Source organism: Juglans regia, chromosome 7 (assembly GCF_001411555.2).
Source record: "Juglans regia cultivar Chandler chromosome 7, Walnut 2.0, whole genome shotgun sequence".
Taxonomy (NCBI): domain Eukaryota; kingdom Viridiplantae; phylum Streptophyta; class Magnoliopsida; order Fagales; family Juglandaceae; genus Juglans; species Juglans regia.
Genome location: NC_049907.1, coordinates 15,181,256 through 15,325,434, shown reverse-complemented (window position 1 = coordinate 15,325,434; position 144,179 = coordinate 15,181,256). Strand labels below are relative to the sequence as shown.

At 34.1% G+C, this 144,179-nt stretch overlaps 6 protein-coding genes and 1 non-coding gene across 9 annotated transcripts; 4 read left to right on the top strand and 3 right to left on the bottom strand.

Annotated features, from left to right (window-relative positions):
* Positions 1–28,644: 28,644 nt before the first annotated feature.
* LOC118348883 lies at positions 28,645–31,506 on the bottom strand. Its single transcript, XM_035691426.1, has 4 exons — positions 31,372–31,506; positions 30,223–30,530; positions 29,555–29,936; positions 28,645–29,265 (listed from the first exon to the last, which is right to left on the bottom strand). The coding sequence occupies exons 1-4, from the start codon at positions 31,504–31,506 to the stop codon at positions 28,645–28,647; spliced, it is 1,446 nt and encodes a 481-aa protein (XP_035547319.1).
* Positions 31,507–34,061: 2,555 nt separating this feature from the next.
* LOC109004269 (protein STRUBBELIG-RECEPTOR FAMILY 5-like) lies at positions 34,062–51,810 on the bottom strand. Its single transcript, XM_018982773.2, has 16 exons — positions 51,368–51,810; positions 49,249–49,381; positions 49,050–49,121; positions 48,874–48,939; positions 48,192–48,263; positions 48,043–48,114; positions 46,628–46,699; positions 46,491–46,556; positions 45,537–45,599; positions 45,142–45,452; positions 44,259–44,536; positions 36,920–37,191; positions 35,902–36,022; positions 35,175–35,311; positions 34,927–35,083; positions 34,062–34,480 (listed from the first exon to the last, which is right to left on the bottom strand). Exons 1-16 carry the CDS (start codon positions 51,498–51,500, stop codon positions 34,352–34,354), a joined length of 2,154 nt encoding a protein of 717 aa, XP_018838318.1. The 5' UTR covers positions 51,501–51,810; the 3' UTR covers positions 34,062–34,351.
* Positions 51,811–57,383: 5,573 nt separating this feature from the next.
* Positions 57,384–61,414, top strand: LOC109016076. Its single transcript, XM_018998537.2, has 4 exons — positions 57,384–57,779; positions 59,958–59,999; positions 60,205–60,540; positions 60,653–61,414. The coding sequence occupies exons 3-4, from the start codon at positions 60,214–60,216 to the stop codon at positions 61,262–61,264; spliced, it is 939 nt and encodes a 312-aa protein (XP_018854082.2). The 5' UTR covers positions 57,384–57,779; positions 59,958–59,999; positions 60,205–60,213; the 3' UTR covers positions 61,265–61,414.
* Positions 61,415–70,860: 9,446 nt separating this feature from the next.
* LOC118349082 lies at positions 70,861–70,967 on the bottom strand. The gene has a single exon (XR_004802075.1). It is a non-coding gene; the product is annotated as a small nucleolar RNA R71 (small nucleolar RNA).
* Positions 70,968–90,595: 19,628 nt separating this feature from the next.
* On the top strand, positions 90,596–95,177 carry LOC109004264 (beta-glucosidase 11-like). The gene is made up of 12 exons (XM_018982767.2): positions 90,596–90,821; positions 90,930–90,993; positions 91,476–91,531; positions 91,816–91,891; positions 92,000–92,071; positions 92,222–92,309; positions 92,424–92,795; positions 93,036–93,256; positions 93,493–93,521; positions 93,606–93,693; positions 94,539–94,629; positions 94,748–95,177. The coding sequence occupies exons 1-12, from the start codon at positions 90,687–90,689 to the stop codon at positions 94,980–94,982; spliced, it is 1,527 nt and encodes a 508-aa protein (XP_018838312.1). The 5' UTR covers positions 90,596–90,686; the 3' UTR covers positions 94,983–95,177.
* Positions 95,178–104,359: 9,182 nt separating this feature from the next.
* On the top strand, positions 104,360–111,764 carry LOC109007209 (beta-glucosidase 11-like). Of its 3 annotated transcripts, none has more exons than XM_035692360.1 (14): positions 104,360–104,581; positions 104,709–104,772; positions 104,913–104,968; positions 106,798–106,873; positions 106,980–107,051; positions 107,179–107,266; positions 108,452–108,677; positions 109,000–109,115; positions 109,257–109,477; positions 109,844–109,872; positions 109,956–110,043; positions 110,674–110,718; positions 110,814–110,904; positions 111,276–111,764. In XM_035692360.1, exons 1-14 carry the CDS (start codon positions 104,459–104,461, stop codon positions 111,526–111,528), a joined length of 1,548 nt encoding a protein of 515 aa, XP_035548253.1. In that variant the 5' UTR covers positions 104,360–104,458; the 3' UTR covers positions 111,529–111,764. The 3 variants fall into 3 exon arrangements, with proteins under 3 accessions (XP_035548253.1, XP_035548252.1, XP_035548254.1); XM_035692359.1 differs by having other exon boundaries at positions 108,416–108,677; XM_035692361.1 differs by lacking the exon at positions 110,674–110,718 and having other exon boundaries at positions 104,362–104,581; positions 108,416–108,677; positions 111,276–111,713.
* A 12,979-nt stretch (positions 111,765–124,743) lies between these two features.
* Positions 124,744–131,605, top strand: LOC109015859 (beta-glucosidase 11-like). Its single transcript, XM_035692362.1, has 13 exons — positions 124,744–124,916; positions 125,044–125,107; positions 125,250–125,305; positions 126,682–126,757; positions 126,864–126,935; positions 127,061–127,148; positions 128,286–128,547; positions 128,870–128,985; positions 129,129–129,349; positions 129,714–129,742; positions 129,834–129,921; positions 130,708–130,798; positions 131,167–131,605. Exons 1-13 carry the CDS (start codon positions 124,794–124,796, stop codon positions 131,417–131,419), a joined length of 1,539 nt encoding a protein of 512 aa, XP_035548255.1. The 5' UTR covers positions 124,744–124,793; the 3' UTR covers positions 131,420–131,605.
* Positions 131,606–144,179: the final 12,574 nt, after the last annotated feature.

The following is a 144,179-nucleotide window of genomic DNA, read 5'->3' as shown; positions in this document are numbered from 1 at the left end:
ATGCAATGTCATAAATTTCACTATTGTTCAGGTGGTCTATCATGTTTCTTATGCTGAATTTATTTCATATGCTAAATAGAGTTGGGAGATTATTCGTCGAAAAGGAAATTCTTGCCAGTGGAAGAAGTGGCTTTGGCTAAGGGTGTAACCAGTCCGGTCTGGTTTTAGACAAAATTTATGATCGAACCGGTATGTATCGATTTTGTATTTTCAAAAACCAAATACGTGTCAATTACCCCCATAAACCAGTACTTCCGGTTTTACCGGTTTCGGTCCAGTTTTCTAGTTTTAATCATCTACCATAAAAAAAATTCTGCCATAAAACAATTGCTCCCTAGGGGTGTAACCAGTCCGGTCTGGTCTAATTTTGGACAAAATTTAGGACCAAACCTGTATATACCGGTTTTACATTTTCAAAAACTAATTACGCACCAGTTACCCCTCTAAACCGATACATCCAGTTTTACCGGTTCGGTCCGATTTTCCGGTTTTAATTTAGTGAATGCATGAGATTTGTGAGAGAGAGAGAAGCATTGAAAGTAGCTAGCAATTTGGAACTTGGAACAAATATATGTGTGAGAGAGAGACCAATAGCTGAAGACAAATGCATGGAATCTGAAACTGCATCAAAAGGATACCTTGCTAGAATATTATTACAGATCAGATTCATCACTATATATGAAAGCAGGTGCTCTTAGGGAACAGTATTGTTTATGGATGAGAGCCTAATACAATGCTTGGGAATATATCCTATCTTAAGAGGTAAAAGGCTACTCTTTGACCCCACATTTGCATCAACCTTTTGAAAAAATGATATGTTTAGTAAATTTATAAAAAATGATTTAAGAAAGGAATAATAATAGTAAATTTAAGAAACACAAAAATTTTTAAAAATTTATAATACAAATTCCTAGAAAAGAATATATTCAATATAATACGTTTAGTAAGTTTATAAAAAATAATGATCTTCGCTATTGACATTAGACAAATAAAGATCCTCAAGAAGATGATTTTAACTGTTTTTTTTTTTTTTACTTTTAATATCCTGAATCCATCTATGTATAAGAGCAAATAAATCTTTCAAAAGGATATCCAACTGGTAGGTAGGTTTTTTTTACAATTCAATAGGTGTTTTATTTTTCATTTTTGACTTAGTAGAAATGGGAGATTTCATCTTTGGAAGTCATACAAGAGATATGGGACTGAAGGCAATGGAGCAAAGCCACTTGAAAGCTTTCATTCAAGTCAAATGCTTAATCAAACATAAGAAACAAAGCTTTAGGCTAATGTGGTCCTTAAAATAAAAAACCTAGGAAGTCCGCAACCCAACCATATCATTGCAGACGTAAGAGTCTCATTCAACTTGGATGTATTAGACTTTCTTAGTTGTGTTTGAAATCGACAACCCAAAGTAAAATAGTTTCTCTGTTCTACTTTCTTTTAACAACTGGGAGCATATGTCTAAACAATCCTGACATCAAAGAAAGATGCACATAATTGTATAGGAATTAAGTCCAAAGAGCAACACCTAGACGAAAATTCTCAAAGATGTCTAAAGTTCCCATTTAACCAATAAACCTTTGAAACAACAAAGTTCCCATAACAATTATACCAATGGAGATTAAAAATGATATACACATCCGAGATTGTTCCAAGAAAAATTACCGTCGAAGACAGAGAAACGTGAGAGAGGGGCTACCGGCTGCGTGAGAGATGGGAGGGCTACGTGAGACGGTGAGAGACAGAGAGGGCAGCGCAGCGTTGAGAGAGGGGCCTAGGGGCTGTGTGTGCGACGGGAACTGCTCGAGAGGTGAGGCCGTGAGGGGAGGTGCAACGGTGAGAGAGTGGGTCTGTGTTTCTGAGGGGGCGACGGCAAGAGGGAGGGGACTCAGGCTATGGGGGCGACGACGAGATGTGCACAGTGCAACAGCATGGGCTGTGGCCGCATGAGAGGGCAAAGATGTAAAGAGGCTGCGAGGTAGAGAGGCAGAGTGAGGAAGAGAGGGGCGGGTCTTAGGGTTTGGGAGACTGAAGGTGCAACGGCGCAGTTTAGTAATAATATCAAAATAATTACTAATAGTCTATTTAGTCTAAAACTCTTATACTATAAGTCTATAACTATATCAGTAATTTTGTATAAGTATAACTATATTAGTATAAGTATTAGTATTAGAATAAATATTAGTATTAGTTATAGCTATATAATATATTAGACTATATAATAGTATTAATATTAGACTATTAGTATAGTTATATATTAGTATTAGTTATAGTGATTTAGTATAACTATATTAGTATAACTATAATTATAGTCTATATTAGAGTATTAGTATTAGTATATATATTAGTATTAGTATTAGTTATAGTGATTTAATATAACTATATTAGAATAACTATAACTCAAGTCTATATTAGATTATTAGTATTAGTATATATATTAGTATTAGTTATAGTGATTAGAATAACTATATATTAGTATTTGTTATAGTGAGTTTAATTTATTATAACTATATATAGTTATATATATTGTGTTATAGTGATTTAACCTCTTAAAAAAATTGTTATAGTGATTATATCTAATACTATAGTATAGTATTAGTTATAGTGATTTAGTATAACTATATTAGTATAAGTATAACTATAGTCTATATTAGACTATTAGTATTAGTATATATATTAGTATCAGTATATATATTAGTATTAGTTATAGCTGTATAATATATTAGACTATATAATAGTATTAATATTAGACTATTAGTATAGCTATATATTAGTATTAATATTAGTTTATATTAAGCTATTAGTATTAGTGTATATATTAGTATTAGTTATAACTATATAATATATTAGACTATATAATAGTATTAATATTAGACTATTAGTATAGCTATATATTAGTATTAGTTATATATCAGTATTAGTTATAGTGATTTAGTATAACTATATTAGTATAATTATAAATATAGTCTATATTAGACTATTAGTATTAGTTATATATTAGTATAGATATATAATATATTAGACTATATAATAGTGTTAATATTAGACTATTAGTATAGCTATATATTAGTATTAGTTATATATCAGTATTAGTTATAGTGATTTAGTATAACTATAGTCTATATTAGATTATTAGTATTAGTTAGACTATATAATAGTATTAATATTATACTATTAGTATAGCTATATCTTAGTATAGCTATATAATATAACTATAGTCTATATTAGACTATAAGTATAACTATAGCTATAGTGAGTTGGTTAATTGTTATATTAGTATTTATTAATTGTTATAATGAGTTTAATTTATTATAACTATGTTATTGATAGTATTGTAGTGATAGTATTAGTATTAGTATAGTAATTTATTATAGTGATAGTATTAGTATAGTAATTTAGTAATACTAATTACTATATCATTATTTTATATGTGATTATTTAGTATAGTGATTATTTAGCAATATATAATATATCAATATAATTAGTTATATATTAGTATAGCTATAAATAAAATGTTATTAATAATTTAAATATATATTTTATGTTTAAGCATATGATAAATTAAATTTTCATATTTAAGATTAAAATTTTATTTTATAAATTATAATAACATTATCTTATATATAATTCTATTAATAACATATAATCAAACAAATTACAAATGTTCATATTTAAGATTAACATTTTATGTTATAATTTATAAATTATAATATGAAATTATTTCATATATAATTATATATTATATATAAAACTTATATATATAAAAAATTTTGTATAATATTAATTAATTTGTATAAAACTTATATAAATATATATAATTTTTATTTTTTAAATTTTTTTTCCCAACCAGGTCGGGCCGGTCTGGTCCGGTCCGGTCTTGTAAACCATGGAACCGGGTCTGGCCAGTTTTACGATTACAAGAATCGGTCCAGTTTTCCAGTTTCCCGATTCAAATTTACACCCCTAACTTTTGCATAAACATGTCCCTAAAAAAATGTCTTTTGTCTGTTGGAGAGCTCGGAAAGAAGCTCTTCCTATGGACGAGTTGATCATGAAACTTGATATCCATTTAGCTTCCAAATGTTATTGTTGTAAGTCTCCACATGTTGAAACTATTGATCATGTTTTGGGGGAAGGTGAGTTAGCGAAAAAGGTGTGGGAGTATTTTGCTGCGTATTTCAGCATAAGGCTTCCTCAAGTTTGCTCTTGGAAAGGTATTGTAAATAGTTGGTGGTTGCGTGCCTCTCATTCGACTCAAGCAGGGGCTCGTAGAGGCATTATGCCTATCTTAATTAGTTGGGCTCTCTAGAGAGCAAGGTGTGAGGCTAGGATGGAAAATAAAATGCGGTGGTGGTTTGTAGTGTGAAGACGGTCTTATTAGATATTTCTACTCAAATCAGTCGAATCAAACGATTATCTAGGAGGGATGAATCTTTATTGAAGAACCTGAATTGCCCTGTTGTGTCGTTGATTTTTAATCCTCCTAAAGTTGTTGCTTGGTCAAGACCAAGAAATGGTAAATTCAAGCTTAACATTGATGGTTGTTCGTATGGGAATTCGGGACCTTCAGGAGGTGGGGGCATTATTCGGGATGCTCGTGGTCGTGCTTTGGCGAATTTTGCACATTCATATGGTGTTTTGTCTAATACAATGGCTGAGGGTTGTGCCTTATTGGATGGTTTACATATGGCTCAACATATTGGCATTCAAAACTTGATGACTAAATCGGATTCTCAAATGGTGGTAAATTGGCTTAAGTCTGGAGTTTGTACTTTATGGTATATGTGGGACTTTTGGGAAGATATTCAATATTTATTCCTGACTCTGAATTGCAGCATTTATCACATTTATAGGAAAGCAAACATGGTAGCAGATACTCTAATAAAAGTGTCCACTATCTTGTATCAAATATCGCAAACTACCCCAAAGAAGCAATTCCTGATATCTCATGGGGAAAAATATGGAAACTCAGAATCCATAACAGGCACAAACTCCTTTTATGGAAAATACTTTGAGATATTTTGCCAACAAGAGAACACCTCAAAAGGTTCATTCCAAACATTCCTTCCATAAATTGTCTGCTCTGTGATGAAAAAGAAGAGGCTCTCATGCACCTATTCATTGAATGCCTCATAACCAGAATTCTCTGGGGTTGCAGCAGTTGGCCTTTAAATCTATCTTCTCTGGTGGTAAATTCAATGAAGGATTGGTTCCAGATTATACTATATCCCCAGAAAAAACTTGGCATTTCATCCCAGGAAGATCACCCGTTCAAAGTTTTTACTGGTCTGATTCTAGATTTCATATGGAGGCTCCAAAATGATCAATTTCATAATTGCAAGGAACTCTCACCTCGCAATCTTTCACAACAGTTGAATCTCTCTTATCAAAAAAATCTTCATGCATGGAAAGAAAAACTTGAATCCAAAGTGGAGAAGGAATGGCAAAAACCTTCCATGAATCAGTTATGTATTTCCTTTGATGCAGCAGTCAGGAATTCTTTCTCTTTGGCTTCAGCTGTAAGCAAAAATTCAACAGGAGAAGTCATTGAAATCTGGACTGAGACAAACTTTTCCACGATCCCAATAATGGTAGAGGCACTCGCAGCAAAGCTAGCTCTAAAAATGGTGGAACACCTCGACCATCCTTTTATCTCTCTAGTAGGAGACTCTCAGTTGGTAATTTCTTCTATTTATAAAGAAGAACAGATCTAGCAAATAGAACCTATCTCGGAGGATATTGCAAACTCTTTGAAATCCCATACAAATTGGAGCTTTCACAAGATTGATCAATCCCAAAATCAACTTGCGCACTCAGTTGCCCAATGGGCAGCTACAAACTCTTTGTTTAGTAGCATTCCATTAGATATTATTATTTTTGCTATTTTCCATATTGATAGTGGGAAGGACCCCCCTCTGTAGTTTGTAATAGTATTTACTTATTTATAATATGCAAGCTTACTTAGAGAAAAAAAAACATGGTATCAGATTTTTTAGCAAAAGAAAGTGCAAATTGCAAGATCAAAGAATTTGAAGGCAATAACGTTGGCCCTGGACGTTTGTGTGGCCTCCTGCGGACTGATTCGTTGGAGCTACCTTATTTATGTTTGAAGTCCTAGTGTATTGTTTTGGGATGGTTTTATTGAGGTTTTGATTTTTGGATGTTCTAGTGCGCGTTGTGTTTGGCATCGATGCAAGGGATGTGTTATTGTTTTATTGTTAATTTCCCTTGGATATGAGTTTGTTTATCAAGATATTCCTCCATCATAAGTGAGGGTTTTTTAATAAATTTGGGTGGGGGTCAATCTTGGATATGTGACCTACCTCTCTTTTTTTTTAAAAAAAATGTTAAAATAAATTCAGCATGTTTCATGAAGCCAAAAATTATGAATGTCTATTTTCAACAAAATGCTAGTGATTTATACTCAAATGAAATGGCCAGAACCCAAATTATATTTGCTGTTTATAGAACTTAGTTTCTTATTATTTGGCCTCTGGAAGACGTATAAGGAATTGAAAATTTAGGAACCAAAATAAACGAGACCTAGTACGATAACTAGGCAAAACATTGTAAATTGAGCTTTTGCGGCGATTTCAATTTTGATGGGAAGGATACTACGTACCTTATCGTTGCCACTATTGCGGCGAATCAATGTGGACGCAAGAACTTTTTACAATTCCTAGTTACTTTTTGCAGCGATTTCTATTTCGCTGGAAATAGATGATAGCAAAGAATAATTGTGGATGCAAGAACTTTTTGCAGCGATTTCTATTTCGGTGGAAATAGAAAATAGCGGCGAATAATTGTGGCCACAATAGGTTCATATGACTTCAAGTAGAACAATACTTGAGGCGAACTTGACAGTATTTGCGACACTACCATGCCGCTACAAAATAATTTTCTCAACGATTTTTTATGGAATCAGAATGCACAATTGTGGCAATTTGTACCACTAATTGCGGCAAACAAAATCACCAAAAATAGAGAATTATTGCGGCAATTTTAGACATCCGTTGCAGTATAGCAAAAGTGAATAAACAATGACAACTAACATGCAGCGATGTAAGAAACAACAGGAAAGAGTAATAGCAGCGATTTTAACTATTTTTTGCGACGAAAAGTGGCTCAACAAAATGACATTTTTCTTGTAGTGGCTCATGTAAGAAATATGAGGCATGTTCAAACCTTATTTATATTAGAAGCAAGGAATTATTTAAAATTAGAATTTAAACCAGTTTTTTTTTTTATGTACTCTTCAATTGAAACCTCACACGTTAGCTTTTTACTGAATGGTAAAGTAAACACACTCACTCTTTGTTTCACGTTGAAAACTGAACTAATTTAAATTTTAGAAAATAAAATTATACTCATTATTCTCATATACGAAAGATCACACATAAGTTTTTATTTTTATTTTTTCTCTTATCAAATATTTAATATATGATATATAAGAATGATGAATAATAAAACTCGAAAAGAAAAATAGAGAGAGCTAACCAACCCGTTTTCGATGATCCGGCCATCCCATTTTGAGGCGCCCTGGCATGCACCATGCACCTAGCTAGGCACTGGGTGGCCAGATGACCCACCCTGCACTTAGTAGTCAAAATTTGGTCGCTCCTCAAAAAAGTGGCCACCACCAGCCTGATTGATGGACAAGACTAAAAGGCGCGGAGTTGATCGATCCTCACACTACAACAGAATGTGTATTTTGTGACAGAGGAAACTGTCACAAAAAAATGGCAAACCGTCACTAAACATATTTGGTGACGGTTTGAAACCGTCACCATGACCGTCACGTAAAGTGCGTCACAGAAAACATTTGGTGACGGTTTACTGTTCAACCGTCACAAAAAATATTTTTAGTGACGGTTGGAAGTGTTCCGTTCGGTACAACGTTCGAACGTTCCTTTTTTTGTGACGGTTATGAACTGTCACAGAAAATCACGTTCGGACGTAAAATTAAACGTTCGGACGTTATACCCGACCCGATTGGCGTTCGAATGAGAGAAGTTGACGTTTGTTGTATATCGTTCGAACGTATCATATTTACGTTCGCATGTTAATGCGTCCGAACGTTAATTACAATAAACGTTCGAATATTTGTTCGAACGTAAACGTAAATGTTCAAACGTAGCGCGTTTAATGTTCGGACGTTATTTCGAATGTAAACGAAGGAGCGTCCGAATGCAAGTTCTTTGTTCGAACGTTAGTCGGTTTAACGTTCGAACGATTCAATTGTATTTACGTTCGAACGTTTGTTACAGTGTGAACCAACGTTCGAACGATTTTTATTTACATTCGAACGTACAGATCAGAAATACTAATTTCATAAAATTTAAAAACAAAATACCAATGGTATCATATTACATACCCAATTAACAAGTAACAATGTCTTATAAAAGTACAAAATTAGATATTAAAACTAGTCAGAAATATTGATAAAATTTATTTCTTCTTTTTCCCTCGCCCACGGGGATTCTGTTGCAACGACATAACACGCTCCATTTGCACCATCATCTCTCGTTGCACTTGCTCTTGCACTTCACTGCGTATTCTTTCCTCCTGGTCTCTCTGTTGGTCCTGCAAACGCGTCTCTAAATGAGACTGTCGTTCTAAGAGAGACTCTAACTCTTGCTGTCTCGACCTCATATACTCATTCTCACGCCGTGCAGCTTCTAAATCTGCTGTAAGATTATTAATTTGTGAAGCCGATGAGGTTGAGGAGGATGAACATTTATGCTTGATAGATCGTCCCAAACCTCTTGCCATACTAGACTGCGGCCCGAGCACTTGGGTGAATATGTCTATGTCACTAGGAGAGGATTCCGCAGAAGTCGACTGCATCTCCAACATTTTGTTCTGCAATTTAAAAGGTAATGATCGTAAATAATTAGTAACGTATTAAAAGAAATAGAAATAAGAAATAAACTATTAAAATGTTCTATAAAAAATTTATTTAACAAAATTAACACTGCTTACATAATTATCTGCAGCGACAGGATCCATCCACTCACTATGCTCATTAGTGTGAGCAGCAGCATAGACATGAACGAGGGAAAAGTTTTCAGGATCATCACGTTTCTAACAAAGCGACAATATTAGCAATTTTAAAAAGATAATGTTAGTACTTATCAGAAAGAATATCAGGAAAATAAATTAATTCTATAATTTTTTAATTACCATTTTTTCAGCAAGACGGTGGAATGACCTTGAACCGGCACGATGGTGGACAGTCAGAACGGATCTATTCTGTGCATTTGTAGAACTCAAGTGCTACAAAATATATTAAAAATGTTAATTGTAATATGTATACATATAATGTATAAAATGAATATGAATGTAAATAATTTAAAGATATAAATGTAAAATACCTGATAATCTGGAGATGCGAAAAGATCACAACACTTTCTCCAATCATCTAACTTCATCTGCTGAAAAGGAGACTGCGCAGCCTCTTCCAACGTCTCAAACTTCTTGAAGTGGTCATGACATCGTCCTTTGTGACGTCGGAATAGTGTAGCCATCAACTCATTCACGGTTCTCAAATCCTCGCTACGGCCAAAGTCGAGGTCGAATTCATCCTAACAAGGGAATCAGGTAAAAAATATAATATATTAATCTAAGTGAAAAAAATGTACTGAAAAGTAAACTCACCAGCACACGACTTCGAATGTGCTCCTTAATCTCATTCGGAACATCTCGCCATGAGCGCACATAAAATGGAGCATAAGCTCGAACTACTGTGCCAATATAGGAGGAAAGCGCTGCTGCACTATCATCCACTCCTCCAGTGGAATTATCAGGAATTGTGACCTTCAGTTTACCGTGCCTTCTATTTTTTTCAAGAGAGATTCCACGTGTATAGCCACGACCGCGACGTGCAGATGCATCAACTACATGATAATAATAGATATACTATAATTATAATTATATAGTTATTGAGAAAAAATTATTAACTATATATATAATTATCAACGACAATATTTCCTTACTGGTAGGTGTCGACTGGCTGTTGTTCTCTTCTGTGTTAGCTTGATCTTCAGGAACGGATTCCTCGAGTGGGGAGTCCTCAATGGATTCAGGACTTGGACTTGGCGGAGGCACATTTCTTCGTTGTCGTTTTGGCGGCATTCTTTAAAATAATTAATTATATCAAAGAAAATTAATTAGAAGAAATTATGAAAATTTAAGATATTTTATAGTCACCTATATAAATAAAATATTTAGTACTTTTACTCTTCAGATGAATTTTCCATAGTTGTTTCAGAATCTCCATCAATAACATCTTCATCATCATTATCCACCTCCTGCCCGGATTCTGATTCGTATTCATCTTCTGACTCGTCTTCTTCATCTTCCTCCAAACTGACTTGAATTGAATGATCATTTAATACAGACGGGTCGAGATGTACGGGTGGGACATCATCTCTACACAAGGGGAGCAACTCGAGTGCACCGAGGTCAACAAACAAGTTAATACCCTCTCCATCTTCCTGGTATGCCTCAACAATCGGATTGTCATCTTCATCTCCACTATTCTCGTAATCTGCACTCGTTCCTGCTTCATATATATTTCGAGGAACAAATTTTTGTACAACTCGCCAAGTTATCTCCCCACTATCTTCATCAGCACTTTTCATTGGATCAATCAAGTAATAGACTTGGGTAGCTTGACAAGCCAATACGAATGGATCATCTTCGTACCATTTAGATGCAGTATTGACACTCGTAAAGTGATTATCCCTATGTATCGAAACCCGACCACCGCCTAGATCCCACCAATCACATTTGAAGACATATGTTACAGACCCACCCAGATATTTCAATCCGATAATATCACGTATGACACCATAATAGTCAATATCATCTGTTCCATGACTCCCCTCGACCAACACACCACAGTTTTGAGTCTTTCTATTACGTTCACGGTCCAAAGTATGGAATCTATAACCTCGAACCGTGCATGCAGTATATCGAAGTGCTCTATTTGAGGGACCACGGGCCAATGCATACAATTCAGAAGAAATTGATCCGGGATCACGAGCACGTTGTTCCAAAATCTAAAAATTGAAATAGTATATATTTATTATTTTATTATCCAGAGTTAAAAATTTCACAATATAACATATATATAATTTTAGTTCATACACGTTCTTCAAACCATCCGGGAAATTCTTCCTCGTGTCTTGCCTCTATATTTTCTACGCCTTCCGTTCTAAGTTTGTCCATGTGGTCACTGTTATAACATATTGCAAAAGAAGTATATTTTGAGCACAACAATTCTAATTAATTTAAAGAAAACTATAATTATTCAAATAAATTAAATGACATACCTAAGATAATCATCAATCTCTCGGCAGTTATTTAGCACATACCACCGAACCTTACCCAACTCTCCATCAATTAAATCGTAACCTGTTTGTGCACCCAAGGGTCGTACATTCTGGGAAAACACTGATAGCTCACGAGGAGGCGGAGTAGCAAGATCAGCATTTCGCTCTTGACGACTAAATCGTGTCTCAACACCACGAAGATATAGAGAGCAAAATGTTAACCATTCATCGTGTATATAAGCCTCTGCTATTGAACCCTCAGCTTTGGCTTTATTCCCAACAGTGCGCTTCAATCGACCCAAATATCTTTCAACTGGATACATCCAACGGAACTGCACCGGTCCACCCAGAAGTACCTCTCGCGGTAAATGTATTGCTAAATGGACCATGACATCAAAAAATGATGGTGGAAAGATCTGCTTAATTTACATAGTATAGTAGCAATGTCTTCTTCCAATTTCGACAACACATCTCGATTTACTACCCGAGCGCACAAATCCTTGAAAAACATACATAGTTCAGATATGGCGACACGTACATTAGATGTCAGCTTCCCACGAATTCCCACAGGTAATAACTTCTGCAAAAATACGTGACAATCATGACTTTTCAATCCATTGATTTTCCAATCATCAGGACTCCCGCATCTACCAATATTTGAAGCATAACCATCTGGCAACTTCACACCTTGCAACCATTTACAGAAATCAATCCTCTCCTCCCTCGTCATCGTAAAACATGCATGCGGCATGACCACCCTGTTGCCTTCCACCCGCAAATGCAGATTATGTTTAATTCCATTCTCTCAAGATCTTTCCTCGTCTTGATCGTGTCTTTCGTCTTTTTGTTAATACTCATCAATGTACCCAGTATATTATCACAAATATTCTTCTCTATGTGCATTACATCCAAACTATGTCGCAACTTGCATGACGACCAATACGGCAAATCAAAAAAAATACTACGTTTTGTCCAATTCAATTCTGATACGGCTCGTTTTCTCTTGTTCTTTCCCCGACCTTTGCCAAAATTGTTCGCTCTAACATGTTGCAGTTGTTCCACTATCTCTTCTCCAAACAACTCTCTTGGTGCAATCCTATCCTCTACTCTCCCATCAAACTTGGCACATTCTCTTCTCCATGCATGATTTGCTGGTAAATAACGTCGATGACACATGAAACACAACTTCTGAGAAAATTTTAGCCACTCACTAGCAATTTCTTTATTACACGTCGGACACGCTAACTTCCCTTTCGTACTCCAGCCGGAAAGATTCCCATACGCCGGAAAATCATTTATGGTCCACATTACCGCAGCATGCATCTGAAAAGATGTCGACTTAGATGCATCATAAGTTCTAACCCCTGTTTCCCATAACTCTTTCAGCTCTTCAATCAACGGCTGCATGAATACGTCAATATCATTCCCAGGTGATCTAGGGCCAGGGATGAGTAAAGTTAACAAAAAGTTTGGCGCCTTCATGCACCTCCATGGTGGAAGATTGTACGGAATCAATACAACGGGCCAAGTGCTATAACTTGTATTCATATTCCCAAAAGGGTTGAATCCATCGGTTGTGAGTCCCAGGCGCACGTTCCGAGCTTCTAACCCGAACTCTGGATACTGATTATCGAAAGACTGCCACGCAAGTGAATCAGCTGGATGCCTCATATACCCGTCATTCTTAACTCTTTTCTCCTCGTGCCACCTCATATCATGAGATGTTTTCTTACACATATATAGTCTTTGCAACCTAGGTTTCAAGGGAAAATACCGCAACACCTTAACCGGCACGTTTTTCTTACCTTTCCACCTCGACTCTCCACATACAGTAATGCTTGTATCTCCTCGTTCTCCTTCCAGAACAATACACAATCATTCTTGCATGCATGTATGGACTTGTACTCAAATCCTAATCCCTTTCTCAACTGTTTCGCTTCATAAAAGTTCTTAGGCAATGCAGAGCCTTCGGGAAGCACCTCGTTAAATAAGTCCAATATCATGTTTATTGCTTTCGTCGACATCCCACACAATGATTTTATGTGAAGCAACCGCACAATAAACGACATTTTGGAATGTTTTGTACAACCTGGGTAAAGCTCACGCTTTGCATCTTCCCACAGTGAAGGAAAATTTTCACAATCAGTCCCTGATCTACCACTTGAGGCATTGTCGTTAACCTCATCCATAAACATCCCAGCTCCAATGTCACCCAACATCTCCTCCATCTCATCATGCTCATAATCATCATCCATGTGCCGTAAATAATTGTGATGATCGACCAATACATCTGCTGACCCTTCATACGGCTCACCATGCAGTACCCATCGCGTATACCCCAGATCCATACCGTTCACAAATATATGACGCTCTACTTCATCCAATCCTATCGCACACAAATTTTTACACCCTCGACTTGGACACTTAATGTAACCACGACTATCAGCAGAGGCCCGTGCAAAATCAATGAAAGTTCTTACTCCACATGCATAGGGTATGTAATCCTTTCCAAGTCTATCGTCCAAACGCATCCAATTTTTGTCCATTTCTAAAAACATCCAGATATTAATAACACGTACATTGAAAATTCACATGCATGTCTTGCCTCCAATTCTCATTACTTTTTTGATAAGGTAGTTGGTCCTATCCCATTCGAGATTATATTCTCCATATTACACAAATCTCGTCACTCTACTAATTTCCACGTTAGTAGAAATTCCGGCAGCACCTCCCCATAATTCTCCAAGTATACATGTTCAAATATCGGGATTGTGACCCTACGAACAGTATACCCGAAGAACAATAGAAGAAGATACCGAAACTTCATATTAAACGTGGAAAGTAGTGAGTAACAAAAATGTGTAATACAGATAATATAATCTCAAACTGTCCACACTGGACAATTCAGGAATCAGTGGACACATAAATGTACACTGATTCCCAAACGGGTCTAAGGGTATTTATGCAATGTCACACGCATCTAGCAAAAAATCATACTAACAATGTCTCCATGTTGTTTACATTAACAATGTCACCTTCAAGTAGTGTTATATTGTTAAATTAAAGAGAGATGGAAGATAATTATGTGACCCTAAGTTTCGTGCCTTGTACACAACGAGGGAGAATTATCTTGAAGAAATGTTTAAATTTTAGTCTAATTACTTAACCGTCACAAACTATCCGACCTTGACAACTCTCAAGGCCGGAGAGACTATGACAGTCAAGCAATTAAATTAAAATTTCAACATTTCTTCAAGATAATATTTCCTCGTTGTGTACAAGATCATCATTCTTAAAGTATAATTTTAATTGATATACTTAATTTCAAAAGTTATACTATAATTTTAATTATTATAATTCGTAAATAGTTACTTTATGCTTGTTATTACTTATATATTAATTATTATTATAAATATTTAATTATCATACTTAAATTTCAATGGTTATACAATAATTTTAATTATTATAATTCTTAAAATAACACTTTTATTTGTTATTACTTAAAATTAAATATTATTATAAATATTTAATTATCATACTTAAATTTCAATGGTTATACAATAATTTTAATTATTATAATTCTTAAAATAACACTTTTATTTGTTATTACTTAAAATTAAATATTATTATAAATATTTAATTATCATACTTAAATTTCAATGGTTATACAATAATTTTAATTATTATAATTCTTAAAGAGTTACTTTTATGCTTGTTATTACTTAATTTCAAATATTATTATAAATATTTAATTATCATGCTTAAATTTCAATGGTTATACAATAATTTTAATTATTATAATTCTTAAAGAGTTACTTTTATGCTTGTTATTACTTAATTTCAAATATTATTATAAATATTTAATTATCATACTTAAATTTCAATGGTTATACAATAATTTTAAGTATTATAATTCTTAAAGAGTTACTTTTATGCTTGTTATTACTTAATTTCAAATATTATTATAAATATTTAATTATCATACTTAAATTTCAATGGTTATACAATAATTTTAATTATTATAATTCTTAAAGAGTTACTTTTATGCTTGTTATTACTTAATTTCAAATATTATTATCACAATTTTTCAAATCCATATCACAACATATTCACAATAACTCACAATATATTCACAAAATAACATCCCACATGTATTAACATATTTCTAAACTTGAGTAAGCAATAAACATGTATTAACAAAGCCTAATGACAATATATTTTTAATAATAAACACAATATTTCAAATTTATATCACAACATATTTAGAATAACTCACAAACTATTTACAAACTATACAAACAATAATCACAATATGATAAAGAGTAAGCATCAAATCACAACAACATATTGATAAAGTTTAGAAATATACCTAGCACTCACAATATCATCTTACAAATCAAAATCTTCAAACTTCCCAAAACAAGCAATCCTTCAAAAAAATACAACACAAACTTATTAGAAATATTCTATAACAAAAACACATTCTATAAATATCATAAAATTTAAATAAAGACACGAAATTCGAATATTATCTTACCAAAACTCAACTCTCTCTCACTCTCTAACTCAACTCTCTCTCACTCTAACTCTCTCTCTCTCTCTCTCTCTCTCTCTCTCTCTCTCTCTTTCTGTTGCGCGCACGGGAGAAGAAGAAATAATGGGCATCCTCCCGTGCGCGTACTGATTAAGTTCCAAAATTATTAGTTTAAACGTTCGAACGTTAACTTCAAACGTCCGAACGTTAATTCTAAAATTATTCCCGCCCAGAACGTTCGGACGTTTAAAATACACGTTCGAACGTACCCTTCTTATGATATAACATGAAATCTAGCGGGAAAGTTCCCGCACTTTCCTCATATATGTTCGAATGTATCACAATTTTTCGTTCGAACGTTCGTAGATTTATAGATAAACGTTCGAACATACTACTTAAACGTCCGAACGTACATTTCATGAAAGTGTTACCATATTTGAGCGGGAAATCTCCCGCACTAATTTAACTAACGTTCGAACGTTGACGGATTTGATGTTCGAACGTATAGTATAAACGTCCTTACGTCTAAATAATCACACAGATATTAAACATCGGGCGGGAAAATTCCCGCCTCTTACTTTAACGTTCGAACGTTAACTTCAAACGTTCGAACGTAATATTCCTATTATACTTAACTTATAATATAATATATATACTACATTATATAGTATTTTGTGCATAATATAATTTATATATTATGCACAAAATATGTGTTTTTCTAAATTACTTATATTTATACTAGTTAAATAATATATTTATACTATAATATTAAGACTAAATTTACTAATAATAGTTTAGTATATGACTATATGTAAATATCATACTACAAAAAATTTACAATATTACTACCATGTTGTTCTAAATTACTAATGTATAAATATAATAGCATGTAATACTAATGTATATATAATATACTATAAACACTAAGATGCATAATAACATCAACATGTAATATTGTAATACATATACTAATGGATAAACACTAATTTATAAATTTATAATAACATATAATACTAATGTATAATAACTAAAGTATTATTCATATCAATTTTATATAACAATATCTTGTATTAATTATATTTTTTGACCTAATAAATTCTCAACATATTCATTTTGATAAATATATTAGTAATTCTAATATACATTAGTAAAATAATTAGATTTATGGCCTAATACTAATACTATTAGTAAACCACTTTAAGCCTATATATAAATTACTATATAAAGCACTATAGTATTAATTACTAATACTATATTACTATGTGATACTATTAACTATAGTGATATATTAGTATTAGACATTAGCATACTAATACTATCAGTGATATAGCTAGTGTAATATAATAATATTTATACTAATACTATTATATAGTTATACTAAATTAAAATCACTATAGCAAATATTAATATATAGTTATGCTAATCGCTATAACTAATACTAATACTAATATAGACTACAGTTATAACTTATACTAATATATTATATAGTTATACTAAATCACTATAACTAATACTAATATAGTTATACTAATCACTATAATAGTGATATAGTATTAATATCACTATTAGTATAATACTATAATATATAGTATTAATAATAACTAATACTAATATAATTATTAGTATAACTAATATTTATATATATTAATATATATATATCAAGTATAAGAGATTAGAGATTTAATATATATATATATCAAGTATATTAGTTTATTATTAATACTTCGGTGCTTTTTTTTTAATATTCATATATAATAATATATATCATATATTTTTTTTTTATAAATTTTCATATATATATAATATATAAAATAGATTTATATTAGTTAGTATACTACTATACAATACGGCGTCGTTTCTATTGCAATAGGACTTTTTTTTTAATTTTTGAATGCATGTTATTATGTTACTTGTTTTATTTAGTTGTATTTCTTGTTATAATCAAAAGTTTAATTAATTTCCACAGGTAATGTTGAGAAAATTGAAATTTAAAAGCTCACAAATTTTTTTTAAAAAAAAAAGTGGGTCAAATATGAAGTTAAAAAAGATAAAAAAAAATAATAAAAAAATCCGACTCCGCTCCAACAAGTCGGAGTCGGAGTCGGAGCGGATTTTATATATTGCTAAACTTTATAAATATAAGAAGCACTCACAAAAAAACCAATAATCTAATTGTCAATAATATTATATAACATCCTAATATATAACTTAAACATTTATAATATAATATATTATATTGACAAACGTTCGAACGTAATAATAAGTACGTTCGAACGTTCTATGTATATAAAGCCAAAACCGAATGTCGAAACGCATTTCCCTGCCCGTATCCATCGTCTTCTCCGTTATTTGCCGCCACCGCCACCGCCGCCGTCAACTCCGCCACAACCGTCACTAAAAGGTAGGCATTCATCTTTTATGCAAATAACATGTATTTTATTGAGATTTAGATTGACATTTGGATTGAGTTTGGTTTAAAACCGGATAAATATTACCGGATTTTCAACTTTATTTTCCGGCCACCACGACCAGTCATTGGCTGAATAGTCACCGTAGAAATGTTTCTTGAAGTGTATACTTCATTTACATGGTGACATTTCGGCATTTAGACCCTTGTAGAGAAATTTTCGAGATTTCAATAATGGCTGAGTCGACTCAGCCATTCTGCGTCGAAACGTTCGAACGTTTCACCAAGACATTCGAACGTACGACGTTTAAATTACCGAGCCGTTACGGCTTCCACGTTCGAACGTTAATCGTCTTACATTCGGACGTGAATATTATTAAACGACATACATTCGAACGTGAATATTTACTTTCGCACGTAAATCACATACGGTCGGACGTTTAATTATAACATCCGAACGCAGTGATTTTCTACATTATTCATGCTTCGACGTTCGGACGTTCATATTTACGTTCACACGTAAAACAAATACGTTCGAACTTAAATTCGAACGTATTTGTTTACTGCTTATGTTCGAACGTACATCTGTACATTCGAACGTATTTGTTTTACGTTTGAACGTAAATTTATTTACATTATTTTACGTGCGAACGTATAAGTTAACGTCCGAACGTTTTTATCTTTAACGCTCGAACGTTAAAGATAGAACGTTCGAACGTTAATCCAGAGCATCTTAAAATTAATACAAAAAAATGCATTATTCTAAATAATTTTTTTTTCCTTTTCTATTTTCAGGATATGGCTCTTCCACTGCATACACGAAAACGAGGGAGGGAAGGAGCCACGTCAGACACTGCCCGTATCGGAGCTCGTACTGTTATGGTAGAGAGAGAGGTCTTAATTAATGAGTTCGACGAACTCTGTTGGCAGCAGACGAACCTAAGAGATGTTTTCCTCAGTAGAGGCTGGGGAAATATCTGCACATTGAGGGGGAAGGTATACCCCTCAATGGTTCAAGAATTCTATATGGGGATGTGTGACATGCCTCCGGATGCATCCTCTCACACCGTGACTGTACACGGTGTTTCCATTGAGGTATCGGTAGATGTCATCGGCGAGCACCTCGGGATTCATCGAGGAGTTGAGACATTTACACACTCAACACCCCGTGAGGATGTAGGCACTTCTACATCATCTACTGGCCGGGGATGTGAGCCAGCATCAGCCAGAGATGCAGGCCAGTCAGAGGTTGAGGATACTGGCGTCGACGCTCGGGATGATGACCGAGACGAAGATTTCTACATCCTCACCGGGAGGGATCGCATGCAGATCGAGCGGAAGAACGCCTTCAACCAGAACCATATGCTGCATTTCTTCCGCATGTTGCACCTTATTGTTGCAACAAATGTCGATCCTGTGGCTCATAAAACCACATTTAGTCGGCTTCGGGCACAATTTTTGATACGAGTGGCACGTGGAGATCCTATAGATTTGCCACTGCACATTTTTGAGAGGATCCGTTATGAGGCGAGCATCGTCTCCACGGATAATCTCCCATATGGTGTCCTCATCAGCCGACTATTACTTGCACGGGGAGTGCCGACCCAGCCAGAGGAGCGGGTCAAAGATCAGATGAGCCCCCTCGACATGACCACGCATCGGCGTAGCATTGGACAGGCGAGGGGACGTCAGCCACCCCCTGCAGAGGATCTAGTTCCTCCGACGCAGCCTGAGCCAGGTCATGTCGGGAGTAGTAGTCAGCATACGCCGAGTACATCTGCAGGAGATGTGCGGCCTGCTTGGGTTGATGCGGTCATCTCACAGCTGACTGCGCATATTGATCATAAGATCGATCGATCGCTCGAGGCTATATCGGCGTCTGTTGCCGAACTCACCCATCGTGTAACTATCCTCAACGACAAGGTTGATACCTTGACTGAGGAAGTACAGAGTTCGACTTTTGCGGATAACGCTATCATCTGACTGTTGTTTACTACGTTCTATCAATTTTTGTATTTTATTTTTAATATTTGTAACGAAAAATATTATGGAATATTTTTATCGTTTTTTCATTTCAATTTTTAATCTTCTTTGATGTTATAATTTTCAACTTTAATACTAAATTACTACATTTCAAATATATATAAATCAATAATATATATTTATATATTACAAAGTGTGTATATATAAATATATACAATTCAATTTTTTAGACTTGTTCACAAATTATGCACAATAAAAATCACATAATTTTTAAATTAAAGTCATTTAATTTAAATTTACAATGAATGTTCGAATGTTATTACTTAACGTTCGAACATTGGTGCAAACATTTTACGTTCGAACGTAAAATTAATAACATTCGAACGGTTGCGCCAAAACATTTTACGTTCCAACGTAAACAGACATAACGTTCGAACGTATATGTGACGTTCGAACGCATATTTCCCATACGTTCGAATGTAAAAAAATCTCATTCTATCTTTAGTGACGGTTTCCAAAAACTGTCACAGAAAATAGCTTTTAGTGACGGTCTAGGGACTGTCACAATTTCCCAACCGTCACTAAAAAGCAATTGTGTTGTAGTGTCAAGAAGACGACTGAAGTGGTGGTTGAAGTCATGATCTTAAAAATAATTAATTAGGGTAATAGCTAGGTTTTATGGTTTAAGCTTTAGATTTTAGAATTTTAGTTTTTAAGTTTTTTAAGAATATTGTAGTCCGATGTGGTTTTGATTTTTCTTAAAACTGTAAAATATAAACAAAAATAATAATTTAATTAGAATGAGTGATATAATTACTATTATGTTATTAATTATGAAAAATATAAAAAAATGCTCGTTTCAAATTAAAGTAACTAAAATAAAATATATTTTATTTGATTTAAAAATATAACCTGTAGATTTGTGAAATTTGATAAAAAAATAATTTAAAATCGAAAATAAATAATAATTTATTATTATATAAATTTATTATTATCAAAGTGTACGTGAAATATCCAAAATCTGGCACTCACCTGTCTAGCCAACATCATTAATCCATTAACATACAAAACGAAACTTGTCGAAATAAAAATAAAAATAAACAAACCTAGTCATTATGCAACAAAGAAAAAATTTAAAAAATTAAAATTAAAATAATAAACCTTAAACAACTAAAAATAAATAAATTATAAATTTTTAATATAAAAATACGCTATACTTGAAACTTTTTTAAGTAAATATAAATAAATAAATAAAAATAATTCTTTAAATTTTTAAGTCAGTCACCGAACGTGTAATTTTTTTTAAATATTTTTTAAATCTCTTAAATATTTAAAAAAATCACACATGCACTCATTAAAAAAAAAAAAAGGTAATTCGGTAGAAAAAATGGGTGAACATGATTGTTGATGGGATTAGAGTTTTCCTTACATTTTTAAACTTATGGAGTGTTTATCCATGAAAATAAATTGCAGGAAATAGAAAATAGAAAATAAACACGTCACTTAATATTCAAACTTAAAATTTTTTCCGTTCGAACTATTTTCTGGAACGAATTTTAACCGTGACAAAAAAATTTCTGTTCAAACGTGTTCGAACGGTTTCCTTCAATTTCGTCCCAAAAGAAATTTTTTGGGACGAAATGGTGATTTTCGTCCCAAAATACCTTTTGGGACAGTGATATTGGAACAACTTTATGATGAATTTTTTTCGTCTCAAAAAATTTTTCGAGACGAAATTGGGATCTTTTGAGACGAAAAAAGACCCTTTCTGTTGTAGTGTCACTTTGCTCTCGTACGTTTACGGTGCTAATTAAAAATGGTGGAAAATAAGGTCGGAGAAGATGCTGATCTCTGTAGTCCCCATGCATTTCGAGCTGCTTTCGCTAGCTCTTATAAACCAATGGAAGTCAAGATGAATGAAAATTGTGGGAGATGGGGTTGGTGAGCACTCCTAATTATTGTATTACTTCACGATGGAAAGTGTTAAGAAAGCTACTTTAAAAAGCTTGCGTTCTTTGAAAAATGAAAACTGCAACCTGTTTGAAGAAAATCAAGCACTTTGATTTTGAGACTTCCTGCTTAGTTTTACTGAATCGTGATCATGACCAACTTTTAATTCTTATTGAATATAAAACTGCATGTAACAATAAATAAATTAATATTTACCATATTTTAAATATTTTAAAATGTCTAGTCAAGTATTTGATTATTTCTATATATGCTGTCTAATTATATTCTTAGTCAATTGAATATAAAGAATTTATATGCATGCATTGTACCTAACTTAATTTGATCGATGCTGCTAATTGTAACCTTATGATCACTATAAAAAAATTATTTATTTATTATCAGTTAATTCTAGCGAAATGACTATTTATAATTAAAATTAGTTACGAATAATCTTTTTTTATTGCAATAAATTAGTCACAAAAATTCATTTTTCTTGTCACGCAATCTAGTTTTTTAATATATGAAAAATGGTACGGAAAATGAGAATAAAGTAAAATATTCAGAGGTTTGTATATAAGGTCAAATTAGTTTGGCTGAAATGACATGATGACAAGAAGGAAAATACCGCAATGTGAATGGGGAGACCCATGTTTCCTTACTCTAATTAATATTTGCACCAAAAATTGATATTGATTGATCCATTTGTGTCAATATTACCTCCAAATTCTTCTTTGTTTGGTACTTCCACACTATCACTACATAATTGCATGTCTTTTTCAAGTCTAGGGAATATCATGCCTAACTTGCATATTCATGCATCAATATCAATACTCTCTCTATATCTCTCATAAATACCTGCATAAATTGTCAAACTTCTAAACCCACATTGATGTATTATGTATATAATCTTATCTTAGCATGATCTCGACGTACTTATAACCTAAATGTCACATCCATATTACTTGATCAATACAATCAACTACGTTTCGTGCGAGTGTACGTAGGACTAGTTTATTTGAATAATTAGATGTTATTTTTTTAAGAATAATGCTAGTATGTCCTTTAATTTTATCTCTTCATTTTGACAACTCATGTATTTAATTTTTTTTATTTTTTAAAAATATTTAAATATGTTAAAAAATATAAAAAAAATTAAAAAATAATAAATTTTGCTTATATAGATTGCACGTATAGCGATCAGTACTGCTGGACCGCAGCCTAGCATCACTTTTTTTTTTTTCTAACCCCAAGAACAACTTTCAAAGAATATTATCTACTCTGCGTGGAAAAATGAATGGAAAAAACAGAAGGTAGCAAGCATGTCGACGCACCATGAATCGAAACAACTTTAATATTGCATACCTACCATTAATTATTGATTATACCTTAGCTTTGACATACTGTACTATAGCTTACTTTGGAGTATCCAGAATCGGAGGTGCTCTTTCTCATGTTTCACACTTGCTAATCTTCTTTCTACATTCACCTAACGCGTTTTTTCTTACGTCGACGTACGTGGGGCGTTTTGTACAGTACTGCTATCTCTGAAGGCCGGTCTATACCCGCCCATGAACGGAGATCATCAATTGTACGATCTGATTAATTGTTATATTTAATTTAAAATAAATACCGAATTTTTAGAAAATGATAAATCTACAATCTTTTTTACACAATTCTTCTGTTTTAAATCAAAAGTATTTTTATAAAATAACTTATAAAAGTAATTTTTTTTATACCATTTTTGTGCAGTATAATTTATAAAGCGGAATGAGAATATAGTACTAGAGATCGAGTATTTTACGTATCTATTTTCTTGTGTTCCTAGATGACATGCCAAAATATAGAATTTGGAATACTTTGCAATAAAGAGATGCAATAATTATTAATTAACATTGGGAGAGAGAGATTTGTTTGTTTGTTTTCTGGCTTTGTATTTGCTTATAATTTTCTTAAGGCCAGCTTGGATATATATATATATATATATATATATATATAAATACTTGTAAGCTAGAGCTAGCATCATCTATATATAAGACAAAAACATGAATATTTCTGTGGTGCCATGCAATATTCTCATCGTGATCATGAAATTAAGCCTGATTAAGGAACATTTTAACCGCTGATTTATTTATTTATTTATTTTACTTATTGATTAAAAAAGTAACTATTACTGAATTAATATTTTTTTATTTTTAAAAAAAGTTTAAATATGTTAAAAAAAATATAAAAAGAAAAATTTATCTAGACGGCAGGCCAACGATCACTACTGAATCGCAGCCTAGCATCACTCTTTTTCTAACCCCAAGAACAACTTTCAAAGAATATTATTTACTCTACGTGGAAAAATGAATCGAAAAAACAGAAGGAAGCACCATGAAGCTGGTCTTATGCTGAAAAAATGGCAAGAAAACAAGAAAGGGAATTCTGTGCTCTTACTTTGACGGCCTATTTAATTCAGTAAATGCATTAATATTTCTTAATATTGCTGCTGCTTCATTGCTTTAATACCTACCATACCTTTGACAGGCTGTATAGTTTACTTTTTTGGTTTATCCGCAACAAGTGTCCTACATAGTACATACCATAGCTTTGACGGATTGTGTTTCAATGTTAAATTGAAATTTAGTTAAATTGAAATTTTTATGAATATTAATAAGTTAAATAGTGAAAACAATTATGTGAGTTCTATCTAAATTGGATTTAAAGTGTATTTGAATGTTAGGATGAGTTTAATATTTTTTATGAAAAATTAAAAAAGGTTGTGGGTTCCTGTATAAAGATGTACGTTTCAAGTTGAAAAAAATTGTAGGTCTCATGTGTAAGAGGATTTTGAGTTGGGATGAATTTAGTAATTTAAGGCTACATTTGGATGCTGAACTAAGTTGAGTTGCGTTGAGTTGAGATGATAAAATATTGTTATTTTTTATTTTATATTTTATTATTATAAAATATTAGAATATTATTTTCTAATATTATTATTATTTTGAGATTTGAAAAAGTTAAATTGTTTATTATATTTTATATTGAAATTTGAAAAAGTTGTAATGATGAGTTGATATGAGTTTAAGAATCAAACGAAATTGAGTATTTAGATGTTAAACTTAACTTGAAATTAGATTGAACTCAACTGAAATCAACTGAATTTAGAAACACCAAACGCAGCCTTAAAGTATCCAGAATTGTAGTGGCTCGTTCTGTTTCAGACTTGCTAATATTCTTTCTACATTCACCTCAGAGCACTCTCATTAGATTAGCTAAAAGCTAAATCCAATGAAAATTTAGCTATTGAGCCATAAAATGTATCACATTGGAATATTTGGAATATAGCTACCGTAACTTCTAAAGTAATTTCCAAATTTGAAAGATATTGTTTATTCATCAAATCTATTTTATATCATTTGTTTCTCTCTCCCCCAAGGTCTCCATCAACTATAGTTTCTATTTTTCCCTTCCCACGGTTTTCTCCCTTCCCTCTCAAAAATCACACCCTTCCCACCAAAACCCCGAGTGCTTCGTCTTCGACCAGAGAGACCCACCACCGCACCACCACCCCACGTCTCGTCGGCAACAACGGCACCGCCCCATCACACTTCTACTCTCGTCGAAAACGACCAAAACCTCTCTTTCTCTCGCCGATCTGCTTCTCCAAAACTGAGGTAATCTCTTTGCACATATAAGATTCGATTCTCTTGATGATCCCTAACTTTATTCCGCACCTCGTCATCTCTCGCATTCCTTTCTCTAAACCCTAATTTTTTTTATTGTGGATGGGTTTAGCTGTTTGTGAATCTATTTTCTGTCTATGTTTATGATTGAGGGGTTGCATGTAAATTTGTTTCCGTGAGGATTTACACATATGTTTGTGTATACAAAGAAAATTCAAGAATTTATACAAATCTGTTTGTGCAAAAGTTCTCTACTCTATTTCCGTGAGGATTACACATCTATTTGTGTATACAAAGAAAAATCAAGAATTTATACAAATATGTTTGTGTAAAAATTCTCTACTCTATTTCTGTTTGTGTATACAAAGAAAAAGCAAGAATTTATATTGTTTGTGTATATTTCTCCACTCTGTTTCTGTGAGGATTACACATAATTTATTAACGCTAAACTTGCTTGTAATAAAGCAAGTCTAGAAGGAGAGAAAGAGGAAGTCTAGAGAAGCTGAAGATGCTGACTTTAATAAAGCTTTAAGTCGCATGACAGAGGATAGAACCATGTGTATGGTGGAGAGGAGAGAAGCGGTCACCAAGGTCGAGAGCGATTGGATGTCATTACTTGCACTTAAGAAGAAAAAGGTTGATATAAAGATCATAAAATTAGATCTTGATGGTATGAATGCAATGCAACATGACTACTTTCAAACACTTCAAAATGAAGTTTATGAAGAAATGAAGAATATATCTACATCTACATCTACATCTACATCTACATCTCCCTCCACACCTTTTGGAGGAAAGTAACTCATGTTGCTGGTGTCTTTTTTTTTTTTGTGCTGATATTAGTATAAATGCAAAACAAGGTAGTAGACCTTTATTGTGCTGATCTTAGTGGCTGCCTAGTCACATATGCTGAAAATATGTTACTGGGCAGCCACATAGTAGATGACTCTTTTGTGCACCTTTTGTGGATGTAAGATGTAGATGTATTTTGTAGAAATACAAAGTCCTACTAATGTATTTTGTGAAAATATTGTTGAATGGAAAATAGAGTAGATATGGTTGTTTGATAGAAGAAAGTTTGGTAAAAAAATATTGTTGAATGGAAAATAGAGTATATATGGTTGTTTGATAGAAGAAAGTTTGGTAAAAGAAGATGGTTGGATAAAAAATTTAGTAGATATGATTATTAGATAGAAGAAAGTTTGGTAAAAAAACTATATGGTAGAAGAAAATTTGGTAAAAAAAAATATATAGTTGGATGAGAAATATTGGATTGGTTTGTAAATTAAGACATTTATATAGAATTTTAGATAATTTTAATTAGACGTTTGTGGTTATAGCATTAAATGACAATTGAAAAAATATAATTGTTTTAACCCATAATTTAATTAGAATATGATTACTAATTAATTTATAATATTATGAATAGTAAAATATGATAAAATAAAATAATTTCATAATTAAAAAAATTAAAATATTTTTAAAATTATTAATTACTCATAAAGAAATGGATAATTCAATGTAGAAACTAAATTTGAATAGTTAAAGCAAAGTTTATCTTTTATTATTTTATTATCATATAATGAAAAAATGATTATTTTAATGTGAAGATTTTTATGAATAAAATAATTAAAAATTTATTTTATTTTATATTTATCAAAAATTTATTTTAACTTTAACTAATCTAACGAGAATACTCTAACGCGACTTTTCTTATGTCGACATGGGCGTTTTGCACAGTATTGCTAGCTATCGATGTCTCTGAAGAGTACCCGCCCATGAACGGAGATCAAGTACGATCTGATTGTTATATTTTTAAAAGAAATACCAAATTTTGGGAAAATGTTACTTTTACACTATTCTTCTGTTTTAAATAAAAAATATTTTTATTTTTATAAAATAACTTATAAAAATAATATTTTTTTATACTATTTGTGTACATGTATCATTATTTCTGTATTTTTTATTTTACTTTATTTTTACTATATTGATGCGTCAAGTACTATTAAGGCTTCATTTGGATAGTGAGAGGAGATGAGATTGAAATGAAAGTTAAAAGTTAAAAAAAATATTATTAGAATATTATTTTTTAAATATTATTATTATTTTGAAATTAATTAAATTATTTATTATATTTTATGTGAAAATTTGAAAAAATTATAATGATAAATGATATAAAATGAAATCGTTTCTGTATCAAACCGGACCTAAATCAACTTCTATTTTTTTAAATAACGAATTTGGCTTTGTATTTGCTTATAATTTTCTTAAGGCCAACTTGTTTATATATATACTTGTAAGCTAGAGCATCATCTATATATAAGACAAAAACATGAATATTTCTGTGGTGCCATGCAATATTCTCAACGTGATCATGAAATTAAGCCTGCAAACGAATCTAACCTTCCAATTTCACTGATGATCTCATGATTAAGGACATGATGAGAGGACTAAGCCATTTTGCTGCATACTTGAAATTCTTTCCTGATTGGATCAGATTCTTCGATCTTCATTCTATTAATCTCGTGTTGTATTTTTAAAAAATTGTAAATCCTGAATGTCGCGTATTTGGTTTGGGTTGACTCAGATACACGAATCCAAGCCTAACAAACCAATTTAATTAAAGAAGTTAGAATTCCAAACCATAAGATTGCAAGTCTTGCCTGTGAAAAATTGTAAGCTAGGCTAGATAATTAAGAAAACTATTTAATCTACATGATTTTTTTTTTATTGTAAAACACCTTCTCATTAATAACTGTCAAAATAGCATTACAAATGAAAATCAGTCCATAGGACTGGTTGAACACAGTTGGGAACAGATTCCCACCATACAGTAGTGTTTGAAACATTTCTGGAAAATCTAGCTAGTTTGTGAGCAGCCTGATTTGCTTCTCTATTGATATGATTAATGGAACAGTTTAGAAATCTACACTTGAGCTCTTGGATATCCGTTATTACATTACCATAACTGGCATTCGAAGGTAGAGCTTTGACCAGCAGCAAAGAGTCGGTTTCTATGCACAAAGACTGGAGGCCAAGGGGAATGCTGAATTGCAGACCTCTTAGTAATGCTAGAAGTTCAATCTCTAGAGGCTCCATAACAGCCTCTTCTTTTTGGCTTACTGCCATTAACACTTTGCCTTCCCAATCTCGAGCAATGAGTCCAACTTTGGCTTTACTTTCAGCATGAAACACAGCCCCATCTACATTGAGTTTTATTGAACCTTGTGGAGGAGGTTGCCATTGGGAGATTCTCCTTGCTCTGCTGATGTCAAGGGCTTTAGTAGCTTTGTAAGTCCAATGCAAAGAGAGTTGAGCTGATGGCTTCCTCAAGGGTGAGTTGTTTCTCTTCAAAAATACATTGATTCCTTCTATACCAGCATGCCCAAGCTATCACGAAAAGCCTTTCCAGTGCCTCATTGCTGCAAGAGTCCTGTCATCTACAAAACCATTCCCTCAAGTCTCCCTAAGGATCTTTTGTGTTAAGCTGAGGAAGTTGCTTACACCACATAGTTGGAAGTATTTTGCATTGAAAAAGTGCATGTGTTGTAGTTTCTGCTGATGTAGAGCACAGTTGACATGTTTCATCTTCGACTACATTTCTTTTTTTCAAGTTACATCTCGTGGGAAGGTTCTCAATGCAAGTCCTCCAAGCAAATACTTTCATCTTGGGGGGAACCTTCATTCTCCAAATTTGTTTCCATAGTTTCTTATTCGTACTATTGAGGGAGCTTTCACCCTCTGATGTTGCTATAGCTTGATTTCTGAAACATTTGTATGCACTTCTCACACTAAAGCAACCATTCCTTTCCTTGTCCCATATTAACTTGTCCTCATGATTAGTTGCACTTAGGATGATTTTTAGGACTGCATCTGCAGGATCGTGAGGCAACATTCTTCTTACTTTTTGCACATCCCACCAGCCAGTAGAAAGGTCAATTAGTTCCTCAACTCCCTGGTCATTAGCTCTACCTGTACCTCCTAATTGTTGCAGATTATTGAAACCAGGGATCCAATAATCTTCCCATATTCTTACTGTCATCCCATTCCCAATTCTCCATCTACAAGCCTAAAGAAGGTTATCTTTGACTGCCCATATGCCCCCCTCCAAACATAGGAAGGGTTGTGACCAAGACTTGAACTCTGAAAGTTAGTGTTTGGGAAATATCTGGCCTTAAAGATTTTATGAATTAGACTGTCTTCTTGCTGCATGATTCTCCACCTTGTTTTGCAAATAATGTCTCATTGAAGAATCTCAGGTTTTTAAAGCCTAGGCCCCCATCACCCTTGGTTTCACACATCCTCTTCCAACTGACCCAGTGAGTTTTCTTCTCTTCCTTCTTCTACCTCCACCAGAATTTGGCCATCATTTGTTCTAGTTCATTGCAAAGGGTAAGAGGTAACTTGAAGCAGGACATAGCATAAGTAGGAATTGCTAGTGCAACTGCCTTAATCAGAGTTTCTTTTCCCCCTTGGGATAAAAGTTTACCCTTCCATTGCTGAAGCTTTGACCAGAATTTGTGCTTTATATCTGAAAAAGCCCTCTTTTTATCTTTCCCAATCATAGGTGGAAGGCTTAAGTATTTGTCATAGTTCTGGTATTGTTGAATGCCCAAGAAGAAAACAGTTGATGTTGAGCTGCTAAAGATACATTCCTGCTAAAGACCATTGATGTCTTGTCCCTCATAAATTTCAAGTATTCTTTGCACTTATCTGCTTTCTTGTCTTGAGGCCTTACAAAACAATATGCTATCATTTGCAAACAGTAGATGATTCACCATAGGAGCTCTTCTACAGACTTGGATTCCCCTTATCATCTTGATTCTGCTTGAGCCAGCAGGGAAATAAGGCCTTCAGCTCCCAACAAGAATAGGTATGGAGACAAGGGGTATCCTTGCCTTATCCCTCAGGTAGGATGAATTGGTCCAACAGGTTCACCATTTATGAGAATGGAGAAGGATACAGTTTTAACACACCTCATAACCAACTGGATCCATTCACTTGTGAACCCCATCTGTTGCATAACATCGTCCAAGTAGTGCCATTCAAGTCTATCATAGGCTTTGCTCATGTCTAGTTTGAGGGACATGAAGCATGTTGCCTTTCCTTTTTCTTCTAAGAAAATCAATCATTTCATAACCTACCAAGATGTTATCTGAAATGGCTCTACCAGGTACAAAAGCACTTTGTGAAATAGATATAATCTTAGGGAGGATCAACTTCAGCCTATTAGATAAGACCTTGGAGATCAATTTGTAAATTACATTGCAAAGGCTAATGGATCTGTATTCTAACACTTTAAGAGGATTTTTTATCTTAGAAATGAGAGCTATAAAAGTGTGATTAATAGCACAAGGGAATTGGCCATTGTTAAGAGCATTTAGCACAACCTTAGTCACTGATTTACAAACTATATGCCAATATTTTTTTATAGAAAATGGGGATCATACCATTGGAACTAGGGGCTGTGGTGGGGTTCATTTGACGAAAAGCTACCTCCAATTCAACATCAGTAAAGGCTTTGGTAAGCTCCTCATTCATCTCTGTTGTAACTCTACCTCTCAGAGATGCTAAGAAATCCAAATTGCAGGGTTGTGCATATAATTTGAACATTGCTTCATAGTAACTCATGATTAGTTCATCCTTTCTTCCTGCTTCTTGCCACTTTCCAGACTCATCTTGTAGTCTTGAAATTGTGTTTTTTTCCTCCTTTGGTTTGCTTGGCTATGGAAGAACTTTGTGTTCTAATCTCCAGCCTTGAGCCAAAGGGCTTTTGATCTCTGCCTCCATTGTATTTCTTCCCTTTCCAGCCATACTTGAACTTCAACTCGAGCTTGTTGTAAAGCAGCTGGGCTGGCAATAGTCTCATTTGCCTCTTGAATCTTGCCCAAGTTGATTCTTGCCTGTTGCAGCCCCTTCTGCATTTCTCCAAAGCTTTGTTTGCTCCATTTTAAGAGACTTTCATTGCAGACTGATAGTTCCCCCATGATATCATCGGAAGATCCATACCTACCAGGAGCTTGCCAGACTTTCCCTATAACCTTGCCACAAGCTTCACTTTCAATCCACATAGCTTCGAACCCGAAGGGTTTAGGGCCTTTATGTCTTGGAGAGATGCCTTCTGTATTAAGGACAATAGGAGCATGGTCCGAGTGGGCTGCTATGGAGTGTATCACCTTGGCAAAAGGGAAAGCTCGAGACCATTAATGGTTAGCTAGAGCTTGGTCCATGCAAATCTACATGATTTATTTCCAAAAAGAAGGGAATTAAGAAGCATATTGTAAGATGGGTGTAGCACACATGATGTTGCTGGACTCCCCTAAATGTGGCTCGTTTGTTTTCGTAGATGAAATGAGATGAGATAAGTTGAGATTAAAGTTAAAAAGTTGAACAAAATATTGTTAGAATATATTTTTTTAATATTATTTTTATTTTGTGATTTAAAAAACTAGAATTGTTTATTTTATTTTGTATGAAAATTTGATAAAATTATAATGATTAGATAAGATAAGTTGAGATTAACTGTAAAAATAAACAAGGTCGGGCCTAGTTTGCATATTGAGAATACGTAATGTATTCTCAGAATACCATTTTATTATTTATTATTTTATTATTACTTGTTACATATTTTTTATTATTATTTATTATTATTTAATATTTTATTATTATTATTTATAGAATATTTAAAAATATCTCCCTAATCAAACACAATATAAATATAAATTTTTTCAAAAACAAAATTGTTAATACTAAAAACATTTGAGAAGACTAGGATGGATTTCCAAGTTTTATGGGAAATGCTTGATGTCCTGCATCTGAGTTTGTCCAACTCCCAAGAGTAATGGAGTCGAGCCAGCTCAGATTCATTTTCAGATCAATTATTGGTGTATTGAATGCAGTGGTAGCTACTAGCAAGCCAATATTGTACGGCAGAGCAAAGTCTTTCCTTGTATCGATTCGCTGTATTTGAATCTTGAATTGAATTGAATTAAAATGATAAAATATTATTAAAATATTATTTTAAAATATTATTATTATTTTAAATTGTAAAAAAATTAAATTATTTATTATATTTTATATTAAAATTTAAAAAAATTATAATGATGAATTAAAATTGATTTAAGAACCAAGCGAAACTTTAATTAGTGGTCCATAATTGGATATAGATAGTCTAGGGCGTGTATTCACACTGTTTGCAAGAAAAACTTAAAATTTAAGGCTATATTTAGACATTGAATTGAGTTAAGTTGAATAAAGATGAAAGTTGAAAGTTGAATAAAATATTATTAAATTATTATTTTTTAATATTATTATTATTTTAAGATTTGAAAAAATTGAATTGCTTATTATATTTTCTATTAGAATTTTAAAAAATTATAATTATTAGATAAGATGAGTTGAGACGAATTTGAAATCCAAACTGGCGAATATGACTAAACACCATTAACATGGTAGGAACTGACTTTCAAGCTAAACTTAAAAATTTGAATTTGAATTTGAATTTGAATTTTTTTTTATTTGATATATCTAGAGTGTATTTGCAAATATAATTTTTTGTTTTGTTATAAGAAGCTACTGGCCGGAGATTATTATGAAAAAAACATGAATCGGTTGGTTTAATGGCTTCATCATTTACTGTAAAATATGCAATAAATTGAAAAAAAAAAATGGATCGAACCCCATTGATCAATTGCATTTTAGAAAATTATTAGTAACAAAATCAACCTTCAAATTATAACCTGTAATCATTCATATAAAAACTTATATATAGAATCAAATGCCTTTGTAAACAGTCCACAGGATATTGGCCTGACTTTCTGTTCTGATTTTTGTGAATGACTTTCTGTATGTTTGACAAATCATACAGAAAACGAGCCGCCATGCTTGCAATTTCTTTGCTGGCAAAAGAGATCAGGAAATTTGTACTGGGTTTGAAAATTGACATGTTTAAGATATCCTTTATTAGTCCCACTATGTGATGTCATCCACAAAGTACAGGAAAAAAAAAATTCAACGTTCAATCACTTTTACGTATTTTTTGTGCACTCTATTAATGTAATTGGCTGCGTTACTTTTTTTTAATATAAAATAACTGATTTGGCCAATCACATCAGTGATATGCACAAAAAGTATGCAAAAGAGACTGTATATAACAGAAGTCAAAAATCAATAATGCTTTGCTTGAATCTTCTAATCTTCAGAAATGAGAAAACCAGTTATAAAAAGAAAGAATCCCATGTGACATGGCTTTAAGGGTAACTCTTTCAATTTCCACCATGTCCCTCATTTAACTTCAGAAGCAGCTCGTACTAACCCTTCTATAGATTGACTTCATAGACCGCTCATTCTGCTTTCTTAAAAGAAACAAGTTTACTGCAAGAGTTGGAAAAAAATAAAGGAAAATGGAAATAACTCTCCTTAATTCGGAACAATCTCACATGGAATGTATATATATACAATCTCGGAGCATAAATCACTAATAGTCATGGTCATCCATCCGACGAGAACCACCAAAGTCATCTCTATAGTTAAAACTTGACCGCTGGACTAACCGCATCAATGACTGCACCACCTCAGACATCGGTGGCCGAAATTCGGGCTCCAACTAACATAAATGTGAAGTAGAAAACGTTAAAACACTTCCAAGATTAAAAAAAAAAAAAAAAAAAAACAGTCGTGAAGCAAGAGGTAACACCTCAACATAGGTTGTCAAATGCCCATCAAGCATTACTCTTAATCATTCTAACGTTCTCAATACAAAGAAAAGATATCTAACCCTTGTGCAGGTTTCCTAATTAATAAGATAGCTAGACTACGTTGCAAAGTCAATATTAGCCCAAAGCCAAGCCAGACTAGGCCCTGCAGGATGCGTACAAACACCTTTGTAGAGACGTTTGCCATCTTTTTGCATGCTCAAGTTGGGCTTTCCTTTCTATCTATCTATGTGTGCAAATTCCACTTCGTTGAGAAGTGAAAATATTTTTTTATATGCCTACTATATTTTCCTGATGAACTTGTTTTTAGAGAGAATGAGAAGAGCACGGTTCTCACCTGAACACAGAGGGCAATAATATCAGCAAATCTGGAGAGTGACTTGGGAGGGTACAGTCCGCGCAGGGCTGGGTCAACCATTTTTCCCAATGCATCGATGTCGTGAAGCTGCGGGGTGGCCCATCGTACAAGGCATTGCTCGGGTTTTGGTTTTGAACTGGAAACATGAAAGGAATGACTCTAATTCAGATATGAGGACTGGATAAATGAGCTTGGTGAATGAAGTATTTAAGTCAACAATGTCACACCTGTCCAAAGGCATCCGCCCTGTCAATAATTCCAACATGACCACCCCAAAACTATAAACATCACTTCTCACTGTGTAGGCCGAAGGTTTTGTGCACTCTGGAGCATTATATCCTACCCCAAGGTTTTGGCTAGTACGCTGAAAAGAAAAGTTCACTTCTTAGTGAATTAAATAAGTATGCATTCCTTTGCTTAAGAAATATGTCTTCTGTGAAGCCCTGATCACCCTGCAAACATCCTGCAAGCATAACTACCAGATATAGTGCTGTGTTCCTCATTGATACTGCATGACCGCATAATATTAGATTTCTAGAAGTACAAATACGAGAGAGGATCTGCTGTTTCCAGTCTATGATCACTTGAGAAACTCTCCAAGTTTGAATAAACCCAACAATATTGATAGATGTAATCATAAGACACCAAGCTATTGACTCTACTCGTATTCAAGAAATGTCGACCAATCTAAGTGGAGATACCTGTCGTGCTTGTAAACTATCTTTATACCTCAACAGGTATGAGACTTTGGGTCATCAACATGCACTACATCATATTAGTGTACCAGACCCGGCTAAACAGATCAGATTCAAATCATGAGCCAATTTTTTTGTTTGCTTAGCAATACAAACCAACTTTAGGGATAATCGTTAGATTTTGTTACTTAGAATTTAAACCAAATATCCAAGCCATTGTTACGGTAAGAAAACCTAAAATATTTCAAGAAACACTAACCTGATGAAAGGTTGCCAAACCACAGTCAGAGAGATGGGGATTGAGTTCAGCATCAAACAAAATATTAGATGACTTAATGTTCTTATGAACAGACGATGGAGAACAGACCTCATGGAGGTACCTGAACACAGGAATGATGTTTGAAGCATTAATTGAAATAATTAGAAGTAGATATGTTAAAATGAAAAATTATTTTTGACTTTGAAATCAAGAACGTAAGTTAACAACTGCATAACCAACAGGAAATTGCTGTGATCAATCATCATATTCACTTCATAATGTGTGTGTGTGTGTGATGCAAGCCATTTGGACTTATACTGACAAAAAGGCTCATATTAAAAGAAAATAAATAAACTATATAATGATAATTATAAAGCAAGTTGGATGAATCCATATTATGGCACAATTAACCAAACCCATATTTAGATCAATTTGGCAAGCATATAATACCGTGTTGGTAAAATATTTAGGAATTGAAACTAAAGAATATCATGCTGTTAAAGTATGTAAGTAGTTAAACTTAGGTAGATATGTTTTTTTAAGCCAATTAACCAGATATAATCCATTGTACCCTCAGAAGTTCCCGTGTTCACTCAGGTCAACTGAGGTTTCTTCTCAAACTTGTGACATTGGCTTCATTTTGGGGTTTGAAGTTTGAGTTGGGTCCTTACAGAGAGTTCGGTGCCCTTATAAACCTAAACCAGCTAGTGTAGATTCACACCAACGATTACATACTGGGATGAATCTAAATTCTAAGCAGAAGGCTAAATGCAATGAGGCTACCAACTAGTCATACTGTAATGTATTGTTGGTGACTGAAAAAGGAAAAAGAACTACATGGTGATTGGTATGAATCATCCAAGAAACAGAAATTTATCTAAAATAACCATCTGAGCAGTTGTGATTACATGAATTATACACATAGATACAGCAATTTCACAGGTACTAGTTGTTATATCTGCTCTTATTGACCGAAAAAATAGAAGTCATCCAAAAGGTAATATATTTGTTAACTCACTCAACAGCTCGGGCTGTGCCCAATGCGATTCTTATTCTTGTGTTCCAAGTTAGTGGCTTGCTGTAGTCATCTGACATGTGTAAGAACTCATGAAGTGAGCCATTCCTGAAATACTCATAAACTAACATGTTATGCCCCTGTTCTGAACAGTGACCGATAAGCTCAGCAATATTTGAATGGTGAAGCCTGGAGATGTTTGACACAATTTGAACAAATTCTTCCACTCGTCCTCCTTGGAAAAGTGAGGAGTCAATCTTTTTCACAGCTAAAACCTGAAAAACGTGTAAATTCAAGTACTTAAAAAGTATGAGTATGAAACTCACCTATTCCTCATTGCAATTTGAACTTAGATTTTCATTATTTAAATAATCAATCAAGAAAGTCAAGTATGAGCAATAACTAACAGGATCAAGCAAAACAATGCAGCAGTGAGTGCCAGGCACATTACAAATAGGTGGATGGTTTAAAGAAGATAATAACTAACTTGTTTGCATGAGATTGGAGAACTATAGAATATAACACAAGGGAAAAAAACATAAGTTTTCAAAATGGGATTTAAGTGAATAAATCCAAAATAAATATATGAAAGTAATCCAAAAGAATTATTTACATCCATTTTCATCAATTATAACAGTATTATGATGGTAATAATGAAGCAACTACAAGAAGTTGTTGGTGACACTATATTAGAAACATCAAACCAGACCACCTGAATAACGTTTAAGAAGTTGAATGTTAAAATGAAAAATTTAAAGTTAGTGACACGGAGGCATTTTTCCTGATAATTCATTACAGATTTAAGTGATGTTAAGTTAACCAGACCATCTGACAGGTAAATAATCATAAGGAACTTGAGATCTAAAGAGTTTTATGCAAAAGGAACTGCTGTAGAGAGCTCTTGATGAATCCAAGAAAAAGAAGAAAAAAATAGTAATTGAGAGTGTGAAGATTGAATCATTAATCTGAAAGTCCGTATGATCAACTTGATGGCATTTCTCTGCCCTTGCAAATCTAAATTCAGACACAAACATGTTGATGACTGTTGCAGACTGTCTACACCCATGGGAACTTTGGCACTTTGTTTTTTACAAATTTAGGGTCATGCCAGTTAGGAGCATCCCACTTTCTTTGGCACTTTCTTCTTTTCCTTTTTTTAATGAGTCAACCAATGAAATTTGACAGAAAAAATATTAGACAAGCATATTATCATTAAGATGCTAATCGAGTCAATTAAAAGTCCCAAAGACTTAGGCCTCGTTTGGTTACGTAGTTTAGATGATATGAGATGAGATGTTTTGTTGAAAGTTGAATAAAATATTGTTATAATATAATGTTTTAATATTATTTTTGTTTTGAGATTGGAAAAAGTTGAATTGTTTATTATATTTTGTGTGGGAGTTTTGAAAAGTTGTAATGATTATATTAGATGAGATGAGATAATTTGGTTTTATGTAACGAAACCAGCCCTTAGTCTACCATGGGGTAAGTTTCCTATAAGTATTTTATAAGGTCACTGCTAGCCTGGACACACAATATTTCGTGGTCTCAAATGTGTTAATATTGGATTCTAGAAGTATTGACTCTTTCATGAATATACAGGGTAAAAGAGCACAGCATTGGAATCCCATGAGTGGTCTCCCATGGTTAAACAAATCTGAACAGTCAGAACCACCATAACCATTTGTCTCCATCATAGAAGATGATATAAACATCTCTGTCTAGAATGCCCTTCAAAAACTTGATGCAAATAAACAATTTTTTCTGTCTCTGAGTTATATATCCTCATTTAATTTTGATTATTAAATAAATGAAACTTCAATGCATTCTTAAATTATTTCCATTCTTTCAGTTATCCCTTTTCCCTTTCCTCATCTACTAACAACACAACAGATTCTTTCAATGTATGAACCCTGACCAGTGCACAACAAGCTGACCAAAAAGCCCTTTCACCTCATTCTTTTTCTTTCATGCCCCTTGAAAACAATAAGGCCTCGTTCTTTCTAGTTAAAAGAAAAAATAGGGGTAGACTGTCCATTTAAAATGGCAAAGGCCTCCGCTAAGTGAGAAGAATGTCAACGATGTATATATGGCAGTCATGTATATATATGGCAGTCAATGTATATATGTATAGGAGATCATTTTGTTAGGCACTAGGCTGCTGTACAGTTTCCTTACTTAGATCATTACCTTATTTACTGATTATTTGTAGGCTGTAATTAAGGGATTTCTTGGCTATTTAATGAGAAGGAAACCCTCCATTGAGGGGCATTGAAACCGTTTTGACTCAGAGCCCTCAATCTAAAGTCAGTCCTTCATATTTCTGGGTGATTTGGGCTATTGATTTTTTTTTTGGCTGGGTTTCTCTTGTGAGACTCATTCTTGGTTTAGGGGACTAATCTAGTCGGTCCTCTCTATTCTAGTTTCTGAGGTGCTTTCCCTTTGTCTGCGTTTTTGGTGCTGTCGGAAGTTTTTGTCTTGGTGGTCGGCATTTTCTGGTGCTGTAAGAAGTTTCTGTTCTTGGTGGTCAGCGTTTTCTGGTACTCTTGGGCTATCGGCGCCTCTTAGTGTTGGTATTTTTGGTGATTGGAGTTTTCTGTGGTAGTCATGTCAGGCGAAAACTCAATTGTTCGCTTTAATGGAAAGAATTATGCAAGCTGGGAGTTTCAGTTCAGGATGTTTGTGAAAGGGAATGAACTATGGGGTCATTTGGATGGGTCTTCTACGGCTCCCACTGATCCCAAAGAACTTAGTTCATGGGCCAGCAAGGATGCCAAGATTGTTTCCTGGCTATTAAGTTTTGTTGAACCACATATGATCAACAATCTTTGTTTGTTCACTACTGCTAAGGAGATGTGGGATTATTTCAGGCGAGTTTATTATCAAGACAACGCTGCCCAGAAGTTTCAAGTAGAGTTAAAAATTGCCAACTACAGACAAGGTAATCTTTCTATTGAACAATTCTATGCTGGATTCCTTAATCTGTGGAGTGAATATTCTGGGATAGTTTATTCTAAAGTTCCCAAGGAAGCCTTAGAAGCGCTGCAAGTTGTCCATGCTGGGAGTCAAAGAGACCAATTTCTGATGAAGCTAAGACCAGAATTTGAGACTGCGCAGGCTGGTTTGATAAACCGTAATCCTATTGCTTCCTTGGATGTGTGCTTGGGGGAATTATTATGAGAAGAGCAGCATCTTGCCACTCAAATAGGCCTAACTCAAAACACTGTGACTACTGAGATGGTTAATGTGGCATATGCTGCTCAAGAGAGAGGAAGATCCAAGACACAGATACAGTGCTATAGTTGCAAGGAGTTTCGGCATATTGCAAAGCATTGCAGCAAGAAATTCTGCAATTACTGCAAAAAGGAAGGGCATATCATTAAAGACTGTCGTGTGCGAACTTAGAATAGACAAGGTCAAGCGTTTCACACTGCTCTCCTGTCCAATTTAGCTTTTGTACCCTTTGTTCCTACTCCAGGGCAGCAACCTACAATTGGTTCTTCATCTACCCTTGCACCTGAGATGGTCCAATAGATGATTGTCTCCGCTTTCTCAGCCTTTGGCCTTCAAGGTAAGGGAAATCTACTCACCTCTCCTTGGTTGGTTGACATTGCGGCTTCCAATCATATGACTAGCAATACAGATGCTTTACATGATGTTTGTTAAGTATAAGGGTGACCAGCATATTCAAATAGCCAATGGTAGTACTCTTCCTATCACTGCATTTGGAAATCTGGGATCTTCTTTCAACAATGTATTTGTGTCACCCGAATTATCTACGAATTTAATTTCTATTGGACAACTGGTAGGTAATAATTGTGAAATTCACTTTACTCGTAATAGTTGTTGTGTGCAGGATCAAGCGTCAGGGAAAGTGATCACAAAAGGGCCTAAAGTGGGACATTTATTTCCTATACAGTTTTCCATTCCTAGTTTTGATTCTTTTTCTTGTATTGTTGTTGCTAATGATAGTAATATTTGGCATAAGAAATTGGGACATCCCAATTTTATTGTTTTGACTCATCTTATGAAACATGGTTATTTGGGGAATAAAGATTCATTTTCTAAAATGTCTTCTGATTGTAGTTCTTGTAAACTTGGTAAGAGCAAATCTTTACCTTTTCCTTTACATGGCATCGGGCTTCCACATGTTTTGAGATTATTCATACTGATGTATGGGGTGCGAGTCCCGTACTTTCTCATGCTCAGCACAAGTATTTTGTGACCTTCATTGACGACTATAGTCATTTCACTTGGATATATTTCCTTCAATCTAAAGTTGATGTGTTCTCCACTCTTCAGGCTTTTGTTCCTTTTGTTGAGATCCAATTTTCTGCTTGTATTAAGATACTACGCTCAAACTCGGGGGAATATATGTCCAATGAGTTTCAAAATTATCTCAAAACCAAGGGTATTCTCTCCCAACGATCTTGTCCTTACACTCCCCAACAGAATGGGGTTGTTGAGTGTAAGAATCGTCATCTTTTGGATGTTGTTCGTACTTTGTTGATTGAATCTTCTGTGCCTCCTAGGTTTTGGGTAGAAGCCTTATCTACAGCTATTTATTTGATTAATCGTCTACCCTCTCAAAGTTTACAATTTGACTCTCCATATTCTCGTTTGTTTGGTGTTACTCCTAAGTATAATTCTCTTCATATGTTTGGCTGTATCTATTTTGTTCACTTGCCATCCACTGAATGTCACAAGCTTACTGCTCAGGCTGCTCGGTGTGCCTTTCTCGGGTATAGTAACGCATATAAAGGGTTTGTGTTATGATGCAGATGCTAACAAGCTCCGTGTCTCTCGAAATGTGGTTTTCTTTTGAAAACCAATATTTCTTCCAGTCTTGTGTTCTTAATGATTCTGCTTCTGTTCAACTTCCTATTTTTGATGATAAGTCTTGTCCTCTTGAACGCTTTAAGCCAGGGATTGTGTACCAAAGACGTCACCCACAGTCTCCACTGCCCCTTCCTAACACTGAACCGACGTCTGATCCCATTCCACCTGAACCTCAACGGTCCTCTCAAATTTCACGTCCCCCGGATAGGAATGGGTTCTCACATACTGCTCATCAGGCTACTCTTGATACTACCTCTATGCCCAAATCTTACTTTCAGGCTTCTATTAAAGCTTGTTGGTGGCAAGCTATGCAAGAGGAACTTCAGGCTCTTCAGAACAACCACACTTGGGACATCGTCCCATGTCCTGATGGGGTAAAACTCATTGGATACAAATGAGTATTTGCCATCAAACTATGGCCTGATGGCACTATAGAGAGGTATAAAGCTCGTTTGGTGGCTCTTAGGAATTGTCAGGAGTATGGCATTGATTATGAGGAGACCTTTGCACCCGTGGCCAAGATGACTATTGTACAAACTATTATGGCTATTGCTGCTTCTAAAGGATGGTCTATTCGGCAGATGGACGTGAAGAATGCATTCTTACATGGGGATTTGAAGGAAGAAATATATATGACTCATCCTCCTGGTATGTTCACTCACTCCTCCACTGAGGCTTGTCGGTTGAAGCGGTCTCTGTATGGATTAAAGCAGGCACCACGTGCATGGTTTGAGAAGTTTCATACCACTCTTCTTGATTTTCATTTTACTCAGAGTCAGTTTGGTTCTTCTCTCTTTCTTAAGAGGACTACCACTAGACTTGTTGCACTTTTAGTATATGTGGATGATATTGTTATCACAAGGTTTGATCCTCAGTTGATTGAGCAACTACAACAGCATCTCAAGACTACCTTTCATATGAAAGATCTTGGCCCACTTCAGTATTTTCTTGGTCTCGAGGTGCATTCTTGTCCCAATGGTATGCTTTTGCATTAGCACAAGCATACCCAAAAGATTCTCACCTTGGCTAGTCTTCAGTCTGGGAACTCAGTACTTACACCTCTGGAAGTCATTTGAAGCTTTGTCAGGAGGAGGGTGAACTATTATCTGATCCATCCTTGTATCGGCAGCTAGTAGGGAGTTTGAATTATTTGACAATTTCCTGACCAAACATTTCATTTGATGTACAGCAGGTCAGTCAGTTTATGCAGGCTCCTCGTCACTCTCATTTAACAGTAGTATGACGGATTCTTCAATATATCAAGGGTACATCTGGTAGAGGGTTATTATTTTCTACAAGGAACTCCTTACAATTAATGGGTTATAGTGAGGCTGATTGGGCCGGTTGTGTGGATACTCAGCATTCAGTTACTAGTTGGTGCATGTTCCTTGATGATGCTCTTATTTCTTGGAAGAATAAGAAGTAGGATCGAGTCTTGAAGTCCTCTACCGAATCTAAGTATCGTGCTATGTCATCAGCATGCTCGGAGCTTGTGTGGCTTTGGGGTTTGTTGGGTGAACTTGGTATCCCGCAGCTTACTCCTACTCCTCTTCATGCGGATAACACAAGTGATATTCAGATTGCTGCCAATCCAGTATTTCATGAGCGCACCAAGCACATTGAAGTAGATTGTCATTCCATTCGTGAAACACTTGATCAACGTGTGATTACACTTCCTCACATTTCCACCGAATACCAAACTGTTGATGTCTTTACCAAGGCCCTGTCTCGCCACCGCCATCAATACATGATTGACAAATTGATGCTTCTTGATCGACCAACATCAATTTGAGGGGGGATGTCAACGATGTATATATGGCAGTCAATGTATATATGTATAGGAGATCATTTTGTTAGGCACTAAGCTGCTGTACAGTTTCCTTACTTAGATCATTACCTTATTTACTGATTATTTGTAGGCTGTAATTAAGGGATTTCTTGGCTATTTAATGAGAAGGAAACCCTCCATTGAGGCGCATTGAAACCATTTTGACAAAGAATGCATGTTAGGTAACTAATTAAGGCAGCTGGTTAAGGAAAGCTCAAGTTATAAAATCACTTAGGTGTTAACTAATTATTTAAGTAGTAATGAGGTGTCAATATCAAGTTGCATCAGCTGTAAATGTAGACTACGATACCATCTTTTAACTATAATTCCCAGGTATCTATAGCACCATATACTTTGTTGCTATGGTAATTCCCATGAGAGAAAATCCTGAGAAGTGGGCACTTGATGTAGAAGATATGAAAGATCACTTTTAAAGGGCCTCTTTGCCTTCTTGAGCGAGCCTCTGGGGTCTCTAGAAAAACCCACGATTTGGTAAAGGGAGAAGAATATTACGGAAGCAATAAGTGGAGATCAGAAACCCAGATGAAGGTGGGTGGGGTGGCAGCAGGGATCTCTTTTGGTATATTATTTGCTCATGGTCAATGCCAAGAAAAGTGTATAAGTTGGAAAGCCATGAATGAAAAAGTAGAAATGTAATAACCAGGCAGAAAATACCTTCCCATCAGCATATTTAGCCCGATAAACACGCCCAATAGACCCCTCACCAAGAAGCCGGCCTGTCGCAAAATTACCAGTAGCGAGCTGTAAATCTGCCAAAGAGTAAGAGATAGCTCGAACAGAGGTGCTTCGTCTTGCATTTAGACGGTTTGCAAACTCATTGTCATCATAAGATTGCTTAAAATCTGAAGGTGCATGCTTAAGACAGCTTGATGAAGAATTCTGCAAGGACTTTATATCGATTGAAGCAGATGAATCCAATGATCTGCTATTATCTATACAGTCGGAGTGGTGAAGTCCGCATTTCCCAAAGCCATTATGAGAAGGGGAAAAAAACAAAGACAGAAACCATCTTTAAAAAAATGAGTCAACACTTACAGAAAGGTAAGACATCAAATGGCCACAAAAGCCATAGTTTTAACCAAATAACCAAAGATCAGAAACTAATCTCTCCATGGCTCTAGAGCAGAGGCCAAAACACAACATCAGGTAGAGAGGAAATATGCAAGCCTCAAATACATATATTTCTATTCAAAACTCCATTTGCAATTTGCAAAAGTGGGTTCATTCATTTATTATCACTCAATTACAAGTTATCTCTAGGATGATTAGCATAAAACCTAAGCGGGTAATATTACTTACTTTCTGTACCAAGGAAGGTTGAATGCAGGGTACTCCTATCTTCTATCATCTTTTGTACAAAGATATTACTTAGCTTGCACCTTTTGTGCTTTTTAATAAGTTTTTATTATGTAAATTTTTTTTTTTTTTATGAAAACTCTATATAAGCGGGAAAAAAAAGGTCAGGACCCACTACATCATTAAGGCAACTATAGTGAAAATACCTAAAAGAACAAAAATGCAGGATAAAGAAAACCACCTTTGAAGTCTTTGCATATTCCTGTATGCAAGTCCTGAGATAATTCCCGAGATGCAAGGGGGGTAAAGGATCTACGCTGGCTAATCCTCTCTTCATCAAGGAAATGAGAAGGAGGAGGGGACTTTCTTCTTGAAAATAGAGCAATTAGAATCCCGATTACTACCAGTACGCCCAAAGCTATTCCAGCTATTGCCACTCCACTCTTGACAGATTTCCCATCATTATTTTTAGTTGAGTGTTGATTAGCATGATGCTTTGCACCAGGAGGAGGAGGAGGAGCAGGCCCAGATGACCAGGAATTGCCTCCAGTTCTTTATTATAGATAATCGCAAAGTCAAAAAGAAAATTTTAATTGTTGCATCCCTAAATAAAAATAATTTGAACAGAATACTCACTCTGAGTCTATATCCTCGAGTTCCTCAGGAATCCAGCCAGTAAACTGGTTGTTTTCGACATTCCTGCCAACATCATGATAAACTAAGCATGTCAATTTCACTAACTTCAGCAGTATTTATGAAACTTTAAAAACAACTAGTTTGGATCATATTTGACCAATTGGAAGATGCACATATGGAAGTGGTAAGCACTGTATTAAATTAAAAAAGAAAACTGCACATCATTCATCTCGTTGTAGAATTCTCCAATGAGTATTAACCCTTTGTCAAATATATCATGGGCAAATCGGTGCAATACTGAAGATGTATAAAGACCATTGCAGATATAATTTCTTTTAAATCACTAGGCTAACAAGGCATTCTTCAATAACACAAATCCATGTTTGACAAGAAGCTTCATATTTCATTAATTAAGTTTGTGCATTCATAACACTAAACTGGGAGCTAATTTGTAGAAAGAGAAACAAAAATAAAATTAGCCAAACAGAGCAAGCCTATGATATCATATGATTGTAGGGAGCAAAGGAATCAGAAGAACTAATAAATTGGGTCCTCTTTGGCCAGTCAGCCAGGTAGCTAAAGAAGGTACATAAAAAAATTTAAGCAATAGGCAGGCATAATTCATGGCTGCCAAACAAATAGAAGGTCCAAAAACAACAATTTCAAACTCCTCATGTGAGACATATCTTAACTCCGAATATTTCCTCTCTCCTACTTCGAAGAACAAAAGGTACTTTTTATGATTTCAGTGTGGAAACAAAACCAAAAATATAAAATATCTTAAAAAGATGAACCAGAATATATTCTTGGAACTATAGAGTAAAATAAAAGGATAAACTAAAACTAAGAGGCAAAATGTCTAATAATTGAAAAAACTGAGTATTAATTCTAGTACAAATTTTCATGGAAACCTTACATTGCAGAGTAATAAAAATGAACTGGAGGTCCACTTACAAATCCTTGAGGGGAAGATCGGCTAAGACATTAATTGGACCACTGAATTGATTATTTTCCAAATTCCTGCATAAAGGTATAAGAAAGTTAGCGGCAAGAAACTCCAAAAATCTAAACTTAAAATGATTGCTCCTTACAATTTTTTGAGGCTTGAGAGAGATTGGAAACTTTGAGGCAAATTTCCTGACAGTGAGTTGTAGGAAAGATCCCTGTAAGGCAGTTCACAATACTAGCTAATTACATTTTCATGTCGGGCACTTTGCCGTAACTAAATCTACAAAGGAATGAATGGTGAGTAGATGAATGATTGCGAGTGAGACTGGCAAAGGAGACAATCATGAAGAACCGAGTATTCTTTGCTACTAGAGTATTACAAAGGTTGTAAGTGACAAGATCATAAATGCAACTTCAGAACAAGATGTAGCCAGATCAATTTCCAGCATAATACATGATGGCCAAATCCATTCAAACACAGAAAATCTTTTTGTTTATAAGTATTCAAACACAGAAAATCTAATGATGTCCTAGGCCATAGAAATAGAAGGCCAATCTGATGAGTTCAGCAATGGTTGCACCTCCCAATCCTGCAGTCTTTCTCTATGAGGGTAAACTTCCATCTTTCTTGCAATACATAGATCTATGTAGATAAGTTTAGAGGAGTATTTCTCCATGCCATGAAACCCCCAAAATTATTCTCCATTTTCCATTTCTATCTTGATCACATTACTTGGGAAAAAAACTCATAATGCCACCTTAAAAATTCCTTCCAAGTACCACAATCATAATACCCAGACATATGAAAAAAATACTAAGCAATACTATCAAACCATAAAGCTGCTTGGTCTATCATAAGACTTCATTTTTAGCATCATTAAAACGATAATTACCACCTTCTCGATGTTACTCTCTGGCATTAGTTGGTCAATCCCACCATTTTTTGCATATGCTATATAGACAAAGATGTTTAAATTCATTACTGCTCTGTCCATTTTGCTGATAGATTTGCGACGGACCCCCATAAAAATTTTCATTCTGATGTCATCTTATACTTATTCCGATGCCGACTACAGTAGCGATATTTACCACTGGCTTTGGTATTTCATGTACTTTATCAATGCAAGAAATTGATTATCAAGAAAATTTCTTCTTTAGTTTTTTCCTATTAATTGGAATCACAAAATTATTTATTTAAACAAAATAGTTATACAATCCTAGAAAATATTGCATTTAATTCAAAGTTTTCCAAATAGTGCCCAATTATATCATACTTCTTTTATGAAAGAAAATAATTTCGTAGCTAATGAAGGAATTTGAGATGGTAATAGAAAGAACAGGCATTTGAAAAAGTAAAATAAGATTTTGGAACGCATGAAATAGAGAGACTTAAGGGCAGAAAGCTTTCGTAAAAGCCAGAAGGCAGCTTAGTTCTTATTAAATACAAGACCGTGAATCCATAAACAAGTGAAAGCAATACACATCCATTTAAAAACAAACAAAAGGGGGGGGGGGGGGGTGGAGGTGAGGCAAATTGTGCCATGTTAGCAACACTTACAGCTCTTTCAGCTTTGAAAGTTTTCCAAACATATCACTCAACTGGTTATTCAGCTGATTATGACCAAGATTTCTGCATGCACCAAGAAAGAAATGAGAAACAGCTCTACAAAAGAAAATTAATTCAAAACAGGAATGAAGTTTGTTTACAGGTATTCAAGATCAGTCATCTGAGAAATCGAATATGGTACACCACCACTGAAGCCATTATGAGAAAGATCTCTGCACATTAAGCGCACAAGATCAGTATGATGGGTATTTAAGGTCAATAAAGAGAGACCTGGACTAGCTGAATATCAAAGTAACAACAATAAATTTCTCATAAGAAAGAATGTGTTTAAAGACTACTGTCTTTTTGGAGGATGGATCATAAAATATAGAAAAACCTAAATAGTTTATCTAACCAATGCATGAACATCATATTTGACACCAAAATCCATCCCTATTTTCATCACACAAGCCACAACAATTACCAATCAAAGGACATGAATAGAGATGCAGATGATGTACAGCTATACCAACAGAAGTGCTGTTGAAAATCAATCTAATGCAGTCAATGAAGTTAGATAAGCTATTCCCCAATCTTGTGAAGGACAGTGAGAAACAAGATCAAAATATCCAAAAAGAAGGAAGAGAATAAAGAACAATACTATGAACCTATATAAACAGTATAGAGCTTCAAATGATTGCTGAAGTCGACCATAAAATCATGTTTGCAGGGCATAAGAGTGCCAAACAGGTGAAGCTATGAATAAACAAAACATTTATGGCTTGAATATATTTTCTCTTGATGATAATCTAGGATTACATAGAATTTTGTCTGCTGACTTACATGTGAGCTACGTTAGGAGGGAGCTGATATGGTATCTCACCCTTGAGGTTGTTGTCACTTAAATCGCTGTACTAGACAAACATACGAATGATCTTCATGTGAATTTCTTTATATAAAAAATAAGTGTAACCCAAAAGATGCCTTTTTTTTTTAAAAAAAAAAAAGCTGGGCCTCACAACTGAGTGACGGATGTCAAGCTTGATAGCTGATAGCCCATTGATCCGGTGAGTCCAAGGCCAGATAAGTTTCTGCAAAGTTTTCCCGAGAAAGAATGTTCAATTCAAAGATTTCAGCACATTCTGTAGAATATATTAACAGAAGTTTTCTACCATAGGTGGATTAAGATAGATGCAGATATTAGAAACGGCCAAATACATTTCAGTTACAGATGAGCCTGAACATTTGATCCCTTCCCAGGAGTCACCACAAGGGTCACCCCCGCTCGATTTCCAGCCACTCAGTTCTGAAGGAGAATTTAAGCTGCTATACATCACATTGAGGGCAGAGACTGCAAACATACAGCCAGCAAAAAGATCAGGATCTTAAATTTTAAATATGTATAACCGATATTTCATTTCTTTTTGGTTAACAACATAATCAGTCTCATGGTTTTACATCGTAATCTTTTTGTTCCTTGGGTTTTCAATTTTATCATTTTGATCCTTGGATTTATTATTTTTTCAATTGAGAGCATTCGTCAAATTTACGTTAGAAAATATAACGCAAATTTGATATGCCAAGAAAATAATAAAAAATGTAAAATAACATTAAAAAATCTATAAAAATATTTTTTTTTCTTTCTTATATTTTTTTAATATTTTTATTTTTCATGCATAGCATGCTACATGTCCACATGTGGCATGCCCCTATCAGATTTTTATTAAATTTTCTAATGAAAATCTAATGGAGGGTCTCAATTAAAAATCCGATGACAAAGATGATAAAATTAAAAATTTGAAGAGCAACAATATAACAGTGTAAAATCTAGGGACTGACTATGTACTTTATCCTTCCTTTTGGAGAGAAGAAACTTGCTCTCAATACTCATCAATACAAATTAAAAATGAAACTCCTTCCACAGCTCCCAGAATTTACAGGATATAGAAGACAGAATCTAAGAGACAAAGCAGCAGATACATTAATGAAATGCTCTAGGTATGTACAAGAGACGCATGCTTTGCATTGCACTTATTAACTTAGAAAGCATGTGCTCCCCAATGGTATTTAATCAAAAAATACACAACAATCTGCAGATGGTTTGACGTTAAAAAACTTGAAATAAAAATTTGCTTCTACAACCAAAAGACTGTAAAGAGAACAAAGGCTTAGGGTGTGTTTGGTTGTTAAAATCAACTCTACTCATCTCAAACCAATTATTGATGTGACTTTCTACCTCTTCAACTTTCCATACAAAAGTTAACCCATCTCAACCTCTTTCATATATTCGAACACATATCTTAACCTATTTACATTTAAATACATCTCAATAAGACCCACAAAACACTAGTATTCATATATCAACTCAAATCATCTAAGATCACCTCAACATCCAAATGCAAGTCTTAGTTTTCAAATATAAAAGAAAGAAATTGAAATCCAGCAATATGGTAAAAATTATTGGCAATTATGTTAAAGAACTTTAGTTTTCACTGTAAAAGTCTTGAAATCAGCACAATATATTCTAAGAAAGCATTAGATAGGTATTCAAGCATGCATTACTTGCGTATAAAAAACTTGTCCATAAACTAGTATTAGGTTCAGAAATCCAACAATTACTTGTTCTCTATTCTTAATATTATGAAAAATGTGAAAGATTTTCCATACTTTATGAAAGAAATCATAAATAGTTTTATTCTTGTATTAGAAGATGTGAATATATACATATATATATATATATATATATATGTATGTATGTATGTATGTATGTATATATCATATATCGCATTGGTATGGGCCTTGAATTGTCTGTATGAGACATGAGACACTAAACCCCTCATAGGACTTATGTTGCGGGAAAATCGGTTAACAATTTCTCTCAGTAGAAAATTAAGCTATAACCGCCTACCCAAGATCATAAAGGATAACCATGTGGTAAAACAAAAGATATATGAATAAGATGGTTAAGAACCACTGAAGGTTCTATGAGTTTGATTGCCAAAGACAAGTATTAACGTTTCCTTTCATTTTGTTAGAAGTTTTTCCTATTTGAAGACATAAGGTTAGCCAATAATCTCGTAAGTGGAATGTAAATATATCCACCACGACAGAACGGAGAACAAACCCACACTTCAAATTGATACGCCCTTATATAAACTCGCTTCACTTTCCCTCTAGTGATCCACTTGAATACATAAAAGGGCGCATCAATTTTTTTTCCGCATTTGGAATCACCACAGAGATTAGAAGTAAATGAAGCCCAGATAACATCTCAAACATATACCCAAACTGAAATGTCAAAAAAAGAAAGAAAAAAATAGGGATCTACAGAACTTACCATCCGGGGATTTTGTCTTGGAATGAACCGGAGAGGTCAGGACCCCAAAGAAAACAAACCACAAACTAACAACGTTTTTCTGGTGCATCTTTCCCACACAAAAAGGGATCAGATACCCAGAAAGAGAAAACATGAAATATGTTTTCTTTCAACTTAAATAATTGAGTGAAGAACCCCAGAAGATTTAAGGATGAAGATGACTAAAAATCATCGTTGAATAAACAGCTCCAATGATAATTTGTTAAAGGTAATTTGGTGGGTTTTTTGGGTTGGCTGTAGTGACTAAAATTAGGCGGAGGAGGAAGAAGAAGCAATACATTGACAGCTAAAAATGGTTGAGAATGAGGGAGTGCCATCGCAACAGTTAGAGCGGAAGGTGAGGAGAGATTGAGAGCCTCCCAACGTTTTCCGGACACTTTTTTCTCTCTCTTTCTAACACTGTATTTCCTTTTGTTTTATTTCCTCGCCCCCGCCCTGCTTGTTTCAAGTTTTCAACTCTTTTAACTGATTTTGTAAGGACGTGTTTGGCGGCCCCCTCAACTTTTTATTTTTGTTTATTTTCTTACAATTTTTTAAGGGATTAGCCATGGAAACCCATCCCCAACATCCTTCCTCATTCAGAGAGGGGATAAATGTCATTAGGCTGCAAGATATTGATTTGCCCTTTAAACAATGGGGTAATAATATCATTATTACTTTATTACTTTCTGTTTACTATCCAAATTTACGTGACTTTATTTTTTTTCTTCAACTCTGCCTCTACCCTTTCACGATGGAGAGGAGGTTCCGCCCAGTTCATAATAATGTTAGGATTTGAGATTATAGTTTTGAATTTCAAAAAGAAAATGAAATTGACAAAGTGATTTGTGGGTACGTTTGGATAGTGAGAAGTGTTGATAATGTTTGTAAATAATAGTAAAAAAGTAATGAAAAAATAATAATAAAATATTAAATAGTAGTAAAAAATAAGTTAAAAGTAATTAATAATAATAAAATAAGTAAAAAATAATAATAAAATAAAAAATAATAGTGAGCCAAACATAAAGAGGGGGTGGAGGGATTGACAAGCATGTTCCTAAAGTTAAAGAGATTTGAACCTCTGATAGTCAGACATAAAACTTATAACAGAAAGTGGAGCATAAATGCAAAAGACAACAAAAAATATAAAAAAAAAACAAATAAAACCACGTAAGCTTGGATAGTAAACAAGTAGTAATAAAGTGGTAAGAGTAAACAATACCAGTGTGTCCTTATAACTCTATCTAAAAAGGATAATAATTTTATAAAATTAAAATTCGTTTTTAATATTGGTATAACTAGTTTAATATTGGAATGGAATGGGATGATTCTTCATATGCTTCTATATCACTATATTAGGCCCTTTGATTTTGGAAATTTCAATGTTGGTTAGAAGATTCAAGAATTGTGAGATTTCTTAAGATTGGCTGATAGGGTAATGAAGCTGCTCACTTGCTAGCTCGGCATGCTAAGGTGGTGGAAGATACGGTTCAATGGTGGCACTAGGGGTGTAAACCGGTCGGTCCGGACCTGAGAAACCGACCAGACCGACCGGTACGGTCCGGATCGGACCGGACCGACCAAATGCATGGTCGGTTTCGATCCAATAAATAAGAATGTTTCGGTCTTCGGTCCGGTCCCGGGATGGAGATTTCTCGGATCGGACCAACTGAATAAAAAAAAATATATATTATATATATTATTTATATAATAATTATACAATTAACAATATAAAATTTTAAATATGTTATTAATACTTGTTAATATTTTATAAATTAACAATATTTTATATATATCTTAATCTAACCTATTACTATTAACAATATAAAATTTTAAATATGTTATTAACACTTGTTAATATTCTATGAATTAACTAATATATAATATCAATTAGTTAATTATATAGTAATTATATAAATTAATAATATAATTTTCATTTAATTTATTATTATTGACCATATAAAATATTTTTTTATTGAGTTTGTTACCTAATCCATATTAATAAGTCACTTAATTTAATTTAGTATTTTAAATAAATTTTTTTATTAATTGATTTTAAAAAAAAAAATACTGGACCGAATGGACCGGACCGGACCAGACCGAACCGATACGGTCCGGTCCGGCCCGGTCCCTATGGGGTGTTCGGTCCAGTCTGGTGATGGACCAAATATTTTCGGTCCATCACCAGACCGGACCGACCGGTTTACACCCCTAGGTGGCACCATTGTCATGATTTTATTCAGTCTCGAGTATTAATAGATGCAGCAATGTAACATGTAAGAATATCGTTACTCATATTTAGTTTTATATTCATGATTATTTTTAATATTATTTTTGTTTTGAAATTTAAAAAAATTGTATTATTTTTGTATCTTGTTTGGAGTTTAAAAAAGTTAAAATGATTTGGTAATTGATTAAATGAAAAAATTGAAGATTTAAAATTAAAAAGTAATTATATTTGAGTAATATTTGAAAATGAAATATATGAGATTTTAAAAAATACTTTGAAAACAATTGTGTTGCCTAAGCTCTAAATGAGAACTTGGAATAATTTCATTTTTGGACTTTCAAAATCTAAGCTCGTTTATCATTTCCCTCTACTTGCGACATGTATGAATGGGCTTTTGAAAATCATGTACTAAACTCAAGTAGAACTTCATAGTTAAGGACTTGTTTGGAAATAGATTCCATCTCATTTCTAAACATAATTCAAATATAAAATTTTTAAATTAATCATTATAATTTTTTTCAAACTAATCATTATAATTTTTCAAACTTTCAAACAAAAAATAAAAAATAATTTAATTTTTTCAAATTCTCAAATAAAAATAATATTATAAAGTTATATTTTAACAATATTTTAATTTTATAATATTTTGTATTCAACTTTTTTTTCTCTCATTTATGAAAAAAAAAAAAATACTAAGTTAAACTATTTTACTATTATTCACAAACTATCTTATTACAATATTATTATTATTTATAAAATTATCATCTCATTTCATTCTCTAAACTAGCCCTTAGTATAATTCACAAGGTGTCTGTAGATATTATTAAAAATATCATTTTGGAGAAAAAGAAAAAAGGAGAAAAAACATCTTCTGTACCAAAAAATAAATGACAACTAGGCATTATTGTTCTTATTAATATTGTGGAGCCAAACTATCAATAATGAAATTTGATATCACCTTTGATTTTGTATGACCAATTTCCGGTGCAAACTAGTGCCTTGTCAACAATATCAGGATTAAGTGAACTCTTAAATTGATCAATCACCCCTACATGCTAAGGCATCGTTTGGGTTATATAGATGAGATGAAAGTTGAATAAAAATATTAAAAAAATATTAAAATATAATATTTTAATATTATTTTAATTTTAAGATTTGAAAATATTAAATTATTTTTTTACGTTTTATATAAAAATTTAGAAAAATCATAATAATTATATAATTATTATATAAAAAAATTAAAAATTAAAAATTAAAAATTAAAAAATATTTATTAAGATGAAATAATTTGTGAAAATAAACTACGTTAAAGTTTAGTTTGATTTGGTAGACAAAACACAAACCAATCTAACTAAGAGCATTCTCATTGGATTAGCTAAAGTTAAAGTATATTTTTGATGAATGCAAGATGAATTTAACATTTAACTATTACATTCACATAAGTTTTTACATTGGAATAGCCATTTTTTCATTATATGACAATAAAATAATATAAGATGAATTTAACTTTGACTATTCACATCAAATCTCTAAATTGGATTATTCATTTATTCATTATATAGTAATGGGTAATTAATAATTTTGAAAATTTTTTAATTTTTTTAATTATGAAATTTATTTTATTTTATCATATTTTACTATTCATAATATTATATATTAATTAGTAATTGTATTCTAATTATATTTTTTCAATTGTCATTTAAAATGGAGAGAGAAATAATTGATATTAAAAGGAGAGAGAAAGAAATAATATAAAAGGGATTTGATGAATGAATAGTGTGTTCCAAATTTAGAAATTAGTTTAGATATTACTGTAGCTATATTCCAAATATTTGGAATATACCTAATTCAATGTGAGTAATTTACTGATCTAATAGTTAAATTCTCATTAGATTTAACTTTTAACTAATCCAATGAAAATGCTCTAAAGATGTTTAGAGAATGAAATGAGAAGAAAATTTGGTGAATAGTAATAAAATAATTTAAGTTAAGTATTTATTAAGTTTTAAAAAATAAGAGAATAAAATTAAATAAAAATTATTATAAAATTAAAATATTATTAAAATATAATATTTTAATATTAATTTTATTTTAAAATTTAAAAGAATTAAATTATTAGTATAGCGATTCCCCAGTTTGTACAGTTAAAGTAGTCGGTGTATTGAAACGCCCACTGGCCAGCCTGCCAGGTTTGTATTCAGAAGGCTTTCAATCATTTCAAATTTCCTATCATCTCATCAATTATAATTTTTATAAATTTTTACATAAATTATAATAAATAATTTAATTTTTACAATCTTAAAATAATAATAATATTATAATAATATTTTACTTAATTTTTAATTTTCATCTTACTTCACTATCCAAATCTCTAACACTCTCAATTTAGATATAAAAACATTTTAAACACATCTCATCTCATTTCATCATTATAATTTTTTCAAATTCTCATATAAAATATAATAAATAATTCAACTTTTTCAAATCTCATCTCATTTTGTTGAATAACATATTATTAGAATATTATATTTTAATATTATTATTATTTAAAAATTTAAAAAAATTTAATTGGAACTTAAATAAGTTAAATTATTTATTGTATTTTATGTGAGAATTTGATAAAGTTGTAATAATAAGGTGAGATAGTTGAGATTGTTTTTCAATCCAAATGGGGCCTGAGCCTGGATTGCGTTTGGGAAGTAAAGTATTCTGAGATATTCTGTGAATATTAGTGAAAAAATAATGACAAATATTAAATAGTAAAAAATATTAATAAAAAGTATGTGAAAAATAATAACAAAATAATAAATAATAGTGAGGTATACCTGATAACCCAAACTAAGCCTAGTGGGATTTAGATAGTGAGATGAGGAGATAGTTTTAGATAAAAGTTGAAAGGTGAATAAAATATTTTATTAATATTATTATTATTATTTTAAGATTTGAAAAAATTAAATTATTTATTATATTTTATGTAAAAATTTATAAAAATAATAATGAGATGAGACTTGAAAGCTTTAGATGATTAAATTATAGCGGCTTGGTTTATTTTTAAGATTAAAATCTAAAACATTGAAAATTTTAAGAGTATTGATATTAGATTGACTATTTTATTCTTTAAATTTTGATTAATATGTAACTTTTCACTTTTAACTAATCATTCAAAATTTAAAATTTATATTAGATTAGTCATCACACTCTCTATAATAATCAAATATTATTATTTTTTTATTTTTTAATTAATTCTATTTTCATAACCTCTTATAATTTTTTATAATCTTCAATAATTATATTTATTTTTATTTTTACAATTTAATAAATAAAATTTCATCACATGATATCAATATTATTAAAATAATTTCATGGATCTTAATTCCCATAAACATCATCGTAAAGAAGATTATGCTCACAAACAGATTGCAAGCAAATCCCATCGCCGGTTGCAAGCAAATCTCACAAACAGGAATTTCAAACAGGTCTAGAAACACTACACTGCACACTCCAACATTTACTTGGAACTACCCGAGACCATAATGTAACTTCAAGGAACTCAAAGAAACTCAGTACACGGCTACACGCTCCAAATAAATATAAATTCATTCGGAAAACTCAAAGACACTCAGCAACTTTCATCTGAAACAAACGAGGCAATCTCGATTCATTTTTTCATATTGCTCTTTTTTTTTTTTTTTTTTTTTTCTCGAACTCATTTCTTGACACTGTACATTGATGTAACCAGACCAGCTACAGTACAAGAACTCTGATTTCTAACCAACACAGGCCTCCTTTCCCTTCCCATGGAGAGTTTCCTTCTTCTCGGTAACCATACGGCTCTTTTTCCAGAGGGTGCTGAGCAATTTTGTTTTTTTGCCCCGCGCGAATCTCTGTCTTTTCCCGTTCGAGATATACGGCAGTGCAGTGGGCAAGAGATTCCTCTGGCCTCTGCGATTTTTCTTGGGGAAATCTTGCTTTTCAAGATTTTCATTATCAAAAACACTCGCACTCGGTTTGTCTGGTGGTGTAGTACAAAATCGTCTATAAATTGAAAATGACGAAACTAAGGTCACCTACCACTACCAGTGTCTGCAATTTCCGCCCCTAACTCGACGCATAAACGCCATTTTCCTTTGTGGTAGCTTCGAAAAGAACACGCGGTCCTTCAAGGTAACCATGCTTGCAGAGTCCTCCATAACTATTATCATTTCCTGGGTTAATTTCTATTTTTCGAAATTTATCACTTCAATAAAGTTTCATCTTGTTTTCATATCTGTTTTATATATCCTCTGTTTATCGTACGTAATTGAGCCGTGCAATATGGTTAATTTTCATGCCGTAATAAATTTTCATCTTGTTTTCATATCTGTTTTATATATCCTCTGAATTTTTGACACTGTACATTGATGCCAAAGAAGATTGAAAGTGTATGTCTTTTCACCTGTATGTATGCCAGATATTTTGCCCATTTTTACACAGTTAGCGCTCTTGATGATTATGTATGCTTTTCCGAATTTTTGATAGACTAAGTTGGTTTATTTATTTGATATAATGTTATAGTTCGTGCGGCTTGCGGCTTCATTATTTGTTTCCAAGTTAGTCTCTGTTTTATCTTTATGTTTGGGTGACAAATGGATTTGCTTTATTAAATATGCTCATACTCGTTGAAGCTAATAAGGGTCTTTGTAGATTTGGAAACGATTCCCTTTTGCCTTTCGTAGCATTCGGAATTAGCGTATTCCATTTGCTCTAGCCTTTTGGTCAATTCTCTCCATTATCCGTCGTCCTTTTGATACAGATGGGATTACAGTGTAACACTTGAATCTTTGAACTTATTTTGTTCTCTTTACAGATGGGATTACAGTGTAACACTGTCTTTTCTTTTGTTTAAATTTGATTTTATTATTAATTATTATCTGTTTGATAAGCCTGCCATCCATACGTGTTTGTAAAGGTTCTATAACTAGTTTCTTCCGGGAATATTTGCAGCACAGCGCAGTCTCATTATGACTTGACTCCACCTTACTGACTAGCTGATAATATTCTCTGTAATGTATCTTTCAAGTTATGAACTGTAGCACTTTCACCATATTACCATTATTTTAATCTACATAATTTACTGTTTTAGGTCCAAGGCGCGAAGTTTTTTCAAGCATTATACCTTCATAATTGACAGTGGCCTTTCATTATTACCTTCACAGTTATTTTCCCCCCATTTTTTCCACCCTATCATATCTATATTCTGTTAGAAGATCCACTCACTGTCTCTGGTTAAAAACAAATGTGTCAATATTTGGTCAAAATTGTCCATAATTCATATGCTGGTGCTAAATGAATCTTTCATGGAGCAACAATCTGACTGGTTGACTATTGAAAAGGTCACAAGTGACCATGGATACTTCTTCCAAAATTATATCACATTCTGATCTCTATTTGCATTTTCTTTTCAGTTTGGGAAAAAATATTTTGTTCTTTGATCAGTCAGATTGGGCAAAATCTTGTTTATATTCTGGTTTATGGTTTAAAATTGCTCTAAAGACAAAGTAAAAGTCTCCTACAAGTGTCATCACTTTTGACACTCATATACATACACAGACTTGTTAAAGCTGCTCTGTAATTAAAACACTTCAATACAAAATTTGTTACAAGCCTATAACAGCTTACTGCTCAGCCACCCATTCACATCCCAAGTACCAAGTAGTTTAATCTTCACATGATGAGTTAGTTTAAAACCAACGCATATGTACAGTGCTTATGGCGGGTGCAATCACAACCTGTATTGTTGATGTGCTTGATGAACTAAAGATCTTCACTATTAATTGTTGAGCTGTGTTTCCGTTTTAAGTGATTATCTTTTATGCAATTTAATCTTATCCCCTTTAAGTGCATCCACACCAATCTCTTGAAAGTCCTTTTGTTGATGGATTTTTCAAATTTAGTAATCAGTGATAATTACTTCATAAAAATTCACTATTAAAGTTAATGGAAGCATGGAAAAAGATGGGCAACAAAGATCTACACAAATCTGGAAAAACAGACAAGTTTGCATTAATGGTTATAGTTGATGCTTTGTTTTTGAGCAAAAATGGTAGCTTGCATGATACTTTAGCTATACTAGGCAATAATCTATATGCTTCTTTTGGAGATTAATCAATTAATGCAAACTACATGATTATCAACTGAAAAACGTAGCAAAAAAGATCTTCACAAATATGTGTTTGCAGCAAAGAATTGCCCAGTATAAACCTTTTCTAAAATGTGTTATATTGTGCAATAATTTGTGAGGTGCTCTTACCTGTGTTGCTAGTTGGTGTGTTCTGAAACGTTTGTCCTTTTTTGTCTTTATAGCTTTACCGCCTACGCTCCTCCTGCCTAACTCACCCTCACCAGGTATGGCCCAGTTTTGTTGCGGTTTAAATTTTCATTTCCTCATCTATTCTAATGCATGCAATTATATTAGTTGCTGTGGAATTCTTGATATAATAAGAGCGTATTTGATCCAACTTGCAATATCTTGTTCTTTGTATTTACTATGTATATTTTTTACTTATATTACACACAATATCTTGCATATATGTATTATGTGCGTTCTTAGCTAATTCACATGGATGATCTGGAAAATACACACACTGATTGTGACCTTTGGGCGGATGGGATGGAGAACATTTTCATTGAGATGTTGTATGGGGACACCCTTAGTGGAGCACTAAGGGCAGGGAATATCACATCTAGGGACCATACAACGTATGCTCAACGGCTTACATCAGTGGGTATAAGGGTATATGATAGCAACCAAGTGAAGGGCAAACTACAAAGGTTGAAGTCGAGGCACCGCCTTTTCACCGACCTTATGAGGCAAACAGGTATGGCTTGGGGCCCCGACAACAAAATGGTGATAGCCAATGACGAACACTGGGCAAATGCCCATGGGGTATGGATATGTCCCTTGTCATCCTCCTCTCCAACATCAGTTGCTATATGAAATGTTTTATTTTATGTCTTGTTTGTTAGATTCCATAATACTGTCATTCTGTTTGTGTTAGGCAAAATCACAATGGAAGATGGTCTGGACCTTGGGCTGCCCAATGTACGAGAAGCTCTACACCATTTTTGGGGCATCAGTTGCTACTGATACACTCTACCCCACGTCAACACAACCACCCCTAGATAGTGACGACGAGTGTGCACTTGATGCGGAGATGCGACACTGGGGCCCCGCACTGGGCAATCGACATGGATTGCCCATTGACTTTGCTGACATGGATTTCTCCATGGGATATGAGACACCACCATCCATTGCGTCGTGGCGAAGCCAACGTCGACGACAGAGGGCGGGGCCTTCCATGCAGGTGGATGCAGACATTTCTAACTGCCTCAATGAGATAACTCGTACTACTATAGCGAGGCGGAAGTGCTATGAGGAGAGGGCTGACGGAACTTCTAACAAGCGCAACAAAGGCACAACTAGTTCCAACCACGTTGCCCATTGTAATCAGCACACGCAGTCTGTGCAATTGCTGCAAGCACTTGATCCTCCGCTGCCCGATGATGTATTCCTTCGTGCTTTCGAAAAATTACTTGATACCCGTGTCCAGACAGGCTTCCTGGCATTGGATGATCAACACAAGAGGCTGTGGGCCATGAATTGTAGCTAGTTGGAGTTGGGGCTCCAAAATTTTCCACCCGGATGGTTTTATTTATGCTTATTGCTAGTTTTTACTAACGATTATTGATTATAGAACATTTATCTACGCCTGTTTTAACTTTGACGTTGTTTTCAATGCAATGAAGTGCAGTCTTTTGTTTTAACATTTTCTCGACCACAGTCTCGATAATTATAAGTGTGTATTCCATATTGATAAATTTTTGAATTACATGAAATGACAAAAAAAGAACTTCTAATTTTTGTCCCTGGAATTGAAATTTAGAAATAGTTGGTTTTTTGTGGCACCTACTCATAATCGAGAATTTTCGAACCAAATAAATTGGGGATAAAATAATGTATTGAATTTTCTAATATATAATTCATAACTAGAATGAAGTTATGAATGATATATTTTATTAAAAAAGAAATTGACGGTTTTAAGAATATTGAATTATATAAATTTTGGAAAAATAAAAAAAATTAATTCTCGGATTTAAATATGTAAAAATAATATTTACTTTAATAATTTGTATTATTTAATGGAAAATATATTCATAACTATTATCCAATCATTAAAAATATTTTTCAATAATTAGTGAGACTCGCAACTTTATCAAATCTCCAAAAAATTTAAAACCATCTCAGCTCACTCTATATCAAACAGACACAATTTTAAAACCAACTAATTTCATATTAACTCATATCTTATTACTACTAACAAACTTCTCATTTCATTTTCTCTCATTTGTGTAATCAAACGGGTCTTGAAAGTTGACTCAGAGGCAACTCTAGAAGGTAGAATACTAGAACATCACAAGCCATAGTAGCTACAACATAACGAAATTGACTAGCCTCATTTGGTTTCACAGGTGGTATTAACCCATCTCATTTCAACATCCAAATATCATTTAAAGACAAACACTTTTCAAATTCAACTATTCATCTAATCATTACTTAATAATTACAATTTTTCCAAACTTCCAAACAAAACACAGAACACAATTCAAAATTTTCAAATTACAAAATATAAATAATATTAACAAATTTTATTCTAACAATATTTTGACTTTATTATATTTTTTTTTTAATTTTTTTTTCATTTTCCAAAATCTCATAAAATATCTTAATTCAAACTATTTCATTACAATTCACAAACTATTTTATTACTATTAAAATATTTTTTTATCTCATTTTATTTCATCTCAACATCTAAACGAGACCTTACTTTCCAAAACTCATGAATATCTAAATTTACATCCCTCTTCATCCTAAAGTTCATTTCATTCAAATAAAGTTCAGCTTGAGTTTCTTTTTTAGAGAAGTATCATCCCTTTGAAAAGAACCAAATTCTCACAACAAAATCAAAAATCTTGTATAAAACTAAAAGAAAAATAACACAAAGTACAAGAGTTCACATAATTACTAAATTGAAATTAATTGCCTCCATCAATTCCGCCATCTTTGAGGGATAACCGCAAGTCCATAAAGCTTATTGTAACAAAATTCTACAAACTGAGAATTGTAACGAGGATCCAAGATAACTGCAATGGCCAACACTACACTGAATTTTGACAAATATTTCTCAAATTTTGAGAGCATTTTATTTTCCTTTAATCTATTAAACACATCTTGCTTTCACTTTGCATTCTCAAGTTCAAATAAATCGTGGAAATACCTAAAAATTAGAGGTTGGCCGTGGCATACGTACGTTGTACCTGAGAAATCACAGGTGGCTTTATAAATTAAGCAAAAAAAGTTGAGATTCTCCATCCTAACCCACTGAACTGAACTAAGGCAACACTTAGGGCCCGTTTAGATAATGAAATGAGATGAGATGAGTTGAGATGATTTGTAAATAATAATGAGATTATTAATTGATATTAGATTAGATGAGGTCACCTCTGTATCCAAACGAACTCTTATAGTTCAAATCTGTCAAATGACAAAAAGCATGCTTATAATATGATGCTTGGGTGATGGAGATTGAAACATCGGAATATGCAACACAATGTTATATATCCTTGTATATGATAAATAAGAATACAATGCACCTAGTATGCTTGTAACAGTATGTAATAATCGCAACAGAATATAAGTAAATCAACATGATTATAGTACCAAAATGACTAATATCCCAACTTCAAAAAACTTAGAAAGATACCTTACTAGTTAAAAGTCTGCCAAGTAAGGTATAAATCAAAGCACATACATAGTCAGGCAATATCAACTCCTTGTTACAGACCATAACGAGTCTTAAACATAAGTATAAATACTAAAAAAGTTCTTTTATCCTTGTGAAGGTAGTCAATACCATCTCTAAAAACATCATGATTAATTCCATCTTATTGTCGAGGGTGAGCTCGTCCGCAATCAATTCCATTTAGGTTGCTTTCTTTGACACCATCCTGCCTAGGGAAATATGTTCCTGCTACAATTTCTACTATTCTGGAGGGAATAATAGGGAGAACTATCACGGTGAGATTATTGGAAATCTCATCAAGTTAATAACCAACATACATAATGTTAATATAAATATGACATGGTAAACATGAGATGAATGCATGGTCACGTTTTACAAAAACTATATTTTTCTCCCATCCAGTTTCCTCAACATCTTTTATAAAATATTAATGCACATTTTCTTACTGAGAACATATCTTACTTAATTAATCGCACATAGTGCTCTGTCAATTCATATCATTAAGGTATCTCTAGAGAACCAAACATCATCTATATGGCACCTCAAGGTTTCCCATTAGACAGTATGAACCCACTAGTTTTGCATTCACATCCTAGGTGTGAATACACCTTTTATACTCTCATGATAGTACAAATTAACCATTACCATGATCCATATTAGCACCTACTAGCTTAGGTGTCCAAATACCTCACTCTGGAGAAGGATCTCATTCGAAGTCCATTGACTCTTTTTCGTTAACTTAGATGACTCCATTCCATTATTAATGATCCCAGAATAGACATAGGAGTTCCACTAGCTTAATCCATTATCTTAACATTGGGTCATGATAAAATATTTTCATGTTATTCTCATGAAAAAATATATTTCTAGACATGTGTTCATATTTTGTGACATGTAACAAAGCTTTATGCTAAAATGACATATTTTCATGTATCATGCTAAAAATCACATTCTCATGATTTATGCAAAAATAAAATAAAATAAAATAAATGACATAATCAAATTATGCTTGTAATCATGTAGTGATAAAATGTTATGACATATCATATGACATTTCATGATAAAAGATAACGTGTGGTATGAATGTGGCGTTTATATATAACCATATAGAAGTTATCCAAGAGTAAGTTAGGGGCTAACTTACAAATTCTTTGAGTACTATAAATCGTCGTGGGTTGAAATAAGAGATATACTAAGGTTAAGAATCATAAAATTATGAAAATTATAGAATCTAAAATACTTAGAATAATATTTGTAAATCTGCTCATTAACTCTTTGGAAATTACAAATATACTCCTAAACTTTTACTATTTGCATTTGGCCCCAAATGTCACAAAACTTTACAAACTCCATGTAATTCTTGTTCTAAATTCATTCCTTACCTTAGAATATAATGAATCATTCAATAACCACAAGAAAATAATCAAAACAGAAACATAAAACACACATAACTCACTCAATGTGATTTAGGCCTAAGAGCATATTTAAGCCTCTTGATCTGCAAGCTAACACTCAGCATATTCTAAATCAAAGCCTAACAACATTTAAAACCTTATATTCGTGTCATACATAACAACATATTCATCATAGAACATAACCAACACAATCACACAACCAAATATCACAACTAGGGGTGGCAATTCGTGTTCATGGGTTGTACTCGTGTTGTGTCATGGTATGAACATTCGACTATATGGCTCAATCCAAACCCGACCTTTTAAACTAAACGTATCAGATTTTCAAACTCTAACCTGACCCATTTAAATAACGCGTCATGTCGTTTCACCCTTTTTGACCAATTTAATAATTAATTAGAAATTGATCAATACAACATGACACATTTAAATCCATTTCATGTAAATGGATTGAACTAATCCTCATAACCCATTTGACTTGATTAACATAATTTCACATAAAATTTAAAACCTATATTTATTATTAACCACAATATCTTGAAAAAACATTTAGACTACCCACTAATAAAAAAATATCAATATTTTTTAGATTTTAACTTATAATAAAATCAATATTACAATCTCGATATTAACAAATATGAATATAGATTCAGAAGTACAATCTCAATAATAAAAACATAAGCATATTGAAAAACACTAATATTACAGTCCAACAATAATAAAATTGTGATTGTGAATAAAAATCTGAACGGGTCATAACGGGTTGGTTTTGTGTTAAGCGTTGACCTGTTAATGACCTATTTATAAATCGTGTCTTAACAGGTCAACTCATTTTGACCCGAAACTATTAACATCAAACTCAAACCTGCTAATTTCGTATCATGTTCGTATTGAGTTCACGGGTCGTATCATATATTGCCACCCCTAATCACAACACAAGACTTGGCATGATGTTTCTAGTTTTTCCTTTGCATATGAACAATAAGAACTTTAATAAATCACAAACCTTTATTTCTAACATGCTAACTACTCATTTCTAGGTAGTATTAAACATCACTAAGCAATCAATCCATGATATCTCAAAGATGAAACTTCAATCATATAATAACCCTAAAACCGAAACCATGATTTTTACTTAATCTAAAACATTGGACTAAATCCTTTCATAACATGCTGATTTTCTGAAATACACACCAATGATCATCAAAATCAGGCTTCATCTAAGTCTATATCACAATATTAACTAATATCATTGCCACACTTCAAGATTAACACAAGCCACTAGCTAGAAACCTCAAGCTTGCACGAAATCCTACTTCCATGAATATATTTCACAAACTCAACTTAAACTTCAGTTTCATGATTCAAATCAAAGCTTAACATGTTGATCTAACTTCCAAATAAAAAAGTATGGAAGATCTACAAACCAAATTGAAGCCTTGATGCACACAAGAATCAACTTTCCAAAGATGCTTACACTAGCTCTCGGGTTCACAGTTTTCTAGAGGTTCTAAGGAAACTTTGAAGAAAATTGTGATATTATTGGTGTAGGCGTGGAATGAAGAGAGGAAGAGAGGGTGATTTTTTATGGTTTTTGCTCCAAGTTCAAATTCTCTCTCGGTTTTGCTCCATTAAGTGCATTGTCTTTGAGCTTTTGCCAGTGCTGTCAAGTCTACTTTCCACCATGAAGATTAGCCACCGAATGATGGATAAATTGATGTGATTTGCTGAAAAGAGAGGGAAGGTTCAAGTGGATGCATCGGTCGAGACACAAGGCACATGGCGTCCTCTATACTTACTTTACTTCTTTCAATTTCTTTGACAACTGTAGGGCAATTGATTAGATTAATAGGTGATCAGGGTTTTTGGATTCTTTCCCATAGCTGAAGTATAGCTCAAAAGAGTGGTGAAGGGGCTGAAACTACGGAGAAAAGACATGAAAGTGACTTGCTAAGCTCGGCTGCACGTCTTCCCTCATTGAGTACTCTTACTCGACAATGGCATGCCCAAGGCTCTCAAATCATGTGTTGTTCTTAGCCCTATGTTTAGGTCTGAAAATGTTGCTCTAAATTAATGAGAAAGGGGCTAAATTGTAGAAAATATGAAAAGGATAAGCTTCGAGAGATTTGGCTGCATGTCTCTTTTTGCTTGGTGTAGTCTCAATGTGACAAAAGCTTGGTCTACATTCACGATATTATGAGATGCTCTTACAAACATTACAAAAGCTTGGTCTATATTAATATATCTACTCTATAAATATAAGAGAGAGTTTTGCAGCGGAAATCATTAAATTAAATTAAAACGCATTTTACAAAAATATGACTTTCATTACGTAAAAATCTACCTTGACCTCTGTCACAATTCTCTTGGGTCATATATCTCCTGACGCTTCTTCCTCATTTTGTCCCTAAAGTGAGTTGAATACTCAGTAAGTATTACTTCATATTGTAAAACTATACTAACATAGGTATTCATTCATGCATTCATCATTCATTTCATTTGAAAACATTAGAAGGTGAGGTTTTTCTTTAAAAATGGTTTTCATTTCATAAAACATTCCCACATCCTATACATTCATTCATAAAGAAACTAAAAACCATTCATACATTCAGTTTACTCTTTTTACTTTTCCTCTAACCGGTACACACTGTTACACCCCATGTGTTGGAATTAGCAGTCTTTTAGACCTAGATTCCACCTTTGGCCAAAGTGGTTGAGAATTCCTTTCAGTCAGGGGTAGCACCAGGTGCACTACTAGTACTACTTATCCGACATTGCAATCTGCCCAGTCTTTTGGTACCATCATTCATTTAGTCATGGCCGTTAAGTATTTTCATACATTAAAACATTCATTCATTCCAGTCATTTCCGTTTCATTCATTCATTCTTTTCAATCATTAGTTCATTTCATTTCATCAACATCATTTAAAAGTATAAGCTTAAACATCATCGGTAAACATCATTTCATAGCATCATTTAAAACTCATTTCATAGCCTAATTTAAATACCAGTTCATAGCATCATTTAAATACACTTTCTTAGCATTGTTTAAACATCACTTAGAAGCATCAAACATAAACCTCAACATTTCATTTCATGAAAATAAGAACAATAGCTACTATATATAACATCCATTCACTTGCATACAACTATTATTTTGGGTGTATAAATAGGGGCTGTCAAATAAGGCCTTTACTTACATATACATTTAAACATTTATACTTAGCAAACTTTCATAAACATCATTTCATTTCATTTCATTTCAGAAAGCATCATAAAGAGAAACATTTTTTTTTTCATATCATTTAGAAAACTCTGTAAAAGTATGAACATAATACTTACCTGGACTCTATGCTATTTACATTTCATGTAGTTCATTTATGTGTGTGTCAGATGGCAACCTACATGCATACATAACCTTAACATTATTTCATTTTCAAGTGCATAAGTAGCTAAACTTAGAAAATACATCAACTTTTCTTCACTAGGATTTCCTTCACTTAGACACGCTATCATCCAAGTCTATCTTCTATGCTTTCCTTTATCACGTTTTCTAAATTTTCAAACCCATAGCTTGGGACCCACTTGAAATTACCTTTCCAAACTGATAAATGTTATTTTTATGCGATTTTTATCACTCTTTTATTTATGAAGAATGACATTTTCCCTTCAATACTATTGATTTTATTTTATTTCTACATATTTTTATTTATTTTCTTGAATTTGAAGGAAAGAGAATATTTAGTACAAAATAAGAGACTACGGATTCAGACTGATGAAAGATTACGATATCTGAAGAGAACCAATGAGATTTGGGCGAGGAGCCTTATCCCGTGGGCGACAAAGAGATTTCTCTCGCCCAAAGGCGAGAAGACTTACATCTTGGTAGGCGAGGAGACTCGCGACCAGAAGGCGCGAAGACTTGGCGACCAGAAGGTGCGAAGACTTGGCGACTAGAAGGCTCGAAGACTTGGCGACAAGGCTCTAGGCAGTTAGATTGGAGACTAGTCTAAACGACCAACGACCAATGACCAACGACCAACGACCAACTTAAAAGACCAACCTAAATGACATCGTGGGCAACAACTAGAAAAGAAGAGATGAGTCTTTCATCCCGGTCAGGAGTCTTTCCACTCGGTAGACGAGGAGAGGGTCGTGTGATCTTTGTGACCTCCACACCCGTTCATTTGTGACTTCTACTCTATTTATATTTAGCGCACATGGCATATACTCGATGGGATATTTCCTCCCAACCGGGATCAATCTATTGTTGATCACCAAATCCGAGTTCCGCAATCAATCTGTTGGCGATCAAGTCCTTCTGAGCTCCACAATTCAAGTTGCATATCACTAAATCTTCTATTTTAGATAATTTTGTTATTCTAGAGATAATCTCTTTTATGTTAACATTTATCTTTAGAAACTATTTCTCGGATCTTTAGGCTAGATTGTAGCTGCAGTTATCTTGTTTCCAGATTTAAATTTCGACATCTATTTAATCTCGACTTGTGGGATAAATAGAAGAGAGTTCTGAATCGGAGTCGAGAGTTTTTATATTTTAGAGTCTGAGTCTGAAGTTTAGAGTTTCAGAATTTATTCTTGAAGTGTTCTTTCGAGAAGGCAGAATTGGAGGGAAGAGGCAAGAACCACATGCTTCATCAACCGATTTCAATGAAGAACACCAGTTTTATTCTTTTCAATTCCATTATGAACTAATTCTATTTTCTAGAGCTTTGATGTAGCCTAGCATTAAATACACAGTTTATATTCCAAGTTATTTTATTTTCAATATTTCCATGATTGAGTGTTTATTCCTTGTTCTTAATGCTTACACTTTTCTAGCTAACAATTGTTCGATCTTTTGGATTACAATGAGACCAAGAGGTGATTTGTAATTAAAACTCTAGGATTAAGCACCATTAGTTGAGCGGAAGTAGAAAACTTAACGAGTCTCCAATTAGTTAAATTCACATAGAGATATGAAGTTATTAGTTGGTGACATTTTTGAAATTGTTTGAGAAAAAATATTGAATAGTTAAGGGATTTTTATCATCAACTTGGGATAATTGGGATTCTATAGCAAGGAAGAATAAATTATGTGGGATTTTCTAGATGAAATCAAATGCTCTAGATCTATTATTATTATTTTTAAAATCTTATTTTTAATATTCTTTTCTTTAGTTTAATTTAGATAAACCATTCTTCAAATCTTGATTTTCTAAATAGTAATTAATTTAGTTAATTTCAATACTCAATAGAATAATTATTCCCTATGAGTTTGATAACAGTTTTCTTTAAAACACTTTACTACTTGTTACCATTTTGTGCACATGCAGATATATTTTAATGTGAACAAGTTTTTGGCGCCGCTGCTGAGAAATAATTATTTGTTATTGATATTGATACTAGCTAGATTTTTACTTTTTTGGATTTTATTTTATTTGTTTAAATTAGATCTCAGTTTATTTTGTTTTTCTTTTCAGGAATTAGAAGTGCATGCGCCGTTCTAGATCATTAGACCATACACTTTTTGATCTTGAGATTAAAAGAACCTTACATTGGATCAATAAAGAGAAAAAGAAAGCGGTCGCTGCATCTAAAGCTAATATGGCTGACCAGGAGCACAAGGCGGTAAGAGAGTATGCAATGCTCTCTGTCAATGGGGCGACGTCCAGTATAAGGCGGCCAGCTATACAAGCCAATAACTTTGAGATCAAACCAACCATCATTCAAAAGATCCAACAAATCGTCCAGTTTGGGGGGCTGTCACAAGATGATCCTAATGTCCATATTGTAAATTTCCTAAAAATTTGTAATACTTTTAAACATAACGGAGTGACAGATGATGCGATTCGATTGAGACTTTTTCCTTTTTCACTTAAGGAAAAAGCAAAATCTTGATTGTATTCTTTGCCACCCGACATCATCACCACCTAGGAGGAGTTGGCACAAAATTTTTTAGCAAAGTATTTCCCTTAGGCCAAGACAGCGAAATTAAGGAATGATATCATTACTCTCACCCAATTTGAGGATGAATCATTATATGAGGCATGAGAGAGATACAATGATTTATTGCGAAAGTGTCTACATCACGACCTCCCCGCCTGGCTTCAAGTACAAACATTTTTCAATGGTCTGGGATCCACAAATCGATCTATGGTTGATGTGGCCACGGGAGGAGTATTAATGAGTAAGACCCATGAAGCCGCATATGGACTTCTGGAAGAATTGACGTCCAACAATTATCAATAGTCTGTGGAGAGAGTAATGCCAAGAAAGGTGGCTGGAGTTTTTGAACTTGATTCTATTACTATATTGGCAGCGTATATGGCAAATCTATCACAACAATTAGGTAAGATAAAAGTTAATACTATTCAAACTAATGTTGTTTGTGATCCTTGCACAGGAAATCATTCAAGTGTAGATTGCCAAGTGGGAAATCCTTTTGTCCAACCAAGTCATGAACAAGCCCACTACGTGTCCAATTTCCAATGTCAAAATAATCCTTATTCAAATACGTTCAATCCTGAATAGAAAAATCACCCTAATTTTTCATGGAGGAATAACCAAGTGTCGGCTAGACCACCTCAATAGTTTCCACAACAAGAGAAGAAGCCGACACTTGAGGATATGTTTATGCAGCACATGAAAAAGACTGATATGGCAATGCAAAAGATTGATATGGTGATCCAAAACAATTCGGCTTCAATTCACAATCTTGAGGCACAAACCAGTTAGCTCTCAAACATGCTTATCGAGAGGACATCATGGACTTTACTGAGCAATACTGTGAACAAACCGAAGGAACATGTCAAAGCCATAGCATTGAGAAGTGGGCGGACATATGACCAGCCACAGTCGATAAATACCGAGCGAGATGAAGAAGCTGCCGAAAACGTGGAGTTTGAGAAGAAGGAAACCGACTAAGAGGTGAAAGAAACTGATCGGGAGGCAATCGACCAGCAAGTTGAGAAGACTAGAGGGAATAAAGGGATTGCAAAATCCAAGAAATCGATGGAGTTTACTTCTGAAACTTATTATCCTTCAATTTATGATCCACCAATTCCTTTCCACAAAGATTAAAGAAAAATAAGATTGATAATCAGTTCTCTAAATTTTTGGAGTATATTTAAGCAACTGCATATTAATATTCTTCTCATTGAAGCTTTAGAGTAAATGCTTAAATATGTAAAATTTTTGAAGGATATATTATCAAACAAGCGAAAATTGGAGGAGCATGAGACTATGATGCTGACTGAGGAGAGCAGTGCAATTTTACAAAAGAAGTTGCAGCCTAAGTTGAAAGATTCGAGAAGTTTCACGATCCCTTACACTATAGGAAATTCCTATTTTGATAAAACTTTATGCGACTTAGAGGTAAGTATTAATCTAATGTCTATCTCTGTTTTCAGGAAATTAGGTCTTGGAGAAGCAAAGCCGACCATCATCTCTCTATAGTTGGCGGACAGATCAATTAAATACCCGAGATGATTCATTGAGGGCATTCTGGTAAAAGTTGATAAATTCATCTTCCTGACTAACTTTATTGTGCTTGATATGGAGGAGGACGAGAAGATCCCTTTGATATTGGGTCGACCTTTCCTAGCGAAGGAGAGAACTTTAATTAATGTCCAAAAAGAAAACTCATTTTGAGGGTCGACGAGGAGCAGGTCACTTTTGATGTGTTTAACTCTATGAAATTCTAGTCCGAGGTACATTCTTGTTTTAAATTAAGCGACCAAGACATGGTCAAGGCGGACGAGGCTTATGGAGTTGAATTTTCAAAGCTATTACTTGAGGTATGTCTTACTCACTCTATGTCTATTGAATCTGAAGATGAAAATGTTAAAGTGTGTAAGAGATATTTGGAAGCTACACTTTCCCTTTCTTCTTCAATAAAACTGAAAGTGGAAGAACTAAACTCATTTCAGCCGACGACACCCAAGCTTGAACTCAAACCACTTCCATCAAATTTAAGGTACGCTTTCTTAGGCCAAGACTTTACTTTTCTAGTCATTATTAGCAGTTCCTTGAGTGATGTATAGGAAGAGAAGTTGTTGAGAGTCTTGCGGGAACACAAAATGGCCTTGGGTTGGACCATCTCGGATATCAAAGGAATTGTTCATTCAATTTTCATGAACAAGATTTTAATGGAGGATAATTTTAAAGTGATTGTCCAACCCCAGAGGAGATTGAATCCATCAATGCAAGAAGTGGTGCATAAAGAGGTATTGAAACTTTTAGATGCCGGGATCATTTATCCAATTTCAGATAGTGCATGGGTAAGTCCAGTGCAAGTTGTCCCAAAGAAAGGAGGGATAGCCATAATCAAGAATAACAATAATGAACTCATACCAACCAAGACGGTCACAGGATGACGAGTATGCATAGACTATCAAAGACTGAATGATGTAACTTGGAAAGACCATTTTCCCTTACCTTTTATTGATAAAATGCTAGAAAGACTTGCTGGCCATGCCTACTACTATTTTCTAGATGGATATTCCGGTTACAATCAAATAGTCATTACACCCGAGGATCAACAGAAGACCACTTTCACCAGTCCTTACGACACTTTTGCATATAGGCGCATGCCTTTTGGTCTTTGCAATGCGCCATCCACTTTTCAAAGATACATGACGTCCATCTTCTAGGACATGGTGGAAAAAGTTTTTAAAGTCTTCGTGGATGACTTCTCATTTTTTTGTCAGTCTTTTGATAACTGCTTATCTAATTTATCTTTGATTTTGTAAAGAAGCAAGGAGACAAATCTTGTTTTAAATTAGAAAAAATGCCACTTCATGGTCAAGGAGGGAATAATGCTCGGCCACCGCGTTTCCTTCAAGGGAATTGAGGTCGATCGAGCAAATATAGAAGTTATTGAGAAACTTCCATCAACGACCAATGTGAAGGGCATGAGGAGCTTCTCGGGTCACGCCAAGTTCAATCATCAATTTATCAAGGATTTTTCCCAAATTACTAAACCTATCTGCTCTCTGTTGATTAAAGATACTTGGTTTGAATTCCTGATGAATGCTTGCACGTTTTTGAAACATTGAAAAAGAAATTAATTTCAACACCTATCATTGTATCATCGGATTGAAATTTACCTTTTGAATTAATGTGTGATGCTAGAGATTATGCTGTAGGGGCTTTTTTGGGGCAGAGCAAAGATAAAATTTTTCATATTATTTATTATGGAAGTCGGACCTTAACAGAAGCTCAACTTAATTATGCTACTACTGAAAAAGAATTATTAGCAGTTATGTTTGCCTTTGACAAATTTTGTTCTTATTTGATAGGTTCGAAGGTGGTCGTCTATACCGATCACTTAGCTCTTAAATACTTGCTGTCGAAGAGGGATGCCAAACCAAGACTATTAAGATGGATTCTGCTACTACAAGAGTTCGATTTTGAAATAAGAGATAAGAAAGGTACCAACAATGTAGTGGCCAACCACTTATCTCACCTTGAGCTTAAAAAGGCGGCTAGCGAGGAGAATTTTCCAATTAATGAGACATTTCCTAACGAGCAATTAATGGCTATACAAGTTGTTCCATGGTATGCCAACATGGTATATTATTTGGTGTCCAGAATTCTATCGGCCGAGATGACATATCAACAAAAGAAGTTTTTCTTTGACTTGAAATATTATTTTTAGAAGGAATCTTTTCTATATCGACATTGCACGAACCAGATTATCAGGAGATGATGCCCGAGGAAGAGATGGAGAGCATACTCAGACATTGCCACTCATTGGAAGCAGGCGACCACTTTGGTGAAGCAAAAACAACAACGAAAGTTTTACAATGCGGCTTTTATTGGCCGACTATTTTTAAAGACTTTTAATTTTGTTAATTTATGTGATCATTGTCAAAGGATTGGCAACATTTCTAGGAAACATGAGATGTATTTAAACAATATTTTAGTGATTGAATTTTTTTATGTTTGGGGTATACATTTCATGGGTCCTTTTTTATCCTCATATTCTAACAAATTTATTTTGGTTGATGTTAATTATGTCTCCAAATAGGTGGAAGCGATTGCCTTGCCAACCAATTATGCGAGGGTCATAGTGAATTTCTTGCAGAATAAATTTTTTTTCCCTATTTGACACACCGAGGGCCATAATCAGTGATGGCGGGAAGCATTTTTACAATCGTAAATTTGAAGCGCTACTAACTAAATATGACATTACCCATCACGTGGCAACACCATACCATCCTCAAACGAGCGGCCAGGTCTAGGTGTCTAATCGGGAACTGAAGTGCATACTGGAGAAGACCGTGAGTGTCTCTCTTACAGACTGGGTGAGAATGTTAGATGATGCGCTATGGGCCTATCGGACAACATTCAAAACACCGATCGAGATGTTATCTTACTGGCTCGTTTATGGAAAAGCCTGCCATCCACCCGTGGAGCTAGAACACAGAGCCTATTGGGTGACGAGAACACTGAACTTTGATTTATAAGCAGCTGGTGAGAAGAGAATACTGCAGATCATTGAGATGGATGAGTTCCGCAATAATGCTTATGAGAATGCTTGAATTTACAAAGATAAAACTAAAAGATGGCACGATAAGCATATTCTGATAAGGGAATTCAAAGTCGGGCATAAAGTTCTATTATTTAACTTAAGACTTCGACTCTTCCCGGAAAAGTTGTGCTCTCGGTGGTCGGGACCATTTGTGGTGACTCGCGTCTTTCCCTATGGGGTGGTTGAAGTCCATCACGAGACAAAAGACACATTTAAAGTAAATGGACAGAGATTAAAACCCTATATGGATGGATAATTTAACTCGAAAAAGTGTTCCATCGATCTTGCCAGTAATAAATGATGAGAGGACAATGTCTAGCTATAGACTTTAAATAAAGAGCTTTTGGGAGGCAACCCAAGTTTTTATTTTATTTTATTAAGTTTTATTTTTTATTTAAATTGTTCCTTTTCTTTCATCTTACAGGAACGAAAAGGCGAGGAGATCTCCAAGGAGTACACGGCTGCACCTTCAAGGAAAATATTCAATTGAAAAGCTAGGAAAAAAAAATCAGGAGAGCATCTCTTACCTTTTCTCAATCTTTGCTTTAATTTTTCTTCATTTTTTTCATTGAGAACAATGTGATATTTAAGTTTGGGGGGGAAATGATATTATTTAATAATAATAATAATAATAATGATAATGATAAAAACAGTATGGTTTGATGAATAAAAAGCCTATGATAAGAATATGATTGGATTTGATTATAATTTTTAGGAAAAATTCTCATTGCTTAAGTCTAGTTGTTAATTCGTTACTTGATCCAACTTAATTTGATATTTCCAATGTTCAATAAATGCTTCTTATGATCATTAATTATTTTGAGTGCCTAGATAAATTTTATGTGAATTTTATGAATTTATATGGTCTCAACTTACTCTAGAATTTATTTGATTATACTCAAGGGGAAATTCTAGACAGAATATTACTAGAAAAATGATTAAGACATTCTTTGGACTGATTAAGTCTTTCAAGTTTACCTATTTATTATCTTTATATCTAGTCGCCCTTTTGAACTTTATTAAAATATATTTTGGCCTTACTTTCTTGTAAACCTCATATTCTCTACCCTATTTGAGCTTAAACATAGATATTCTTACCTTTCAAGAGAACTAAGTTTACATAAAGTCACAGACTCACAAGAACATGAAAGGCAAGAGAGGTAGAATGTCTATAAGTAAAGTAATTATAGCAATATTATCAAAATTATAAGTTTGGAGGTGTGAAAAGTCAACTTGTCTATTGTGTGGCTAACAAGAAAAGGCCAACGAGAGTCATCTACAAAGGTAGTCGAAAATACATGAAATACTTTCCAAAAAATAAATCAGATCTGCTGAAATAGAGGGGTAAAGAGAGAGAAACTTGAAAGTGCAATAAAGAAGGGTATGTTGAGAGATTTACAATGATTGAAAAGAGATGTTTGTATTATAAGTGAGAATGCTCTATTTGTTCTGTTAGTATTCAAACTTAAGTTATCTTATTTTGTTTGAATACTACATTTTTTTTGTAATCCTCACCCTAGCCTTACATTACAAGCTTAATAAAGACCTATTGATCTCTGGTGATAGTTTTTGTTCTACATTAGTGGGGAGTGATTTGAGAAGTAAACCTATGGAGTGTTTAAAGATCCATTATTGATTTACTTGTTTGCATAAAACTATCCGGGGAGCTAATGATGAAGTAGGAATGATGGGTATGCATGAATGTGAGGATAGATAATGTGGTGGAATTGAATTTTGAATTAACTTTTGCACTTGATTGATCTTGAATAATTCATTTGAATTATAAACTTTAGACAATCTTTGAGGCAATAAATTTTGTGAATCAAACCAATGCTTGTTTTAATTATCTTTCTTTCTTCTTTGCTCAAGGGCGAGCAAAACTTAAGTTTGGGGGTATTTAATAAGCGTTATTTTTATGTGATTTCTATTACTCTTTTATTTATGAAAGTGTAATTTTCCTTTCAATACTATTGATTTCATTTTATTTCTGCAAATTTTTATTTATTTTCTTGGATTTGAAGGAATGAGAAGATTTAGTATAAAAAAAGAGACTACGGATCCAGAACGATGAGAGGCAGCGATATCTAAAGAGAGCCGATGAGATTTGGGCAAGGAGCCTTATCCCGTGGGCAGCAAAGAGATTTCTCTCACCCAAAGGTGAGAAGACTTACCTCTCGGTAGTCGAGGAGACTCGCAACCAGAAGGCGCAAAGACTTGGTGATAAGGCTCTAGGTAGTTAGATTGGGCGACTAGTCTAAACGACCAACTTAAAATACTAACCTAAACGACATCGTGGGCAACAACTAGAAAAGGTGAGATGAGTCTTTCATCCTGGTCGGGAGTCTTTCTACTCGATAGGTGAGGAAAGGGTCGTGTGATCTTTGTGACCTCCACGCCCTTTATATTCAGCGCACATGACATTTACTCGATGAGATAATTCCTCCAGACCAGGATCAATATGCTGCTGACCACCAAATCCGAGTTCTACAATCAATCTGTTGGCGACCAAATCCTTCTAAGCTCCACAATTCAAGCCATATATCATTGAATCTTCTATTTTAGATAATCCCATCATTCTTGGGATAATCCCTTTTATGTTAACATTTATCTTTAGAAACTATTTTCCAGATCTTTAGGCTAGATTGTAGTCGCAGTTATCTTGTTTCCAGATTTGAATTTCGACATCTATTTAATCTCGACTTGTGGGATGAATAGAAGAGAGTTCTGAATCAGAGTCGAGAGTTTTTATGTTTTAGAGTCTGAGTCTGAGTTTAGAGTTTCAAAATTTATTCTTGAAGTGTTCTTTTGAGAAGGCAGAACTAGAGGATAGAGGCGAGAGTTGTATGCTTCATCAATTGATTCAACGAAGAACACCCGTTTTATTCTTTTCAATTCCATTATGAACTAATTCTATTTTCTAGAGTTTTGATGTAGCCTAGCGTTGAATACACAGTTTATATTATAAGTTATTTTATTTTCAATATTTCCATATTGAGTGTTTATTCGTTATTCTTAATGCTTACAATTTTGTAGCTAACTATTTTTTGATCTTTTGGATTACAATGAGACTGAGAGGTGATTTGTGATTAAAACTCTAGGATTAAGCACTATTAGTTGAGCGAAAATAGAAATATTTTACTGCGAGTAGTGTGATTTTCAAGAAAAAGCCATAGTACTTAATGAGTCTCCAATTAATTAAATTCACATAGAGATATGGAGTTATTAGTTGGAAACATTTTTGGTGTTGTTCGAGAGAAAATATTGTATAGTTAATGGATTTTTATCATCAACTTGGGATAATTGAGATTCTATAACAAGGAAGAATAAATTGTGGGATTTGCTTGGTGAAGTCAAATGCTCTAGATGTATTATTATTATTTTTAAAATATTAATTTTAATGTTCTTTTCATCAATTTAATTTAGATAAACCATTCTTCAAATTTCTATTTTTCAAATAGTAATTAATTTATTCAATTTTAGTACTCAATAGAATAATTATTCATTGTGGGTTCAATAACCATTTGCTTTAAAATACTTTACTACTTGTTACGATTATGTGCACTTGCAGACATATTTTTATGCGAACACAAACACATAATTCTATTCCATGTTCTTATCCTTTAAATTGATCCTCCATGATTCACTTTAAAGTTAAGACACACAATCACCTTCATCATACTCTTCATACCAAACCATCCATCCCTATGCATAACTTAAACCAACCAAGTTATACATCTCAACCTTAGCCAATACATACATCTCTCCTTCATTCATACCCAATAACCAACACTTCACCGTAATCTTAACCATGCATAATACACAACTTTAAGCCAACCTTGAGACTTGAACATAGTGTACTCATGCTTAAGATATATCATCCATTACATATGGTAAATCTGATCGTCACATGTGTCCAACTAATTTACACATGTACCTTACCCCTTTTATCACCTAATATCAACATATAATCCATTGGACATCTTGATGGTGTTCCGTGGTGCATAGTCGATATCAAATTTGCTCAGCTCTACTGCCCAGTTTCTAAGCTGGCCCTAGGCGGCAAGTCATTGTAGGATCTTTTTTAGGGGCTTACTAGGTAAGCTTGGATGTACAGGCTCAACTTGCATGTGGTTACCACTAGAGCGAAGGCCAGTTATTCTATGCGGGGGTATCTAGTTTTGGCTGTACAATATGCCCGACTAGTATAGTAGACCAGCTTCTGGGCTCCATCATTTTCATGTACTAACACTGAAAAGACTGCCTGGGGGGAGACTGCCAGGTAGAGGGTTAGTGTCTCCCCACACCTGGCTTGGCTAAGAAGCGGTGGGCTTGTGAAGTATTTCTTGAGAGCCTCGAACGCCAGGTCTCACTCGGCGTCCCATACTTGTTCCTTTCGTAAGACCTTGAAGAAAGGCAAACACTTGTTGGTGGATCTTGACACGAACCTGTTGAGGGCTACCACTCTCTCTGCCAGCCTTTGCACCTCATTTTTGCTTCAGGGTGGGGCCATGTTGAGGATGGCCTCCACCTTTTCGAGGTTAGCTTCGATTTTACGTTCTAACACCATGAATCCTAAGAATTTCCCTGATCCTACACCAAACGTACACTTCACCCTGATTTAGCTTCATCTAGTACTGCCTTAATATTGTGAAAGCCTCCCTCAGGTAGTTTAAGTGTTGTTCCGGAGCCCCGATCTTAACCAACAAGTCGTCCGCGTAGACTTCCATGTTTCTTCCTACTTGATTTTTGAACATAGGTGGACCAGCCGCTGGTAGGTAACTCCCATGTTCTTTAGTCCAAAAGCCATCCTCGTGTAACAATACAAACCTCGGTCGGTGATGAAGGAGGTCTTCTCCTCATCCTTTAGGTTCATGCGAATATGGCTTTACCTAGGGTAAACACCCATGCAGGTGAGCATACGATGCAATATTTTGAATACCATACCGGTACCGATCGTACTAGTCGGTATGTACTGTACCAGATAGTAACCGATATGGGTGAGATAGGGATTTCGTACCGGGTCAAATACTGGCCATTTCGGTATGTTTCGATCAATATCAACTGGTTTTCAATGTACCGGCTGATATTTTATAGTTTTGTATTTTTAATGTATTTACATAATTCTCACTCTAATTCTCATATTTAAAGACTATTTTCTTAATTTTTTTAATTCCTTTTTCTCGAGGATTGAAAATCAAATCACTACTCTCATTTTCGTGATGAGGATGAGTAATTACTTTTTTTAATAGTTGGATTGAGAACTTACAAGTATTATTGAGTTTTATAAATATGTATTTCAACTTTTTAAGATTTGCATTGATGTTATTTTGAAATATAATTTATATATATAATTAATTTATCTATATATAGACTATCTCGAAAAGGTACCCGAAATGGTACCGGTATCGAAATATTTTGTTCCAATGTCTTAACCTAAATGGTATTCAAAACTTTGATACGATGGTCTGCCGTTGAGTCGACAATCAGATCAATGAAGGGAAGAGGGAAATTGTCTTTCGAGTAGGCCTTGTTGAGGTCGGTGAAGTTGGTGCACATTCCCCACTTGCCGTTTAGATTTTTTACGAGCACCACGTTGGATAGTCTTTACGGATAGTGGGCTTCTCATATGAATCTAGCAGCTAATAGGTAGTCCACTTCCTCAGCTATGGAGACGTTCTTTTCTGCACTGATACTTTGGCTTTTCTACCTCACTCCTTTGGCCTTTGGGTCTACGCTAAGGTTATGCTGTATAATTTTGGGGGCTATTCCGTGCATGTCCTCATGGCTCCAAGAAAATACGTCATGGCGCTCTGTAAGGAGTTGCTGCATGGCATTCCAAGCCTCAGATGTGATTTCGCTGCCGATCCTTGTCATGGCTTCTGGTGGATCCGAGTTCAGGGGAACGAATTCCAACAGCTCGTTTGGTTCCACCTTGGAGTGTGGTCGAGATATGTAAGGTTTGTCTGTCCCATTAGCCACCTATTTAGTTTTCCTTGTAGGTGTCTTTCTTCATGCGTAAGCTTGGACCTTGGGGCCAACTATCGGGCTGAGGTCTAGTGGGCTTGTGAAGTGAGAAAAATCCCCTTATTGGGTATTGAAGATTTTAGGACTTAAGGGCTTACCTGGAAGTTGCTGGATTTTTACTAAAGTTTTTGCAGAACTCAAATTACCAACAAAATGTCGAGAATTTAAATAATAAACACATAATTTAAATAATAATAAAAAGTTAGAAACTGGAAGAAATTGGAGCAAATCTCTAATATGTTGTAAGGCTTAGTGTATTCCTCTCCACCTTTTCAACTTCTCTGTAAAAGTAGAGAATGATAGAAGGGAAATTTTACTAATTAAATTGGTTAAAAGCCTGGCTAATAATGATAGTTTTCGAAATCCAGGAAACACTTTGAGAAAGGGTCAAAACCCATTGATTGATTTAACAAGAAATCCTATACAATAGAGAATCACATAGCAATAATGGATGATGATAGAGAAGAGGGAGGAAGATGAAGACAGAGAAGAGGGGGAGTCCTTCGGACATGGAGGGAGGGAGCTTAGAGAGGAGAGGACAGTAGGTTCGAGTGTTTTAATTTTTAACAGCGAACCCGATTTTCCACATGAGTGTGTGGTTTATGAAATAAGAACCGGCTCATGAGAAGATTTTCTATTTGGAGCGGGCGCAAATGCAGGCTAGCATTATTCTTTGGTAAAATGAAAGGACTGTTTTTTTTCAAGATTGTTGTAAAACAAAAAAAAAGTAGCAAGAGAATTGAAAGACCACAATATCTAAAATTAGTTTTTCAGGAACTAAATATTATTTCTCTCAACTTCATTGTTTTGAGTCTACTACAAATGCTCCTCAAGACACCATTTTGTAAGTATGAAGGATACATAATATTAAATGAGTACATGAGCATAGGGAATGAAAATGCATGAATCAAAGAGATACATGAACATGAGAAATAGGGATACATGAATATGAGAGAATTCTAATGGTCATCCATCAAATACAAGTAATATGCCTCGTTAAAACCTTGCCAAAGAAAATCCAGTGGGAAAAACTTGTGGTGAATGAAAAAGAGTACAACATTCTAATGCGTCTTTGAATGCTTTAGGATTACCTTATTAAAATCTTGCAAAGGAAAACATTATGGAAAAAACCTTAGCGAAGGAAAAAGAATACAATCCAGATAAAAGATCCTTGAGCCGTCGCATTCCAATATTGTGTACCAAATTTTTGAATGTTGCAGTTGATAAAGTTTTAGTCAATAAGTCTGCCAAATTATCATTTGACTTTATTTTCTTGATATCAATGTCACCACCCTTTTGAAGCTCGTGTGTATAAAAGAATTTTGGTGAAATATGCTTGGTCCTATCGCCTTTGATGTAGTCGCTTCTTATTTGCATAATACAAGTTGCATTATTTTCGTATAATATTGTTGGGCCACCTTTGATTGTGGGTAAACTACACTTTTTTTGAATATGCTAAATAACTGATCTTAACCAAATGCATTCACGGCTTGCTTCATGTATTGCAATAATTTATGAGTGATTGGAAGAAGTAGCTACTATTGTTTGTTTGACAAACTTCCATGAAATAGCTATACCTCCATATGTAAATAGGTATCCTGTTTGAGAACGCCTTTTATGCAGATCATATAGATAACTTGCATCTTCATATCCAATTAATTGTGTGCTTGATTCTTTTGGATAAAATAATCCCACATCGATCGTACCACGAGAGTAACGTAGAACAAGTTTGACTCCATTCCCAAGTTGGTGCAAAACTATATCTTGCTAGTAAGTTAACTAAAAATGCAATATCAGGTCTTGTAGAATCTGTAAAATACATTAAAGTACCGATTGACTAAGATATGGTATTTCAGGACCAAGAATCTCGTCATCTTCCCTTCGAGAACGCAAATGGTTTTTCTCAACATCAAGTGATTGAACAATCATTGGAGTTCTCAAAGGGTGAGCTTTATCTATATAAAAGTGCTTCAAGACTTTTTCTATATATGTAGACTGATGAACTAAAATTTCATTTGAAAGATGTTCAATTTGTAAACCAACACAAAATCTGGTTTTTATAAGATCTTTCATTTCAAATTCATTTTTCAAATAAGTTGTAGTTTTCGTGAGTTCTTCTGAAATCCCAACAAGATTTGAATCATCTACATACATTGCAATAATTGTGAATCTAGACTCTAACTTCTTAATAAAAGCACATGGATAAATTGGATTATTCTCAAATCTTTTTTTCAATATATATTCGCTAAGACGATTGTACCACATGCGTCTGGATTGTTTTAAACCATATAATGATTTTTGTAACTTGATATATTAAATACTTCTAGATTTTAAATTATATGCTTCTGGCAGTTCATATCCTTCAGGGATTTTCATGTATATATCATTATTTAATTATCCATATAAATATGTGGTAACCACATCCATTAAACGCATATCCAAACTTTCTATTACTACCAAACTAATAAAAAATCTGAATGTAATTGAATCTATTACAGGAGAATATATTTCTTGAGAATCAAAACCAATATAAATACCACGTCTTTGTTGAGGGCCCATCTTAGGGCGTTTGGGAGATACAATCGGAACATAGACAGTACAACCAAAAATACGAAGATGAAAAATATTTAGTAGTTGACCAAAAGCAAGTTGTAATGAGGAGTATTTATGGGCAGTTGGTCTAATCCGAACTAATAATGCAGCATGTAAAATTGCATTTCTCCAAGCAGAAAGAAGTAATTTTGTTCTCATAAGTAAAGTTCTAGCAATTAGTTGAAGTCGTTTAATAAACGATTTGGCCATACCGTTACGAGTATGTACATGGGCAACTGAATGTTCAACATGAATTCCTATTGACATGCAATAATCATCAAAGATTTGAGATGTAAATTCTACTGCATTATCCAATCTAATAGACTTGATTGGATAATCAGAAAATTGAGTTCGTAATCTAATAATTTATGCAAGAAGTCTAGCAAATGCAACATTATGAGTAGAGAGTAGACAAACATGTGACCATCTAGTTGATACATCTATTAAAACCATAAAATATCTAAATGATCCACATGGCGGATGTATTGGCCCACATATGTCCTCATGAATTCTTTGTAAAAATGATGGAGGTTCAATTACTACTTTAGAAGAGGATGGTCTGATAATAAGTTTTCCTTGAGAACATGATGCACATGGATAATCACTTGGTAAAAGAATCTTTAGGTTCTTTAGAGGATGTCCATGTAAGTTCTCAATTATTCTTCGCATCATAATTGATCCCAGATATCCAAGGCGATCAACATAAAAAAGTTTGGATCAAAGCACTTCTGGTGCATTACAATATTTTATTCAATTGTACTCATAATTGTATAATATAAGCCCGAAGAGAAATTTGGCAATTTTACTAATATGAGTATCTGACCCGAAATCATAGAAGTAATCTAAAGATATTTATTACTGCATTCATTAATGGTTTCAACATGATAACCATTATGCCAAATATCTTTAAAACTTGGAAAATTTCTTCTAGATTTTGAAGAATACAAAGTATCATCAATACAAAATTATGTTTCTTCTACTAACGTTATATTTGCTCTCCCGGAGCCTTCATTTGGTATTGATATTAGCTCTATTCAATGTTAAATATTGAAAATATCTCTTATGTTTAAGAATTGCATATGTGGTACAACTGTCTGCGAGACATACATCTCCATCAATTTTTTTTCAAATTGATCAATTCATTAATAAAATTCATGCTTCCTTAATAAAAGAAAAACACATAAAACTTTATAATTTAAAGGGAAATTACAATGTATTCGAAGATAATAAATGAAATATAATGTGATTACAAGGCGGAGAAAGAAAATTAATTGTTATATCCAAAACCGTCACTAATAATGTAACACCTGGACCTAGAAATTGTATGGTTGGATTATGAATATTTTTTTATTCATTTATTCGAGCTAGATATTTAGGTTTTTTTTTTTTTTTTTTGGTTTTTATGGATCGAGTAGTGATTTTTATTTCCAGCTTTTGGTCGTTTGTTTAAACCTTGGATAAAATCTATCAGTTTATGAGCAGTTCCTCTCATGCACGACTCTCGAATTCCCATGCACGTACGCTTCTCTTCTCCTCGGCTTTAGGGTTTTGTATTTGTGTGTTTCCAATCACCCACGTATTCACACGTTAACTTCAGTTCACGCACGTTTCCATTCTATTTTCACGGCAACCGTCCCCATATATAGATAGAACTCGTACGTGGAAGACGGAAGTGAACTATAACCTAGACTAGAGTGCACACCATCCAGAACTCAAGCCGCCTCCCCATACAGAATCGACGCAACCCGTGCATCCACTGCATCTCCACAGATCGCAGATCCACCTCGCCGTGCGCCACCTCCATTTGACCATCACTGGAACTCCAACTCCTCCGCCGTACACCACTGCACCACCATTGTGAATGTCCATCTTCTCAACCAATCCACAACCCAGTACGCCGCTACCCCCATCTCATGGAAACTCAACATGGTACACCCCTGTTTTTGCAACTAAAAACAGAGCAGTCCACACACAGCAATTCCTCCACGCCGGTTGCCTTAGCCTCAAGCAACATCACTGCCCAGCCATCGAGCTCACCACAGTCGACCTCCGCCTAGCCTTTGGTCTACCGCGCGCCACGTTAGGCTCACGGTGAGCTTCATTCTCTCTCGCGCCGAGCTCTCTTTCTCCGTCTCTCCCTCACTCTCTGTCTCCCTCACCATGTTGCTCTCTCCCGCTCTCAGTGCTCCATCTCGATCACCTCCCACCACTGCCCAGCTCTTCGTCCGCCGCAACTTGCTCTCTGCCGGTGAGTGTTCGTAACTCAACATTGGTGAAGCTAGTTTACGTAAGACTGCTACTAGAAGAAGAAGAAGAAGGAAAAAAAAAAAAAGAGTTTCAATATTACAAGTTTGCCATTAAGGCCCACGGGCTTAACTTGTGTTGGACTTATTCCAGATGGTTTTGTGTTTTAAAAATACTATGGACTAGTTTTTACTTTTACAGAAATTATTCTAGTTATTTTGGGTTTGGTTTAAATGGGTTATGTTTTTTATAAATCATCTTGGTTAAATTTTTCTTAAGAAAATACATGATTTTATAATGATAACAATAAAGATTTGTAATATGCTATTAGTATTATTATATTTTTATATATTTTTAGAAGTACAATGTAGTGCAAGACTTTTATTTTGAACTCTTTAAAGAAAGACTAATTAAGTCTATTTTAATTAAATGGTATTTTTTCTTTGTCTACTTTAATAGTTTTTTATATAACTATGTTATACAATTTTATTATTTTATAATTTGATCTCATTAGTAAGTAAGTTAGATTTTGTGTTTTGTTCAAACTGATTTTTGGGACATTAATGAATTTAGAAAATGTGACGATATTTTAAGGTTATGTGAAGTTAGGTTTTTTGAAGAATTTAAATAGGTTATTTTAGTATCTTAGGTTTAAATATTGAAATATGTATTCGATTGAAAATTTATGAAAATTGCGTTATAGGTGGCGATTAATTATTATTCGACATTTTTGAGGAAAATTCTGAAAAGCTAAGAAGTCCAGATAAGCAGGATTCATATGCTAGACTTTGCATAAAATAAAATAAAACGAGATTGCTTTTGAAAATATGCATGTTTGTTTTGAAAAGAAATCAGAAAACAACCTCATATATATGTTCTGCATATGCATGAAAGCTGTATAAGAAAAAGTATTTTATGTCATGACTGGTGTAGACATGAGCTAATTTTGTATATTCTATTTCTGATAATGCAAAAGGAGCGAATATGAAAATCTAAAAGTTTTTGTTGTGAATAAATGAAAATATTTTAATTCTGTTTATTTCGAACATGTGGAATAATCTGAAGTTGTTTAGTTTTTAGCTTTTGATATGAAGTGGCATCTGAAAACATTGGCATGAGATTCTGATTCTGTATTCTGATTAAGTCTGATTATGATATTCTGTTCGATGTTCTGTTACGGCCCAACCATAGGTTATAATAGTGGATAAGGCCCTTCTAGGAATTATAATGGTGGTTTGTAACCCTACCATGAGGGTTAAACATGGTATACGGCCCAATCACGGGTTATAATAGTGGATACGACCTTTCTACAGGTTATAATGGTGGTTTATAACCCTACCACAGGGGTTAAACATAGTATACGGCCCAACCACGGGTTATAATAGTGGATACGGCCCTTCCACGGGTTATAATGGTGGTTTATAACTCTACCACGGGAGTTAAACATGGTTTACGGCCCAACCACGGGTTATAATGGTGGTTTATAATCCTACCACGAGGGTTAAACATGGTATCTGTCCCGTTGTGATGCTCTGATTGATGAAAATGAGGTCTCAGATTTTGATATGTCAAAGGATTTTTGAATAAGAATGTTTTTTTTTTTTTGTTTCTGCATTCTGAATATAAACATTTTGTTTTGCATTATGAATTCTGAAAATGCTCATGTTTACATACTAATATATATTCTCTGCTTATTGAGTTGTTGATAACTCACCTCTTATCTCCTAATATTTTTCAGATAATTTTGATACATCAGCTGGAAGTCAAGAGTAAGGTTTGATGATCATAGAGGAATAAGTGTCAGAGGGTACAAGTTTATTGGAGTCTTATTTAATAGGTTTATGATTTTATGTTATTTGATATTTGGAGTCCCAGATATTTCTAAATAATTATAGAGTTTTTAAATTATCTCATTGAGGTATATTTTTGGTGTCCTGGTAGAGGAACATATATTTTGGTTTGAATAAATGGATTTGTACTTTTGGGAATATTGGAGTATTTTTAAATAAGTTATGGAAGTTAGATTTAGGTTACAAGAGCTAACTCTCCGGATCTCCTGGAACGGAGCATTACAAATAAACAAATCTATATTTTCGTTGGGGTTCACAAAGAAAAATCTGGATTTTTGTGATTAGCAAAATTTATTTTGACCCCTTTTTTCCTTTTCTTTAATGGAGGCTTGATATAGGTCTACCAAATGTTTTGGTATACGAGAGTTACGTGACTTATGTCCATTTATACCACATCTAAAACATTTATTCTCATAATTCTTCGAAGGCTTATTCTATGAGCTTTCATTTTCATCATTTTTGGTCTCAGTATTATTCCACTTCCGGTGGTATTTTGAGTTTTTTATGAGTAATTTTGAGTACAATCTTTTGATTTTTATAGTTTTTCTTACCACGATCACATCCCCGACCACGTCCACGATTTCTTTTATGATTATGGAATGAAATTCTATTCACTTCAGGGAATAGAGTAGAACAAGTTGGACGTGATTGATGATTTTTCATTAAAAGCCCATTGTTCTATTCAGACACTAACATACAAGATATTAGTTAAGAGTATTTTGTAAACTTGCACTCTCAATATTAATGTTGCAGGAGCACATTTGAGGTATGGAATGTGGTATATGTTTTTTCTAATATATCTTCATCAGCAACTTTTTCACGACATAATTTCGACTGTGAGGGTATTTTGAAAAGTGCAAAGTTGTACTCAGATACTGTTTTAAAATCTTGCAACTTCTGATGCATCCAATCATAGTGAGCCATTGGAAGGATAACGGTCTTCTGGTGTTCGTATCTCTCCCTTAGACTATTTCATAAAATTAAAGGATCTTTTATAGCTAGTGAGGTATTTAGTTTTCAATTCTTCATGCAAATGATGGCAAATAAAAATAATTGTTTTAGCATGATCCTGCAGGGACATTTCATTGTTTTCTTGAATAGTATTTCCAAGGTTCATTGCATCAAGATGGATTTCAGCATCTAAAATCCAAGATAAATAATTGTTGTTAGAAATATCGAGAGTAACAAATTCTAATTTTGTAAGATTCGACATTATCTATAATAAATATATTAAAAATCGAATAAGTAAATATTATAAGATCTAGAATATGCAAGAATTATAAACTTTATGAAGTCAAATGAATTAAATTGACAATATAATATTTTACTTGAAAGAGTATTCACTATATAACATCATTCGAAAATATGAACATACCATGATGATTATAAAATGACATTATAAATTGTAGAATGACTTACAATGATCAAAGCAATCTCACATATAGCTTTCAACGTCAAGTAACACGACAATTGTCTAGAGTCTCGTACTGATAACGTGTTGTAAAACTAAAGAAAATTAGTAAGAGAATTGAAAGACCACAATATCTAAAATTAGTTCTTCTAGAACTAAATATTATTTCTTTCAATTTCCTTATTTTGAGTCTACTATAAATGATCCTCAAGACACCATTTAATTATAGGCATAGAGGATATATGATATTAAATGAGTTTATGAATTTAGGGAATGACAATACATGAATCAAAGAGATACATAAATATGAAAAATAGAGATATATAAATATGGAAGAATTCTAATAGTCATCTATTAAATACATTCCATATGTTTACAACAAAGATTTTATATATATTTCCTCACGTTGGAACTATTTTTTTCAGGTAAATCACTAGAAGCATTGACATCACTTTTCCCTACTTGCCTCGTTTGTTTTCGTATATAAGTTAAGATGAGTTCATGAAATTAAAATTTAAATTTAAATAAAATATTATTAGAATATTTTTTTTAATATTATTTTTATTTTGATATTTGAAAAAGTTAAATTATTTATTTTATTTTACGTGAATTTGATAAAATTGTAATAATTAGATGATATAAGATAAGATGAATTGAGAGAAATTATAAAAATAAAAAAAGCCTTAAAAGTACGGATGATCGTAGGCACGGGGCTCATGAGGCCGCGCGTGCTCACAGATGCATCACACATCAGAGAGAGAGAGATGCATTGTGCTAAAAGCTTTCACGTTAAAGTCCAGCTTCAAGAAACATCTTACACATTTATTTAACTTGTTAAAGTCCACTTAATTAGTCAGGGATTTGTCTTTAAGTTCGGTTTCTGAGAGCGATCACTTCAGCCTCGATTGTACATGTTGGTTTTGACTCTTCTTGCAAGACTTTTGTGAGGACGATGTATTGTATTTATCGTTGGAATTATCTTTTCTACAACGATGCTTGCTCAACCAATCGTATGCGTGTCGGTGTAGCAGCTTATCCTTTTCCGGGTATAAAGCGTAGTACAGACCGAGATAGCCCAGCAACTCTTTGTCTGGCCATACATTAAGAGCATTCATTTGGGTCAATCTCTAAAGGGATAACACAAGCTAGCTTTGGAAAAATGTTCACGAGTCTCTCTTTCTATCTACTTCTTTTACTAAACCTAGCTGCTGCTTTAGCTCTAGGCGCTGATAAATACAGCAGAGATGACTTCCCACCCGAGTTTGTTTTTGGTTCTGGGACCTCAGCTTACCAGGTGACTCTTTTTTTTTTTTTTTTCATTTATCTTGGAGTAAATTATTAGAAATATATAATAACAACTTTGATATTTTTCATGACTAAAAAATATAAATTAATATGAAAGGTTGAAGGTGCAGCAAGCCAAGATGGAAGGACACCTTCCATATGGGATACCTTTGCCCATGCTGGTAAGCTTTTCTTTACCATTGGTACTTGCTTTTATCTTCTATAACATATTAATGAAATTAACGTTTTTCCATTATAAATGTAGTAAATATAATTCAAATGAATATTTAAACCTTTTTCCTTCTTTTTTTTTTTTCCAATAAATGGAGATTATTATATGCGTGCAAATATTAGTGCATGCTACCAACATAGTTTGCCTCTGGTTTTTGTTTTCGCTTCTACTGGAAGACAGCATGTCAACAGATGTAATCAGAAACACAACCCAGATATAATTAGGATGGCTACATGTAGATACTTTTTGCACCATTTTTTCTGATTCTTCTTCTGTGCATGGAGCTCTAGGCTCCTTGCTCCTTAGAAATGGGAGAAAAGGATATGTATCCTGAAATCACAATATAAGTTTAGTAGATAGACGTTTGCTGAAGTTTATCTATGTTTATATCTAATTTTTCTTACGAGATTGATCTTCAACTTCAAATTTCAGGGAAAATGGCTGGAGCCACTGGTGACATAGCATGTGATCAGTATCACAGATACAAGGTATAATAGCATGCAATGTGTTTCCTATGACTAAAAGCCAAGGATTACTTGCCGGCCAGTTCATGATCCCAATTGATTGAAAATGAATGATTGTAGTCTGCATGAGATGTTCATCCTGTGATAAGGTGTAAGTGAATGAAAGTATTATCCAGGCTAGGAGAGACATTTCTTATCAGAATCATATATGACCATGACCAATTAATTATATGTTCACGTTATTTGAAGCATCTGGTATTAGAATAATGATCCATATATGATTAGCTACGTTGAATTGACTCTTTCAGGAGGATGTCCAACTCATGGTGGATATAGGCTTAGAGGCCTATAGATTTTCCATCTCATGGTCAAGACTTATTCCAAGTATTATCATCAATCTCTTCTGATCCTCAATTAACTAAACATGATGAAGTAAAAAGGAGTTTTTCTGCACTTTCTCACACTTGGACTAATCATTTTCTCATAATTCAGACGGAAGAGGACGTGTCAATCCAAAGGGTTTACAGTATTACAACAATCTTATCAATGAACTAATCCGCAACGGTTACTCCCTTTTCCATCATAGTTGAAGATCCTTCAATTTTCTCATCATTTCAAGAATACTTTGAACATAAAGCAAGAAAAAGTACTCCCAAAATGCTAATTTATCCATGTTTTTTTCCTGCCGATTTATGTTATTTTTTGTGAAAGTAGGAATCCAACCGCATATCACATTACACCACAACGACCTTCCGCAGGCATTGGAAGACGAGTATGGAGGATGGGTCAGCAGAAAAATTGTGTACACTTCTCAATCTTGACTAGACCACATTTTGTATGTGTTTGTGTACACTACACACCGCCAAGCATAGAACCCAGTAAGGAATGTGATTGAATCATCTCTTTCTGAATGCAGGAAAGACTTCACGGCATATGCAGATCTGTGTTTCAGGAAGTTTGGTGACAGGGTTTCTCATTGGACCACCCTGAATGAGGCCAACGTTTTCGTGCTTGGAGGCTACGATGGGGGTTATCTTCCACCTCAGCGTTGCTCTTCTCCTTTTGGGTTCAACTGCACAAAAGGCAACTCCACAACTGAGCCATATTTGGCAACTCACCATATCTTGTTGGCGCATGCATCAGCTGCTAGATTGTACAAGGAAAAGTACCAGGACAAGCAGAATGGATTTATAGGAATCAACCTCTACGCTTTTGGGGCTATTCCTCTAACAAACACAACTAAAGATGCAATTGCTACGCAAAGAGCCAATGACTTCCTGATTGGTTGGTAAGTTACTTAAACATGATTCACAAGTAAAGTTGCAGTGGTATTGTCTTTTGGCATCTATTATGTCATTTATAAATTGTTAAGTTTTAGTCTGATATGGTGCCAAAAGCAAGTATTCATCACACACTTTTGGAGTCATTTTCTTTTAATGCAAGGAAGAGTGCTTTTCATTTTGCATTTTTACACCATATCTAAGCTGCATTCAGAATTCATTTATTCTTCATATGCATGGCATTGCAGGTATATGGATCCCTTAGTGTATGGAGAATATCCCCATGTCATGAAAAAGAATGTGGGATCAAGACTTCCATCCTTCACAGATTTTGAATCTAATCAGGTTAAAGGTTCATTTGATTTCCTAGGACTAAATTACTACCTCACAGTTCACATCAAGGATGACTCTGAAAAACTTGAGATGGAGGTCAGAAACTTTGATGCAGACATGGCAATAAAATTTGCTGGTATGTCCATGCGTATATACTTTACTTAGCACAACAATGACCAATTTCACTGGTTATTAGATTACGTTTTACCCTGTTTCAGCTCAATCAAGCTTACTATTTAAACTCTGCTCTCTGCAGATTAAATGTTTAAGACTATTCTAGTTTTTCTTCATATCCTCAATAAACTCACCCTTTACTTACCAAGCTTTAGAGATGAAAATGAATTTAGCTTAATACTTTTCCAATTGTGGCAGTTACTCAAGATGATCCATCTGAATTTGAGGTGAGATCAAAAGCATAAATTATAAAGGCAATTTTATATTTATGGGTATATCAAATCTAACACTAACAAGCCCATTTGACTCAGTTTCCAGTTACACCCTGGAATTTGCAAGGACTGTTGGAGTATTTCAAGCAAGTGTATGGGAATCCTCCTATTTACATTCATGAGAATGGTCTCTCTCTCTCTCTCTCTCTCTCACACACACACACACACACACACACACACCCATTTACGCACATCCACGTCCCCCCACTCATTGACACACACATGCATATAGAGCTTCTATGTATTTGTGGTCTTACTTTAAATAGTGAGAAATGATTCAGAGTGGTGCTAGGGCTCATCTCATTATTCTGGAATTTGTAAAATCTCCACTTGTCCCAAAAGTTTAACCTGAGGGGAAGAGGTAGATTTTATTATTTATTTTATATCTTAACACTCCCCCTCACGTGTGAGATAGAGTCCCCCTCAATAAGTGGTCCAACACGTAGAATATTTAAATAAATGAAGTAGAATGTAGAGTTAGAATTTGAATTCAAGACATTTGCTCTGATACCATGTGAAATCATCATTTATCTCAAAAGCTTAAACTAATGGGAAGAGGTAGATTTTATTATTTATTTTATATCTTAACAGAATTATGCTATGATACATCGTTATGCTATCACATTTTGGTGTTTCAAAATAAATTATCTGATGTAACAATCAACTAACGTTCATATGGGTTTCACCAATTAAACTATCCTTTCAAATATAGATTCATTCTAAGCAGAAGTGATCAAACGAAAATCTGATATAGAGAGAGTTAAAGCGGTCAAACAACAAACATTAAAGTTGCTCAGAAAGTCCTTTGAATCATGCATATTTGTTGTTTTCATGCCATTTTATCTACCAAAGGGATTATCTTTCCTGTTTTGGTATAAGACATGGTGGCATTGTTCAAAACCCAGTTTTCTCATCACCCAATGTGATCATCTCTAATAGAGAAAACTCAGCTTGCTTGGAATCTTCTTGTAGGACAACGAACACCACGCAATTCATCATTGGAAGACTGGCATAGAGTGAAATACATGAAAGGATATATTGGGGGTTTGCTTGATGCACTTCGGTAAGTTCATTTTCTCATGACCTTATAATTAAATCAAATATTTATTAGATGTAGTGGGAACTACCTTTTTCTTAATTCCCTGATCATTGCCTATTCTCTGATCATTGTCTTTTGCAAGGAATGGATCCAATGTGAGGGGTTATTTTGCATGGTCTTTCTTGGATTTACTGGAGCTGTTGGATGGCTATCAATCGAGCTTTGGTCTTTACTACATAGATCTTGATGACCCGGATATAAGAAGACAGCCAAAGCTCTCTGCTCATTGGTACTCACATTTCTTGCAGAGAGAAGGCTTTAACTCAGATGGGTTTATAGAGCTTGAGAAGAATTTATCAGCACTTTCTTATACCTAATTCATCCAATAGATTTTTCCTTGTCTGTTGCACAATGGTAATTATAATGTAAGCTTTCATAGCTCCAGAACCAGCTGAAGAAAGCGCTTCATAGCCTTACTTTATTGTTTGCTCTAAAGTATTCATGTAATTGAACCAGTACACTGCTTAATTTCCAACAATTTATTAGCAAAAATATAATCTAAGTTTCTTAATCATGTAATGAGTATTGTTATAAGTCCCTTCATTATCTGTGTTGAATTTAAGTACTCTATTAAAGTACTGTCATATAAAGAAATAAATCATTTATTTATCCTCAATTCCTTAATTTAATTCATTGAATATTCTAAAATGGTTTAGTAAACAATTTACTAATTGCTCTGGCCAGAAATTTTAAATATGCAGTTCTATTAAATTAAACTTAAGAAGATATTTTGTTCTTCTTGATCAAATCAAGAAGTCTAAAAATTCCATCTTGATAAATCATACTCCCACTATGCTATATGTAATTACTCAATATGAAATCACCACTTGTTCTAAAAGTTTAAGTTGATGGGAAGAGGTAAATTTTATTATTTATTTTCTTAATACTTCTCTCATGTGTGGGTTAGACTCCCTCTCAATTAGGACTGTTCATCCGGGTTTCGGACCTGGTATATCCGGCCCGGAACCCGGATTTCAAATATGGGCCGGATTTCGGCCCGGGTATGTCCGGTTAAGACCCGGTCCGAAACCCGGATGAATCCGGGTTTTTTAAAACCCGGAATCCGGATTCCGGGTTTTACCCGTCTTTTTTGTTTTTTTAACAAAAGTCCTTTAGTCTTTATGTTGTTATTTTTTTTCTGGGAAAAAGTTGAAACTTTTTTTTTTTTTCAAAAATACTATATTTTATTACAATTTTTTCGTCAAATAATATTGAAAAGCAAAAGGTTTTTATTATATATAAAAGCCTATATTTATTATCAATGTCCATAATGATAAAAAAAAATATCAAAATGAAAAACTAGATTTATGTTAAGAATAGCCAAGGCTACAAACAACTAATTAACTTGTTAACTAAATGCATGTAAAAAAATAAAAAATCCACTACATATTACATTATTTGAACTAATTTGCTTAGAACATTACAAAACACATTATTGCTTTAATTAAACTCCAATACACAACAACAAACATGAACTAATTTTGCCAAGAACAACTGACTCTACCCCCCAAGGAGTATAAAAATTGACCCTGCTATTCAGAGTCCAATAATAGTACAAAGAAAGCCAGCATCGATCATAAACAATCTGTGACACATCTCGTGAATGGAATGCATAGAGTGCTGTAAGTATTCCTCCATTTTCTGGGATCTGTTCAGAAACAAATTCTCTTTCTTTAAATAAACATAACATGTAATCTGAAACAAGTTACATTAAAACATTGGAGCACATCTCCTTGGACTAAAAAAGGAGAAAGCTCAAGCAAAAAGGACAAAAACAAAAAATAAAAAGTTGTGCAAATTAAGAAGTTGAAATACAGAGCTGAAGAATGATTCTCTTCCAATGAATAAACCTTAAAGTGAATAAAATCTAGCCAAGTATTGCTTCAAAACTACATTATATAAATAAAAAGACCCAGAGGATCTTATAATTCTTAGTAGAACTTTTGAAGTCTATACATTGCTCACAATACCATTTTGTTCTTAAAATCATTGATCCTTCCACAAGACTTTACAGGAAAGATCGGAAACAAGATCTTATCATGAGTAGAGTTGGCTAGAAATTTTCTACTATTTTTTTCCGAGGTGATGGTATCTCATTTAAAAAGACCTAATGCCAAATGAGAAACTGTAATCTTCTGTAGAAAGGGCGCGTTATCTAGGCCATTTTACTAGCAAAATAACAAAAAAATCTAGATCTATCAAACCAACAGCATATAGTTTATACCCATGTTTAACAAAATAACAAAAAAAACCCAGATCTATCAAACTAACAGCATATACTATATACTCGTGTTTAACAAAACAACAACAAAAACCCAGATCTAGTGCAAAATGTCATAGCCGTAGCAGAAGAAGAAGGACGCTAGCACAGATCTTACCTGAACAAAAGCTACACAAGCCATAGCTTTTCATCGTCGTTATTCCAAGGTATCTGAAGACACGAGATAGAGAGGGTGAGAAGAGAGACAGATCCAAATAAAACAGACCCAAATCGGAATAAAACAGACCAAATCACAGAGAACAAACCTTGGGTCACGAGGATGAGGCGAGTCGGCAACGATGATGAAGACGACGGCACGAGGATGAAGAAAACGAGCAGAGAGGGTTTCGGCGTCTCAGAAAAGAAAAAGAAAATGAGGAAATCGGAAAACTCTTTGCTGAAAGGCTGAAGGCGAGACAAATTGTGGACACTGGTGGGGAGTCAGCTATAGTTTTGTGGCTAGGGTTTCGCGCGAGAGAGACAGAGAGACAGAGAGAGAGGGGGGGAGGTTGGGGGGTGAAGAAATGAAATTCAAGTGATGTTTTCGATTTTACATAAACCGGGTACCGGCTTTTTAATACGGAATCCGGATTTTATACCCGGATCCGGGCCGGCTATATCCGGTTTTCATAATGCGGGTTTCAGCCCGGGTTTGACCCGGGCCGAAAACCGTAACCGGAACCCGGTTATCTGGGTTCCGGACAGGGCCGGAAAAAAATCCGGCCCGGATGAACAGTCTTACTCTCAATGAGTGGCCCAACAAGTAGAATATTTAATTAAATGAGGTAGAGTATACAGTTCGGGTTCGAACTCATGACCTCTACTCTGATACCATGTGAAATTACTACTTGTCTCCAAAGATTAAACTAATGAGAATAAATAGATTTTATTATTTATTTTATATCTTAATACTTAACAAACACAAAATTTTGATATAAAAATATCTAAGTTCTTAACAAACACAAAATTTTATATCATTGTAAGTTCTTAATTACAATGAGCAGTCGTAAGTTCTGGTAGTCATTCAAATGAAACAACAGTTTAATATTGAATAAAAATTTAAGTGGTTCAGTCGATGTATCTACACTAGGGCTGGAACCCGACCTGAAACAACCGGGTTTGCGCCCGGCCCGGCCCGACTGTTCCCATCCAAGGCGCCAAACAGACCCGACTCGACCCGAACAAACAGAGATCGGGTTGAACTCATATGACCTGACATTCACCAATGAGGGCAAAAAAAAAAAAAATCTTCGTTTTCACTTCAGCATCAATGTACAAAATATTTCTATCAATAGTATGATTTGATCACAATATCAAATTATCAATCTCAGATCAACATCCCAAAAAGCTAAAAATGAAAAGTGCAGTTATTTTGACTACACATTGTATACCTTCTGCAATGTCTGACGACCTCAAAAACGGCATATGAAGACATTGCGAACAGTAAATCTGTCACATTCTATTATGAATTGATGGGGTTCGAAACCAACAAAATATAAAAACCCCCGAATCAAGAGATGTTTCTGGATCTGGGGAAACCTTCATCTCCATACTTTCTTCTACTCGTAAAAACAAAACGTATGAACCCCATTAATTCAGATCCAAATGTTAAAGCAAGTAATGCAAACCCCACGGCCATGGCACAGTTCTGCAGGGCCAAAGCATAAGATGAACTACAAGGACAGCTACTTGAGTAGCATCTTCTACATCTTGGGAAACAAATAGAGAGAGAGAGAGAGAGAGAGAGAGAGGAAAAACCATCGCCAAGGGCCAAAATGTGAGGGCTTCCTTCCCTTCCATCGCCAAGGGCCGCAACGATACCACCGCCGCCAGCAACGACGTGAACAAGAAACAGCCACCACCGGCGACGTATGTTAAGAAGGAGAAGCAGCCGCAGCAACCGAGGTCACCAAGGTTCGCACAGGACTTGGATGGGCTGAACTGCTTCGAGACTCTCATCTCTTATTAGGCGAACTGCAGTTCGCAGAGAGGGGTTTCGTCCGTAGCGTCTTTTTGCTACATAGAGAGAGAGAGAGTGGCACTAGGGTTTGTGCTAGAGAGAGAGAGAGAGAGAGAGGGGCTAGGGTTTGTGCTGAATAGAAAGAAGAGAGGGGGGGATGTGGTTTCATCCTCTTAAAAGCAGGTTGGACATCATCCAACCCGCATCTAATTTTAATATGATTTTATGCGGGTTGATCGGATCGGTTTTATCGGGTGGGTCGGACTTTTTGTGTTTTTGCACAAGCCTAATCTACACCAACATGTCAATTTGGAATCTCCATTCCCTATCATCAAAGTGACACACAATCTTTCAAATAAAATGTCCAATTGTATTATAGATTGCAAATATAGTTTATGGGCTTAAAACAACATGGTAAATGATTAATTTAATTTCTATAAAAATAAACAATTTTATTTAATGCAAATGTCAATGTTCGAGACATGTTTTGCACCTCGACCAATGAGCTCAATGAACCTGCAATACAAGAAATGCGGAGGCTCGGTGGATGGGTGGCACTTCCGATATCTAAGTTAGTTCTATCTCTTGAGAGAGTTGGTCATAAAAAATTGTCCGAATTTTACCTATGATTAGGCTTATATACCTCTTTCCTCAGGTGGGACTGCTACTTCCTCTATGCTGGGGGTGTCCACCCACTGCACTAGGAAGCATGTTGTCGCACTAAATGCAGCATAGCTTCCACGGGCCATATCACATGTGACAGGTAGTGAAGTGCGGCCTTTGTCTGGAATTATGTTAGGGACAAAGCCGCCCACCAAGATCTCCTGTTTGTGACCGTATCTGGTCATTTAATGCAGCACGGCTATCCTGCAGATGATTCTGGCATAAACGTGCCGGCGTGCGTGATGTCCCATCTTTCCACGTTGATCCTCTTCATACACTATTCTTGGGCCCTCTTCTCCTTTGCCGTTTGTTGGAGTAGTTATATTTTGGCCTTTGGGCCTTCTTGAAGTGGATTGGGCAGAGGATGAATATACTCCCTTCAGTCAAAATTAGAAGAATAATGATACACACATGAAATTTCACAACAATATTTTGAAATAAAAATATTTTTGTAAAGTCTCATTTTAAAATTTCGTAATATTTGTGAAATGTGATGTGTGTATTATTATTCTAAACAATGACACTTTCACAACATTTTATATAATGATGTTTTACATTTATGATATTTTTAAAAAGTGATGTTACTTTTATAAATTATTTTATAAAAATATCATTTATTTTAAATATCATCATATAAGGTGTTGTGTATAAACCATTTTCAAATTAGAAATGGGTATATTCCCAACACAATTTACTATTATTATGGTCATCTTCAAGCCGCCGATTTGATTGAGATGAAAACTACTTTTAAGTTCATAATAAGCCATCTGGGCTAGGGGTGGGCAGCGGGGCCCCGCACCCCGCTGACCCGCCCCGTTCGCCCCGCCCCCACCCATGCGGGGTGGGGGTTTCGGCCCGCACAAGCGGGGTGCAGGGGCCCCCGCCCGCACCCCAGGACAGTTGCGGAGGCGGGGGACGGAGGGGGCGAAGCCCCACTCTGCTTTTCCCCTGCCCCGCTTAATTTATATAATATATATATATATAATCAAAATTATATATAAAAAAAACCATAAATAGAGTGAAACGATGCCGTTTTGTCATAGACCAAACGGTGCCGTTTCACTTTCAGGATTTAGGTAATCCTGAACTAAAAGTGAAACGGCGCCGTTTCACTTTTAGTTAAGGTTCCCCCCCCCCCTTCCCCGCATCTCTCTCCTTCACTTTCAGCCCTTCTGCTTCTTGAACTCTCATTTGGCTCTCAACCTCTCTCACTCTCCTCTCTCGATCTCTCTGAGTCTCTCAATCTCTCTCATTCGAAGTATTCTCTCTCTCCGTCTCGCACGACTGCACCGCACGAGCATCACAGCTGCACAAGTATGAGATTTCCACTTTCCAGTCACTCCACCGTCGGTCCGTCGTTTCACTTCGAATTCGCCGCCGCTCAAACTCAAAAGTAAGAAATTCAAAACATAAGCTAGATTTTTTTTTTTTTTTTTTTAAGTTTTGGATTAGAGATTAGAGGAAGGTTGGGTTGAATCGAAGATGGAGGATGGGAATAGTTGTGAATTTGTGCGCTATGGATAAATTTGTGCATGTGTTTGATTCGTGTGTTTGTTTTTGTTTTTGTTTTTTTTGTATAATCTGAATTCCGAAACCCATTCTTTCAATTTAGGGGTTTCAATTGAAACCCCTAAATTGAAACATGTTAGGGTTTCAATTGAAACCCCTAAATTGAAGCATGTTATTGTTATCAAACATTTTAAATAGGATTACAAAATAGTTGTAAACTAGTTGTAGGTTTATCTTTAATGGCCTAAAAAACGTATATTATAAAACAGTTATATATGAATATAGCTTGTTTACGTGAAGAAATATAAGTCTATTAAGTATTAAGTTTATTTAGAAACCAATGGTCTAATGTTAATGGAAATAATAATGTGATTAAGTGCATGTTTGGAATTATTTTGAAAAATATAATAATGTGATTAAGTGCATGATACATTTGTTCTATTAAAAAAGTTTTTAAGGTTATGTAAACTAATTGAGTTGTTCTCATACTTGTTATAAGAAAAATGAAAAAAAAAAATTAAAATAGGTGTAGTGTGTGAGTTGTTCTCATACTTGTCATGTTCTCATACATGTTCTCATAATTGAGTTGTTCTCATACTTGCCATACTTGTGTGTTGATTGATTTTATAATTTTTTATTGTGTTGTAGAATCAGGAATGTCTTCTGAAAAGAATTTCATTGATAGCTCTCCTACCCCTACCAGTACCCCTGCCCCAGAACCTAACCCTACTCCAACCCCTAGGAGTGGGAGTACACCTTGCCCCGCCCCCAAGCCCACACAAAGCAATAAAATTGTTTCCGTAGTTTGGTCTCATTTTACTAAATTAGAGGGTGGTGACCCCAATAACCCTCAAGTTAAATGTAATTATTGTGAGAAAAGTTATGGATGTCACTATAGGAAACTTGGTACATCCCAGTTAAAGGTCCATTTAGAGGAACAATGCAAGAAGAGTCCAATATTAAGATCCTTACTGGAGAAGAGTCAATTTAGACTATAAATTGGATTGAAAAAAATGGCGGATGGGAGTAGTGGGGGTCCAACGTTGAAAGAATTTACAAAATATAATGTTGATGAGTGTAGAAGGAAGTTAGCTCGTATGGTTATCATAGACGAGCTACCTTTTCAGTTTATGAATGGGAGAGGGTTCCAAGAATTGGAACCTAGATTTACACTTTCTTATCGCCACACTGTGGCAAAAGATATTAAAAAGATGTACTAGAAAGATAAAAATGTTTTGAGGGGCCAATTGGTGGGTTTGGTAGTTTGCCTCACTACCGATACTTGGACTTCTATCTAAAATTTTAATTATATGTTTTTGACTGTCCATTTCATTGATTCTGATTGGATTCTTCATAAAAAGATTATTAAGTTTTGTCAAATAACTGATCACAAGAGTAAGACGATTGGGAAGGCCTTAGAGGCCTCAACAAAGGAGTGGGGGTTGACACGGGTTTTGACAGTTTCGGTTGACAATGCCACGTCTAATGATGTCGCCTTGGGGTATCTGAAGACTTATCTTAGAGAGGTAAATAAAACATTCTTGGGTGGTGAATATTTGCATGTTAGATGTTCTGTACATATCTTGAATCTAATTGTGACAGAGGGGTTAAAAGATGTTAATAACTCGGTTGCACGAGTTAGACTGGCTGTGAAATTTGTGAGGTCTTCTCCTTCTAGATTGGAGAAATTCAAGATTGCTTCAAAGAATGTGGGCATAACATCAAAGAATGGTCTTTGTACTGATTTTCCTACGAGATGAAACTCAACCTTCTTGATGTTGGAGGCGGCCCAAGAATATAAGGCAGCCTTTCAATTATTGGGTGATGAAGATATTCAATATGTCAAATACTTTGATGAGAACGGAGGTTTAGGAATGCCTAATGATGATGATTGGGAGGTAGTTGTTACATTTGTTGATTTTCTTGGGCTTTTTTACGATGTCACGTTGAAATGATTTGCTTCTTTGCACCCTACATCTCTTGAATTTTGTCAACAAATATGTAGGGTGAAAGAATAATTAGACGACATGTGTAGGGGTTCCAATCTAAGGATGAGGGGGATGGCATTGACCATGAGGGTCAAATATGACAAGTATTGGGGAGATTTGACTAGACTAACTATTTTGTTATATATAGCTACCATTCTTGATCCCCGTCTAAAACTTTCAGGCATGTTATATGGTTTGGGACTTGCGTATGATTAGGCATAGACTGATCTTATTGGTGAGATGGCCTGAAATACCCTTTATAGATTTTATGATGAGTTTAATGCAATTAAGGGTGGTACTGCATCTACTACACCTACACCTACTCCAACACCTCCTCCAGACACCAGGGCAACAAAGAAGCGTAGATTGGCATGGACTAAGACCCTCGCACATAATCCCACACTAGTCCATCAATCTACGGAGGTGGTTTCAGAGTTAGACAATTATTTGTCAACGGATCTTATTCAAGATGATGGTGATTTTGACATATAGGATGGTGGAATGCAGTATCAAAGAAATATCCCATCCTTTCTGAAATTGCCCGTTGTATGTTGGTCATCCCTATTAACACCGTTGCCTCAAAGTCTGCCTTTAGTACCAGATGGCGCATATTAGATCATTTTCGTAATTCATTGTCTCATACAACTGTAGAGACATTGATATGCACATAGAGTTGGACAATGGGAAATAATATTTATGTTCCAGATGTTTTAGATTTTAAAGAGACCGACGAAGAGGGTGGTGATCAGTCTGGATCTGGACCATCTAGTAATTATTGTTTTTATTTTATTATTTTGATTTATTTATATTCATTTCAATTTCATCAGTATTAATTTTAGTATTGATTGTTGTAGCAACACATGAGACGACTCAGACGATTCGGTAAATAATCAAAATTTCAACTTTGAACTACAGTGTATTTACTTTTATCTCCATATTTAAAGACACACTGTTCATGGTCTATTCTTATTATTTTATTACAAAATCACTTACTCTAACTTTTAGATTAATTTCACCATGAGTTAAGTATTAATGAGGATTAATTAAGTTGGGGAAAAAATCAGTTGAAAAATAATAATTTAAGTATCAAATTAAATTATTAATTAATATATGGTTAATATAATTGTAAAATATGAAAAAAATAAATTAAAAATATTATTATTAAAAAAATAATATTATATTATTATTTTGATTAATTTAATATGAAATTATAGTTATGGAAGTTTTGAATTTATAAAAAATATGTATTTTTATCAAATTTTAGATATAATTTTGATGAAGCCAATACCGGTAGTTGGTTGGAGAATTAGAAGATAATTATTGTGAGGTCATGGTTAAAAGCTCCTCTCTTTCCCTTTTCGTTATTATGGTTATGAATGACTGAACAGTAGTATTACTGGATCAAGATTCAAAATGTTGAGGCTAGTAGTAGTTTTGCTGACGAATCTAGCAGTACTGGTTTTGAGTGCTCATAAATTTAGCAGAGATGACTTTCCTCCTGGTTTCGTGTTTGGGGCTTCGACCTCTGCTTATCAGGTTTCCCTTTTACCATTTTTTTTTCCGTATCTTTTGATTGTTTAAGCATTCTGTTCTATTCGGCCAAATAACTGTACGATTTCTCTCCTTTTCCTAACAACTCTTTTCGTTTAATCTTTTGCGAAAGGTTGAAGGTGCTGCAAACCAGGATGGGAGGACTCCTAGCATATGGGATACTTTCGCCCAAGCAGGTCAGTTTTTCTTTCCTTTTTTTATTTTTTAAAAAAACAAAATGGGAATCGGTTTCGATCGGAACAAGTTAAATCAGAAATTTAATTTCATTATTCGAGAATAATAATTAGGATCGATTTAATTGCCCAACGCATTTCAGGGAATATGCATGGAGCCACTGGAGACACAGCATGTGATGGATATCATAAATATAAGGTCAGTCTACAATAGAGAAATGTTAAACCCACTGATAGTGGGTTCCGAAACTTTTTTATTTTTTATTTTTTTTTTACTAATGATAAAAAAAATATTGATGTTGTGAATTTTAAAAAAAAACTTGTTTAAGGGTGTTAAAAAAAGAAAACAAAAATTCGTATAATTTGGGTCCCGAAATACAGCCACCCGTCTACAAAATTACCCTTTCTTACAAGCATGGGTGGAACCAGAAAATCTGGTTTTGGGGGCCAAGTTACAAAAAAAAAAAAAAAAGCCTTTTAAAATTTAATTTTCGTCCAATTCTGAAAATTTTGGAGCCTCTTACTAGTTTCGCCCTTTCTTACTAGTTTTTTCTTTCCTATAAATACCAATCACATATATGAGGTCAATTAATTATCTTACTGGATAATGAATTAAGACGAAATGAATTGAAAGTTAAATAAAATATTATTTTTTAATATTATTATTGTTTTAAGATTTAAAAAAATTGAATTGTTTATTGTATTTTGTGTGAGAATTTGTGAAGATTGTAATGATGAGATAAACTGAAATGAGATGGGATGAAAGTCTCTCTAGCCTTAGACTGTGCAAGTCCTGCAAAATTTTAAAAAAAAGTTGACATTGTTTTTTCAAAATGACTGCCGGGATTTGCTTTTTTGTTGATTGTGTACGTCTATTCTTCTTTGGGCCTCCTTCAAACTTTTTCTTACCTTTTGATACTTTACCTTTTTTACGCAACTTTTCTTTTCACGTTCCTTCTTACATTTTTCTTCAAGTTAATGATAAATATATATAATTTTTTTGTTAAAAAAGAGAAACTCTTATCCAACTTTAGATTTTTTTTTTTTTTTTTTAATGTCGGGAAACCTCTCCAAGACAGGACTCTTCGGACCCACCTCTGCAGAATAAACATCGGTCTCGTGCACCGCACTTTCGGAAGTTTCCCTACACGGAACCGGTTAACTTGTTGACTTTTCACCAGAGGTGTGGCCCCAAATGATTGTTTGTATAAGTGTTGAACTTTGGATCTTGAAGGGAGTGATATCCAAAGCCAAGACCTTCACCACTTGGCCAACCCATTGGGGTTAAATGTAGCTTAGTTATGGTACATCATAAATCTCTAATTGATAGATATAATGATAATATTTTTTATACTTCAAATTATGTTTATTATATTTTTTTATTTTATATATATTACAATGTCCTACATCTGAAATTGTATACAAACATTTTTAATATTTTAACAGTAATTCGCCCCCAAAGATCAATTTCTAGATCTGCCGTTGGTGGTCATTGGGATTTTGAGGCTGCCTCTTTTTTTTTTTTTTTTTACATGGATATGCTTTTTATAGTAAATAATAATAAATAATGTACTTATAATGGAAAAGTACTAATAAAAAAACATAGTTATAATGGAAAAGTAAAGTAAGTTGAGATGATGTGTGTTGTATTTTTAGGAAGAAGTTGGGAAAATTTTTTCATTGTAGATGAAAAAGTAGAGAACTGGAGATCAAAACCATCTTTATCAAAAGAAAAATTCTTCTCATCAGTCACTATTCCCCATCTCACACCCTATGAAAAACACTCTCACACCGTGTGAAAAAGCTATAGGTGTGAGGTGTGGGAGTGAATAGTGACTGATGCATAGCATTCCTCGGAGACTCAAACATGCAATAAGAAATGCAGTGGAACTCACTTTATGTTTCTATCTCGCCCACAACAAGTTTTATAATACTCTAGGGAATCCATATCTTAAAATATATACTCCCAAAACATTACATGTATATTACTAATTATGAAAATGCTTACAACAAATTTAACTATTGCAGGAGGATGTCCAGCTTATGGGGGACACAGGGTTAGAAGCTTACAGGTTTTCCATATCTTGGTCGAGGCTTTTACCAAGTATGATCACGCAACTACTCTCGTGTACTCATCAATACTTGTTAACCATGCATACAAGGAATAAGTGGTTTCTGAGGACTCTGATTGTGAATGTTCTTTCTTTCAGATGGAAGAGGAACTGTCAATCCTAAGGGTTTACAGTATTACAACAATCTCATCAATGAACTAATCAGTCATGGTTACAGCCAATTTCCATCATATATATATATGATTTTAGTGATTTTTTTCTTTTTCAAAAAAGAAAATTTATATTAGTAGAAGAAAATTAGTAAATTTCTAAGACTGTTCATTTTATGATTAAGCAGGAATACAACCACATGTTACATTACACCACAATGATCTTCCTCAAACGCTGGAAGACGAGTATGGAGGATGGATTAGCCGAAAGAGTGTGTATGATTCTCAAATCTTATCGTCTTAATCAACTTAATTTTACATATATAAGCAACTTCAAATAAATAATCTCTCTTGCCCATGCAGTAAAAAAACCTCCTAACCATGAAAAACCCGATCTTTCCCTCCCTAATCTGAATTTTAATAGTATAAAAAAAAGGGTTTTTCTATACATCAGTACTATTCACCCTCACACTCCACACCTGAGAGTTTTTTTTTTTTTTTTCATAAGGTATAGGATAATGAATAATAGCTGATGAAAAAAATTATTCTAAAAAAAATAGACATACAAATATTTATACAGGATGTAGTAGTCCAGTTGTCGCCTCACCCGTAGTGTGATCAGTAAAAGCGTGCTTAATTGCAAAGTGCCAAGGCTGAAGCTCTCCCAATTGCAAAGCACCAAAGTCGAAATATTTTGCTTATCAAAAGCGAATTAAAAGCATTTACAAAAGTAAGACAGCTTTTAGGTGCTTTTGGTGTGAGCTTAGAAAATAAGTTGTTATATGCCTTAGAAAAGCATTTGTTATCCTTTGAAACCAATATAATAGTCCTAGATGATGACTTTAGAGATGGATTACAACCACAATACCCTACTCCACCAATTGGGTTTCATTACGAAACGTTTCTTTTAGCCTTACAAGTGAATGATGTGGTGGGATATTGGTATCGTTTCTCTTTATTATTATTATTTTTTTCCCATTTGCACTGGATTTGATGTGGTAGGATATTTGTTAGGCCCCACCCCCTGTTTTTGGACCCCAAATTTTATATATTAGCTGAATATTTATAACACAGAGAATAAAAAAGAAAAAGTTGATCATTTTCACTAAAAAATTATTATCATCAGCCACTACTCATTACATTACAAATAACTATAACTAAAACTTGACACATTGTACCCTTTGCTCCCTCGTTAAATTCTAACAGCTAATTAAATGAAAAGAAGATGACATGATGCAATCTTGAAGTTGGGATGTAAATAGGTGGTGGAAAATATTAGTTTTGTGAGCAAAATGCAAAATCCCTAATAGTTTAAGGGTGCAAAAGGAAAAAAGAAAAAATAATATTGGTGCAGAGTACATTGCTGCACAAAGCACCAAACAAAGCAAAGAATGTGAGTACTGAATAATCCAGATGCGAATGCAGGAAAGACTTTGAAGCGTTTGCGGATGTGTGCTTCAGGGAATTCGGTGACAGGGTTCCATATTGGACTACTTTTAATGAGGCCAATGTGTTTGTAATGGGGGGTTACGATACTGGCAATTTACCTCCTCAGAGATGTTCATCTCCATCTCCATATGGGATAAACTGCTCTAGAGGCAGCTCCTCAACAGAGCCATACTTGGCAGCTCATCATATCTTGTTGGCACATGCATCCGCTGCTAGATTGTACAAGAACATGTATCAGGTATATATTATTATGAATTAAGCTGTTCATATTATGTACTGGACATGTCCCCTTTTTTATCCATGTCATGCATAGAGAAATTATTGCATGTATGTGTTAATCTCGTCAACTATAAGATTTTCAAGGACAAATGATTCTTCTCGAGCATATTTACATGATTTAATTAACTCCATCTGTCTTTTGTTTGTCATTGTTAATGATATAATATAAATAACTAAATATACCTATATATTCTGGCCATCAGCTTAATTGCATGTGAACTTCATGACTAATTGTGTAAAACAAGATGTTATTTGATCTAGAGAAACTTTGGCCCCTGCAGGAGAAGCAGCTCGGATTTATAGGGATCAATGTCTTTGGTTATTGGTTCGTTCCTCTTACAAACAGCTCAGACGATAAAATTGCTGCTCAAAGAGCCAACGACTTCTTCTTTGGCTGGTAAGAAAGCTAAACGTTCATGTATTATCCGGTGTCTTCTGTCTTTTCCTTTCATAAGTGTATTGTGTATTGTAGAGAGCTGACTCTGAACTTATAATTTAGGTTTTTAGCGATCATATATGTTTGTCTTTTTGACTGTAGGATGGTAGATCCTTTGGTGTTTGGAGAATATCCTGATGCCATGAAAAAGAACGTAGGCTCAAGAATGCCAGTCTTCACCACTGCTGAATCCAATTGGATTAAGGGTTCATTTGACTTCCTTGGAGTGAACCATTACTTAACTACGTATGTCAAGGACAGCCCCAGTAGCTTGAAAATCAAGGAGAGAGACTTTTTTGCTGACATGGCAGTAGAACTTTCAAGTATGTTGTTAAAATATACAGATTGAACTAGATGGATGGAGACTAGCTTCAACTAGGAGTAATTATTTGGTACTTCTCTAGTATGGATACCGCATGGTATTCCCATCCTATCATAGGATGATTTGTCAATAAAAATTGATGTTTGAATTTTAATTATATGGTATGCTGCGATAAGATAGGAGTAGCCCGGGAATATCTAATAATTTTTCTTTACCTAGAATGCAATTTTTTTTACTCGACATGAGTGAGCTTACCAAGTGAGCTGCACTAATCCGTGGTTGATTCTGAAAGTTTATTTACAGTGCTTAACAAACTGTTCAGCTCACTATATTTTTTATTTTTTTTTGTTTTAAATGCTTGTTGCAGGCTTCGAAAATGATACATCCAGATTCGAGGTAAGCCTTTAAACAAAAAATTATAGAGCTCTTTTACTAATTATTCGGTACTACATAATTAGTAACCATCTTGTTTTACTCAGTTTCCAATTGTAGCCTGGGGCCTGCAAGAACTGCTGGAGTATATCAAGAGAGTTTATGGCAACCCTCCTGTTTACATCCATGAAAATGGTCTCTCTCTCTCTCTCTCCAATATGTTGGACATCCATTGAAATATTAGGTTTAGAGGCGAGAGAAGTCCTCCCTTAAAGTAAAATTAATATTCATTGCTGATAACTTGTTGCTAATAACTTTTGGTGATAATATATATATATATATATATAGTATTAGTAAATGTCACGTTTTATAACCAAATTAAACTTTATTTCCAAATCTCTTTAGTAGCAGGAAAAACACCCCCATGCCACAAAAAAAAAAAAATATTTAGCCGTTAGTGACGATATTTAATTATCTATTATTGAGGATGAACATGATCATTAATTGCTATTACTTTTTAATTAGCGATGGCATGATAATAATTTATACAGTTTTAGACTATGCAAACCGAGCATACTCCATTTGAAAAATGTAGGGGAAATCTAGAACCCACATGAAAAATAAATGCTATAAGAATCACTTTCATGTCTCTCTCTCTCTCCCCCCATATATTTGGTTACAAAATTGAGGATACTCTCTTCTTCGACTTCTAATCTTGAGATGAAAATTCAATGTTGTGCAGATTCTTTTTAGTACGAGAGTATTAGAACTTGAGTTTGGATTTTGTTTCTACTTGGTAACTCCTTTTTTTTTTAAATTCTTAAGCAAAAATTTCCCATCTTGGAACTTGGAACTTGACTATACGATCAAGTGAGTTTATTTATTAGATGCAAGCACAATTTACTGTCAACTTGAGTTACAATCTAAATTAAGAAATGTGGCATGGCATATGCATGTCTGTGTAGGTGAACGAATGATACGTAATTTGACAATGGAAGACTGGCCAAGGGTGGAATATTTGCATGCATACATTGGGAGTTTGCTTGATGCATTGAGGTACGTGTATAGACTTCACAAACCTCGCGCTGGATAATAATACACATCTACAACTCTTATATTACTTAGTTTATAACAATCAATGTAATTGTGTCATGAGAAATAATTTGTACAAGTCTCAAATAGACAAGTCACATCTAAGCTTTTGTGAAAAAGTGGACCCCACCTTAAGAAAGTGTAAAAAAAACTATTCTTTATTCGTGAGATCCACTTTTTTACAAATGACTTGTATAGTGCTTGTACCTAGCATTACTCGTGTGTCATTTCATTAATATAAATCCAATTTTGCATAACTAGTCTCTATTTTCAGATCTTAGAAAGTATTCTCCTCTTTACCCATTGTTCTTTAATTTATTTTTTTATTTTGGAAGGAATGGATCAAATACAAAAGGCTATTTTATATGGTCCTTGATGGATTTATTGGAGTTGTTGGAAGGTTTCGAATCCGGATATGGCCTATACTATGTTGACTTGGATGATCCTGATTTAAAAAGGCAACCAAAACTCTCTGCGCATTGGTACTCCCATTTTCTGAAGAGATCAAAAGGCATGAGATTACAAGGACTCACTGAACTTGGGATGAACTTATCTGCACTTTCCCAGTACTCTCACTTCTTTCAGTAGATTCTTCTTTCCACTTGCCGTTGCACAATGGTTTGGTGGTTTTACTTTTATCTATCATTGTTAACTCTTCTCCCCAAAAGTGTAATTTTTTATTGCATTATGTCTTGGAAAAAAAAAAAAACCAGAATTATATGTAAATTGTTGACACCTGGAAAGTAAGTAAAAACTAGCTAGCATCAATATTATATCATGGGGCTAACATCAATGATGGTAAAATGGAGTGAATTATGTCATAATATCGCAAGGCTATTTTATTTTATGTTATTTTATTTGGAATATAAGCTAAATCTTGAAGCGGCTGTTTTTTTTTTAGAGAAAATATATTTGTAACTGTGAATTATGCAATCGTCGCGTAATCACTTTGAAAACAGTGAATAAAACATGACTCACATGAAAAAAAAAATTTTTTTTAATAGTTGATCTCATTTTTCTTCAAAACGATTACGTGATGTTTACACATTTCACGGTTGTATGTGAAATTACTCTTTATTTTATTTTTTAATAGGTGATTTCATTCTTTTTTTTTTCACATGCATTTTTTTAACACTTTTAAATATTTTTAAAAAATTCACAACATCATTAAAAAATACTTTCTTAATCATTAAGTAAAAAAAAATTCAGCAAGATTTCGCAACAGAAAGAGTGGCATTTTTCATACAAAATTGCTTCCACCATGTGTTCTGAATCAGTGTTGACCCCTTGAAACATCTCTTAAAAACCATCAAAGAACCCTAAAATGTGTGAATGGATTCTCTCTAAATAAATTTGATGTCGACAATTAACATGGAAAAGTAGTAAATATATAAGTAAATAACTGATCACATTTTATTTATAATAAATAATAATAGGTACTAGCTAGTTGAAATTTTTAAAGAATTTATGTCCACAGATACACAAAAAGACACATTCCAAGATGTTGAGATCTTAATTATCTAAAGAGACCAATGAAGTGCCTCATTGTAGGGCTAAGCGATTCCGACACTGACTTTGTTGGAGGTCGAATCCGACTTTCATAGCCTCCAATCTGACTCCGACTTGTTGGAGCAGAGTTAGATTTGAGCCTTTTTATTGGACTTTTTTTCTTAACTCATTTGAAATTTCAATTTGACAATTTTGATATCTCACTAATCGGATTTGGCTTCTAGATTTTAGTTTTTTTTAAAAATATTTTTTCAAATTTCAATTTTATTAAAACATAACCAAAATTGAAAAAATAAATTATTGTACAAATTAATGTTATTATAGATTAGTATTATATGTTATTATATATTAATGTTTATACATTAGTATTACATGTTATTATACATTAGTGTTACATGGCAGTAATAGTTAATAGTATGGTGTTTACATATATTAAACTATTATTAGTTAATTTAGTCTATTTATATTATAGTATAAGTATATTATTTAATAATAATTTGCTCATACTAGTATCTTATTGAATTTAATTAACTATATAAGTTATAGTTATATCATATATATATATGATTAATATATAAAAAATACCTATATTTTTATAAAATATGTACAATGTTAGAGTTGGAGTCAGTACATCGCTACCTTCAACTTCGACTTCGACTCCGACTCCGACTCCGACCCGACTCCAATAAGTCGGTGCGGAGTCGGATTTTCGGATTTTTGCTTAGCCCTACCTTATTGTCTAAACTCACGTTATCTATCTTGTTCAATCTCCTGGCATCCCTAATGGGACATCATTCTAATCGAACAAAAACATATGCATTCTAGCACAAGTGGACAGTTTCCATGAGCATTCTAGTTGCTCAAACTCAAATATAAATTGGACACGACAAAAAGGCTTGTAATCTTGACTGGGGAGAACAGGAGAATCGGCTGAAGACACCCACCAATGAAATGTCGTCCTCACTACCAAGCCTGAATCACTTTGATCAGAACATTCAACCCTGGTATAACTAAATTCCCGATTCCTCTAAAATACCATGAAATTTACTTGCCTTCAATAACTGCATCATATTTCAACTTTGTAAGAAAGTACAGCAGAAAAATACCTCAAACTTAGCTTATAAAATTGCTCTACAAGTTTCTCTAGATTGACAAATCTCCAACATTTCCTCTTAGTGGTAAAGTGTACTACGTAGTATAAAACTAGAGTAACACTTAAAAAATCCACAGCCTAAATATCTTATCAAGAGAGAACAAAAAGAGAGAGAGCTTTTATGTATTTCAGATGGTTCCAAAAACCAATTAAGGAGGACTATATATAGTCTACCTACACACGGTTGGCCTTGAAGGCCAGCCATTACACTGCAATTAATTTTGCAGACGTTGCAAGCTGCAACGGTATGTAACGTATCGCATTAAGCCATCCGTTACAAGTCAATATACGTTACTACAAGCTGAAGGGAGGGGGTCAGCCCACGTGGGCACCCCTCCTGCCCTCTTGCTAACATTTCTCACTAGCACACAGTGGGCATAACCCCAGGTCTGCATCTTTCTAATATTCTCAATCTTGTTCATATAAATAAATAGGTCGTGTGACCATCAAGCACATCTATAGAAAGGTAAGAGTACATACACCAAATCTCTCCCAGAGAAGACCAGCATAGTAACATCCCTAAAGTGTCTGGTCATGTCCTAGACCCATTCGTTCGCATCAAGATCAAGCATTTTCGAACCCTCTTGAGTTAAAAAACTCAGAACAATGCTTGACTACCTCCAAATTTTCAATGTGTTCACAACCTTTAGCCACTACCAAGATGTAGCGTCATTGTTTGGCATCAACAAACACTATCGAAAGTACGATATCGAAGAGACTTCCCTTTGCACTCATATCACTCAATTTTGGTCGAACCGCTTTCCTAGCAATGCTTATTTAGACCGTATCAATCATGGCCATAGAAAGCATGCCAAAGTAGCATATATCACAACCTCCATCTCGTGACATAGTCAAAAGTAAATGACATTTTTTTTAAAAAATGAGACTCACACAGTGAGAAAGAGGGAAACAATTTACTTACTTACTCATATGGTCGTATAAGCACATATAGTATGAAATACATGTTACGGTGTATTTCTCTTTCTCAAAGAGTATATGTCTCTATCAACACCGTACAGATCTTTGTCTAGCCGCTTTTTAAGCATTTAACCTGAGGTCCTCTATTTGAATGTCTCCAAGGCATCAAAGAGGATCTCGCACCTGGTTAACTACAGGCTACATAGATGGTGGGTAACCCATGCATAGTCCTCTCAATGGACCTCATCTTAGCTCCCACTAAGGCGACATATGTTTGTGTCAACCAACTTATCCATTTAGACGAGTACCTAGGGACACAATGTCTCATATCTTCTTGCTACTCAAGCGCTAGAGGCGATCACTCGTGTGAGTGAGCCGATCTTAGCCTGTTGACATATCTTGTGTGTGTATTAGAAAAAAAAATATGATAAAGAACTGAATCATATTGTATTAATATCCCAAAGAAAATGTTACATCTCAATATCATTTGAAACACAAATTACATTTATAGTCTATGCAGTCCTAGTTCCTAACATGAGAACCCCTATCAACCTCACCTCAACTTGGAAACTCATCTTCAATGAAATCCACATCTCGTGACTCAATCTCAGTCACACTTCCATCAGACTGTTCACCTATTATCACATACCCTTTAGAGTATTCTGAGTACCTTATAAAGATATACTTCTTCCCTCTAAGGCCTAACTTCCAATTCTTATGAGAAAGATCATGAACTAAACTCGTTGAACCCCATGGTCGCAAGTTACTCAACTTGGGTTTCTCGCCGGTCCATAGTTCATATGGGGTTGAAGTTATTGATTTGGAGGGCACTCGGTTAAAAGAAATTGGTAGGTTTGCTTGCGCCATCATCAACCTAACCATCTCAAGTAGTGTTCGATTTCTCCTTTCCGTCACGTCATTTTGCTGTGGCGTACTCGACATCATCAATTGTCTTTTGATTCCTTTTTTATCACAGAGTCTTTTAAATTGTTTAGAGAGATATTCTCGTCCTCGGTTAGTTTTTAGAGTTTTTAAACCCTTTGTCTAACTGATTCTTAACCATTCTTAGGTATCTCCTAAAACATTCCAATACTTCAGACTTATAGGAGATTAAGTAAATATGACCATAACGTGAAAAATCATCTATAAATGTGATGAAATAGAAACCTCCCAAGACTTCGGCAGTGATCTTATCACTGCCTGGACTTGCTGTTCATCAGTCAAGTCGTTTCCTGCTGACTTAAGTTCGTGGATCATGGTCGACATGGCCCTAAGATGCTGCTTCATCGTGTAATCAGAGCTCATCTTATAGGAGTCAAGTCTCAGGGTTAATCCACGCAACCTAGTGGATGAAGTTCCACCAAACTTCAACTTTAAAGCCTCCCACATGTTTTGGGCAGTGTCATAGATCTTGAACTCACACATTAGATCATTGTGTATGCTGCTTAACATTACTATGCGCGCGCACCTACTTTTCTTAGCTCATTGAGTATAGGCTAGTTGATCTATCTTGTGTTGTTCCGAGGTCCCCTTTTCCTGCACAGTAAGGAAGTGAGATAAGGCCTCCAAGACCTCTTACTCATCTAAGACATATTGGATCTTGCGATGCCAAATGTCGTAGTTCTTCCCATTCAATTTCTCCCATTTGTTTAAATCAGCAACTATACTCTTGGATGTCATTTCACTACAATACATAAAGAAGAGATATTACACACACACACCTATGAAATCTGCCGCGTCCATCCAAGCTGGAAAAAGAATAATTTAGATATGTCGCAAGATCAAAAAATCGCTAGGCTTCGGAATCATCTCTTGCACCACAATATCTAATTATTAAATTTCTAATCTTATTCCTGCACAAATTTAAAAAATAAATATGGGAGAATTAATCATCATAAATCTCAATCATACTCCCACTATCCTAAGTAGTTTTCTAGCCCTAGTCACATGTAAAGACATAACCTAATAAAATCGCAGTAACATTTTGGACCAGTCTACAAGGATAACTACTTCAACCACAACATCATGTTGGGCCAGTCTACAAAGATGGTTCATATAAGACCATTACAGTCTATTTTTCGTATTCCATCAATGCATTTACAGTTCTTACTAGGGTCACTGCAATTCTTTACTTAGTGTGAATTTTTCTATTTTATCATTAAAGACTAATATATAAACATTCAAGCCTAACATTCATAGATGATAAAATAATCACATATCCACATGTTCAATTCACATATACATGTAATCACATTTAATCTAACAAATTAAATAAAAAATCACATGTAATATAACATAATGGAATAAAAAAAATAGCATGAATATAACCATATATTCACATGTAATCACATTTAATCTAAAACATTACATAAAAGATCATATGTAATATAATAATATATCTAAGCATATATTAAATCATGCAAACAAATTTTTTTTTTAATAGAAACGAAGTAAATGTTTAACAAATACATTTAAAACCTCCACCTAAACCAAAGGTAAGTCGCAACCCAATGGTGCAGGCTGCTTTTGACTGGTGGTCTTGGGTTTGAGTCCCAGGAATGCCATTTTCATCTCCTTCTTTTTATTTTGTTTTTAAAAAAAAAAAAGCTCAAACAGTGTTGGACTTCTAAAAAAGGTTTTTTTTTTTCAAGAAACAGAGAAGGGCCGAATAGCCCAGCCTAGATTTTTTTGGTTTAAAAAAAAACACTAATGGGCTGTGAGGCCCAGGCCCAGTGGAAAAAAAACTCCAAGCAGCTGGATGCTGCCGCACCACTTCGCTAGTGCGCACAGCACCTCGTTGGGGCGCTCTGCACCACGGTGGTGCGCACAGCACCACTGCGTTGGTGCTCGCAGCACCTTGCAGTGCTCAACCGTGGTGGTTTTTAAAAAAAAATTAAAAAAAAACTTTGGCAGCACCACTGGTGAGCACGGGGCTTTTTTAATAATAATAAAAAAAAGAGGACAAAAAAAAAAATACTATGGCACCCAAATTTCAAGCATATGCAAGAAAAAATATAAATTGGAAGCAACTATAAAAGCTCTGATACCGATGTAAGAAAGTACAGTGGAAAAATACCTCAAGCTCAGCTTATAAAATTGCTACACAAGTTTATCCAGATTGACAAATCTCCAACGTTTCCTCTTAATGGTGAAGTATACTACGCAGTATAAAACTAAAGTAATACTTAACAAATCAACAGCCTACATATCTTATCAATAGAGAACAAAAAGAGAGAGAGCTTTTGTGTATTTCAGATGGTTCCAATAAAACCAATTGAGAAGGACTATATCTAATCCACCTACACAAGGCTGGCCTTGAAGGCTAGCCATTACATTGCAATTAATTTTGCAGATGTTGCAAGCTGCAACGGGGTGTAATGTATGGTATTAAGCCATTCGTTACAAGTCAAGTAACGTATGTTACTACAAGCTGAAGATGAATTGCGTGTCTTCCAATGATGAATTGCGTGGTGTTCTTTGTCCTACAAGAAGATTCCAAGCAAGCTGAGTTTTCTCTATTAGAGATGATTACATTGGATGATGACAAAACTGGGTTTTGAACATGGCCACCACGTCTTATACCAAAACAGGAAAGATAATCCCTTTGGCTGTCTTTTGCAAGGAATGGATCCAATGTGAGGGGTTATTTTGCATGGTCTTTCTTGGATTTACTGGAGCTGTTGGATGGCTATCAATCGAGCTTTGGTCTTTACTACATAGATCTGGATGACCCGGATATATGAAGACAGCCAAAGCTCTCTGCTCATTGGTACTCACATTTCTTGAAGAGAAAAGGCTTTAACTCAGATGGGTTTATAGAGCTTGAGAAGAATTTATCAGCACTTTCTTATACCTAACTCATCCAATATATTTTTTCCTTGTCTGTTGCACAATGGTGTGCCTTCTTTTCCCTTTTTCATAATAATTATAAGGTAAGCTTTCATAGCTCCAGAACCAGCTGAAGAAAGCGCTTCATTGTCTTACTTTATTGTTTGCTCTAAAGTATTCATGTAATTTAAGCAGTACATTGCTTAATTTCCAACAATTTATTAGCAAAAATATAATCTAAGTTTCTTAATCTTGTTCAAATTAATTTTAAGCAACTCAGTATAGGTCTCTTCTAACCTTCTTCAGTGCCAAAACGCACACACTTTAAGCTGTCCTCCTTTGGGTATTGTTTAATGTATCATGCTGTGCTGAGGGATCTTCCTTTGAGTTTTAGGCACTACAAGAGAAAAAGAAGCTCAATCAAGGATTATGATCAATTGGTGTGAATCAAATATTCACTAATGGGTTCCAATATTTCAGCCCACCCAGGTCCACCAATGGGTTTTTGGATTTGTTCAACACTTTGTGCCTTGAGAGGTTCTAAATTGAAAAAAAAAAAAAAAAACTTGTTATTAGTCACTTCATTATCTATGTTGAATGTTTAAGTCTATTAAAGTACTGTTACATAAATAAATAAATCATTTATTATCCTCAATTCCTTAATTTAATGCCTTGAATATTCTAAAATGGTCTAGTAAACAATTTACTAATTGCTCTGGCCAGAAATTTTAAATATTCAGTTCTATTAAATTAAACCTAAGGAGATATTTTGTACTTTTGATCAAATCAAGAAGTCTAAAAATTTCATCTTGATAAATCATACTCCCACTATCTTGTACGTAATTACTTAATATGAAGTCACCATTTATCTTAAAAGCTTAACTTAATGGGAAGAGGTAAATTTTATTATTTATTTTCTTAATAATCTCCCTCACGTGTGGACCAGACTCCCTCTCAATGGGTGGTCCAACAAGTAGAATATTTAATTAAATGGAATACAGTATAGAGTCAGGATTTGAACTCATGACCTCTACTCTGATATCATGTGAAATCACTACTTATCTCCAAAAATTAAACTAATGAGAAGAAATATATTTTATTATTTATTTTATATCTTAACCCTTAACAAACACAAAATTTTGATATAAAAATATCTCAGTTCTTAATATATCAAAGCAAACATTTGACATGTGAGTTTGCAACAATCTCATGATTAATAATTAATTACAACGAGCAGTCGTAAGTTCTGGCAGTTATTCAAATGAAACGACGGTTTAATATTAAATAAAAATTTAAGTGGTTCATTCGATGATTCTACACCAACATGTCAATTTGAATCTCCATTCCTTATCATCAAAGTGACACGTTACAATCCTTCAAATAAAATGTCCAATTGTATTATAGATTGCAAATATAGTTTATGGGCCTAAAACAACATGGTAAATGATTAATTTAATTTCTATAAAAATAAACAATTTATTTAATGCAAATGTCAATGTTCGAGATGTGTTTTGCACCTTGACCAATGAGCTCAATGAACCTGCAATACAAGAAATGCGGAGGCTCGGTGGATGGGCGGCACTTCCGATATCTAAGTTAGTTCTATCTCTTGAAGGAGTTGGTAATAAAAAATTGTCCGAATTTTACCTGTGATTAGGCTTATATACCTCTTTCCTCAGGTGGGACCGCTACTTCCTCTGTGTCGGGGGTGTCCACCCAATGTACAGGGAAGCATGTCGTCGCACTAAATGTAGCATAGCTTTCACAGGCCATGTCACATGTGACAGGTAGTGAAGTGCGACCTTTGTCTGAAATTCTGTTAGGGACAAAGCCTCCCACCAAGATCTCCTGTTTGTGACCGTATCTGGTCATTTAATGTGGCACGGCTCTCCTGCGGATGATTGTGGCATAAATGTGCTGGTGTGCGTGATGTCCCATCTTTCCACGTTGATCCTCTTCATACACTATTCTTGAGCCCTCTTCTCCTTTGCTGTTTGTTGGAGTAGTTATATTTTGGCCTTTGGGCCTTCTCGAAGTGGATTGGGCAGAGGTAAGGGATGAATATACTCCCTCTAGTCAAAATTAGAAGAGTATGATACACACATGAAATTTCACAACAATATTTTGAAATAAGAATATTTTTGTAAAGTCTCATTTTAAAATTTCGTAATATATTGTGATATGTGATGTGTATATTATTATTCTAAACAATGACACTTTCACAACATTTTATACAATGATGTTTTAAATTTATGGTATTTTTAAAAAGTAATGTTACTTTTATAAATTATTTTATAAAAATATTATTTATTTTAAATATCATTATATAAGGTGTTGTGTATAAACCATTTTCAAATTAGAAATGGGTATAATCCCAACACAATGTACTATTATTATGGTCATCATCAAGCCGCCGATTTGATTGAGATGAAAACTACTTTTAAGTTCATAATAAGCCATCTAGGTGGTGCATCCCTGAATTTCAAAGAAAGCTAGTGCAAACTAGACAAGCAGCCGATTTGGAGTTTCCCCTCGTGAGATGATATATACCTACGGTGTATGGTTTCTTTTGTCATTTTGGGCATGTTTAGATAATGGGATAATATAAAAATTTTGTGAATAGTAGAAAAATAATTTGAATTAAAATATTTTATTAGATTTTTGAAAATGAAATAGAAAAAGTTGAATAAAAATATTATGAAATTAAAATTTTGTTTGAATATAATTTTTGTTTTGAAATTTAAAAAAATTAATTTTTTATTTTTTTGTTTTGTTTTAAAATTTAGAAAAATTGTAATGATTAGATTAAAAAGTTAAAAATTTGAAATTAAAAAATATTTGTATTTGAATGATATTTAGAAAAAAAAAATAATAAAAAGTTTTGAGATAAGATAAAATCATGTTAGTTCCCAAATAAGCACTAAATGTATCACTTAACTCTGGCAATTCCGTTTTCCATGGAAGAGAAAAGGCCAGGATAAGGAAAGGAGAGGAAATGGGGGTATGGAAGTACAAGAGCAAAAATATTATCCTGTCAGTCACTTGGCCCCTTTCTCTGTTGACACCTTACTTTAAGCATGGTCCTGGTGACCCTGTGGTCGGGTATTGGGCCGAGACCCAATGGGTTCTGTAAAGTGGGAAAAATTCCTTACAGTCATCAAATAGAAAAACATGCAAATAAACTCAGTTTGATTTTGAAAAAGTAGATTTAAAAAAATTATGAAGACTAGACTAGATAAAGCCTTCACAAAATATATAATTAAATTGCTCTAATGAGCAAAAATAAATTTTGGTTCATGATTGTGAGTTTCACCATCAACAAATTTATTTGAAGCAATATGACAAATTAGTATGTAATATTCTACATAAAATTACAAGAAATGATGCGAGTTAGTATTAATTAGCTCAGTAATAAATGGGCTGAGAGTTATATTCTACAAAATGTTGTTCACAAGAGTTATAAAAAGAAAAAAAACGCAATCCTATTTCTGTTACTTTTTTTCTCTTGCTACAGTCCTGTTTAGATATTGAGCCGAGTTCAGTTCTTTGTGAATAGTAATAAGTAGAGATAATATAATGAGTTTAGTGGAGCCCACGTAATATGAGTTTAGATGTGTTTAGATATAGAGATGAGTTTAAATGTATTTATGTGAAGTTAAAAAAGGTTGTGGGTCCTGCGTATAAATATGTGTTGAGTTGAAAAAAATTATGGATCCCACGTATAAAGAGATTTTGAGTTGAGATGGGTTTAATGATTTGAGAGTTGAGTATTTAGATGTTAGACTTAATTTAAAATTAGATTGAACTGAATTGATTTCAGGTCGGTCCAAGTTCCAAATGGGGCTAAAGAAGTTAACTACTTTGTTTCAGAAGCTTTCATCTCTACAGTGAAATATATGTATTTTATCCTATGGTAATATAATTATGTTTAAGAAATGATATTTACAATCTTAAAGCGTGCAAGCTCCACGCACTTATTTTTTTTTTTTAATAAAAAAAGGGTATTTCTGGAACCAACACGAAATATTTTTTAATAATAGATTTTATTTTTCTTAAAAGAAGTATGTGGAATTTGCACAATTTAAGATTGTATCTATCGTTACTTATTATGTTTTGTAGTGTTAGTCTGTCTTGTTTTATCATATATCCTTATCAGGGGATTCGGCACACATAGACACCTTGCACGTATCCTCCAACTAGTATTAATAAAATAACACTTATAAAGAAAACTATGTTGCAAAATTAAATAGAAGTAATAAGAGAATTGAAGGATCACAATATATAAAACTGGTTGTTCAGGAACTCTATATTATTTCTTTTCACTTTTTGTTGCGTGTCTACCACAAATACTCTTCAATACTACATTTAATAAGCATGAGAGGATACATGATATTAAATGGATACATAAATTTAAAGAATGACAATACATAAATAAAGGAGATACATGAATTCCATCAAATACATAGAATATATTTTACTATATTCATGTATTTACAAGAAACTACTAATTTTATCCTAATTTTGAGATAAGTACGGAATAAGCTAGGGAGCAAGAATAGTAGTTAGAGAAAAGGAATTGATTAGTTTCTAACACAAAAATAAGCCTTCTAGTCACCCAAAAAGTCTACCATATTGTAAAGAAACATACGTCACTTTTTATAATATTTTACATAATAATATTTTAAAGGAGGGTTATTTTGTAAACTACCTTTTGAAAGTAACATCATTTGACCAAAATATCATTATTTTATAATATGTATTGTGAAATATATTATAAAATGTGATCGTGTGAGTATACATTGTAAAGAGGCCAGTAGCCTTGCCTTCTCTTTCCACCATGCATTCATTTATTTTTCTTAGAGTATTGGCATTCGTATCTTTAAAATGGAGAAATCTTCAAAATTTGAATGGTTTGTGTTTAACAATGCTGTATTGGATTCAGTAAACAATCAAAATTTCAACTTTGAGTTACAGTATATTTATTTTTATCTCTATATTTGAAGACACATTGTTCAAAGTTTATTCTCATTATTTTATTACAAAATCACTTCCTCTAATTTTTAGATTAATGTCACAACGAGTTAAGTATTAATCACGATTAATTAAGTTGGGAAAAAAATTAGTTAAAAAATAATAATTTAAGTATTAAATTAAATTATTAATTAATATATGATTAATATAATTGTAAAATATGAAAAAAAATAAATTAAAAAATAATATTATATTATTATTTTAACTAATTTAATATGAAATTATAGTTATGGAGATTTTAAATTTATGAAAAATATAAATTTTTATCAAATTTTAAATATAATTTTGAGGAAACCTAGTCTATTAACTATAATAGAGATATTCACATGCATCAAAATTGTCTCCGAGATGAAGACATCATCAGGGTTATAACTCCTAATGTTAGCCCTCAAGCTTTTGATTGCATGGGGCCGGACTATGCCCCTGCAGTTCCATGATAGTAGCCTCATATCTGCTTTGGTGTCAGCTTGGGCCCTGCCACATCAGCCTTAATAAAAGAGTGAGTTTGAGACATATTACCATGGGAGTATTGCTATTCATAAGCCCATACACCACACAACATAATTTTTTTATTTTATTTTTTTTTAAGTTTTTTTTAGTTTTATTATTCTTAAAATAATTAAATTATTTTACTTATAATTTATATACCACATATTTAATAAGAGAATAAAATTAAAAAAATTATAAAAGTGATGGTGTGTGGTGTATGAGGTTTAAGAATAGAATTTTTCATTACCATGGGGTTGTTCTTCTTTTTGATAAGGTGAAAACTTGATTTAAGTATTAATCTTAATTAATTAGATTGAAAAAAAAAATTAGTTTAAAAATAATAATTTAAATATCAAATTTAATTATTAATTAATATATGATTAGTGTAATTGTAAAATATGAAAAATAAATTAAAAATATTATTATTAAAAAATAATATTATATTATTATTTTGACTAATCTAATGATTAATTTAATATGAATTTATAATTAGAATATTTTAGATTTATAAAAAATATGCACTTTTTATCAAATTTTAAAAATAAGTTTGATAAATCAATTGTCGATGGTATTAAAGGTAGTTGGAGAATGGTAGGTTTGGGGGGTGAGATGAGAATTTTGTATTTTGTTTTGAAGTTTAAAATATTAAGTTTTGGTATTATTATTATTTTGAGATTTGAAAAATGTATATTGAGATTTGAAAAAGTTGAATTGTTTATTATATTTTATATGAGGATTTGAAAAAAGTGTAATGATGAGATGAGATGAGATGAAAATTTTGTGTTTTGGTTTTGGCTCCAAACCTAACCTAAAGAGGATAATTATTGTGAGGTCATAGTTAAAAACTTAAAAGCTCCTCTCTTTCCTTTTTCGTTATTATGGTTATGAATGACTGAACAGTAGTATTACTGGATCAAGATTCAAAATGTTGAGGCTTGTAGTAGTTTTGCTGACGAATCTAGCAGTACTGGTTTTGAGTGCTCATAAATTTAGCAGAGATGACTTTCCTCCTGGTTTCGTGTTTGGGGCTTCGACCTCTGCTTATCAGGTTTCCCTTTTACCATTTTTTTTTCCGTATCTTTTGATTGTTTAAGCATTCTGTTCTATTCGGCCAAATAACTGTACGATTTCTCTCCTTTTCCTAACAACTCTTTTCGTTTAATCTTTTGCGAAAGGTTGAAGGTGCTGCAAACCAGGATGGGAGGACTCCTAGCATATGGGATACTTTCGCCCAAGCAGGTCAGTTTTTCTTTCCTTTTTTTTTTAAAAAAAAAAAAACAAAATGGGAATCGGTTTCGATCGGAACAAGTTAAATCAGAAATTTCATTTCATTATTCGAGAATAATAATTAGGATCGATTTAATTGCCCAACTCATTTCAGGGAATATGCATGGAGCCACTGGAGACACAGCATGTGATGGATATCATAAATATAAGGTCAGTCTACAATAGAGAAATGCTAAACCCACTGGTAGTGGATCCCGAAACTTTTTTTTTTTTTTTTTTACTAATGATAAAAAAAATATTGATGTTGTGAATTTTAAAAAAAAAATGTTTAAGGGTGTTTAAAAAAGAAAAAAAAAAATTCTTATAATTTGGGTCCCGAAAGACAGCCACCCGTCTACAAAATTACGCTTTCTTACAAGCATGGGCGGAACCAGAAAATCTGGTTTTGGGGGCCAAGTTACCAAAAAAAAAAAAAACCTTTTAAAATTTAATTATCGTCCAATTCTGAAAATTTTGGAGCCTTTCGCCCTTTCTTACTAGTTTTTTCTTTCCTTTAAATACCAATCGCATATATGAGGTCAATTAATTATCTTACTGTTTCTTGAAAATGCTAGGGTCAGGTTTGGATAATGAGTTAAGACGAAATGAGTTAAAATAAAAGTTGAAAGTTAAATAAAATATTATTTTTTAATATTATTATTATTTTTAGATTTTAAAAAATTAAACTATTTATTATATTTTGTGTGAGAATTTATAAAAATTATAATAGTGAGATAAATTGAAATGAGATGGGATGAAAGTCTCTCTAGCCTTAGACTGTGCAAGTCCTGCAAAATTTTAAAAAAAGTTGACATTGTTTTTTCAAAATGATTGCCGGGATTTGCTTTTTTGTTGATTGTGTACGTCTATTCTTCTTTGGGCCTCCTTCAAACTTTTTCTTACCTTTTGATACTTTACCTTTTTTACGCAACTTTTCTTTTCACGTTCCTTCTTACATTTTTCTTCAAGTTAATGATAAATATATATAATTTTTTTGTTAAAAAAGAGAGACTTTTTTATCCAGCTTTAGAATTTTTTTTTTTTTTTTGAATGTTGGGAAACCTCTCCAAGGCAGATTCTTCGGACCCGCCCCTGCAAAATAAACATCGGTCTCGTGTATCGCACCCTCGGAAGTTTCCCTATATGAAACCGGTTAAATTGCTGACTTTTCACCGGAAGTGTGGTCCCAAATTTTTTTATTGTAGATGAAAAAGTATAGAACTGGAGATCAAAACCATCTTTATCAAAAGAAAAGTTCTTCTCATCAGTCACCATTCACCATCTCACACCCTATGAAAAATACTTCCACACCCTGTGAAAAAGCTATAGGTATGAGGTGTGGAAGTGAATAGTGACTGATGCATAGCATTCCTCGGAGACTCAAACATGCAATAAGAAATGCAGTGGAACTCACTTTATGTTTCTATCACGCCCACAACAAGTTTTATAATACTCTAGGGAATCCATATCTTAAAATATATACTCCCAAAACATTACATGTATATTACTAATTATGAAAATGCTTACAACAAATTTAACTATTGCAGGAGGATGTCCAGCTTATGGGGGACACAGGGTTAGAAGCTTACAGGTTTTCCATATCTTGGTCGAGGCTTTTACCAAGTATGATCACGCAACTACTCTCGTGTACTTATCAATACTTGTTAACCATGCATACAAGGAATAAGTGGTTTCTCAGGACTCTGATTGTGAATGTTCTTTCTTTCAGATGGAAGAGGAACTGTCAATCCAAAGGGTTTACAGTATTACAACAATCTCATCAATGAACTAATCAGTCATGGTTACAGCCAATTTCCATCATATATATATATGATTTTAGTGATTTTTTTTTTTCAAAAAAGAAAATTTATATTAGTAGAAGAAAATTAGTAAATTTCTAAGACCGTTCATTTTATGATTAAGCAGGAATACAACCACATGTTACATTACACCACAATGATCTTCCTCAAACGCTGGAAGACGAGTATGGAGGATGGATTAGCCGAAAGAGTGTGTATGATTCTCAAATCTTATCATCTTAATCAACTTATTTTTACATATATACGCAACTTCAAATAAATAATCTCTCTTGCCCATGCAGTAAAAAAACCTCCTAACCATGAAAAACCCGATTTTTCCCTCCCTAACCTGAATTTTAATAGTATAAAAAAAAAAAGGTTTTTCTATACATTAGTACTATTCACCCTCACATTTCACACCTGATAGTTTTTTTTTTTTTTTTATCATAAGGTGTGGGGTAGTGAATAATGGCTGATGAAAAAAATTATTCTAAAAAAAATAGACATACAAATATTTATACAGGATGTAGTAGTCCAGTTGTCGCCTCACCCGTAGTGTGATCCGTAAAAGTCGAAATATTTATATATACTTAATTGCAAAGTGCCATGGCTGAAGCTCTCCCAATTGCAAAGCACCAAAGTCGAAATATTTTGCTTATCAAAAGCGAATTAAAAGCATTTACAAAAGTAATCCAGCTTTTAGGTGCTTTTGGTGTGAGCTTAGAAAATAAGTTGTTATATGCCTTAGAAAAGCATTTGTTATCCTTTGAAACCAATATAATAGTCCTAGATGATGACTTTAGAAATGGATTACAACCACGAATGTTTCTTTTAGCCTTACAAGTGAATGATGTGGTGGGATATTGTTATCGTTTCTCTTTATTATTATTTTTTTTCCCATTTGCGCCGGATTTGATGTGGTGGGATAGTTGTTAGGCCCCACCCACTGTTTTTGGACCCCAAATTTTATATATTAGCTGAATATTTATAACAAGAGAATAAAAAAGAAAAAGTTGATCATTTTCACTTCTTACTGAAAAATTATTATCATCAGCCATTACTCATTACATTACAAATAACTATAACTAAAACTTGACACATTGTACCCTTTGCTCCCTTGTTAAATTCTAACAGCTAATTAAATGAAAAGAAGATGACATGACACAATCTTGAAGTTGGGATGTAAATAGAAGGTGGAAAATATTAGTTTTGTGAGCAAAATGCAAAATCCCTAATAGTTTAAGGGTGCAAAAGGAAAAAGAAAAAATAATATTGGTGCAGAGTACGTTGCTGCACAAAGCACCAAACAAAGCAAAGAATGTGAGTACTGAATAATCCAGATGCGAATGCAGGAAAGACTTTGAAGCGTATGCGGATGTGTGCTTCAGGGAATTCGGTGACAGGGTTTCATATTGGACTACTTTTAATGAGGCCAATGTGTTTGTAATGGGGGGTTACGATACTGGCAATTTACCTCCTCAGAGATGTTCATCTCCATCTCCATATGGGATAAACTGCTCTAGAGGCAACTCCTCAACAGAGCCATACTTGGCAGCTCATCATATCTTGTTGGCACATGCATCCGTCGCTAGATTGTACAAGAACATGTATCAGGTATATATTATTATGAATTAAGCTGTTCATATTATGTACTGGACATGTCCCCTTTTTTATCCATGTCATGCATAGAGAAATTATTGTATGTATGTGTTAATCTCGTCAACTATAAGATTTTCAAGGACAAATGATTCTTCTCGAGCATATTTACATGATTTAATTAACTCCATCTCTCTTTTGTTTGTCATTGTTAATGACATAATATAAATAACTAAATATACCTATATATTCCGGCCATCAGCTTAATTGCATGTGAACTTCATGACTAATTGTGTAAAACAAGATGTTATTTGATCTAGAGAAACTTTGGCCCCTGCAGGAGAAGCAGCACGGATTTATAGGGATCAATGTCTTTGGTTATTGGTTCGTTCCTCTTACAAACAGCTCAGACGATAAAATTGCTGCTCAAAGAGCCAAGGACTTCTTCTTTGGCTGGTAAGAAAGCTAAACGTTCATGTATTATCCTGTATCTTCTGTCTTTTCCTTTCATAAGTGTATTGTGTATTGTAGAGAGCTGACTCTGAACTTATAATTTAGGTTTTTAGCGATCATATATATGTTTGTCTTTTTGACTGAAGGATGGTAGATCCTTTGGTGTTTGGAGAATATCCTGATGCCATGAAAAAGAACGTAGGCTCAAGAATGCCAGTCTTCACCACTGCTGAATCCAATTTGATTAAGGATTCATTTGACTTCCTTGGAGTGAACCATTACTCAACTTTGTATGCCAAGGACAGCCCAAGTAGCCTGAAAATCAAAGAGAGAGAGTTTTTTGCAGACATGGCAGTAGAACTTTCAAGTATGTTTTTAAAATATACAGATTGAACTAGATGGATGGAGACTAGCTTCAACTAAGAGTAATTATTAGGTACTTCTCTAGTATGGATACTGCGTGGTATTCCCATCCTATCATAGGATGATATGTCAATAAAAATTGATGTTTGAATTTTAATTATAGGGTATACTGCGATAAGATGGGAGTACCCCGGGAATATCTACTAATTTTTCTTTACTTATAATGCAATTTTTTTTACTCGGCATGAGTGAGCTTACCAAGTGAGCTGCGCTAATCCGTGGTTGATTCTGAAAGTTTCTTTACAGTGCTCAACAAAATGTTCAGCTCAGTATATATATATTTTTTTTGTTTGAAATGCTTGTTGCAGGCTTCGAAAATGATACATCCAGATTCGAGGTAAGCCTTTAAACAAAAAATTATAGAGCTCTTTTACTAATTATGTACTGGTTCAGTACTACATAATTTGTAACCACCTTGTTTTACTCAGTTTCCAATTGTAGCCTGGGGCCTGCAAGAACTGCTGGAGTATATCAAGAGAGTTTATGGCAACCCTCCTGTTTACATCCATGAAAATGGTCTCTCTCTCTCTCTCCAATATGTTGGACATCCATTGAAATAGGGTTTAGGTTTAGAGGCGAGAGAAGTCCTCCCTTAAAGTAAAATTAATATTCATTGCTGATAACTTGTTGCTAATAACTTTTGGTGATATATATATATATATATATATAATATTAGTAAATGTCACGTTTTATAACCAAATTAAACTTTATTTCCAAATCTCTTTAGTAGCAGGAAAAACACCCCCATGCCACAAAAAAAAAAAAAATATTTAGCCGTTAGTGACGATATTTAATTATCTATTATGGAGGATGAACATGATCATTAATTGCTATTACTTTTTAATTAGCGATGGCATGATAATAATTTATACAGTTTTAGACTATGCAAACCCAGCATACTCCATTTGAAAAATGTAGGGGAAATCTAGAATCCACATGAAAAATAAATGCTATAAGAATCACTTTCATGTCTCTCTCTCTCTCTCTCTCCCCCCATATATTTGGTTTCAAAATTGAGGATACTCTCTTCTTCGACTTCTAATCTTGAGATGAAAATTCATTGTTGTGCAGATTCTTTTTAGTATGAGAGTATTAGAACTTGAGTTTGGATTTTGTTTCTACTTGGTAACTCCTTTTTTTTTAAATTCTTAAGCAAAAATTTCACATGTTGGAACTTTGAACTTGACTATACGATCAAGTGAGTTTATTTATTAGATGTAAGCACAATTTAGTGTCAACTTGAGTTACAATCTAAACTAAGAAATGTGGCATGGCTGGCATATATATGCCATATCTGTGTAGGTGAACGAATGATACGTAATTTGACAATGGAAGACTGGCCAAGGGTGGAATATTTGCATGCATACATTGGGAGTTTGCTTGATGCATTGAGGTACGTGTATAGACTTCACAAACCTCACACTGGATTATAATACACATCTACAACTTATATAACTTAGTTTATAACAATCAATGTAATTGTGTCATGAGAAATGATTTGTACAAGCCTTAAATAGATAAGCTACATTCAAGTCTTTGTAAAAAAGTGGACCCCACCTTAAAAAAGTGTAAAAAAAACTATTCTTTATTCGTGGGATCCACTTTTTTACAAAGGACTTGTTTGATGCTTGTACCTAGCATTACTCGTGTGTCATTTCGTTAATATAAATCCAATTTTGCATAACTAGTCTCTATTTTCAGACCTTAGAAAGTATTCTCCTCTTTACCCATTGTTCTTTAATTTATTTATTTTTTTGGAAGGAATGGATCAAATACAATAGGCTATTTTATATGGTCCTTGATGGATTTATTGGAGTTGTTGGATGGTTTCGAATCCGGATATGGCCTATACTATGTTGACTTGGATGATCCTGATTTAAAAAGGCAACCAAAACTCTCTGCGCATTGGTACTCCCATTTTCTGAAGAGATCAAAAGGCATGAGATTACAAGGACTCACTGAACTTGGGATGAACTTATCTGCACTTTCCCAGTACTCTCACTTCTTTCAGTAGATTCTTCTTTCCACTTGCCGTTGCACAATGGTTTGGTGGTTTTACTTTTATCTATCATTGTTAACTCTTCTCCCCAAAAGTGTAATTTTTAATTGCATTATGTCTTGGAAAAAAAAAAAAAACAGAATTATATGTAAATTGTTGACACCTGGAAAGTAAGTAAAAACTAGCATCAATATTATATCATGGGCTAACATCAATGATGGTAAAATGGAGTGAATTATGTCATAATATCGCAAGGCTATTTTATTTTATTTTATTTGAAATATAAGCTAAATCTTGAAGCGGCTATTTTTTTTTAGAGAAAATATATTTGTAATTGTGAATTGTGCAACCGTTGTGTAATCATTTTGAAAATAGTGAATAAAACATGGGACTCACATGAAAAAAAAAATTATTTTTTTAATAGTTGATTCTATTTTTTTTCAAAACGATTACATTACGTTTACACACTTCACGGATTGTATGTGAAATTACTCTTTATTTTATTTTTTAATAGTTGATCTCATTCTTTTTTATTTCACATGTATTTTTTTAATATTTTTAAATATTTAAAAAAATCACATTATTAAAAAATATTTTCTTAATCATTAAGTAAAAAAAAAAAAAATTCTAGCAAGATTTCCCAACGGGAGAGTGGCATTTTCCATACAAAATTGCTTCCACCATGTTTTCTGAATCAGTGTTGACCCCTTGAAACATCTCTTAAGAACCATAAAAGAACCCTAAAATGTGTGAATGGATTCTCTCTAAACAAATTAGATGTCGACAATTAACAGGGAAAAGTAGTAAATATATAAGTAAATAACTGATCACATTTTATTTATAATAAATAGTAATAGGTACTAGCTAGTTGAAATTTTTAAAGAATTTATGTCCACATATACACAAAAAGACACATTCCAAGATGTTGAGATCTTAATTATCCAAAGAGACCAATGAAGTGCCTCATTGTAGGGCTGAGCGACTCCGACTCCGACTCCGACATTGTTGGAGGTCGAATCCGACCTTCAACTCCGATTCACATAGCCTTTGACCCGACTCTAACTTGTTGGAGCAGAATTGGATTTGAATTTTTTTATTGGACTTTTTTTTTAACTCATTTGAAATTTTAATTTGACCATTTTGATCTCTCACTAATCGGATTTGGCTTTCAGATTTCAATTTTTTTAAAAAATATTTTTTCAAATTTCAATTTTATTAAAACATAACCAAAATTGAAAAAATAAATCATTGTACAAATTAATGTTATTATACATTAGTATTATATGTTATTATATATTAATGTTTATACATTAGTATTACATGTTATTATACATTAGCGTTTATATGTTGTTATTATACATTAGTGTTACATGATAGTAATAGTTAATAGTATGGTGTGTACATATATTAAAATATTATTAGTTAATTTAATTTATTTATATTATAGTATAAGTATATTATTTTATAATAATTTGCTCATACTAGTATATTATTGAATTTAATTAACTATATAAGTTATAGTTATATCATATATATATATGATTAATATATAAAAAATACATATATTTTTATAAAATATGTACAATATTAGAGTCGGAATCAGTACATCGCTACCTCCGACTCCGACTCTGACTCCGACTCCAATAAATCGATGTGGAGTCGGATTTTCGGATTTTTGCTTAGCCCTACCTGATTGTCTAAAATCACGTTGTCCATCTTGTTCAATCTCCTGGCATCCCTAATGGGACATCATTCTGATCGAACAAAAACATATGCATTCTAGCACAAGTGGACAGTTTCCATGAGCATTCCAATTGCTCAAACTCAAATATAAATTGGACACAACAAAAAGACATGTAATCTTGACTGGGGAAAACAGGAGAATCGGCTGAAGACGCCCACCATTGAAATGTCGTCCTCACTACCAAGCCTGAATCACTTTGATCAGAACAGTCAACCCTGGTATAACTAAATTCCCAATTCCTCTAAAATACCATGCAATTTACTTGCCTCCAATAACTGCATCATATTTCAACTTTGTAAGAAAGTACAGCGAAAAAATACCTCAAGCTCAACTTATAAAATTGCTCTACAAGTTTCTCTAGATTGACAAATCTCCAACGTTTCCTCTTAGTGGTGAAGTGTACTACGTAGTATAAAATTAGAGTAACACTTAACAAATCCATAACCTAAATATATTATCAAGAGAGAACAAAAAGAGAGAGAGCTTTTGTGTATTTCAAATGGTTTCAAAAACCAATTGAGGGGAGGGGGTCAGCCCACGTGGACGCCCCTCCTGCTAATATCTCCCACTCGCACACAGTGGGCATGACCCCAGGTCTGCATCTCTCTAATGTTCTCAATCTTGTTCATACAAATAAGTAGGTCGTGCGACCACCAAACACATCTATAGATAGGAAGTACATACACCAAATCTCTCCCAAAGAAGACCAGCATAGTAACATCCCTAAAGTGTCTAGTCATGTCCTAGACTCATTCGATCGCATCAAGATCAAGCATTTTCGAACCCTCTTGATTTAAATAACTCAGAACAATGCTTGACTACCTCTAAATTTTCAATGTGTTCACAACCTTTAGCCACTACCAAGATGTAGCGTTATTGTTTGACGTCAACAAACGCTATCAAATATACGATATCGAAAAGTCTTCCATTTGCACTCATATCACTCAATTTTGGTCGAACCGCTTTCCTAGCAATGCTTCTTTAGACCGTATCAATCATGGCCATAGACAGAATGTCAAAGTAACAGATATCACAACCTCCATCTCGTGACATAGTCAAAAGTGAAGGACATTTTTAAAACAAATAAGACTCACACAGTGAGAAAGAGGGAAACATTTTATCACTTACACATATAGTCGTATAAGCACATATAGTATGAAACACATGCTACGGTGGATTTCTCTTTCTCAATGAGCATATGTCTCTATCAACACCGTACAAATATTAGTTTAGCCGCTTCTTAAGCGTCTAACCCGATGTCCTCTATTTGCATACCTTCAAGGCATCAAAGAGGATCTCGCACCTGGCTAACTATAGGCTACATGGATGGTGGGTAACCCATGCAGTTCTCTCAATGGACCTCATATTAGCTCCCACTAAGGCGACATATGTTTGTGTCAACCAACTTATCCATTTGGACGAGTACCTAGAGACACAATGTCTCATCTCTACTCGCTACTCAAGCGCTAGAGGCAATCGCTCGTGTGAGTGAGTCGATTTTAGCCTGTTGACATATCTTGTGTGTGTATTAGAAAAAAAATACGACAAAGAACTGAATCATATTGTATTAATATCCCAAAGGAAATGTTACATCTCAATATCATTTGAAACACAAATTACATTTACAGTCTACACAGTCCTAGATTCCTAACATGAGTCTTAAAGACATCTCTTGCTATAGGCTTTTTTAAGGGATCAGCAATCATGCGACTCGTAGAAAGGTGTTTCAGAACCACTTCCTTTTGCACTACCATGTCTCTGATGTAGTGATATCTGATATATATGTGTTTGGTTCTTCCATGATACTTTGAGTCCTTAGCATATACGAGAGCTGCCATGCTATCGTAGAATATCATCACTGGATCTGAAGTATCCGTGCCAATGTCTAAATGCTTGAGGAATCTCCGTAACCAAACAGTTTCTTGAATTGCTGCTGAACAAGCTATGTATTCTGCCTCCATAGTGGATATAGCTATACAGGGTTGTTTTTTGCTGCTCCATGTAATGACGCCTTTGTTGAGCAGAAAGACATACCCAGTGGTTGATTTGCGCTCATCTAGGTCGCTGCCCCAATCGGCATCACTGTAACCTCTTAGCTGCAAATCTGAACCCTGAAAGCATAGTGCATAGTCCGTAGTTCCCTTGAGATATCGCATAATCCTTTTGACCACTTTCCAGTGAGCCAGTCCGGGGTTAGATTGGAATCTACTCACTAAGCCAACTGCATAACATATATCAGGCCGAGTACACAACATTGCGTACATGAGACTACCCACAACATTAGCATAAGGGACACGGGCCATATTTTCCTTTTCTCTTTGAGTCTTAGGACACAACTCTTTAGACAAGTTCTTGCTTCTTGCAACATGGGTGTCAATGAGTTTACATCCATTCATTAGGAAGCGCTCGAGGACTTTCTTTATGTAAGTCTGTTGGGACAAACACAAAAGTCTCTTTGAGCGATCTCTGTAGATTTTAACTCCCAGAATGTATTTTGCCTCACCTATATCCTTCATCTCATAATTGAAGGATAACCACTCTTTTGTGGCGACTATTAACCCTTTATCATTTCTAGCTAGTAGTATGTCGTCAACATACAATAACAACATAATAAAACTTTTTTTAGACCTTTTGACATAAACACAATGATCATCTGTGATTATCGTAAACCCATTCGAGAAAATGGCTCGATGGGATCTGAGGTACATGGTTAGTCTTCATAGACTCAATCTCATCATTAAGAGCTTTCATCTACTCATCTTTAGTAGAAGATGAGAAAGCCTCATGAATTGTCCTAGGCTTGTTATCATTATGCAGAGCTATCATAAAAGCTTCCCTTTCAATCTCAAAACGATGACGATGAATGCTTTCACGTGTGCTTTTACACGGCTGAGATTGTTGTGATTGATTGACAAGTGGTGTGCTCCCACTCAGATTCAAATCCTTTTTATAGTTTGTAGGAGCTTGAAGAATTTCTTTCTCATTCTCAACTAAATTCCTTGGAGCACTTTCCTCTTGTTCCACAATCTCATGAAGTTCTAAACTCCTATCAACTTCACCTCTACTTGGAAGCTCATCTTCAATGAAATCTACATCTTGTGACTCAATCTCAGTCACACTTCCATCAGATTGTTCACCTATTAACACATACCATTTAGAGTATTCTGAGTACCTTATAAAGATACGCTTCTTCCCTCTAGGGCCTAGCTTCCCATTCTTATGAGAAAGATCGTGAACAAAACCCGTTGAACCCCATGGCCACAAGTTACTCAACTTGGGTTTATCGCCGGTCCATAGTTCATATGGGGTGGAAGTTATTGACTTGGAGGCCACTCAGTTAAGAATGTAGGCAGCAGTCAAAAGTGCATCCCCCCAAAAAGAAATTGGTAGGTTTGCTTGCGCCATCATTAACCTAACCATCTCAAGTAGTGTTCAATTTCTCATTTCCGCCACGCCATTTTGCTATAGTGTACTCGGCATCGTCAACTGTTTTTTTATTCCTTTTTCATTACAGAGCCTTTTAAATTGTTCAGAGAGATATTCTTGTCCTCGGTCAGTTCTTAGAGTTTTTAAACTTTTTGTCTAACTGATTCTCAACCATTCTTAGATATCGCCTAAAGCATTCAAATGCTTCAGACTTATGGGAGATTAAGTAAACATGACCGTAATGTGAAAAATTATCTTTAAATGTGAAAAAGTAGACACCTCTGTGTCTTGCCCTCACACTCATTGGACCACAAATGTCTGAGTGGACTAATTGCAGTGGAAAAGATGCCCTAGTGGCTTTTCCAAACGGTTTTCTCTTAAATTTTTCTATTAGACAATGTTCACATGTGGGCAAGATGACCTTAGCGAGATTGTCTATAAGGCCTTCTCTAGCTAACCGAGCCATTCTATCTTGCCTATATGGCCAAGCCTAGCATGCTATTTATATGAATCCAAATTATCAGATGTAGAAAGAAAAACAATAGACTCATTTATATTTGAATAATTCAAATTCAATATCATAAAACTGTCTTGAAGAAAAGTATTACCATAAAACACATGGCCCATATAAAAGGAAACATAATTGTTTTCAAATACAATTCGAAAACCAAATCTTAATAGAGTGACTACAGAAAGTATGTTTCGTCGGATTTTGGGAGCGTATAACACATTGTGGAGGAAAAGAGTGTGGCCACCCCGCAAGTCCAGCTTGTAGGTACTAAGTCCCAGTACCTCCACGCTAACTCTATTCCCCACCTTGATATCAAGGCTCCCAGCAGGAATCTGGCAATACTCCACAAATCTGACTATGTCTCGCGCTATCTGTTCGGTCGCTACTGAATAAACAGTCCACACAGGATAGGAGTGAGCAACCATCACATGGCTAGTTACAAAAACAATGCGAGAAAAGTCAGAGTGTACCTTCTTCGGCTCAGTGCAGTCACGAGCGAAATGACCATTCTTTCCACAGTTGAAGCACTCTAATTTTGACTTGTTCTTCTCGTGCTTGCTCCTCTTCCTGAGCTGAGAAGTTCCTGACACATTCTTAATTTGTCCAGCAGCTACCCCATTCTTGGACTTATTGCGCTTAGGCCTTGATGCCTTACGCGAACCAAAATCAGTCACATAGGTCGTATAATTGGGCTTAGCAGCCTCTATGCGCTCAGCCTCCAATTCCAAATGACGCGAAATATCCTCAAAGTTTTTGATATTCTCATTATGCGTCAGGTTCTGGCTCATATTCTCCCAAGAGTTCGGCAGTGATCTTATCACTGCCTGGACTTGATGTTCATCAGTTAGGTTGTTTCATGCCGACTTAAGTTCGCGGATCATGGTCGACATAGCCCTAAGATGTTGTTTCATCGAATGGTCAGAGCGCATCTTATAGGAGTCAAGCCTCATGGTTAATCCACGCAACCTAGTGGCTGAAATTCCACCGAACTTTAACTTCAAAGCCTCCCACATGTTTTGGGCAGTGTCATAGATCTCGAACTCACACATTAGATCATTGTGCATGATGCTTAACATTATTATGCGCGCATAGACTTTTCTTAATCCATTGAGTATAGGCTTGTTGATCTATCTTATGTTGTTCCGAGGTTCTTTTCTCGGGCGCAATAAGGGAGTGAGATAAGACCTCTAAGACCTCTTGCTCATTTAAGACATATTGGATCTTGTGATGCCAAATGTCGTAGTTCTCCCCATTTAATTTCTCCCATTTGTTTAAATCGGCAACTATACTATTGGATGTCATTTTACTACAATACATAAAGAATGGATATTACAAACACACATAAGAAATCTGCCGCGTCCATCCAAGCTAGAAAAATAATAATTTAGACATGTCGCAAGATCGAAAAATCGCTAGACTTCATAATCATCTCTTGTGCCACAATATCCAATTATTAAATTTCTAACCTAATTCCTGCACAAATTTAAAAAACAAATATGAGAGAATTAATCATAAAAAATCTCAACCATACTCACACTATCTTAAGTAGTCATCTAGCCCTAGTCACATATAAAGACATAACCTACTAAAATTGCACTAACCTTTTGGGCCAGTCTATAAGGACAGCTACTCCAACCATAACATCCTGTTGGGCCAATCTACAAAGATGGTTCATATAAGACCATTACAGTCCATTTTTCTTATTCCATCAATGCATTTACAGTTCTTATTGGGGTCACTGCAATTCTTTTGACCTATCATTTACACTGACAATTCTAACTAAGACTACTTAGTGAGAATTTTTCTATTTTATCATTAAAGACTAATGTATAAACATTCAAGCCTAACATTCATAGATGACAAAATAATCACATATCCATATGTTCAATTCACATATACATGTAATCACATTTAATCTAAAAAATTAAATAAAAGATCACATGTAATATAACATAATGGAATAAAAAAATAGCATGAATATAACCATATATTCACATGTAATCACATTTAATCTAAGACATTAAATAAAAGATCACATGTAATATAACAATATATCTAAGCATATATTAAATCATGCAAACAATTTTTTTTTAATAGAAACGAAATAAATGTATAACAAATACATTTAAAACCCCCACCTAAACCAAAGGTAAGTCGCAACCCAGTGGTGCGCGCTGCCTTTGATCGGTGGTCCTGGGTTTGAGTCCCAGGAGTGCCATTTTCATCCCTTTCTTTTTATTTTGTGTTTAAAAAAAATAGCACAAACAGTGTTGGGCATCTAAAAAAGGTTTTTTTTTTTTTTCAAGAAATAGAGAAGGGTCGAATAGCCCAACCCATATTTTTTTGGTTTAAAAAAAACACTAATGGGCCGTGAGGCCCAAGCCCAGTGGAAAAATTAGATGACCTAAGGTCATCTTCTACCTCTAGATGGCTACTATTCACGTGAACAGTAGCCTTAACGCAGCAGCTCTGCATACGCCACTTGAGACCACCACAGGCAGCCTCAGCTGCATCCTTTACCGGAAAACTAACTCCAAGCAGCTGGGTGCAACCGCACCGCTCCGCTGGTGCGCGCAACACCTCGTTGGGGCGCGCTACACCATGGTGGTGCGCGTAGCACCTCCCTCGTGGGCGTTGCTCCACCCTAGTGCTGCAGTGGTGTGCGCAGCGGTGGTGGGCGCAGCACCATTGCATTGGTGCTCGCAGCACCTTGCAGTGCTCAACCATGGTGGTTTTTAAAAAAAAAAAATTAAAAAAAAACTTTGGCACCACCACTGGTGCACACGGGGCAAAAACAAAATATGGCACCCAGATTTCAAGCATATGCAAGAAAAAATATAAACTGGAAGCAACTATAAAAGCTCTGATACCAATGTAAGAAAGTACAGCAGAAAAATACATCAAGCTCAGTTTATAAAATTGCTCCACAAGTTTCTCCAGATTGACAAATCTCCAATGTTTCCTCTTGTGGTGAAGTGTACTACGTAGTATAAAACTAGAGTAACACTTAACAAATCCACAGCTTAAATATCTTATCAAGAGAGAACAAAAAGAGAGAGCTTTTGTGTATTAATTTTAGATGGTTCCAATAAAACCAATTGAGGAGAACTATATATAGTCCACCTACACAAGGCTGCCTTCAAGGCCGGCCATTACACTGCAATTAATTTTGCAGACGTTGCAAGCTACAATGGTATGTAACATATGGCATTAAGCCATCCGTTACAAGTCAAGTAATGCCATACGTTACTTGAAGCTGAAGGGAGGAGGTCAGCCCATGTGGGCACCCCTCCTGCACTCTACCTAACAAACTTTCATAAATATATGAGCAATGTTAGGTACAGTCTCCATTTGGAGACTACAATGCAAGTCTAGCCAATTTTATCTTTAAAGTTTTTTAAAATTACAAAAATATCCCTCTTAAAATGATATTTTTTCTCATTTAATAAAAGGTCTGTACATGCAGTCCCTAGAACCAGTTGAAGAAAGCGCTTCATTGCCTTACTTTATTGTTTGCTCTAAAGTATTCATGTAATTAAACTAGTACACTGCTTAATTTCCAACAATTTATTAGCAAAAATATAGTCTAAGTTTCTTAATCTTGTTCAAATTAATTTTAAGCAACTCAGTATAGGTCTCTTCTAACCTTCTTCAGTGCCAAAACACACTCACTTTGAGCTGTCCTCCTTTGGGTATTGTTTAATGTATTATGTTGTGCTGAGGGATCTTCCTTTTGAGTTTTAGGCACTACAAGAGAAAAAGAAGCTGAATCAAGGATTAGGATCAATCAGAGATGAATCAAATATTCATTAATGGGTTCCAATATTTCAGCCCACCTAAGTCCACCAATGGGTTTTGGGATTTGATTAACACTTGCTACAGCCTTGAGAGGGTCTAAAAGGAAAAATAAAAATAAAAAAAACTAGCTCAAATGAGTATTGTTATTAATTAGTCCCTTCATTATCTGTGTTGAATTTAAGTACTCTATTAAAGTACTATTATATAAATAAATTCATCATTTATTTATCCTCAATTCTTTAATTTAATTCATTGAATATTCTAAAATGGTTTAGTAAACAATTTACTAATTGCTCTGGCCAGAAATTTTAAATATTCAGTTCTATTAAATTAAACTTAAGGAGATATTTTGGTCTTCTTGATCAAATCAAGAAGTCTAAAAATTCCATCTTGATAAATCATACTTCCACTATGTTGTATGTAATTACTCAATGTGAAGTCACCACTTGTCCTAAAAGTTTAAACTGATGGGAATAGGTAAATTTTATTATTTATTTTATATCTTAACACTCATTTCTCACGTGTGGGCTAGACTCCCTTTCAATGGGTAGCCCAACAAGTGAAATATTTAATTAAATGAGGTAGAGTATAGAGTCAGGATTCGAACTCATGACCTCTACTCTGATACCATGTGAAATTACTACTTGTTCCAAACGATTAAACTAATGAGAAGAGATATATTTTATTATTTATTTTAAATATTTTAACACTTAACAAACACAAAATTTTGATATAAAAAGATCTCAGTTCTTAATATATCAAAGCAAACATTTGACATGTGAGTTTGCAACAATCTCATGATTAATAATTAATTACAATGAGTAGTCGTAATTTCTAGCAGTTATTCAAATGAAACGACCATTTTTTTGTCCAGCAAAACATATTCCATTACCAGAAAAATAACTTACAAATACAAATTTGGCAAGCCAATATTTACACTCCAAAATAAAACCAAAACCCAGGTGGATCTTTTTCACTATGGAAGTTAAAAAGCCAAGGAGTGATGGAGATAAGGGGTATGTTTCCAAAGAAATTATTGGATGCTACCCACTACCCAATTGAATGCGTGTATCGATTCAAATCTCGATGAATTTTCATGGTGTGTCAACTTTGAAAATTTTCAAAGCGGGATATTATATCTTTAATAATAGGTTGAACAGTCCAATGTGATGTTGCTTCTGGATCATTGACTGCTTGAATTGTGAGCAATGAGTCACCTCCCATAACAATCCTTCCTATGCCTCTGTCCTTAGCTTCCTTTACTCCTATAAGTAGTGATGTTGCTTCTCCATTACATGGGTCTTGACTGGGAATGAATTTAGTCTGGACAAAGATTGGTGATCCATCTTCTGATCTACAGATGACAGCTACTGTATTCCCTAATCCTCTAACCACCATATCGAAAGTGATGATGCAGTGATCACTAGGAATAGCTCTCCATTGGTGGCTGTCATTAACCTGTTCAGTGCCCCAAGCATAACAATGCTCTTTGAAAGTTTTGATGGTATCATTTACAAAATTGCTAACATTTGGCTAGATGGAATCATGAACCACTTTATTTCAAAGAAACCAAATACTATCCATGGTTATGATGGCAAAGATTTGAAAGTGATGCTCATCATTGGTAGGAATATTCAATTTCCTAGAGGGAGAGATTATACAATTCATCCAATTCTTGATATCCCTACTAGCATAGCTAGTAATATCTAAGGGCCATGGGGATTGCCTCCACAAAATTGTAGTGAAGGGGCAACTCAAGAAAATGTACTTTTGAGTTTATTCTTTAGTGTTTCAAATGGGGCATTTGATATCTTCTTCTTCATTCATAGGGATGACCCTCCTCAGTTTATTCCTTGTAGGAATGATGTTATGAATTACTTTCCAGCAAAAGAGCTTGAGTTTGTCTTGGATCTTAATTTTCCAAAATTTTTTCCAATGGTTGAACTGATCTAGGTGGTTGGTATGCTCATGGTTCATGGAGAGGATAGCATAGGCAGATTTGACAGAAACATTACTTGAGCTGTGATGCATCCACGTAATCTTGTCCTTATGATGATGGAAGTTATAGAGCAAGAGGAATTTTCTGAATCTCCTCCACTGTTTCATGATGAAAGAGGGCTTGGAGGAGAATGGTATTCCATCTTCTCGTATTTTCCATTGTTAGCTCAGAAACTGTTAGAGAAAGATCCCTATAAGTGGATGAGAGTTTTGGACTGGGTTGGTATGATGGGAGGAAAGGGATCCAAGGGTTAGTCCAAACCTTTGTGTTGACAACATTGTTAATTTGAAAACATACATTGATTTTCAAGAAATCTTTTTGCTTTAGGATCCCTTTCCAGATCCATGAGTCATTAGGTCTAGTGCTGGTTGTGAAAAAAGAAGAGTTCCTCAGGTTTCTCTCAGTTATCATTCTCTTCCATGTATTATCACAATCATTGATCAATTGCCACCCTAATTTGCTAATGAGAGTAGAATTGAAATCAGAAGTTTTTCTAAGCCCTAGGCCACCTACTGATTTGGGCTTGCAGATAGGCTTCCAAGATTTAGGAGTGAAGTTGTGTGTTTTTTGAGGAGGAAACCACCACCAAAATTTCATGAAGGAGCTATCTATTAATTGAGTTACTGCTCTTGGGATAGACAAAGTGGCCATTTGATAGGAAGAAATGGAGCTGGCTACAGATCTTATTAGAGTGGTTTTACCAGCTTGGGAGAGAAGCTTAGCCTTCCAACCTACCAATTTTTGAGTGATCCTTGCTTAGATTTCCTCAAAATGAGCCTTTTTTGAAGCTTTGAAAACGAGAGGAAAGCCAAGATATTTGATATTTGAAGAAGCAGTCTTAAGATTGACAATATCCTTCACTTCTCTTCTGCTATGAGGCAAGGTGTTACAACTATACTGAATGAAGGATTTTGCAATATAAACTTTCTGACCTGACCAATGGGAGTACTTTTCCAGACAATTGTAAAACTTTTGAGCATTATTCTTAGAGGCTTTGCCAAAAAGAATGAGATCATTTGCAAAGAGTAGATGGGAGATGTTGGGTCCTTTTCTACTAATTGAAATCCCTCTAAGTTGTCCAAGATTTTTCTCTCTTGTTATTAGATAAGTGAGAACCTCAGTCCTAAGGATGAAGGGAAAGGGAGATAGAGGATCTCCTTGCCTAAGTTCTCTAGAAGGCTGAAAGAACCCACATGGATTGCCATTTATAATCACTGAGTAGGAGACAGTTGAGATACACTCTTTGATCCAATTAATCTACTTGTTGAGTAGGAGACAATTGAAATACACTCTTTGA

Coding starts and splice junctions, on each gene's coding strand:
- LOC118348883 (XM_035691426.1), bottom strand. CDS start 31,506: ATGAGTTACTATGAAGCAATGTTCAAATTATATGCACAACCCTGCAAT. Junction 30,531..31,371: donor TTACTGATGTTGAATTGGAG/GTAGCTTTTCGT, acceptor GGTCTTTAGCAG/GAATGTATCTTTAGCAGCTC. Junction 29,937..30,222: donor ATGGCCAAATTCTGGTGGAG/GTAGAAGAAGGA, acceptor TTAGGCTTGTAG/ATGGAGAATTGGGAATGGGA.
- LOC109004269 (XM_018982773.2), bottom strand. CDS start 51,500: ATGTTTTCTCTTTCTGGGTATCTGATCCCTTTTTGTGTGGGAAAGATG. Junction 46,557..46,627: donor CTCTCAAGCCTCAAAAAATT/GTAAGGAGCAAT, acceptor ACCTTTATGCAG/GAATTTGGAAAATAATCAAT. Junction 35,084..35,174: donor GGGCGGATGCCTTTGGACAG/GTGTGACATTGT, acceptor TCATGTTTCCAG/TTCAAAACCAAAACCCGAGC.
- LOC109016076 (XM_018998537.2), top strand. CDS start 60,214: ATGGATGATCTGGAAAATACACACACTGATTGTGACCTTTGGGCGGAT. Junction 60,541..60,652: donor ACTGGGCAAATGCCCATGGG/GTATGGATATGT, acceptor TGTTTGTGTTAG/GCAAAATCACAATGGAAGAT.
- LOC109004264 (XM_018982767.2), top strand. CDS start 90,687: ATGTTCACGAGTCTCTCTTTCTATCTACTTCTTTTACTAAACCTAGCT. Junction 91,532..91,815: donor ATCAGTATCACAGATACAAG/GTATAATAGCAT, acceptor TGACTCTTTCAG/GAGGATGTCCAACTCATGGT. Junction 93,522..93,605: donor ATGATCCATCTGAATTTGAG/GTGAGATCAAAA, acceptor CATTTGACTCAG/TTTCCAGTTACACCCTGGAA.
- LOC109007209 (XM_035692359.1), top strand. CDS start 104,459: ATGTTGAGGCTAGTAGTAGTTTTGCTGACGAATCTAGCAGTACTGGTT. Junction 106,874..106,979: donor TTGGTCGAGGCTTTTACCAA/GTATGATCACGC, acceptor TCTTTCTTTCAG/ATGGAAGAGGAACTGTCAAT. Junction 107,052..107,178: donor CAATGAACTAATCAGTCATG/GTTACAGCCAAT, acceptor ATGATTAAGCAG/GAATACAACCACATGTTACA.
- LOC109015859 (XM_035692362.1), top strand. CDS start 124,794: ATGTTGAGGCTTGTAGTAGTTTTGCTGACGAATCTAGCAGTACTGGTT. Junction 125,108..125,249: donor GGATACTTTCGCCCAAGCAG/GTCAGTTTTTCT, acceptor AACTCATTTCAG/GGAATATGCATGGAGCCACT. Junction 129,743..129,833: donor ATGATACATCCAGATTCGAG/GTAAGCCTTTAA, acceptor TGTTTTACTCAG/TTTCCAATTGTAGCCTGGGG.